Raw genomic sequence first — 122,841 nt, 5'->3', positions numbered from 1 at the left:
ATGAATCTGTTGAGCTCATGAACATGTAGAACAACACAACGCCTGTGAGCCTAAATTGGAAAACACCAATCATGGCCCCGCAGTGTATCGCTGTGGCCATGCAGCAGCACTGTCACTCCTTTGTTGGTTTGCCTGCTGAACACACTCCAGCTGAAAATGGAAATGTAGAAATTGAACCTCCAAATAATAAAAACTGTACAACAGTGAGTGTTATTAATATTTACAAAAATACACAAAGCTCAAAGAAGCCGACAGGGAGAAAACAATCGGCGGCTTTCATTCATCTCTCTCCTTTGTGTTGCTGTAGTACCATAAACACACAAACACACGCACACACCAAACACACAGGCTTTTGTTGTGGCCCCATAAATAGCGAAGACAAATGAACAAAAATCACCGCTGATTGGCGACAGGTAAGACTGAAGAGGATGGGACTGTGTGTCAGTGGGCCATCTGGGAATAAAGTGACAGGCTGTTTGTGTGTGTGTGTGTGTGTGTGTGTGTATGCATGTGTGTGCATAAGACAGAGAGAAAAGAAGGTTGTAACAATGAATCTATGCTCTTTAGAAATGGAGATCAATTTCCACATGGCTGCCTTTAAAGGCTTTGGCAGGAGTATAATATATAAGTGTGTGTGGGTTTTTGTTTTTGTTTTGCATGTGCCTATGCTTGGGCTTCTGAATGTGTACATGTGTGCAAATGATTTCATTGTGCACATTAATGTCTTTGTGTGTGGGCTTTTATGTGCTTATTTTTGTGCACAGAGATTGAACAGGTGGATGTGTGCCTGTGTGTTTCTGCATGTGTGTGTGCGTGTTTGTGTGGGTGTCTTTGAAGGAGGTCCAGACTCCATCTCTCAGCAAATCAGCAGGCCTGAAAATCCAATCTGCCTGGAGAGACAGCAAGCTGTACATCATCTGTCATGGATGGACACTATCAGCGCTTTATCAGTGACCGCCCCCCTCCAAACGGACACACACACACACACACACACACACACACACAAACTTACACACAGCATATCTTTCAATGACCACATGCATGAACGAACACACACAGCCCACTGTGACAAAGACTGATAGGCATTATTACCATGGTGGTTGTGTGGAGGGAGACAGAGGAAGGGAATGAAACTCCGGTTTCAGCCTGAGGACCTTGAGATGCCTTACGCAAATGCAGACCCTGACACCTGTGAGAATCCTCCTTTGTTGGTGAGACCCTCCTTTTGCAGTATGTCCGCCTGTTGCTATGAACCTTACCTGCCCCCTGCATGCTAGTAAATGGTTAAAATCATAAATAATGACATCACATTAATCTTCATCACTGACTGCACACAGATGGTGGAAGAAATTGAAGTTATCAGTTGATATCTGTGTGGTAATATTAGGCTAACACTGCTCCTTAGGGTAACATTTTGAGATCATATCTGCACCCTTTACGTTACTCAACTTCCCAGCTCCCCTTTGACATAACAACCCCTCTTTTTTTATATAAACTGTTTTTAAAATTAAGGCATACCCACTAAGATAAGCTAGAAACATCTTAATGCCAATATCTGTGTTTATTTTCAGTGCTCTCAGAGCTACTAGATACACTGAACTAGAGTTAAATTCAGTAACTAGTACTTATCCCATGACTATACCTTTCTGAGATTACTAGAGTTGTTTGTTATTTTTGACTGGACAGCACACATCAGCCTGCACAGCTTGACTCAGACTGGAAAAATATATTTATCTTTTCTCTTTTTGTCCGTGGCTCAATGTTTAGATCTTCCATGTGTAATGTTACAGTAGGTAAACATGATTTTTTTTAAAAGATATAGTTTTTATAGTTTTTAAAACTTTTAATACTTCTTACTCTTGCAACTCAAAGCGCAACATTCATCCATTTTCTACTGCTTATCCATGGTAAAATCCTGGAGAGCCAGCAGTACCAGAACCAGACTGCCTAAACAGATGCCCAAGCTACCTTTTCTGGCTCCTTTCGATGGGGAGGGACAGTGAGGGACTCTACTCTAAGCCCTACCTGGATGACTAAGTTTCTCACCCCATCTCCAAGGGACTGTCCGCCACCCTGGGGAGGAAACTCAATTCATCCACTTGTATTTGTCATCTTGTCCTTTTGGTCATTAGCCACAGCTTGTAACCACAGGTGAGGGTAGGTAAGTAGTTTGACCAGTAAACTGTAAGCTTCGTCTTTCAGTTAAGCTCCTTCTTCAACACAACTGACCCATGCAGAGTCCACATCACTGCAGACACTGAACCGATCCACGAGTCGATCTTCCGGTTCATTTGTCCCTCACTAACAAGACCCTGTGATTGTTGAACTCCTCCACTTGGGGCAGGACTTCATTCCCGACCTGGAGAGAACACTCCACCCTTTTCGGAGTGAGAACCATGGTCTTGAATTTGGAGGTACTGATACTCATTCCAACTGCTTCACACTTTGCTGCAAATATACAAGTGCATTAAAAAAAAATAAAAATAATAAAGACATAAATAAAGATTAAAATAAATGCAATTAATGAAATAAAAGCAGAAGGAATACGCTAAAATAAAATAGATAAAATGCAAGCAATAAAGTTAAAGACAATATTAAAACATGATTCCAGCTTAAAAGAACCTGATGTAGATTTTGACTTCTAAATAAAAACCTCAGAGCTGGACTGATGTGGTCCGTTTTTTTGTTCTTAGTGAGGACTCGAGCAGCTGAGTTCTGAATCAGCTGCAGATGTCTAATAGATTTTTTAGGTAGACCTGTAAAAATACTGTTACAATAATCAAGATGAATGCATGGACTAGTTTTTCCTGGTTTTGTTTAACTGAAGAAAGTTCAGACACATCCAGTCATTAATCTCCTCAATGCATTTAACAAGGGCCTGTACGGGGCCTCGGTCTCCTGGTGACATTGTAATATATATCTGTGTGTCATCTGCGTAGCTATGGTAACTGATTTTGTTTTTCCTCATGACCTGTGCCAGTGGGAGCGTGTAGATGTTAGAGGCCAGAAGAGGCCCCAGGATGGAACCTTGGGGAACTCCACATGTAATTTTTGTCTGCTCAGATGTAAAATTACCTATTGACACAAAGTACTTTCTGTTCTCTAAATAAGATTTAAACCAGTGTAGAGCAGTGACAGAGAGGCCCACCCAGTTCCCCAGTCATTTAAGCAATATATTGTGGTCGACTGTATCAAATGCAGCACTGAGGTCCAGTAAGACTAAGACTGACATTTTTCCATCGTCTGTATTCAAACATATGTCATTAATGACTTTGGTCAGAGCATCTCAGTACTGGGGTGCTGTCTAAAACCTGACTGGAAGACATCGTAGCAGTTGTTTTGTGTTAAAAAGTAGTTTAGCTGATGAAAAACGGCTTTTTCAATTATCTTACTCAGAAAAGGAAGATTTGAGATCGGCCTCTAGTTGCTCATTTGTGTCTTGTCTAGGTTGTCCCTTTTTAGCAGGGGTTTGATTACAACTGTTTTTAAAAGTTCTGGGAAGATGCCCGAAATTAAGGACAAGTTCACAATCTGTAACAGATCTGGCTCCAGAGTCTTTGAGACCTTTTTGAAGAAACCTGTGGGCAGGATGTCCAAGCAGCAAGAGGAGGAGTTCAGCTGACATAAGATGTCGCCCAGATCTTTGCTGTTAATGGGATTAAACTGTGTCATGGTGCTTAAACTGGGTTTCAATGGACACAGTATGTCTAGTGAACCTGCTGTTGATAAACCAACTACTTGTCTGATATTTTGGATTTTTTCCATCAAAAATTTGGCAAACTTGGTGGAATAAAGTTCAGGTGCTATTGACACAGGAGGGTTTGTTAACCTGTCAACAATAGCGAATAAGACCCGAGCATTATGATTTTTGCTAATAATGTCAGAGAAATAGGACTTTCTTGCATTCTTCAGTTGTAGATAATAAGAGTGAAGTTTCTCTTTATACATGTCATAATGAACCTGTAGATTTGTTTTTCCTCAAGCACATGTAGACTGGTTGGGCAAAATCCCATGCCCCATCCCAGACCCTGAAGTGGGTGTAGAGAAGGTCTATTGTTCCACAACCGGGACAAAAACCACACTGCTCCTCCTCAATCCAGGATTTGACTATCTATAGACCTTCCTCTACAGGACTCTTAAATAGAGTCTGAGGAGTATGATCACCTGTAGTTTGAGCACACCCTACAGTCCCTATTCTTAAAGAGGGGGACCACCATCCCAGTCTCCCAATGCAAAGGAATAGTGCCCAATATCCACATAATGTTGCAGAGGTGTTTTAACCAAAACAATCCCACATCATCCAGGGCCTTAAGGAACTCTGGGCAGATCTTGTCCACCCCTGGGTTCCCCAGCTGTGCTTCGTCTTCAAAAGATGTGTTGGTGGGATTGAGAAGGTCTTTGAAGTCTTCCTTTCCAATGACCTACAACATCCTGAGTCAAGGTTAGCAGCCCTATATCCTTACTTTACACAGTTTTGATGGTGCACTGCTTCCCCCTCCTGAGCTGCTAGATGGTGGACCAGAATCTATGCGAAGCCATCCGGAAGTAATTCTTCATGGCCCCTACGAACTCCTCCCATCCCCTAGTTTTTGCCTCAGCTACCACTGAAGCCACATTTCATTTTGCCTGCTGATACCCATCAACATATTTACTCACGTGAAGTTGAATGACTTTCCACACACACACACACACCCACACACACACACATGTAATCCCTTTACACACTCTTTAGAAACAAACATACTATAAAAAGGAGTAAACTGCCTGCAGTGTAGTAGCACTGTTTCCAATTTCTTCACTTTATACAAATCAGTTGTTGAAAGGTTGCTGCTTGTAGAATTATCAGGATGTCTCCACGGGAAGCTTCATCATGGACCACCTTTAGAGGAATCTACTGTTTGCTACACAGCAGGTGTAATTTGAGATGCATCGCATGGTGGTAACTCAGCTCACATTGACAGTTGATTTAAAAAATAAAAAAAAAAACTTCAGTCTTGTCCAGAGAACCATCTTGCTGCATTTTAAAGATAAACTGTCCATGTAAAAGACCTATACTGTGTCCATTTCTGTTTCAGAACCACAACCTTTTTTCTGCATTACTTCCCAACAGGTCCCCTTTTCATTAGTTTACATTTCTGTGAATCATACTGATACTATTGTAAGCTTTATGATACTCCAAAAATATTAGTACATGAAAAACTAAGTTATGGTAATTCAGCAACAGTGGTGAAAATAAAATTTGACACTATTGTGCTCTAGTTTGTTGAACATTATAAACCCTTTTTTGAGAAAATTTCTCAAACATGCCGAGCATAGCTGCAGTAGCCATTAGGCAGAAGTGATATAACTGGTGAACAATTTACAGGAAATATGTCACCACTGGTGTGTGCATATAGTGGTTCTTAGGAAAGTACTGGTGAACTAAGCATTAGTTATCACATCCTTCTTTATGTGTTCCCCATTCAGTCTTTAGAAAACTAAGCAAATGATTCTTTTTTGTAAGATGCCACCCATGTATCTCATTATGCATTAACAGTAATGTAAAAAAAAAAAGACAAACAAAAAAAACATGCAAAACACAAATAAATAAATAAATCATTTGTAAAGATCTGTAAAGTCTAAAACTGTAGAAAACACGAAGCTCTTATTCATCTTGTAAAATGACACTCTGGACACAATGCTCGTCAGAATGTCGTGTTTAGGACAGGAAGCACACTTGGTTCAGTCACCCAAAAGGATGAATGCATAGGGAGTGATGTGCAGGAAAAAAGACAAAGAGTGGCTGGTGAAAAACCCTCAAGTCTCTTACTGAACAATGTGTTTTGCAGGTGTGTGTTTCTTTAGTGTTTTTTGTTGGGTTTGAGTGGGTGGGAGGGAGAGGGAGACAGATTGGGGGAGAGAAAGATTGACCATAGAGCAATCACTCCTCCATCTATCTGTCTGGATAATTAATATAAATCTGCTCATTTATCATTAGCCAATCAATCTAGATTTACACTCACATACACACAGTCACAAGCACACTTAGCACTTCTTGATCGCCTGATTGTCTGGTTATATGGCTCTGCAGAAATCCTTAATGAATGAGAATGAAGCAGTGAAGGAGGAATAGAGGAAAAATATTCTGATTAGAGATAAATGAGTGAAAGATTGATGGAGCTATATCAGCCTCCACGTGCCTCATTTATCACTAATTCAGATTGGTGTGTTGGATGGAATTGCAAAGACTGGACCACACCAGAGAAGCAGCTACCAACTGCGGCAAAAAGCAGGCCTGCTATATCGATCTCTAACAGATGCCCTGTGATTTAAAATAACCAAAGTGCATTTTAAATTTAATCTCCATCTCAGATGTATTCTGTCACCAAGGCTGTGCTCAAGTTAGAGCATTTTATTTCCGTCCATTTCCTTGGTGAAATGAGTGACATGTAATATTTTATTGGTATGTGTATAGTATTTTTGCAGCCATCCATTGCTGAAATGGTCATTTTGCTACTGCTTCTACTGTGTTCCAAATTATTCTGAATGTAGGATTTTAGCTAATGAAACATTAGGGATTTAGTTTTTCTCTGAAGGATTTAGCTTGTGTTGTTTCTCCCGACTGACAACAATCTGAGACAGGTTTGGAACATATTTAAAAGAACATTCTATTGGGTGGCAGTATACCTAACAAACAACAACTTTGGGATCAGGTAGTAATTGTCCATGGACATCCATAATATCATTTTTGACACTTGCATTGACCAAAGGAAAAAGAGAAAAAAACAGCATATGTGTATCGATTTGGAGCACAGTTTAGGTTGATGATTTGAAATCTTTTTACTGTACTCCACACTAACATTTTTGGTGCCTTGTTGATAACAGCCACACATCCATCCATCCATCCATCCATCCAAATCCAGTTCAGGGTGGCAGTGAAGCTGGAGCCTATCTCAGCAATTAGCAGGCAAGAGGCAGGGTACATCCTGGACAGGTCGCCATGTAATTAATACATATCACTTGAAAAGATCAATGACATAATATGTTTAACAAAAAAATTAAACATGCTTTTTCTCCATGAAGTTTGAAGGTAGCTTGGAGATCTGTCTTTAATTTTAATTTAATCCTATAATGACTAAGAACATAATTATTTCTTATGGCTAAAGCTTGCTATCTAGAGAAAGTAACAACCCTAAAACCCAGTTAAAACTATTTCATATTCCTTTATAATGCATCAAAATAGAAAACACATTAAATCTAAACAGCTAAAGTACTGTAGTTGCTGTAAACCCTTAAAGGAGCAGTTTAAACAATTTAGTGACATTAAAGCCCCATTTTCCGCTGATGGGTGCAGGGCGGGTCGGGATGCATTTTGTGTGTGTGTGTTTCCACATACAAAAACTGGGAAGGGTACACTAATTTCCGATGCAACCCGACCCGTCCTACTTTGTTGGGGTACCAATCTAACCAACCCGACCCAAAAGAGTGGAGTTTGATATACCGCAATCCGTTGATTGGTTGAGAAAAAAAGTCACTTCCTTTGCGATCTGGCATAAAAACAAAACAGGAATGGCTCCTTGTTTAGAGCAAAATATTTTCTTTTTGTTGATTAAATCTCAATTTAAAATGCCGTTACAAAGCACCACCAAGAAGAAAGAACACAAACGGTTGGATGACCGCCGTCCTCCTTTGTTTCTGAATCTGGTTTGGTTCTAGTTTAAGGAAGGCAAGGCGCTGCTATTACTGTGGCATCTATAGCTATCTGATACTCCGCCTCTGAAGTAAGGTTATGGTTGGCTGCGGAAACACAACAAAATTACAGTTTACAAACAACATCGGCACCCTAACCGTCCGGTCCAGCCCGCACCCGTTGGTGGAAACGAGGACAAAGTTGCAGATTGCAAATAACTGAATAGTTCTTGCCTCATTCTTTGTTAGAAATCCAAGAGGCCCTCTCTAGCAGTGCTTGGCTTGGGAGGAAGAGGACCTTCACCTTCTATATACACATAGTGGAGGCACGCTCTATCTGTACTTAAGCTTACAGACTTAATACCTTTTACCTTGAATAAATATGAATTTAAAAGAAGACATCCAGTGTAATGTGTTTCACACTTTATTCATAGAAAAGCACTGAGATTCCAACACAAATCAATATAAAATGGTAGTAGCGTTACATAAATAGTAATAAATTCTTGCTTTATAGACAGTAGCTCAAGAAGTTGCACAAAAAATTACAAAAAAGTGTTGATGATAAGCTATGATACTTCTGTGGCAACAAATACTGGAAATACCTTTTCATAATCAGTAGCACAAAGAGGCAACAAACACTTTCAAATTTCCCTTAAGTTAAGAAAGAAATCCAAAACAAAAACAAACAGGGAAACAGTAGGTAAACTACGTCTATTAGCAAATAGTACTCTCCTACAAACAAAAGAAAGACAGGGAAAACTAAGAAAACCTCAGGAATTGGTTGATTCGGTTAACAAAGAGAAGAGATTTTTTGTTGTGACGCTTAAAACAGTCGACTGTAGTTTCTGAGTTAAGCAAGTCGTAAAAGGATGTTTCTATTTCATAATCTTTTTACCTCTTTATTATTCTTATGATGTAGAAACCTTGCATCTTTTTTGCACAACTTCACTGTGTGGATACAAGGCAGCTGCAGTGCACTTAGTCACTGTGCTTTAAGACTACGGAAGAAGCGGCTGCACCAACACGAACAATGATGCATTGCTTCTAATCCAGAAATGCCCCAGTGTAAAGAAACCGAGGCAATACGCGACATCAGATGGGGAAAGAAATCTATTAAATGACAAAAAATTTAACTCTGAGGTGAGAAAGCAATTTAAAAAGTTAGAAGGAATGAACAGGTCATCTCTTTTGTTCACACACTTGCTTTTTCTAACACATTTGTATATTTCATCTTAATGTGGTGTGACTGCATATCACAACACCTTTGAGAAGACACTAAAGGCTTGAGTCTTGATTTAAAAAAAAACAAAAAACAAAAACAAAACGATGACATAGAATAAAGCAAAAATAAACTTTGTACATTGATCGGTCAGAAAGGCATTTTCCACCATTGTTTCATTTATCGTCTCCTTAGAAGTTGCAGCAGATGCAGCCTGGTGACTGCGCGTTGTCCAAATGCAAGCATGTTGGATTTTGTCCATGTCTGCCCCTCCTTCCTCATTTCAAAAGTGGTTCCGCCCACTGCGTCCTGTCCTCCACGCCTTTTATGTTTTTCAGACGTGACAACACCATCAAAGTGGTTCTGCATAGTCAGGTTTTAGTACAAATCGGTTTATAAATGACTGGCTCCCTCATTTTCCTCAACTCTGAATAATACATGCTTTCTTTAGGAAAACAGTTTTTTTTTTTCTTTGCAAATTAAAAAAAAAGAGACAAAAAAAAAAGGAAAATTTAGCAAAAAACTTAATAAAAGAAATGTACACAGGAGCACCTGAGAAATGCCTTGAAGTCTTTGCTCTTACAAGAAAAAAAAAAATGCTGTCAAATTTCCCCATCCAAAACAATTCAAGTACACCCTGCCAGAACACAAAGAAAAACAAACACATAACATACTTATCATAAATAATTATAATTTTACAATTTTCTGAATTGACACTTTAATATTTACAATATTTTAAATGCTTAATGCTACTACTTTTTGTTTTGTTTCTTTAAGTGATGTCCCTGAGAACTGAGTTTAGCCTCTTTTCTCTCTTTTGCTCAGTTTTCCTTTCCCATTTGTTTATCTGCATTTCTTCAGATAAAAAAAGGCCCAGAGTCATGACTGACTACCCAGGTAATGAGTAAAGGTAGCTCTCATGGAATGTAAAAGCAGATAAGACAACGTTCCTCTGCTCAAAAAAAAACAACAAAAAAAACAAAACAAAAAAACTTCTGATTTTTACCTCTTCCTTTAAAATATAGTCTGGTTCTACTTATATCTGCCATTCCTACTCAGTCATACTAAGTTAAGAAAAAAAAAAAAATATAAATAAATGCTGAAGCAGGCAGAAACGTACTGAAGAGGTATTTGTGTGAAGTGCTTGTACAATGACATTTAGTCTGATCAGTAAAGATTCAAGCTCTTGTACTTAATATACTGCCATTAACGTTGACACTTTGCCACTGGGTAAGATGAGGGACCGTAGATGTCCCCAGAAAAGAGAAAATGACCAAGGCATGTGGTCTCAAATACTAAGAATGAAGTCATCAAGTCATAAAATATACAGTTTCTGTTGTATGTGCACTGTGTATATGCAAACCTTTGAGAAAGACAAAGCCACTCATCTTCACAGTCCATAATGATAACCAGAATCATCCACATGCAACTCCACACCCTTTTTCACCAGAAGACCAACAAACTAAAATTCTCACTCATTTAGCTTTAGCTATCATGAGGATAAGGGTAAATAACATAGCATTTTCTATATGCATACAGTGAAGTTTCGAACCTTTTAAATGTTTAAATCTTTTGTTAAATTATTCAGAACATTACTAAAGCTAAGACCAAATTATATATTTTGCTGGTCAAGCAGAAAAGACAGCATTAAAAAGCCTTAGCTAATGTAATAGCAAACTTATGCTAATTTGCTTATATAAAAGATACTTATACTAATTTAGCACAGCATTGCTAATAGTGATTTTTTTTTTTACCCATTTTCCCTTGGAGTCATCTAGCAAATGGATGTAAATTTTTATATTTGCATTATTCTTATTTTAATTATTAATGACTCCTCTAAAACAACAAAATTATTTACTAAATAATGTTTTCTCTTTTGGTGTCAGACACACAGTTGATTTACTTTGTTTTCTTGCAGTAAATTGCCTCATGTTGTGGCTGCGAACAAGCAGATTTAATCAAAAGGTTTCAACAAACAAGATGGTGCTAAGTTTTTTCTAGCTAACGTATGTTAGTTTTAGCAAAAAAAGGTGCTAGTTTACTCATCAAGTATAACCTTTCATTTAGAGATTTTTGCTGTTGCTCTGTTTCTTTTTTACATGCTGACCGGTTTTATTATTTTGTCTTTAACTCCACAGTAAAATATAAAAGAGGTTAAACTCTCTGTTGTTGGCTCTGTTGTGTTAGCTAACATGCGCTAAAGGGTTACATTTAGCAATACTTGAAATTTACATTATTTCTTGAGATTATTAATGTAAAAATACAGACTCTCTATGCTGCAAGGGTTATGCATGCCTAGTTTTACTATAAAAGCATGTAATGATTTTTTTAATAGGCTATTTGAAGCTGGATAAATCCCTCTGCATTCTCTGTGCCAACATAACAGATTTAGTATCTTTGTCACTTATGCTGGCTAGGTTTTATAAAAATTAGACATGTTTGACTTCAAAAACTTTAAATACCATAAAGTGATGTTTTCATTGAGGAAAGAAAATCTGGTAAATGTTCTTCTGATGTAAAAGGGACAGAAGTGACAAGCAGAATGGACAACCAGCAGTTACAACAAGGTCTAAACTGCTACAAAGCTCCCGAGCAGGAAGCGATACAAGTCAAGCATAGTTTTGTATTTTAATGCCTGTTGCCTAAATATTGTTCTAGTAAATGAAGCAGAATTTTTAAACATTGTAAAGGTTTGGCCACAAATATATTAGCAGCTGTACACTGGTATTTTGAGACACAAGAACGAGATTACCCTACTATCCGATACGCTTTGATTTTCTTTCTGTTAATATTAAGCTTGCAGAAGGATGTAAGAGATGTTCTGTTTACACAAATATACTGATGTGCACATGGAGCCTCAACTCTTAGCCAAAGTAGCTTGAATAATGTCACTCTCAGGCTTTTGGATGTAACATGAACACTGTGAAGATTTATGGGTCGCCCTTTTAAGATATTTCTCCAAAACCAGAAGGCAAAGGTTTTTAAAATATGTAGCTACTGACTTGTTCTACAGAGAGACCACATGCAACTTCTGTTTTATGTCCTCTCTCCTCTACAAAGCCCTGAAAGAAACAAGAGGCCATTTCTAAAAGAGAAGTTAAAGCTGACAAGTAACATAGTCGAGGTATGACAGTAACACTGCATGTGCTTTCGACCATCATGTTTTTCTTTTGTTGACATTTCATCCACTTCTTCTTCTTTACCACAGCTGAAAGCATCTTCTGGCTTGAAGTACACACCCCATCCACCAAGATCATTTGGTTTTCATATCAACATAAACCGCCATAAAACAAACATTTCTTTTGCTTTCGTCATCACATTCTTTTGATTTATCTTACTTAATTTACCATTAGTGGGAGGGGTAGATGCTGTTTTTCTTGTTGCTTTCTTTGAGATTTCAAGTCATGTCCCCTGTTTGCAGTGACAGTGAAGAAGAGCAATGTACTGCGAACACTTCTTGGTTCACATTCAAGAAACAAAACAGAACAAAACGTTAAGACTTAGTCAACAAATGGCTCAACATAAGAAGTAAAAATACAAAGAATTCAAAAAGCCTTAAATAGAAACAAATAAGTTTAACTGCTTCCCAAGAAGAGGGTCTCTGCGAGAGAAGGGGAAGGTCAGCCGAAGCGCTCCCTGACCAACATCATCAGTTTCTTCTTGCCCTTGTAGATCTGTTTCAGGTTGTCTATGAACTGGGCGAACTGGATGTGGCCGTCCTGCGCCAACAGGAAAGTTTCCCGTGCTTTGCTCAGGAACTCTATGAACTCTCCATAGTGCCGCGGACTTATGTGTGTGAGTCGAGAGTGTGTGGTGTTAATATACGCCGATATTGTGGCGTCCAGGAGCTGGCGCAGAGGCGCCTTGTCCGTTGACATCAGCTTCCCAGAGTTCCTTCTCCCAGGAATGCCAGCGAGACCGGGTGCTGTCATGGTGCACCGCCGCAAAATGTCGGAAAGCACCGTGGCACAGTGGACGCTTTTTACCACCAAAGGAATAATGGCCGCAAGCTCATTTTTGCCAAGGGAGTGGCTGAGTGCGCAGGCCCAGAGGACGTCATTAATAGCAGGGTGTGTGTCCTGGTTGTAGGCCAGGTTAAGGTGTGTCATGGCAAGAGATGCCAACTTGAACGACCGCAGAGGATATCCCCTATGCTCCATATACCTCGCGATAGTGAACAGCTGCGAGTAGGTCATACCCGTTGACGCTGCGTCAATCACAATCTGATAGGCCGTCTCAAAGGCAATGTGGTCCTTCTCGCAGAGTGTCAGAGCTGACAGGGCGCAGTTCTGTGGGTCCTTCATGGCGCACTGAAGAGCCAGGGTTCTTGCACAGCTGGCCAGCTCCTCTCGCTGGGGGTAGTCGAGGCTGAGCCGCAGGATGGTGTTGTGGGACATGACCGTAGCTGCCACAATGCTGGTGGCCTCAGTCGGTGTGAAGAGAGTGTACCAGCTCTGCAGGATGCTGACTAATGCCCGCAGACCTGTGGGGAGAAATAAATGGGATTTAATTCCTTAATGTGGTCAGACTGTAAAACAATGCCTAGTTAATCTTACAGATAACTGAAATCTTACAGAAATCTGACAGACAAGAGCAGAAATTAGATATGATGATTTTATCATCATGAGCTTTTAGCTTAATCACAATCACAATCATGTGAATGTTCAACATCTTTCTGTGCATTACTGCAGAGAAACTCAAGTTGTTTGGTTCCTTTCTCAGAGATGCCTCAGGCAAAGCTATGAGCTTCGATTGCTCTAACAAGATATGGACTTTATCCTGTTTTACCAAGCTATGAAGGTTGGAAACAGATTCCTTATTTGTTTCAACCTTAGATAATTCTGCATTTATTTCAGCAATTTAAGACAAAATAAACTCTGTAGTTGAAACCGGCAACGGGCGGGAATTCCCGCGTGTCCCGCAAGACCCGCCACAAACCTTGCGGAGTCGGCTGGGATTCACACAGCCTCGGGCAGGGGTGGGCGGCCAGACCAAAACACATCAGGTGCAGCCTCCCACACATGTCCCGACAGACTTACAGACAACAGCATGTGAGACAGAGGAAGCAGATGATGAGAGGTAAGGAGGAGTTTGAGGGCAAGGTTTATTCAGTTTAAAGTAAAATAAGAGATGGTGCATACAAGGTGCAAGCTAACAAAAGTGGGAAGTCAGACATTTGGAGTCGCTTTCAAATTGTTGTGGACGAAGATGGCAGAAATCCTTCTTTTTAAACCTCTATACTGAGTGTGCAGCGGCCTGCTGTTACTAGTAGCAGAGGTCACATGGCCCAGGGTGGCCTGTGTGTGGGTTGTCAATCAAAGCCTTGGTCAGTGCGTTGCACTCTGGAAGAATCTGCCATAAATTGTAATGAGAAGATGGTCTTCAGAATTAGCATTAAAAAAACTCGGAATCCATCGGGTCCTGTGGGAATCCCTCGAGAAGTCAGGTGAAGGAAGTCCCAGGGAGGCGCTCAGGGAGGAGCGGGCGGGACTGAAAATCACGTCCTGTGCCGGTCTCTACTCTGCAGCATTCAAAACGTTTCCAACTAATGCTGATAAGTTGCTGTAAATGAAACTGTCCTGCAATACCATTAATTTCAGCTTCAGCCAGCTTTAAAGCTAAACTAAAATGCATCAAAGCAGAAGAAACAAAGTCCAAACTCACTACAGAGGCTTTAATTAGAGAATGACAGAACCTCACTGAGGGTTGTAAAAAGGCAGCACATACCGACTTCAGTGGCGCAGGTTACCAGCCAGCGAACCATTTCTCTCCTCCTCCAGTTTAGAGTGGACAGTGTCATCCTCATTACCTGCGAAACACACAGGGAAACATTAGATTTCCTGATCCTGCTTCCTTTCTACAATAGAAATATAAAATTTACTTTTTGTTTAAGAAATTTTATTAGCTAAATGTGGTAATAGATGGAACTGTCTGCCTGATTTGTTCAGAAAAGTGCTATATATATATAAATAGCTTTGTGATAACTGTCTTAGAATCTGAAGACTGATTACTCCATATAACTTTGCCTGCACGCGCACACACACACACACACACACACACACACACACATTACCTGCAGTCCCAACTCTAGTGCCACATTAAGCAGGGTTATATCAGGTGGGCTATCTGCAGGTGTAGCTATCTTAAAGGCATCCTGGGCCAGTTTAAAGATTAAGGAAGAGGAGTGAATGTTTTTCTGGATGGCCTCCAGCACCGTCCGCAATCTCAACATGTCCCCTGTAGGAAACAAAAAGAGAGCAAACTCAAGTTTTGATTTATAACGCCTTAATTAACAGCCTTTTTCTCTACAAGGATATACAACCCCTAGCAAAAAATGATGGAAGCACCACTCTTGGGGGTTGCTCATCAACGGTGTTATACTTTAAAAACTAATTTAAAATGAACATTAAGGCTTTGTAAATCATGACTAAAAATATGATTTTTTTATTTGATTTGTTTTAGATTGAGTAATGTAAAAAAGGGATGGGAATGGAAATTAAATTACAGTGTAAATTGCACTTCTAAAACAAAAGAAATACCTGCACAAGTATAAAAAATGCAAAGAGTCTGCAGTACTTGCAGAGCTTGATGAGCTGTTGCACCTGGCTGCAGTAAACATGAGCCCAACAAGCAACTGTCAGTTAAAATTATGGAAAGGAGTATAAAACTCCTTCATTAAGGTAATTCAGCTCAGTCGAAGTTGTTGACTTTTCCCAATCAGCCATGTCTCAAGTTTGGAGCAAGTACAAACAAAATGGGAACATTGCAAAAGGGAAACATACGGGTAGCCAAAGAAGACGTCAAAGCTTCAAGACAGAAATTTGCTTTAAAAGTAAAAACAGTGATTTACACAGGTCAATGTTTGGGACCAAATTCTAAGAAATCACAAATCAGCAGAAGGAAATAGGATTTTCTGGATGTGATTCACAAATGAACTAATCATTAACACTTTAACTGCCGGCTCTACTTGGTACAGCAAATGTTTCCATGATAATAATGATTATTATAAAAAAAAGTGGGAAAAATCTGCCTGAATGATCTCTACATCTTGGTTTTGATACGTAATGACAAAACTAAGTGTTTGTTATCCCATTACAGTTTCACATTTTGACCATTTCACTATTATTACTATATTATTAACTGTTATGTCAACCTTTTGCAGAAATAACAAATAAATTAAATTGATCATTATTACTTTTCATTTTCCAAAGGAAAGAAAAAAATACAAATAAACATTTTTTTCTCTTGCTTTTTTTCTTCATGCAAACTCTAAAAGGGTTAAAGCCTAAAACGGAAGAATAAAGTTTACACTGAGCTGAAGAGAATCAGTCACGGACTGTGGATGATATTATAATCTGCATTTGGCAAATTCATTTTTTTCTTGCAGAATCTACTGAAACATATAAAGACTTTTTGAAGAAAGCAAACTTTCAAAAGTCATAGATGATATGGGGTTGATGTAATGTTAAATACCAGAGGAGATGACAGCTATTATCTCTACTGTCGATACTCAAATGTGCATAAATATTCTGGACGTTTTTTCATTCCACCGCTGGAAAGTTGGTGTGCTGAAGATGATGTAACAAGTGTGCAACAAGAAGAAAAAACTTTTTCTTCAAGGAAGACGTGCCAACTAAATGTCACATACAGCAAACAGTCCAGATCTTAATCGGATTGAATTTTTTCCCATGGTGGTAACATGGGTGTGTATGTGCTGGTGGTACCTTTAGCAGCAGTGAGCATGGTTGAGGCCAGCTCACACTGCTGTGACTCCAGGTGTCCCAGAGTGAACCAGCGCGGGTATCTGCTGGGAACTATAGAGATGCCGTGATGAGGATGGCCGACATCTCCGGAGCCCGCTGACGACTCCAGCACCGGCAGCCTTGTGGACACACATGGAGTAAAACCTATTATAGACTTTTAGTGTTCAAATCCAAGATCAAAACAAAACAACCATCACACCTAAACAGATGGGCTGCTAGTAGAAAACACCTTGCCAAATAAAGAGCTGTTCTCCTATACGTCATATTGCCATAAAGGTTATTGTGTTTAATTTTTGTTTAAACCAGGCTACAAGTGTTAGGTTATTTTTTTCAACAGCGGGCTCTTTGTGTAAAGCAAGCGATGTTCTCATGTTGTTGTGAACAGAAACTGACCTCATGGCACGGAGAGCCACCTTATAAGCCAGATCTGCATCATGTGGCAGCAGAGCTGAAAAGAGGTACTTGGCAAAGGTGTGCATGGGCACACTTTCCCTGTGAATGACCTCTCCCAGACCGCTGAATGGACCAGCTGGAGCCATGGAAAGAAAAAAGAAATGATTAATTAATCTTTCATCTCAAATATATCTCATTGGAAGTACATAAAAGGGCTTTGTTGTACCTTCTAATAACTGCATGGCCTGTTTCCGAAGCGTTTGAACCAAGAGTTCATCCAGCTCAAGTTCTTGCAGCTTTGCAACAATCTGCTCTTCGTTACGACACACCTGGACCACGTTGAAAACACAAACAGTACTCACTGTTACTTGGCAGTCAATGTTAAGATTGAATGAACTTGATGGAAAAGCAGAAAACTGCCCTGAAGCATCAAAAAAAACTACGATCATGAGTTGAACTAATATGACAAGTATCTGTCAGGACTGCCTGAACAATAGGAAACGTACATGCAATAAGTTAGACACAAGATAAATTGGAAAAGATTGTAATTCTTTGAAGTTTTAATACGTTTTTAAGTAAGGATTTTGAGTAAGAGGTATTAAGGACCAGCGGGGAACTTTTAATACTTCTTACTCATGCATCTGTGCATAACTTTTGTTACGTGACAGAAATTGATTTCATTCAAGCCAAGGATATTGTACAAGGTCCTTTCACACATGTGATTGGTTTTAAATACAATTCCTGCTTACAGCATGAATATTGCTGCTAATTCCAGAGACATTAAGAAAGGTCTGAGGCAGCCGTGTTAAGCCCTCTAAAGTAGATTACCATTTACACAAAGAAATGTTCCTTGGATTTATGCTAATTTAAAGTGAACTTAAGTGCTGTCTACTTGTTTTTCAAGACACAAAAATGCTGTGACCTTTTCTGTCTTTTAACATGGCATTTACTTCCAACAGATATTAAATTATAGTGATTTTCTATCATGGCAATGCTGTTGTTAATGCGCAAATTCATCCACCCTTTTAAAAATATACAGTGAGCCACTAACATATTTCAGTAAAGCAATGCTTCCATTGGTTAGCAAGCTCAATATCTTAACTGTACCATGTACTCTTATAGAGAAATAAAAATAAATAAGCCATCTAAGAAGTGTTACCTTATCCTGAGCATACAGTCCTTCTGGCATTATTCTCTGCTGGCCCATACCCATCAGAGCCACCTCTAAGGCCAGAGTCAGGTAGGACTCTCCCCCATCGGAGCTGCCCCACACCGGCACATGGTGGTACACTGGAGGTCTTGGGTCGCCCTCTAAAGACACAGGAAATAAAAATGCAAACAAAATATAATTAATCTGAACACAAAACACACCTGCTACTGCTAATTCTTCTGTTTTTCCACAATTTCAATAAAGAATCATAATCTGAATAATCAGAAATTCCAGTTTAAGAAACTGAGAGAAATTTGGTTTTGTTATTGTTTATTAATGCAGTCATTCTCAATATTAAGGCTACATGACTGTAGCAACATACCCATAGCCATTATTTCCCAGTAAAATAATGGAAAAAGGTGCCTGGAATGAGTATATTTTTTATAGAGAGATCCAAGGGATTAGTAATGGTGCTCACATGTGTAGAAAAAGAAATCTAACAAAACAATTTAATGAAAATTAAATAAAATTTTAGCAGGTTGTCAGTTTAATGACTAAATAAAAGCTGCATCCGATATCAATGTGCCATTTACTTGCTTGTTAAAAAAAAAATAAGATGGCTGCTAATGCTTGAAGAGTATAAGTGACAACAGATGCAATGAGAGTCTCAGCTGCTGATTGGTGTCCATTTGTTCAGTCTTGCTCCCCGCCCTGTCATTTGGTTTAAATCCCCTCTGAGCAACAGACCCCCCCCCCCCCCCCCCCCCCCCCTTAAATCCTGTTTATTCCAAGGATATGTGTGCTGTGAGTGTGTGTGTTTGCATGTGCTGAGGTCAAGGGAAAAGTGGAAACTGGTCCTACAGACTTAACCCCACTGTTAACTTCATCTAATTCCCCCTCACAGGCGCTAAACTGGTTGGTTGATTTGAAAACACCAAACAGAAAAGTGCATTCTGATTGGGTGATGCAAAGCTTACATGAGCTCACTTTATAACAGATGTTCCCAGCTGTTCTCCACAGGGAATGAAAGCATGGCAACCAGGCTACACACAAAGTTCTCATACCACTTTCCTCATGCTCCAAAAACAGCACCATCATTCATTCACTGACTCCAACACACACACACAACTGTGCCAGTTGTCAGCATTGTTTGAAATGACAATAGTTCCCAGTAGCCTGGTGACAATGAAAAAACCCAACCCCTATTCTGATCTGTCGCAATGGCCACTGGTGCAAGGAAGAAAGTACTCCCTGGGCAGGGTTAGAAATGCAAATGGGGATGGATTCTATACATACCACCCACATGCGAGCGCACACACACAGACTGAGTGTGGTGTAAATGAGCCGGGTGTTCCAGTCTGATCCATTATGCTCTGCTAGTTTATGGCTGTTTGCAGCACAACAGCGACTCGTCCTTGTGTAAGAACATGGAGTCTGTGGTGTGATGAGTCACTGCTGATCACCTTTGCTCTGCGTTTAAACTACATCAGATGGCAAAAAGATCCAGAAATGACTCCTTGTCTCTAGAAAATAACTCCTTTGACTAATGTATAGGAGGCTGGGGCAGGGCTCGGTGATTAATCGATAAAATCGATAAATCAAATTTTCCAATTCTGGAGATTTATTTTTATGAAAATCGGGATTTTTTTTTCCATAGTTAGTTAGCAGCAGACTTAGCCCTCCCTCCACACCAGAACGGTGTTTGTCTGATAGATTTTCAGTGAAGTGACCCTTCACTCAGGCCTGGGATTTAGCTGTGCATATAACTGCAGTGAGAAACGCTGCTCTCTATGCGATGCAGAAGACAACTTAACCCACAAATCCTAGTTAAGAGACAACCTTCATCAGGGGAATTTTTTCTGCAGTGAATCCTGTATGATAAGGATCCAGATGGAAAGAGATCACAGATGGAGTGTGTCGCATATTTCTGTGTAAGATATGAAGTCGTTTATGTGGTGGAAAAGCTATGACATTATATGCTTTATTTTTGCTGCCATTCATCTATATAAACTAATACATGTTTTTAATAAGTTTATTTATTTTTTGTAAAAGAAAAGAAAAAAAAAATCGATTAAAATTGGAAATCGGATTTGGTTATAAAAAATCTGAGATTTTTTATTTTTAGGCCATATTGCCCAGCCCTAGGCTGGGGAGCAGGTTTATGACTGGTTAAGTACTTTTTCTGAGGTGCATCTTAAATTTTGGCTTCACAATTGAGCAGGCAGACTGAAAGACTGGCGGTGCTGCCGTCCAAAATACAGATATGTAGTTGATGGATCATTTTGATCTTAATTTATTTATCACTATGTTTGTAAATAAGGATAATTTTCATAAATCCTACCATCGATCCACATAAAGGCAAGAAGCAGAGAAACACAGAATACAAAAGCTGGAGCCAGCAAAATGTTTTAGTCTCTTCGGAGAGTTGTGTTAAAGAGTTTATCCTTGTTTAATATGTTGGACAATGTCATGGCAAATTTTCTGGAATCGAGAAAGAAAGTATGATAATCTTTTTTAAGTATTTTAAAACCGTTTAATAAGAAATCATTACTTGGGAGATTTTAGTTAAGAATTGTAATTAATCTGTTGGTACGTGAGCATGCAGGAACAATGACGGAAGAGTGAATAACATGTTCATCACATGTTAAAACAATGATGAAGCCATTAATGTTACACATCTCATGTTTGAGAAGGGCTTCATATTACTACCACAAAAAAGGAATGAAAGCTATGTTTTGTTTTCCCTCATACCTCCAGTGTCCATGGTGTTGTCGTCATCCACACGGCACGTTTCTGTGAGCGTGATGAACAGGCAGCCAATCGGGTCTAAAGGATGACCGACCCAGCCTTCCAGGTTGGTGGTGGAGGTAATGCCTCTCTGGAGAAGCTCTGAGAACACAGCGGAAGACAAAAAAGAGAGCTGATGTTAAAATGACCGCACTCTCTTTACATACTGGACAGTGTGACACACACCATGTGTCTGTTTGCAAGCACCTTTCTTTTGGTGTTTGTAGACGTCCATCTGTCTCTGCTGCTGAAGGCGGAGAGTGTTAATGATGGCAACGGCCAATCGCAACGCTTCCCTGGAGTAACCGTGGGAACGCAGAGCATCGACGCGAGCACACGCAGTTGGGACATGGTCTGTGTGGTGGATAGGGAAACATGTTTTATGATTTTTGTACAACCACACAACACAAATGTAAGGACATATGATGTAGCTAGCAGTGGCACATACACTAACAAACACACAGGCACCCACAGTGCAGTCTCAGCAGAAAGTGTGTGTGTGTGTGTGTGTGTGATAGCTGGCTTAAGTTGCAGAATCTGACAGATCTTAGCTGGAAGCTGCTTACTGCAGATACTGGCTTCAATATCAGCAGAATTGCTGTGTGTGTGTTGGGTTAGCTTTCAGTAGACAGAGATTCTGTGTGGAAATGTCACACAAACCTTGTCATTTTTCTAAGAAATCAAGTTTTTCTGCACTTTAGGGGAGCAGAAAGTGTGCGTGATTATTATTTCACATTTTTATTGCCAATCAATGTATAATGTGACTAAATACATTTTACATTGCAAAAAGTAAAATATGCAATAGACCAACTCAGTTTGTTTTCCAGGAAATCAGCGGTAACTTTGTACCTAGCCAAAGCGGCAGCCCCTGTGGGTTAAACAGAAGGCTCTCCCCCTCTCTCTGGTAGGACGGAGACATGTAGTAGTCGCTGCTGATGATCCTCTGCAGGTGGCTGTCCTGCCAGTGAAGGTCGCAGGCCTCAATGGCCCGACTGAACACCGTCCTCCTTGGCCTAGACAGGGAGTCTGATGCCAGGTACACAGCAAAGTTATTGTTTTTGTTCAGACTAAAGCTAATTCAAACCAAATCAAGCAGGTGTGTTTTTGTGCAGACCTTGCGCAAGGTTACTCTGAGGCAGAGCATTGGTGATGTTTGGAAGCTCGCTGCCATAGTTTCCGTCCTCCAGCGGGCAGACATCCATGTCTCCCCACTTCTTCAGCTGCTTCAGCCAGCTGCTCTTTTCCTCACTCTTACAGTGGGGATTTAGCACCACACACACCCACAATGCACCTGGGGGGACAGGGAGACATTCAAATGTCATAAAATCAAATTAAATGAGTGTCATTTTGTTCTTTTCCTCAGTATTTTGCTTTGAACAATCCATATGCCATATGTCATCCAGAAAATACTGACAGCCTACCCTTGTGGAATAAAAACATGCTTTGGAAACTTCATTATGTTTTTCATGTCATTCATGAAAAGAAATGGTAAAAAAGAGAGGCATAGCTTTGGATCGGGAATAATAATGTGCATTTTTTTAACCATTTACAGATTTCTCACAGAATTAATTTTATTGCTGGAAATTTGGAGAATCAACTGAACGATTGAAGAAGTTTTCACAAGTGATTTCATTTAAACCTTTTTTAATCACATATGTGATTCCAACAGGCAGCTCAGTGGCTTTTCTTTTACTACTCAGCAATAAATAACTTGTTCTACAAACATAAACCTGCGACTACGTCCGACGTCTGCATCACTAAGAAAAATGATCTAATGGTCCGGCTGTTATTTCCGTCTGTGTCATGATCTCACTCACTTACTCACCCAGGAAGTGTTCTTATTGACCTCCTAAATGCCGAGATTGATTGCAGAGAAGTTGAGCGGCTGTATTGATCAGCAACCTTTATCATTCACTGCGTGCAGGAAGTGAGAGGAGAAGCCTGGGGCAGGAAGGGCGGCAGCTGACTGGATAACCTCAATGCTTACCCGACCAGGTGACTAGATATTTGTCTTAGAAACTGACACCCTGGACGTTTCTGCAGACCTTGCTGTCTGACCTGCACTTATTGATGGACCAACTATAAAGCTGATGGGACGATTTGGAGAGCTTGTAAACAAATAAGTCTTCCTGGTGGCGTGTTTGTGTGAGACATTTTTCTTGCAGCTCTTACCCAACTCGTCCCAGAGCTGCCGACACTTGTCCGTCATGCCTGTGCCTTGCTGTCTCCATAGCGACAGTCGGGGGTCTGCCATAAATTGTTCCGTTATGAGCGTTAGCATACGGGCGCCGTTGGAGTCTCGCATTCGTAGCATCTCCCGTACCTGGACAAATTAGCAGGCTTAGTTTCTGTGAGGAATCAATGAAAGGCTGACCTGCTTCCATGAGGGCATATTGATATGTGCTCATCAGAACAAACCACAGAAGAGAAAAAACAACTATGAATGTGTGCAAATGACTACATCTATAAAATAACCATGGCAATTGGCTAACATACTGTAGACATAAACAGAGAATATGCCAACATTTTGTGCTGATTTACCCTGAAAAACTCTCATTTTCTTGTCTCTTGTATGTGGTGACTTAGCTTTGTTTAGCTTAAAAACTGGATGTAAGAAATGTTAGGATCCCATGTTTGCCAGATTTTTACACTAATAAAGTGCACTTCCTGTCCACTATGGCTTTACTACTCTGTGTGTCAGAGGTTTAGTCTCACACCAGCCATTTATTTACAAAGGAAACAACTACAATCTTTCAGTCAAATACCAGCTTGAACAGTTAAAAGAAAAGACGATAGTAAATATGTCCTTAATTAATTGTTGGCAAAATAGTAAAATACGGCATGCAGAGGACTCCACCTTTACATGAGACTATAAAACTTTCTGAATGCCACTTAAAGCTAAATAAAAGAAATGGTTCAGCCCTGACATGGAGAGCTGCAATCTCATTACAGTGTCAAGTGACCTTGTCTCACTCAAAGAGAAATGCTACAATCCAGCCTGATTCCAGATCGGTTGATGTTTGAAAAATTTGAGGTCAAGATTTGTGTGATATTCTATGACACATCTTAGAAAAACCATCTCCGGTATATATTAAATGGCTTTTTTTTTTTTTACTTCTTCTTCTTCTTTTTTGTGGTTATTTTAATGACTAATTCCTGGTTTGAATGGACATTTTGAAGGTAAGGACCAGTGATGTGAACCTTAGCGAACATGGAGTTGAGCTGCTTCCCAGAGCCGTAGTATCCTCCCTGGGACAAAAACTGTTTGACCTGCTCCCTGACTTGATCCTCATCTAGATGCCAGCAGTTGTCGTCGTCAATGCTGGCGCCTGCGGTTGGGTCTGGCGCACCTGAGGATACGAGCACATAGAGATGTTAAAGGAGAGCCAAAGAAGCAGAAATGTGTGAAGACAGCAACAGGAGAGCACATGCTTTCTAACAATAACACCCCCCTATGTGCATCAAAGTGTGTTTATCCCCTTGGACATTTCCTGTTCTCAATTCACACCCCTACAAAAAAAAAAACAAAACATAAATCCTTTGTGGCTGATGGATATTTTGAATGACGTTCATTTAAACCTGCTGCTACACGCTGCTCTCATACATCTTTGTTTTGCATTCAACTTAGACTGCAGCTACACGACACTTCAGAAAGGCAGCTTGAATTACACTGAGGGAACATCAAGCCAACTTTATTTTTTCTGCTTTGTGATTCCCTGTGTGTCAGACTAATACTGCGGAGAAATGCAGATACGCTCTGGAGGGGGAAGGTGCTTTTGATCTTGCAGGAAGCGAGCTGAGGAAAGCCCAGAGATGTGTTTCCAACTGGCCAAGAGAGCACCACAGCAAACAGCAACATTCCTCTATCAAAGGAAGGCTCGCTCCTGGACCGACTGAACTTCAACCCCCATGATCCCCCTTGTCAAACAGACAGGAAGCACAGTGCGGGGCTTCCTGCATTTGCACACTGGAGAATGTCAACATTTAGCGAGGAGGATGAAATAGAAAAACAGAAGAAGACTTTTTGTTTGGTAAAGGATGTGTCTAGTTTGTTGTTTCCCCTATGCAGAACTCTTGTGGTTCTCCTCGTCTTAGTACTTTCTCCGGCACTTTCATCCTCCATCTCCTTTCTCCTGTTTACCTAAGCGAATTTCTCCTGTCTCTTCCTTTCAGTGTCCACCCTTCTTCTTCACACACCTCTCCCCATGTCTTCTCCTGCATCCATTTCATCAATCAACCCTTCTTTTTCTGCTTTATTCAACCTACTCCTGTCAGTGGGAGGAGGTAGAGCGGAAACTAAGAAATCAAACGAGCCATTTGAAGCCCGGCTTGCCGCTTTGCTGGAGTAATCAGGAACTCTGATGTGCAGCAGCCAGTGGGCTAGCATGCAGCATGTTTTAAGTCTGATGGCTTTTAAGTCTGGCCTGTTGCTGTGAAGATATCACTGCAGAGGGATGGATAGCACCTCCACAGTGCTGGAACTTTTCAAGAATTTAGAAAAGAGCTGCACCTCTCTGTAGGATCAACAAAACTCTAAAGTTGCTCTAAAAAGAAAAGAGAAAAAAGTTGTGGTCTCACCATGAACCTGGTTGATCTCAGAGTTGGAGGACAGGATCTCATCTGCAAGTTTCTGAGCGGTGGGAAGCACCTCAGTGTGGTGGGCTGTGATCAGATACTGGACCAGCTTCTGCAGCTGATCTCTATTCATCTGAAACAACGTCTCTGATATAGGCAGCCGCAGTTTCACCTGCATCAGACAGAGAAGTTAGAGTATTGTAAATGGTCGGCTAGCTAGCTTAGTGTTAACTTGTGAAAATGTTTTCAACTAGAAGAAGTTGAAAGACATCACTGTGTTGAAAAGCTTTAAGTTTATACCTGTTCGGGCTTGCGAATTCGATAAAGAGAGAGCGCCACCACGTGCGCACAGTAGAAAATGTCTCGGTTCCCGCAGCCACAGGTGACAGAGGTGATCTTGCAGCGGTCAAAGCTGATGGCCACCTTGTGGGTTACCTCTGGCTCTGAAGATGTGGCTGGCTCTGTTACTGTGCCACTGAGGTGAAATCCTGCAAACACACAAGAAAGAACAAAGGGAAGAAACATAAGTTATAATGTTTTGTAGACGTTGAAGGTTAGTCTAATCAATCCAGATTTTAAATTTTAGCTTCAGATGTTAGCTTTTTTTCATGTGAACTGTTGAAGATAAGAAACACAAGAGAAGAAGAAAAGAAGGAGGGATGGGGGTATCGGTGGTAATCCGAGCTTCTACAAACATAAAGGGTAAACCTTAAGAACAAAACACGCACATCTTAATGAGACTTCATCAACAGGGCACTGTGCCATCTGATACTCGGCTCCTACTTCTTTTTGTCTAAATGCATGTGTGTGTATGTGCAGTAGAAAAGGGGGTTGCTAGGTTGGGATCATTTCCTGCCCACACATGAACTCACACACACACACACACACACACATTCTGCCCCCAGGATAGTAAGGACAGTTGGCTAAATAAATAAACTAACTCTGCTTTGCACCGTTTATCTTTAGAGCCACCACACACTGTGCTGACCATTAACTGTTGACCTGTGCTGGGTTGTGGTTGAACATCTGTGGGCAACTATTTCCTGTACTTTTAATGGCAAATCAGGCATAGCTGATTCTACTTGGCCAATTTCACACACAAGTACATTGGTTTGACAGATTCTGAACACCAATGTTCCTCCAAACATTAAGCATGCTAGGCATTGCTTTAAACCAAAAGCAGATAATAATCTGTAAATTTTCTTTTATGGAACAAATTAAGAAAGATGATTAAATTTAAGCTGCCTACTAATACAACTGTCCTCAACTCGGTGACTCTTTCAGGAAACTTCTCAGAAAATTTGACGAGAAAACGAGCAAAATCTTCAAGGGGGTGGTTGCGGCTCGTTTTAAAGATCATTAACACTTGTGCTCAACATTAGTTAACATTAAGGATTATATTGTTATAGGGCTCTGGATACATTTTTCTTCTATTTTATATTTGAATGCTTTTACTTCTGGTCAGATCTTGGAAAAGGATTAAATTCACTGGTAAATTTAAATATCTGGTTGCTCCTGTAACCTTTGAGCCTAAAACAGCCATGGCTCTAAAAGTTAAAAAAGAAAAAAAAAGTTCAGTGAGGAAACTGAGGATAAAGGGGACAAGACAGGAAGAAAAACGTTAGAGGAGAAAAGAAAATTGAGGAGGGAAGAGTGTATCTTGTATGCCATGTCCTCTCACTGTGACAGGTCAATTATTTATGAGGTGAGGTGTGTGTATGTACACAGAGGATTACTGTATCTCTCCAAACCATAGCAACCCCTCTACAGCTTTCACAGCTAAAAAGACACGGGAGAGGCGCACGCATAAAGGGAGGCTGGGCTAGCTAACTGGAAAGCAAAGATATGGATATCTTAGGCCTGAAAAGTGCACATCTACACCTCTGACAAACCAACAAACACACACACACCCCAACACGCGCTCAAGCAAACACGAATACATCAATTCTGGGGTGTAGGCCTGCATGGTAGAGCAGCCTAATAAGCGTGTTTTAAGCCATCTCCCAGGCAAAATCCAACAATAGGCTTTTCCAGACCAAATACTGTGAGCACCCACACACAAGAAAGCTCACACACACACACACACACACACACACACACACACACACACACACACACACACACACACACACACACACACACACACACACACACACACACAACGAGATCCAATCAACTGCAAACTGCTTTCACTAAGACAAAGAAAGATAAAGAGCTACAGGAGTGGCACTGGAAACGACATGCGGTTCAACGAGCAGACTGTGACGCTCATTTACCAAAGCATGTTCTGAATTGTGACTTTCCACTAAAATAAATAAATAAATAAATAAACACACTAAAAATTGGGGCTCTCACTGCCTTCAAAAGACAGAAACAACTAAGACTTTAGGTTTCTATAATCATATAGACAACACAACAAAATGCAGTACAACCGCATGCTATCACACATATTTTTAATCAAAACCACCTGAACTACCCAACATATACCACCTGACACGCTGACCGAGCCATCAACCTCACCTACACCTTTCCGAACAACATCCCTACTACGTATGCCATACAAATAACCACCATTATTAGTATTTTTAACTAACCAACATACCACTGATTAACAAGTACACTAAACAGAAACATTTTGTCCACTGAGCCAACAGGACATCTGACCATGACAGAAAGGATGAGTGAGACACTGTGAGAGAACAGACTGTAGAGAGAGAGAGAGAGAGAGAGAGAGAAGCTGATGCATCTGCCAGTGATAGTTGAAATCGATCCCCCCCCACTGAGTCCTCCTGCTCAACTACTTTGTGCGTCTCACAGTGCATTCATTTTTTAAATGTCAGAAATGGCTCTCCATCCCTCTCCTCTTTCACCTGTAAAGCTAATTAGCACCAACCACAGATGAGCATAAGAGAGTCAAGTTATTCCAACAGAGAACCAAAGATCAGGCAAGAAATCAAGGGAGTGAATTTCTTAAAAGCACCCAGAGAACATTTGAGAGCCATCTTCCCCTCCTGGCTGCCTCAATCATGTCGTGTCAGTCATCAGTCATAGCTGCACTTGTGTCTGCAATTCCAGTGTTTCAAAATAAGGGGAGAAGTTTTGATGGCAGATGATGATCAGCGTCGAGTCTTTCCCACAGCTGGGATCGCTGCTCTCTCTGTTGCAGACCCTTTTCTTTCCGCCTGTGTCTGTTAGGTTAAAGCCTATTGTTGCTCCGGCTGATGGGATGAATGTGATGGTGACACCGCTGCTCTTTTCACTTTCAATCAAGTCTAAAATGGCTCGCACACAGTTCACAGTCCGTCTGTCTGGCACCCCTCCCCTCGATCTTTGCCAGATTTTCACAAAAAAAAAAAAAAAAATCTCATCACTGCAGGGTTTGATTATCTGGGTAAGTTAGCAGTTTTTTGGCATTCACACCTAAGTAAAGTTGATGTGGTTGTTTTCTGACAGATTACACAACACTTAATTGAGCCTAACCATCTGGCCTTTATGATTGGCCTGTGTTAAAAGGAAGAGCGTGAAATGTTACTTTCTGACTTGGAAGATAAGAAGCAACTCCTGCAGTTGGCCAGTAGCAAAATGAAGCAAATCTAAGGTGGAAACGGAGGGTGGATGGGAACAGGAAGTCACTGCCTCTAGCAACAAAAGAGCTAAACAAACAAGATATAATGTGTTAATCAGTGAGCTTCAGTTGGGTTGCTAGGCAGATTTAGTTAACTTTGGACTGAGGGTAGCATTTTTCTAGTCTGTGGCTGTGTAGCCACCTGCTTCACATTCCATTATGGCACACATATAAAAGAGTTGATTATCTTCTCATCTGATATTAGGAAAGAAAAATGAGCACCTTTGTACTCAGAACATGAAAAAGTAAGATCCAATAAACTACTTATTCAGACACCTGCCATATTTATGCTTATGGCTCAAACCAATCTTCGATATTAGTAGATGGGGTTCTACAACCTAATGTGGTGCTACTCCTTTCACCAGCAGCGCTTGGTGTCAAGGCTGAGGTAGATGGTATGTCTTCAGCAGATGGGGATGCAGTGACACTGCATCAGACAGTCTACAAAAAAACACAAACACACTCACACACACAATCACAGTGAACAAAACAACCTTTTCAGAGCCTGTCTGCTTTTGTTCTTAATGCCACAGTGAGCATAAAGAAGAAACGGAGCAAACTAGCCAGTGATATTCACAGCAGATATCACTAATCTCTCTCTCTCTCACAAACACACACAAACTATGGGTTGATGAAAAGAAAAAAAAAACGATGAATTTCTAACAAAGATGAATCAGGAGTGTGATGTGTGTAAACTGGGAGTGTTGCCAAGTACAGCGATCTGGTCCAATCCTTGGGGGTAAAAAATCACATGGCCCTGTGTTCTGTGTGGGTCTCTGTGTGTGTGTTTTGTCTGTTGTGATGCAGGTAGAAAGCACAGCCCTATAAACCCTTACACACACTGTCTGCAACTGACATCCTTTATGCCGATGACAACAATGAGTGTGTGTGGTATTTGTGGTTATCAACAGTTTTCATATAAGAGCAGTCTGCATTAAAACCCCTGATAATAATCCGCATTCTGCTGTGTTTAGTGAAAGAGGAAACATAATGAACCGCAGTGGTTTCACCACCTCACTTTTCAGATCAGAGAACTGAGATCTTTGCACGTGGATTGGCTTCAAATCTGAAATAATTTCAATTCAATCAATCAACTTGTGCCTTAATGGTTGTGGAACCTGGTGATAACCCTAAAAGGAAAGCCTTGAAAATCATGGCAACCCCAAAGAGACAACCATTGTACATCTTTCTATTGAAATTGAAGATCCCCCCCCTTCTCTTTTCTGGCTGCCATGTACATGGATATACACACTTCACCCTGCCTCCCTCCTTGTTGTACGCCATCTGTCACTCGACGACAGCCCCGCCCACACATAAACGCGTCAACCAATCGGGAGCTTGAGAGGACCCCACGCTTATAGACCATTAACCCCTAATCAGCTGGGGAGAAGGAGCTGGGCGGAGAGCCAGGGCGTGCATGCACGTTCACACACAGATAAACACAGTCTTATTCAAGCAAATGCAGGCATACTGGCAAACCCCGCCTACCCCTCCCACTGGACTTTAAAGTTGTGGAGGAGACTGGCTTTGATTCCATTCATTGACTCTCCACAGCACTGTGCCCACACTCCACACACTTTGCCAAAAGCCACTCCTTCACTGTGACGCCCACTCAGGTTCGCTGCATCGCCTGTTTAGAAAAATCAACATAGATAGGTGTTAGCATATCTACAAAGCATCCTCAGTGAAGCTTTGTGGCTTGTACGCTATCACCTACATTTATTATGACTCTCTACATGTCTTACTATTGAGTTCCAGCTATAAACACACCAGTACGGACACAACCTTGAATCATCTATGACAGGGTTTACATCATATCAGTCATAGCAGCTTTGTTTGGAAGCAATACTTCCAGAGTTTATTAAACTATCGAGAATCCCTGATTATTATAACTGCTTCTGAATTATCTTGAGAACTCCATGAACACATGCCATCCCTGGTACAACACAATACAAATCCTCCTCTGCCACCCACAAACTTCTTGTCATCTCACGCCAATTGTCCTCTTGGCTTGAACATCTCTCTTTCCTTTTCCGCATCCGGTCTGCAATGGTACATTGTCACTTGTGCTTTTATCAAGAAACTGCATCACAGCAGAAATATGCCCAAAAGGATGGGAGAAAAAAGAAGAAGAAAAACCACCTTTCTTCTTCCCCCTTATCTAATCTTTCTTTCTCCTTTCCAAAAGTAGTCGAGGATTCATCCTCCTCCAGCAACCAGCACATCCCTTGCAGCCTGTGGCCCTTCCCATTTTCCATCTGTTCTGACAGCTCCAAGGTTAACACAGCAGCCCCCCCACCTTTGCACACACACACACACACTTATACAGACACCCACTTGGCCCTGCAGTCAATCAGCCATCTATCTCTGCACAACAGACATGCATATGCACATACACACACAGAGTGAGTACACTGACTCCTTTCCTCTATTCTGCCCATCCATCATTCATCCATCCATCCTTCCTTCAATGTTTGCTGATGCGATAACAGCTGATTGATTCATTTGTGATTTCCCAGCAGTCCAAACACACACACACACACACACTGAAAATAGGGGGAAAAGGAGGGGAAAAAAAAGAAATCCTTGCTAACCACAGGGACTCATTTGTCATGATTACATCGAATTGATTCCCTGATTTGCTCCATTCTTTGCAAAGGGGAAGGAGAGAAGGAGGAGACTAGAAAGAGAGGGGGAGAAAGAGAAGACACAAGGAGGAGGTGGGAGAGAAAGGTTTAATCAAGTCCCTTTCAGCTGATGTGCCACTGAAAACAACAAGAAGCTGGAGGAAAAAACTGCCGATCCAACAGGGCTGACGCAGGTAAAAAAAAAGAAAAAAAAAGAAGAAGAAATCAGCTGACGTGTCTGCCCTGAGTCCCCAGACTGATTGAGCAAAGGGCAACAAAACAAAATAGAGAAAAATTGAGCAGATGTTTTTCAAGAAATTTGAAACGATGGAAAAAAGAAGGGCGTTAAGAGTTGAGAGAAATGTCAAAAACATAAAGACAGATGAGGGCAATCAAATTTATCAGAATGAGGAAGCGCGCACATGGCAGTGCTTGCTAACCCTGTGTTCTGCACAGTCAAAGCTGTTTTTGCTTAGATAAAAGCTGTATGCAAGGACCGAATAGATCACATCCTTTGCTTTATATGTCTAAAATTAAATCAAGGACCTCATCCATCAAATTTAAAAGCATGCTGAAGTGGTCCAATTCAAGAATAGCAGCCATTCTGCTGTTCTTGGCCAGTCTCTTGGTTGATTAATACCTTTGTGAATGTGTGCAACACTAAAAAAAAGACTATTTGGAGCCATAAATTCTGCATTCAGTTTTGCAGACGAATACAGGACCAGATGCCTGAGAATGCCAAAAGCAGAAATATTCACATAAAAACACAAAAAATACATTGTGTGGAAAAAACAAAGCTGAAGCTGTGTTGAGATGAAGCAGATTTAAAGCACCTTGGTACTTGTGTGATGTACAAAGGAGCTGTCCTTCTCCAGAGTGTGTGAACCCTGTTCACTCAGAGCGAAATTATAGGAAGGCCATGTTTTTTTTTTTTTTTTTTTACCCCTAGCCTATCCTTTGCTGTATTTTCAGTTTAGAGGCATTATTGTGCTGCAGCCTTGTCTGACCACATTTACAAAGAGATGAGCAAAAGCAATTTACCATGCTGCAAACACTCAGAGAAATACTCATGTCACTCCCTTACATGTGATAAAGGCTGTATTCACTGAAAACTTGGACTTCCAGTTTTGACTTTGTTTTTCTGTGCAAGCAAAAAAAAGAAAAAAAAAGTGGTATAAAGCTGCATACAGACCGCGTAGGGATGTAGTAAATGGAAACTGCTCTGCTACAAATGGCACAAGATGTTAAAAGAGGCACAGCAGTGTTAAGAAAAAAGACTTACTTCTACACTTACTTTCTGACACAGCACAAAGGATGGTGTTTCATAAGAAACACTAGCACTTTTTTTTATCTCTAAAAAATAATGACACCAAAACATCCCATTATTCAGAGCTTAGGGCAAATTAAATTATGTCTAAAGGGTATGAAATCATTACAATAGCTGGCTTTTTTATGTTATATCACATGTATCAATATAAAAAAGTGAAATATAAAGTTTCATAAGTATTAAATATTGCCAGGTCATAAATGATGTTAGCTGTTGAAAGCCTCATTGAAGGGCATTATATAAACATTAATGTTGCCATGATGACATTTGTATGGTCTGTACTTGTTAGCATGTGACACCTAGTTAAAAAAAAGACTGAGGAGCAGCCATGAAGCTAATACTGTTAACAGGCTAAAACAAACCTTGTGTCTAAATCGCTCACACCTTCTCACAGAGCTAGCTTTTATAAACTATAAGCTAAGAACTACCTTAATTAAGATAACAGAAGCAAGCATGTATATTTCTTACTTATCACCTTAAGAACACAAAACTGCATCCAGGTAATTAATATTTCTAACTGGCTTCCACAAACACTGCCTAAAAACTGATTAGCAAACTGAAAAAAAATGTGATATATTTATACGTTACACGGTGCCTTATTCAGATTTCAAATCTACAGCATCCACGGTTTTACAAATCTACTTGCTTCAGACGTATTCCTGTCATCTTTCTTGTGTGACAATAGTGTCCTCTTTTTCAGAGTAAAAAAAAAAAAAGTGTCCGGCCTTGTTCTGCCCTATCTGAGCCTCAAATATGTTTACAACAGATTTGCATTGCGTTCCTTTCCCCACACTCGCGTATCATTATCCACTCTCTGACAGCCAGTGAGAGGTAGGGTGAGAGGAGGCAGCCACAGTACAAAAAGGACCGAGTAACAGGGTGTTTGTACAACATTGTGGAGAAAATGTGAGTTACATCCCTCCTCATATTCCTAGATGGGCGTCACACCTGTGGGGGATGCAAAGCCTATCAAATGCTTCCCGGTGAGAGGGTTCAACACCCTAATAAGAAAAGGTGAAGACAAGGTAGGTTACATGTTTAAATTAAACATCATGTGACAGCTACGTCTTCAAACCTCATCACGGACTGATTTTACATAAATGACTAAAATGCTGGAACAAAAAACATGGAGGACTGAAAACAACTGAAACTGAAATGTCCTGATGAAGTGAATAAAGATGGTTTTACTGAGTGTAGCTGCACTAAATATTCTTAAAGTTCAGATTTTTATATTGTCCAATATTCATTCTCTGCTGGTTGGAGTATGCGCACCTGAACGTGTGTGCATGCATGTCTGTGTGTGTGGCATCGGAGTGAAACTCTGCTGTGTGCAGCACAGAAGTCATGCAGAGAAATGAGGTGCTGTGGAGTAAATAAATAACATCCGACTGTCTAGTTTTTCCATACAAGGACAGAGTATAAACCTGTTCTAGGGGAAATGTAACCTTCAGGCTTCAGTGTTTTGGCCGCGGGTTGCCTCTTGCAGTTGGTAAGTGAAGGTGTTCAAATTTACATGTCATGTGATAATTCTCCATCTCATATAGAAAATATCTTTCTGCATGAACACTGAAGCAAAGCTGAAATTAAAAAATTAAATTGCAAACCAAATCGCAACATTATTCAGAAAAATTCCAACTAGGATTTTTTCCCCCATCCTTCAGGTCTACTGGCAACCCAGTGTGTCTTTCAGTCTCTTCTATATAACTAAAAAAAAAGTCAATAAAACAGAGTTGTAAAATGTCTCATTTGATAAACTGGGGCAAAATAGAAAAAAAAAATCCTCCGTGTGCATAGAATTTCATTATGCAAACGCATGTGAGATGTGTTTGAAATGCTGACAATAAAGGATTCTGCTTCATAAGATGAATGTGCAACTTAAACTGTTTGTCATGAGTTAACGCAGACTTGATGTTAGCAAGGCTAACCTTAAGCCCCGTTTCCACCGACGGGTGTGTGTTGGGAGGCTTTTTTTTTTTTAGTGTCCACTGTCCAACCCAACCTGTCCTACTTTGTTGGGACTCTTCTGTTGGGGTACTGATCCAGCCGACCCGACCCGAAAGGGTGGAGTTTGACACACTGGCCGTCGTTCTCCTCCTTTGTTTCTAAATTGTGTTTTAGTTCTACTTTAAGGAAGGTGCGATGGCGTCATACTGTTACGTAGCTGAGGCACCTATCACAATTGGGCTAATACTCCGCCTGTCCTATTTTTCCAAATCTATTTAGCAAATTTCACAACCTTGGATAAAAGAGGCTAAGAACTTAAATAGTCTGGTATTTTTTTTCTAAGGAACAAGGGGATTATATCAGCATATAACTATGTTGTATCACAATATTTTTATTATTGTCTTAGAAAGCAACCTTTTAAAAACAAAGGACTTTTTTTTTTATTATTAATTTTACTTTTTTGTTGTGATCAGTGCTCTCCATCTTTATGCTAACGCTCACCTGACCACTACAACTTATGGTTTAAGCTGTCCTCTCAGCTAGATGAAGCAGCCATTAATGTCTAAGTTTGATTGTTGTTTACACATGATAACTTTTCCTGTGGTATGATTTTAAATGAATGGATTTTACAAGCTATGGTGGAGATTTTAATTTAAGATGACCCAAAGTGTTTGGAAATCAGAAATGTTTAGTACTGCGAACTCCACCCTGAAAGTTCCAGATCAACTCTAAAGTACTTCCCTGCTAAGGCCATTTTTAAGGTTAAAAACATAAAAACGTGGAACTGGAACTAAAAGTGCTGACAACAAAATGAAAATATGTGCCAAATGTCACTGTATCAATACTTTTCTTATTTTTGGAATATAGAAAGCATAATATATTTCCTACACCAGACATTTTCAGACATTGTTTTTACTATCATGCTTAAAAAAGCATCTGCTGCTGCGAGTATAGGACAAACTTCAGACAGAAAGACATCTACAGACAGACTGTTGGGAGCGTGGCCAAGTGGATTCTGTGAGGAATTTGATCTTGAGCGAATCCAGCTGCCTGAAAAAGTATCAAGAAAGACAACTATCATGATTTAACTACCGGACACCACTGGATTTACCAACTGATTATCATGCACACATTTAGAGTCACTTGCACATGCAACACCATCTTTTCAGTCATAAGCATGACAAAACTACAAAAGCCTTGTTTCCACCAATGAGTGCAGGACGGGACGGTTAAGGTGCCGATATGGTTTGTAAACTGTGATCTCGATGGTTCCCATAGCCAACCATAGCCTTGCCTGAGAGGTGGAGTATCAGCTGGATAGCGATAGTTGCCTCAGCTGCGTAACAGCATTGCAGCGCAAAGCCTTTCTTAAAGTATAACCAAAACAGACTCAGAAACAAAGGAGGAGAAAGACGATCATCCAACAGTTTGTGTTCTTTCTTCTTGGGGGTGCTTCGTAACAGCATTTTAAATGGAGATTTAATCAACAAAAAGAAAATCTGTTTCTCTAAATAAGGAGCCATTACTGCTTTGTTTTTATGCCAAGTAGTACAGGAAGTAAGTTTTTTTTAACTAATCAATGGATTGCACTGTGTCAAGCTCCACCCTTTTTGGTCCAATCAGTTAGATTTGTACCCCAACAAAAGGGTTCCAACACAGTAGGACAGGTTGGATATTAGAGTATCCTTCCCGGTTTTCATGTGTGGAAACGTCCCAAAATGCGTCACAACCCGCCCCATCGCGCTCCAAACCCGTTGGTGGAAACAGGGCTAAATATCTGCTACATACATAGATTTTTCCTGCGTGTATCCATATGCAACTTTGTAAGCTCAGCAATGCACACAACCTCAATGTGGTTATGCACACACTTTGATTTTTTGCTTGCATTAAAAGTATGCCAAGCCTGTTGTCCCCATCTCTCCCTCTGTTGCTCTTTTGTCTCTTCTTTCTCTGTCTCACTCGCACTTTGCCCTTTTCCTAAACCAGCCGTGGCCTTAGCCATGGTTTTTGTTTAATATGGCGGCATGCAAAGCAAAGGCACAACCATCTGCCATATGCATACAGCCGCTGTCTAAGGAACAACAAGGGGCTGGCATCACAATGCCTCTTTAGTTGGTGTGTGCTTGTGTGCATGGATGCATGTGTGTGTTTGTTCTTCAAGCGCAGTCTGCAGGGCAAGATAAGTATGCATTTAAGAGGCTTATATTTCATTTCAGGATGTGAAGGAGACAAAATGGCTCCATTCTGAGTTGGCAAGCACAACACAAGGAATGGCGAGGTAGCAACAAAAACAGAAATGGAAAGAAAAAGCTTGCTGCGATGTCGTTTGTGTACACAAACAGAAGCAGGAGGCACAAAGCCGAGCATTTGTAGCTTGTGCACAAACACATCTGCGCATAAAGCTGAACATTTGAAACACAAATCCAGTTTTATTAATCAGTGCTTTTTGTTTACAGTACATCTAAAAGACAGCATGTGATGAAAGCAGCCAGATCAATGAAGACAGAGCAGAAGCAACTTTTACAGTGAATAATGACCCAAACTTGTCAATATGACACAATCTCATAGAGCTTCTGATGCAAAGCAGGCACACACACACAGAGACACACCAAATTAGCAAAAATACACAAAGTATGAATAATTAAACGGCATTGATTTCTTTTGCTGTGATTACATGTGACTTAAGTAAAGTGTTGCCTTTATTTTGTGGCTTTATTTTTGAAAAACAAAATGTAGAAGTGTTCTGACTTGTCACTTATTTGCAGGTGACTCGGTTAATTTTAGATGTTAAGATTTACTGACTGTGAATCACTTAAGATCTCGGCAAGCTCAGGGAAATGAAAGTAAGCGCCATTGGTTTACTGGTTAATGTGGTTGCCCTTTTACCATAGAGACAGCTTGTCCTGCTGAGGTTCATATCGATTTAAAAAGGCAATTCAAACCTGCACCTCTGCAAATCTAAAAGTAAACTGTAGTTTTTATGCGCTGTTTTAGTTTTGCTTCCTCAAAGTTAGCTTCTTTTGGGAAAAGTTTTTGTCTAATGCAAAAGGTCAGAACATTTGTAATTTACCCAGACTGCCTGTATGTCTGAATTTAGAAACCTTTCCACCCCCTGATTAGCCTCCACCCCAATGGAGCTGATTACTGCTCCTCTTGCACGACCATGCATGAAACATGAATAATGAAATATAATGAAAACAGCTTGAAAGCCAATGTACAAGCTGACGATTCACACATGCCCCTTCTCTCTGAGTCAGAGACACAAACACAATGGATGGGCAAGGGTGAAACTCTCATTTATCCATTAGCTGAATAGCAATCACAGATTTGCAGTAACACACACACACTAACAGAGGGGTGGGGGGACTTCTGGTTGACTTCATAAAGCTCTCATCAAGCCAAGCCACCATATGGGGATGAGGCCCAAAACAGAGGGGAATTGGATTGTGTATGTGCATGTGTGTATGTATCAGAGAGCACCCCCCCATCCCCAAATGCAAAACTAACACAAAGGAAGCATGCATCACCAAATCAGCTTTGTCTTGCATGCATTATGGTGGCACTGTTGCCCATTAGGAAGACCCCCTCGACACAAACACACATTTATAAACCCCGAAGGTGTGTCGAACTAAAACAGCTGAAATGAGGCACAGAAGCATAAAAGAAGGGTGAAAATCCCCCCCGCCCCCAAGATATCAACATTTCTCTTCACTTCACATTTGTGCTTTTATTCCTGTCCAACTTATTCCAACTTATTTTTAGTCTCATCTTCGTGTTAACTGGTGAGCCAGCATGGCACCCAAAAAAATCTTAAGAATCCAAATTCCCTGCACACCCTTCTTGTCTCCTTATACACTCTCTGAGTACCAGGCCAGCTAGCTGACGTAGGCAGACAGTCACATACACTGAATCCTAATCTGGGTGTGACCTGCTTTTTTTGGGGCTTCCCTCCCCCTCTGGCTGCACACACCCCTTCAACCCAAGCACCGCCTACCCCTGCCACCCCCTCTAAGGCCCCGGCTGCAGGCCTTGAGGCTGGGGCCTCGCCTGCCATTGTTAGCCCACAATGGGTGAGAGGCGGCTGGCAGGCAGGCAGCAGCCAGGAGGCCTTGAGGAGGAGGCCAGGAGAGAGAGAGGAAAACAGCTACAGAAGGGGGAGGATGGAAGGAAGGTGCAATTGTGTATGATAAACCTAATTACTGAACTGAACAGGAGATAAAAAGAAACAAGAAAATAATTGAAACTGAAACACCAAATCAGAGAAACAATATAAGGATAGATTAACAAACTCAAAAAGGCCATGTGAATGATGCAAGCTCTGTTCACAAAGCCAGTACAGCATTATATGGGGCCACAGGCTGTCTATGCTATTGAATCTGCCATCTAAAGCTGGGATCAAGCTTAACAAAGCAAGCTTTATTCTCTAGTAGAGGTTCATTTCATACATTTCGAATAGAAGCATCTGTCACTGCAACCAGGCTGCATCACAGAGGTTTACAGTAAGGCTGTGCTTAGACCCACACGAGCACTGTGTCGCAAAGATGGCTTCTCATTCATTTCAATGAGACCACAACTCATGTTGAAACAGCGGGGGCTTCCAAAATCTGGGCTGTCAGACAGAAAGTTCAAATTTAGCTGCAGTGTATTGTGGAAAGAAAACATTAATCAAGTAAATACATTTATGGTTGTAGTTTGCATTTCCTGCAGCTTGTTTAAAGATTGTCACCATGGATAAAGTGGCATGTACAAACTTTTAAGGACTGTAAAATATTGCATCATAGACTTATACTAATTGCTATTCCAGCCCAGTCTCACCAGAAAGAGTGTAAAGCTAAAACAGCTGTTTTGTACAGAACAATGTGGTGTATCAAATCAAATTATGTGAACCATAACAATAAGCATCAAGCTATCTATGTATAGTTTTCTAACACTAAAAATGGATTGTGTAACATAAAAACCTACACAGCAAGGAAAGTCTGTCTCTCCTGTATTTGCAGTGTATAAATCACAGATGCTATCGTTGGGCACCGTCAACATTTTTTTGTATATTGTATGTACTCCTTCCCCTTTGTGCACTGCTGAGTTATGTCTTCTTGCGCATATGTTGACTGTAAATCTAGGTTGACAGCTGAAAGTCATCTTTGCAGTGTGCTAAAGTGTTGTTTTTTTTTTCTTTTTAGATGCAGGCAAAGAAGAGAGATACATGAAAGAGCCTCTAGTTGCTGCAGGTTTGTAATGTTGGCTCTTTCATAGCTTTTGTAAGAGCTACATATCAATGTGGCTGCTTGTTGATTTACTGGTCCGTCTTCTTTCCAATCTATGGTTGCGACATTTGGGTAGTAACCAAAACAAAGAAATCGCAGATACAAGTGGTTAAAAATGAGTTTTCCTCTGAGAGAGGCAGGGCTGAGCTTAAAGTAGAGGAGTAAAAGCCCATTTATGCTCCCTTATGTACATAAATATCAATGTCCATTTCAAATGTTGTCATACAGCATCGTCTTCATAATTCCAGATGTGTTTAGCGGGCAGTGCTCAGTCCAGAGTTCACTCCCACGAGCCGGCGTCAGTTTCAGGCACTGTTTGGCAGCGGTAATGTTTCACTATAAAGTTGTTTCCAATCACCCAACACACCCTTAACACTCAAATATAGCCTTTCTTCAAAAGCTCACACAATTTCTACATTTATTTTACAAGTTTTCATTCTTCTTCTTCTCTTTTGTTCCCTTCCTGTTTCTTTTCTTCTTCTCTGGTTTGTTTCTTTCCCTGGCCGTACATCAGCCGGTGGTATTGTCTTCTGCATCAAACAACGAATAGCTAATGTCCCTAACAATGGACCAAATTCCGCACGTAACCGACACAGAACACGGATGAAACTGTCCGTCTTCCGCATCAAGCATAAATGGGCCTTAAGAAGCTTGAGCATCTGAAGGAGCTGGGAATAGAGCTGCTCCTCTGCAATGAAAGGAATATTTTGAGTTGGTTCAGGCAAATGATCAGGATGCATCCTGATTCCCTCCTTTTGGAAGTTTTACGAGGATGTCCAACTGGGAATTGAAGCCTGGATCCATCCCTGCACCCCAAGACAAGAGTGTCATCAGGAAGAGGGATGTCCCTCCTAAACCTCTGTCAACCTATTTCTGAAACTAAAGCTTATGCATTGAGTGAATACCAAACTCAAGCATCCCCATGCTAGTTAAGCTTGACAGACCAGGCCTATTTGGAAACCTTTTCAGATTTTCACCTAAATTTAAAGTTCAGCTCTGTGAACTAGAACAAGGCTTGACTGTGTTGTATGAGTATGTAATGAATCCAGCGTGAGTTGACAAAAGCACATATTAGAGAAGCCATGACAGTTGAGCACTAAGAAACCATAATCAACAAAAGCTGCCATTCAGGTTTTAACAGCAAAGTATAAAACTAAACTTCTCTGACCTGCAGTATGAGAACCTGCTAACAAGAGTCTGTTTAACTCTGTGGAAAACGTGCTGAATGAAGACGTGACGTACAAAGTACCTCTTACTGGCTTTACATCATCGTGTTGTCAAACCACACGACTGAATGGAAAATAAGCACACATACACACAAAAACACATCTAATAATGTCAGCTATCACACACACAAGCCTGCAGCTTTACATGAACACCCCCACCCTCGCGCACACACACAGACACTTGCATACAATGGTGGCAATCCAATAATGTCAGCTGTCATGTACATAACCTCACACAGCCATGCGTGTGCGTGAACGCACACAAAGACGAGTCTTGGGAGCAATCAACTGATAATGTCAACTGTCACACACAATGCATGCACATGCATACACACACAAACAGAGGCAGAACAAAGGAGGAGAGGCTGGTAAACAATGCTCCACAATGCTCTCTGGCAGAGACTTGAGTTTACAAAAGGAAAAGGTTTCCAATCACTAGACATTCATTCACTCTCTCGCTCTCGCTCACACAGACACGGCAGGGGTGAGAGCGAGGGAGAGAGACCTTTACAACGTGCACTGTGGTGGGGGGACACACAATGCCGTGCAGACCATTCTCTCTCTAACTCTATTCAGTCGTTCAATTGCTCTTTTTCTTCTTCCCCTTCTTTTTTTATGCACTTTAAAATAAACTGCTTTCCTAGGTGTGTTTTTCTGTCCTTTGCTTGCTTCTTTTTAAAGATATCAATTTCATCAAGTTGATGAGATATGGTTGGATAGGGCTGCACCCGTTGTGGCACCACACACACACACACAAATTATTCACAAATCAGCGGTCATCACAATAGCGAGGATTCACACTGCAGTGACGGTTTAAGATTGAACCAACAGTGATGCAAGCTTTCCATTGGCCTCTGTAAAGGCAATGACGGGCTAGTAACAACAACCCCAGGCAACTTGTGTGTGTTTGCACTGTATGTTCACAATACATGTGTGCTTGTATGAAAGGTTTTTCATGCAAATACAAAGCTTAAACAAATGACTTGTGTTTCATTGAGCAATATTTTTATACAAAAAAAAAAAAAAGGCACAACTAAAATAAAAACTCTGCAGGTCCTTTTAGTTCTGTCAGGCATAGTAGCTAAAGACATTGTCTCAAGCCTAATCCTCAACCCTATAATCTGACCTCAAACCAGCATTCAGTTGTCAAGAGAATGAGGCACCAGTATTTGTCAGTCATTCTCTACTTGCTGGTATGTTCCCTCTGGCACTGAAAACTGCTATTGTGAAACCCCTTAAAGACAAGCAACCTGGACCTACATTCTTTTTCCGCCTCAGCGATTTCTTTCAGAAAAATCGCTGAAAGACAACCGAGGCCTGACTTGATTCTACCTGTGCTTTGCTAACAGTGAATGTACAAATGGCTTTATGTTTCCTGAACCACCTGGTTCAAGACTTTTATGACCATAGAGAATGATAAGAAACTTCAAGCTTTGACATTTTAATGCTGTTTTTTTTTTTAACTGGCACTGAATGGTGTGACCCTCAAAGGCTAGAAACTGGGTTTAGTGTAGATCAAAATGTATATTTCATAAAAATGAATGCTTAAAAAGAAAAAAAAAAGAAATAAAAGAAAAAAGTTTGCTTCATGCTACCTGTGGGATTTTAATACACATGTATATTGTACAGCTGTAGGTCTTGATAATTTAAGCCAAGGCCAGTAAGTGTCTGAAGTAGTGATGGATATAAAAAAAAAGGGTCTTCAGTTTGGCATAGGAAAGGAAAGTAAGCAGCAGACTTGTTTAAAGCAGTGGTGGTTAACAGCAAATATTAAAGGCAGAACTAATGGATGCCAACTTTCAATCAAGCTGAAGCACCAAAACATGATCTCTAAAATGGTTAGACATGATCTGGTGTGTTTTCAATGGTTAGCATATGCATACAATTTTTGAAAATCTTCTCCCCTAAACCATGTTTTCTGTTGTGGCTGACCAACACTTACCATGCCAGCTGGTTTTACTTTAATAAGCCACAATCTGAATCACGCTCCTTCTCCTCTCATTTTCTCTATTTCACTCACACTTTCATTCTTTTCCTCCTCTGATTCTCTTATTCAGTTGCCTGTCTCTTTTCTACAGTAGGTTTCCCTCTTTAGCAGTCTAGCCCTGTTTGCCTGTCCCTGTCACACACACATACACACCCACACACTAACCCACACACAATGAGAGGCTGATTAATAAGTGTGTCTCTCCCTTGTTTCCTGAAAGTGTTACAACAGGGAAGGCCATCTGAAAGGCACTTCAAACCCAAATTATGTAGATTTTAAAACAGCTTTGGACACATGAGGCAGCAGGAGGTGGGAGGGTGGGAGAGGGGGTTGCAGGGTTACACTCCACTCATGAATATTGATGAACAGACACTTCAAACATATCCTCTTCATGGGTCGCCACATGGGGAGAACCGGCCAATCAACTTCTTTTGAGACTTTTTACTTTATGCCACTGCAGTTTGAGACTGTCAAAGTCTGTCTGTTTCCTTGGCATCCGCATTGAAACAGAGCTGGCAACGTGCTAAAATATAGCCAGATGAAAGTATTTGAAAATATGCCCCCTGTATTTAAAGATGAGCCTTTCAAAAAAAAAAAAAAAAAAAAGAAAAAAAAAAAGAAAAAGATGTATACATCTGCATATATACCAAAGATCCACAGAATATCCTGCATGTAAAAATGGTTTATGAAAGGCTGAAAGCAATCAGGAAGAATTTGATGCACATTTTCTATCAGCACCACTTCAAAAGTTTGCTTCAAACTGGTTTCAAAGCTGAATAACCATCCAGTTACAGATATCAGCTGCACATTATCAGCATGCAAAAAGACATTCTCATTAACTCATTCCTGTTACCTAAAGTAACTTACACATGCAAAAATGAGAGATGAGAATATGAAAACTAAAGAAAAGAAAGAAACATCTGATATATTCACTCAAGCTCAAATTTAATGTGATATTGGCACATTTAATATATTTGCTCTTTTATTTATAGTGGGCAGGAGCGGGATTGAAAAAATAATCCTGCACAGGGGCTTTACCTGCATGTTTGCAGTTTGCTCTTAGCAGCCAGCTACAGTAATTACTAAACAAAACTAGCTTTGGTTTGTACTGGATTACTTTACACTACCTCTAAAAGTGTTATCACAATAGCAGCTGTTGTAGAAGTTTCCACTCCCACACTTTGCCAAAAAACCTGCAGCTACCTTGATTCTGAGACTGAAATAGGGTCTTAAGACTCAAAATCCAAAAGGCACTTCACTGATGAATACATTTATAGTTACGAGCTTCTCTAGAAGATTTTCACAGTGAAGTCTGGCAAAAAAACAAAAAAACAAATGTAATCTGACTCCAGCAGAAGCCATCCTCTTTGGTGTAACGAAGGATGGAAAAATCACAGTTCAGTCCAAAGTCAAACACTAGTGACAATGGGGGAGGTAATTACATGTAGCAGCATTTACTTTCTAATTCTCTCTATTGGCCCACTCATGTTTCTAGTTTTCTTGTGACATCAAGGTCACTACCATAAAAGACAGGCACAAGCACACACACACACAAACACACACACATAAAGAAATCGAGGGAGGGAGAGCGAGTGAAAGACTCTTCACAACAGTGTGTGCTGTGGGTTGAATGCAGAGCATAGCCCAAAACAAAAGCCTGAGCGACAGCCAGCTGGCTTGGCACCACTTGGCACGGGACAAACCCGCTTGTCCTTGGCATGACAATGAAACATACAGAGATACACACAAAACATACTTTCCCTTCTCTCTTCTCAGGTATAAAGAAAAGTGAAGTTGATTAGAAACTCAACACCTAAGATGAATTGTGATCATCAGATCCAGGTAAAAAAAAGAGCCAGTGCTGGGTTACAAAACAGAAACACAACAAGATCGACTTTCATTTTGGAAACGAGTAGGATAAGAAACAGATGAAAAGAAGAAGTTGAACTAGACGGGCTGGCGGCTAAAGGTGAAAGGCAAGTATTTGGGAAAAGCTCTCTAACTCAAGTGCAAGAAAGCTGGTTTGGACATGTTAAGTGAAGGCTGTTTCTACAATTAAAACACTTTCTATTAACGCAGCAGCTCCAGCTATGTTGTTCAAAGTCCAAAAGTCAATTTCAAACAAATATGAAATGATACCAAATTCTTTAGATTAATTCAAAAGGTCCCCTTATAAACAGCCTCATAAACAGGGCATGCATTAGGTCGAGCTGATGCAGTATGCCATTGTTTCAGTATGCGTCAAGGAGTCAGCTAAGAGATACTGCAATGACCATTAGCCTTTGTGTACGGGATGTGGCACTCTTACGTGAGTGTTATCAAGGAAAAAGTCCAAAGACAGTTCTTTTTTTTCCTTATATTTAACTATAGGACTAATAATTATAGCAACATAAAGATTCCTCTTAATGTTAGAACATTAACTTTTAGCAGTTTAGGTCATCTCTATGAAGCAGATGAAAACATCTGAGTCTGATCTCAACAGAAAAACATCCCATGAAGCATGATATATATAACACCCAGAGGGTTTATTCCAAATCTTTACAAGAATGGGCCTCAGGGAGGTTTGACAATACTTGCCATACCAAAACTATGCTCTCAGATATAGTGAGTGCCAGCAGAATGGGTGGGATGCTGCCATAGTATAAAAAGATAAAGCCCCACTTTTTACTTGCACTAAATACTATTATTATCTACAGTATATGACTTCCACAATAGTAGTTATGTTACAGAAAAAAACAGCATATCCAGGTGACTCAGATGTTTTTAGTGTACATATCCCCTTCATCAACTGTCAGCATGCTTGCTGTGTGTGCTTGTGCGAGTTGGAACGATAATAAAAACTGGTCAACATAAAAACTGCAGCTCATCTCTCTAAAGTTTTACTTTTGTCTTTGCAGCAGCTTAAGTCGGTAATTAACAAGTGAGTCACATTGCGGGGATTGGGCAACTGCCCATACACTACTTGCCTTTGTGAAAGATCATCTTCAGCTTAAGGCTAAATGCAGCTGCATAAATCCTCGACGCCCCACCTCTAATTCTTATTTGTTGAGACATTACTACCAGCAGAAGAATAAAGACATGACTAATGGCTGGAGTTACATCTGCACATCCAGTTACGACGTGTCAATTCAAAAACATGTGGTGGGACTTAGCGGTGCTCCGATACAGTCTTTTGAAGGATTTAATAGGCAGGACGCTGGTACAGGAAAGTCAAGGGAAGGAAAGAAAAAAAAAATGGGAGTGGCTTAAGTTTACTCATTTTCTGTGGGTGGAGGACTTGTTAAACATGTAGAAAGAGACTAAACTGAGCCCACTGCGAGGACAAAATGGGAAAGACTGAAGGCTGGTGTGAAAAGGAGCAAGAGGTACAAAAAGACGCGAAGTGAGAGAAAGAGAGCGAGGGCTTCCTTACTCAGCAGGAGATGTCTGCCAAGGCAGGAGTCAGGCAGGGGGCGAGTGTAAGTGTGTATGTGTGTGTGTGTGTGTGTGTGTGTGTGTGTGTGTGTGTGTGTGTGTGTGTGTGTGTGTGCAATGCTAGGGAGATAGTGGCCACGTGCCAAATACAATGACCCGCAAAGCTGGCAGGGCACTGGGTGGTTGTGAGAATGTGTGTGTCTGTGTGTGTGTGTCCACAGGAATGTGGTGTATGCTTGCATTCCTGGGACGCATGCTGCCAGTTTCTCCACTTTAACAGTGAGAAGAGGCAATAGAGTCTGTCTCAACAGAGACGGGATAGAGGTGGGAGGGGACAAAAGACAAGGAGAGGGAAAGAGCTGCTATGGATAAAAAAAAAGTCAAAGAGCAATCCTGAGCAGCCCTTCTTATTCACTACCTGTAAAATACTTCAGTAAACAAAAGTTTGTGGTCGACTCAATGACTACTAGTTGTTCAGGTCATGTGGCTGCAAAACAAGCCCATATCATCACCCCTCTTAAACCGTGCTTGAAAGTTGGTATGAAGTGTTTCTGCTTAAATACTGTTTGCTTTTTACTAACACACAACAGTAGATCTCTCATTAATGTGGTAAATCTTTAGCTTAATAAAACTATGTATATAATACCTTTAAATCAGTTCATATTGTAAGAAATGTTCCAGTTGAAAAATGCAACAATTAAATATTAAATAATATAAATCCAAAATGTCAACTGTAAAATTGCAGCATAAATTAAAGTCCTTGTCTTTAAAAGCTATTCTATAATTAAATAACTTTTCTAAGCTAATGGACAAAGGGGGTTAGTAATTTTCTGCAACCAAAATAAATTGCTAATCACGATTATACACAACAGCGTATCATTTAGTCAAAATCACTGTTATATTTGGCTTTGTGGACAGCTCTGCTGGAAGCCAGCAGACAAAAGAGAAGTGGATGATTGGACACAAACCAGAAGAAGAAAGATGAGTGCTAGAATGTTGAGTGTGTGTGTGTGTGTGTATATGCGTGTTGCTGATTTTCTTAGTTGGAAGAGGCACAAGTCCCATCTGGCAAGGACACACACACACCGACACAATCACAAAGTCACACAATCGTACACAATCACGTGTGCACACACAGCCATTGTCTGCAGGAGGGAAGAGGGTTAAAGGGTCCCCATCCCTCCCCGCTGACTCCTGGATGCTTGTAGCACTAATCCTGTTATCTCTGTCCCAATAAGAAATGAATTAATGAATAGAACTTGGAGAGACAGTGCAGAGTGCTCGGCGACAGCCCTGCATGGAGGCCAGCGAGCTCTTACGTCTCCTTCCACACTTACTTCAATTAGTAGAAAATGCTGGTTTAGATTCTCCCAAATAAATTTCTCTTCCTAATTTCAAATCCATTGAAGAAAGTGTGCTTTCTGATAAAAAAAAAAGAAAAAAAGTAATAGCTTATTTTGTTGTGATATACTACAGACTCTTAAAAAGTTTATTTAAAAGCAGAGGTGAGACTGACTGAGAGTGAACTAACTTAATCCACCTAAACTGTTAACTTAATCATTTGTTTAGTAAATTCTTACTGTCCAAAACAGCAATATAATCTTTTACTGCTTGCAGCCCAGCCTATCAGCCAATGTCTTTGGCGAATGGCCCCTGCAATATAATCCCTTTCCTTTATATGCAGATATACTATAACAATATCCAAAAAGCAATGCTTGTTCAGCCCTGAGTACCTTTTTATATTTCATCTTTTCACCTGTACAGCAAGGCAGCACCTTGTGGTATTTTCCTGCACGATTGGAAGCATTCCTTTCTTCCTGGTTTTGCTGCCACCTCAACGCCTCATTTGATGTATTAAATTGGCAGATGGAGGGTCAAGTTTTACTCCCACAACACAGATTCATTTAGTTTTACTGTAGACCATCCCAAACAAATATACAGATAGCAAAAAGCCTACAAATGAATAGCCTGATAGAACATACAGACTGATTAATATGGAGTAATGTAAGGATAAAATTTAGTAAAAATCTGCCTTTGACTACTATTACACATGCCAAAAGGATGCACACAAGCAAACACATGGTGGTGACTATGTTAGGAGGCGTTTGTGCATTGCTGCTGTGCTGTTGACACTCTAAACCTGTCCCTGTGAGAATGAAAATATATTTTCTTTGACACAAAGGCATGCTGGTTTGACCTGATAAATGCCCTGAGTGCATTTCTCTGTAAGAGTAAACCTTTATCCTGCTGGCAGCTCAAATATCTTCTGTTGTATTTTTTTTAGAAAAGGAAGAAGAATCTACTGTCTGCATCCCCATAGTAAGAAGTCAGTGTGGTATTCATTAGGTTGGAATGAAATACCATACAATGCAATGGCATAAGATGGACCACAAAGACAAGCTCTAAGTTTTCAAGCTTCAGGGTTGGGCAGGTTTCATCAGGTGTGTAAAAAAAAGAAAAACAGTGACCGACTCAGACACTGAAATCTTACAGTTGCTTTCTTGTGTCATAAACACTGCTTCCCTTTGCTTTGAACTCAATAGAAAGAAAAGTCATAGCAGCCTGTCCTTGCATGCACGCACACATGCACACACAACTGTTTATGACAAAAGAAGAGGTCCTATCAGTGTGAGGACCTAAGGGAGAATAGACAGAGGAACAAGAGAACTCCCCCTTAAGTTAGGGGACAGCCATAACACAATACTACAGGGAACAGAAAGGGGCCAAAATGAGGTAAGAATATATCAATGTGTACAACACTATGTTTACCATTCTGCATGTCACATGAAGACAACATGAAGAGGTGGGGCTTAAATCATACTGTGCTTCTAAGATAATCTGGCTAGTTTACTCCTTTTAAATGGACCATGGACATCAGCAGGACAGAGAATAAGCTGTAGGACATTACAGTCTGTAGTCATGATTTCTTCTAAAGAAAATGTGACCTGTACTCAGTTTTGTTGCCTGACTTATAGACAATATCTGAGCTGGAACTCATTAAAACGTGTCTATTGCAGAGTCATTTGATGCAGGTCTGAATGCCAAATAAAAACTTGGTCATTGTGCTGAAGAATCAGATGTTGGTTGGACTTTCGACCACTGTAAGAAGATCCTACACCCGTATGGAATGATGTGTAGAGTTCTCATTTGTGACACAGTTTTCCTTTACAAAAGTGAACATTAAAAATACAGCTATTTATGATAAAAATTAAACAGTTCAGTATTTTAGGTTTAGTATTTTCCAGCTTCAGGTCTATGCAACATATGAAATTAACCTGTGGTCAAAGAAGAGTTGTATTTCTGGATTTAAAAGAAACTGAATTTCATTCAAGCAATTTGTCTCTGTATCTTGTTGCCATGGGAAATGCAGCATCATTTAGTAATAAAATATCAGCTTTTTACCAAGTGCCAGCAGCATTAAGCTGGTCCTGGCAGGCCCTGTGTGGCCTTTCTTGGCTTTTGGGAAAATTACTCTTGCCTGACTTGCCAGTTTTTTTATTTATTTATTTTTTATGTCAAAAGCATTATTCAGCCTTTATCTCACCACTGCCCTGCTGTCTATTGAGCCAGCTGAATTGGTCATCTGGCAACACAGTAAAAACTAGTGCGTGGTTTCACCTCTGAGATTCAATTTGAGTCAGGCTACCATAGATTCCCCAAACTAGCATGCATAGAAACCCTGTTAACAGCCAGTAAAGTTGATTGCTTTCACTTTAGTGTGTTGATTCACAACTCTTTGGGCAATAGTAAAACATAACCTTTTAGGAGGACACATTTGGCAGTGGAACAACCAAAAATGAAGGGCATTCTGATCTGTTTCATTGTGTTTGAGGTAGAAAAAATGAAGTTGAAAAGAAGAAAAGTGCAGGAACTAAATGACTGAGGTTATGATCATAGTATTTTTCTCCTTTTAGGGCACAGAAACACTCACACAGGCCCCAGGTTTTGGTAACCACTGGGTTCCAATGAAACAGTCTTTGTAAGTTAAAATGTATGCCAGGCTAGGCTGTAGACACTTTAAAAAAACACAAACAACCAAATAAAAAAACAAAAACAAAAAAAAAAAACAGTGGTTATAAAGCATGGGGACACTCGCATCCTTCTTTAAGGCCCATTTACGCTCAACGCAGAAGACGGATACACAGACGGATGGACAGTTTCTTCAGTCTCCTGTGTCGGTTAAACGCGTAATTTGGTCTGTTTTCACGGAGCTAGCTTTTCGTCGCTTGACGCAGAAGACGAAATAATACTACTGGAAATCGCAGGGGCAGTGCTGAGCACAATAAGCTGACATGCAACCATGGAAAGAAACAAACCAGAGAAGAAGAAGCAAATCAGGAAGGGCACAAAAAAGCAGAAGAAGGATGAAGGTGAGGACAACAACTCTAGAAATTGCATGAGCTTTTGAAGAAAGGCTATACAAGTATTTAGGGTGTGCTGGGCAGTTGGAAACAACTTTATAGTGGCTCAGTACCGCAACCAACTGGTGTCTGAACCTGAACTCTGAACTCAGCACTGCTAACTAGTGACGTATGACGACATTTGAAATGGATGTCCCGTTTTATGTACAAAAGGGAGCATAAATAACCTTAAGGGTGTAGGCCTGTGTCATTCAGTGTAAACACAATGCGTGAATCTGTAGTTTACTAGTCAGTTTACTGGGTATGGGCACAAATGTTAGACTGTATCAAATCCACAATGTCATGGGAGTTTGGGAATGTGTGCACATGTGGTGTACTGGGGACAAAAATGTATGCCAGCCACAGGGGAAGCAGCTAATAGTCATGAATGTGAACAGGCATCTGTTACTGTGAGGAGCCTCTGCTGTTATCTCTCTCATGACTCCAAAAACACAGGGAATGCCTTCTCACTGCCCCCTTAACAGTTCATTCCCATGGTATGTTTCTGAAAGATGGCTGAAAATATATATAAATCACATATGTCCTGTTTTTGTAACGTAAATATTTTCTTTTAAATTCCAACGTCACATTAAAGCTGCATTAAATGTTTAAAGAAATCACAAAGGATCAAATGACTAAATGTAATATGAAACCGCACAGTGATAGTAATGGAAACTTAACTCTGTGGTTTGTAACTTTGCAGAGTGCTACTTAGGAATCAGAAAGCTTGCACACACAACTGAGCTCAGCTATGGTTAAGAGTTTTGTTTGAACCTCTTAACTGGACCACAGCTCTTGTCCCAGTATACACGCCTGGGAGAGGCATAGAGTAATTGACTGAAGGGTATGTCATTGCAATGCTATGGACTTTGTGTGAGAACATTTAAGACATTATGCTGCTTTTAACCTTCTTCATTGGAGATCATCATTCATGTGAGTGAAGCTGAATTAGCTGTGGAGATGTGTTTAAGTGACTTGAATCAGGATTATAATAATGCTGCATTTGTGGGGCAGCAGTGGCTCAAGTGGTAGAGACTGTTGTCTAATGATTGGAAGGCTGGCAGTTTGAATCCTGCTCCCCCAGTCATTGTTGTTGTGTCCTTGCTACAGTGTTAGCATTGCTGGTGTATGAATGTTTGGTGATGGTCAGAGAGGCCGTAGGCACATATTAGCTGCCACATTTTATTATTTTACTGAATAAAAAGCAAAAAAAAATGGACAATGGACAAAATAGACAGTCCCAAACAATTCTTCAGTTTTGGAAAAGCTCCATTCTTGTTGCCTCTTTTCTGGCAAGCCTAGATGGGCAGGGGAGGCAAAAGGCGTGAACAAGGGATGGATAACACAAAGAGGTCAAGTCAAGGCTGAGTAGCAGCTCTGACGCTCACCATGACCACTAGACAAGTCTGAGACTCCAATCAGTGAGAATTATCCTGAAAAACCCTCTTCAATCACACAGCCATTCCACCACCCACCGCTACATCTCTTTGCTTTTCTGTCATCCATCATTTTCAACCTCCTACCGCTCAGAACAGAGAGATGAAAGATGATTAAAGGTAATAGCCATGAATATAGCCTATTAGCTACTCTTTTTTTTACCTCAGAGGGAAAGAGAACAGGTGAGAGCGAACACAGTGAAAAGTCGTCTCTACTAATGTCAGTGATAACAGATGCATGATGCAGCTTTACAACAGTTAGTCTGTTACCACACCACATGTAAAGCAATATTGCATCATTGAGAAAAAAATTTAAGTTATCAAGGTTTTTATTGCATTTATCTCTTTTGCACTTTGTTTCTGTCGATGTAGTGTTATTCCTTTCATGTGACTGCCAAGTGAGTTATTGAGTATGTTGTTTGTTGGATATCATGACACTGGGTACTGTGTCAGAAAATGATCAAGGCAATTCAGCCATATTTACTAATGCTTTACTACTTTTGAAAAAAAAGATGCCACTTTAGAGCCTGTGCCAAGTGCATAGGTGCATTTAAGTTTAGCTGAGTATTTACATGCAGAAATGAATTTCATCTCCGGTTATGATAGTTCTAATATTCTGCCCCACAAACATATTCATGTATGTGAACAGTCCAATTTTGTTCAGGCTAATATATATATATATATATATATATATATATATATATATATATATATATATATATATATATATGTAACCAACGCAGAAGACAGATGAAACTGTATGTCTGTCTGCATATCAGACTTCTGACGTGAGCATAAATGGGCCATAAGAAGCACCAATCTTAGTATGGAGCACACCAAAATGACTAAAAGAAACTCAGCTATAAGACTCTGCTAAGCATTGTCACCCAAACAAAGCACATTTAAAACCACAAAAACTTTTTTTTAAAAATCATAAAGTCTATCTTACATTTTCTGTTTTGTGGTTTAAACTTTTAATCCAGGTTAAAAAAAATGCTGCTAAGGTCTACTGCCTTGACTTTGTGTTAGCTCGAAGTGACTCACTACGGTACAGGTTCATTAAAAGGAAGAAAAGTTTTTTATTAAGGCTCGAGTGTGCCATCTTATCAAATTAAGCTAATCATGTGAAGCAAATCTTAAACTTAGTTGCAAAAAATTGGTAAGCGTCTGAAATAACAGCATAAAGTCAAGCACCAAAGCCAACAGCCAATCAGAGGGAGGTCAGTTCTGCTGTCCACCAATCAGCAGTGTATGACAGAAACTTGCAGAAACCTCTGAAGAAGAAGAGGATGAGGAAGAACAAGAAGAGGAAACTTGAAAATATGAAAGCGCTTTTTGGTTTTAGAAGCAGATGAGATAAGATACCATTTAATTGCCTCTTTCATGAGCACAGCTTTAATCCTATTGTTGCAGCGGTGGGGTTTCATCCCACTGATAACGCACAACACTTTGAACACTGACTCTCTCTTTCTCTCTCACTCCCTCTATCTCTCTCTTTCTCCTACACACACACTGACACACAATATATACTGTACAGTATATATACAGAGACAAAGATTCTCTTTCTGCTGCCATGGCAGAAAAAGTGCTTAGCGTGCCACATGCTCCGTTTTTGAGGCAAAATTTAGTTTTGTGAAAATTAGAATCTGAATATAAAAAAGGAGGCCAAATGACAATCATACTTGGTTTTTGTTTTGAGAGGAACCAAGAGTTAATAAAAGAGTAGTTAACTAGGAGAATTTAGGACTTTTCTTAACAAGGACAAAAAACAAAGTAAAACCTAAACAAACAAATAAAAGGAAGTAAAAAGCAAAAACAGAACTATGGCATCACTTCTGGTAAATGTGATTAAAAGAAGTGACATCCAACAGCAATGATTCCTACAATTAAAGCTGTCACTTAAAAAAAAACTTTCAAAAATCTGGCCAGACATTTTGCACACAGACCCACTGCCCTCCCCCTGGGTATATAGGACAGCTGGACCCCCAGAGACAAACCTCCACCGATGGACCCTCGCACTACAATAGTGATGTGATGTAAGGCATTGCTGAAGGCCCCTAATCCTGTTACACCACAACAACTACTACAACCTGCATTCACTGATAAAAACTCACATTTGTACACACACACACACACACACCCACAGAGGCATGCAGCCAAACAAAAAAATATAAAATATACTGTAGTTTGTCGTTTAAGTGTTCTACGATAAAATATCTCCACAAATTGTAAAAAAAATTATTTAAAAAAATGTTTTAAAAAGTTTTCTTTACAATGTGGGCATTTGCTCAACTATAAAAGCATGTCTGAGTTAATATTTCCTAGGCAAATAGAAAAAAAGTGTTCGCCAGTTTTGCCTCCTCCATCTTTGTTTGGGTGCGAGGAGGCTGAAGATGGCTGGTTGGGATGAGGAGGGTGTGTGTGAGTGGAGGAGCCAGAAGAGGGCTTTTGTGCATGTATGCATGTATGTGTGTGTGCGTGCATGCGTGTAAGAGGGTGAGAGGTCTCGACCAGACTGATCCTTACGGCTGTTGACCACATTAATCATGTTGCATGGGGAGAGAGGCTGTGTGTGTCTGAGTGTGTGGTGGGAGCTGGTCCTTTATGTCCCCTGTGTCTGTGCATGTGTGTGTGTGTGTTGCTGCACTTGACTGCTCCTATCAATTCAATTTCATTTCTCCCTCTGCTCCCCTCTTTTCTGCGGGCATCCCCATCCCCCCACCGCAGAGCTCTGTAGGCTCTCTCCCTGTGTGTGATGGACTGCTGAGAGCCTAATGAGGTCCCTCCCTCCCCTTTGGCTTTTTGTGACTGTGAAGTGTGTGTGTGCGTGTGTGTATGTGTGTGTAGGGGGAAGGGAGAACCAGAGGTGACAGGTTGGTTATGTACTTCTTACATTTGCCTTTCAGCTCACCTCTTCCTGCCTCCTGTCGCGTCTTCCTTACTTCACACCTCCTCTCACCCCACCCTTTCCCTCCATTCCTCCTTCTCTCACACCTTCTTCTGCTTCGCTCTCCTCTGCCTCCATCTCTTCCCTCGCCCATCCCATCTCTACCCCAGACCCTTTTTTTCATCCTTGCCTTCTTTTCTCCTCCTCTCTCTGCAGTCATCTTACCATTCATTTGTTGGTGAGACAGCGGCCTAATGGGCCATAGCAAGCCCTCCACTAAAGAAACCACACAGAGTGATGTTATTAGCAGGCAGAGACAAAAAAAAGAGGAGGAAGTCAAGGGGGAAAGCAGAGAAAGAAAAGGGGAAATTGCAGAAAATGCAATGTAGAAAAAGAAAATAAAGATAATTCTGGAGTGAATTATTTCAAATTCCACTCTTTATTCTGGTATGATGGTGTTCATTTCTGCTCTACCAGTTAGCAATGCTGACTGGATTATAGAGTAGCATGACCTAACAGGCTCTTGCAAAGTGGATAGGTGAGTCAGACCAGAAGGCTGAAGAGGTACGAAAAATACATGAGAAAAATATCCCAAGAGTTAGGAATAATGTAGGATATTTCTCACACAGGATACAATTGAATTTAGCTCACCCGCTGCAGCAGTATGCAACTAAAAACTCATATTTCCAGTTGTTCTTTATTAACAGGAAATTATTGTCCCAATATGTACAAAACATTAGTTAAAACAATAACATGTCACCCAAATGAAGCCTTGAGTGTGATAGAATGAATATTACATGACATATTTAGCTAAGGTGGAGATTGCAAACAATGTGAATACATTATGTACTTGTAATATTTGTGACAGTTTTGCCTTTAGCAACACTTCAGGGCATAATGGAAGAAAAGTATATATTTAGCATGTACTCATAGCTGTAGCCGTGGTGCCGACTACTTTTATGAAGGAAAATGGGAGTGGCTGAGACTTCTAAGGATGCATGGGGGTTAAAAGTTTGCAAGCTGGTCACACTACATATTCACACTTAAAATTTTTCAACCACACAAAAGGACTAGGTCCATTTGCTAATGCACACTGACAGTCAGAATTACCATAATAGACAACCTTGGGTTAAAATGATACGACGATTTTAAGTTTTAGCACTAAGTGCTTCCTTTTAAACCTTATTCACGCATTTGGGGATGGTGGAGATGAACAAAGCAATGATATGCACAGCATGACCAGAGACAGAAAACCCTTTTAACCATCATTTGAAGAGGTCAGTGCAGATAATTTACATTTCAACTGTTGAATTTAACAAGCTGGAAATATTTTTGACTAAAAAGAAAGTGACTGAGCGGTAGGCCATTGCAGTGAGAAGCATGCATTGAAAAAGAAAAGAGATATTCAGCATGGTCATTGACTCCTATTTCCTGAGATGAAAGTCAGCCAAATGTATGGAAATAGTTTCTAATCCAACCGTAATCAATGTTTCTCTCACACACAACAGGCTCCAATGGGCCCTCATCAGCCTTGCTCTCAGTAATAGCACTGTTGTTGTGAAGGGCTTTAAGTGCTCCTGAGATTGGAAAAGCACATAGGATACAGGCAGTCGCTGCAATACACAACCATCTGTGTATTCAAAAGAAGAGTGGAAAAAAGGGTGATGACTATCTATGCCTGAAATCTATGATCTACGACTGCCCGTTCCAACAGGAGATGGGCAACACAATAAAGGACCAAATTCACTGCATTCAAAGAGAAGATGGAAAGCATTACCATAAAGATCAAGAAACAGTCAGAACTGGCTTAACACAAAATGAGGCATGATGGGAAGAGAAAGAAAAGGAATTTTCTTTATTGAAAGCAGTGTGCTGCATTCAAAATGCTCCACATGAGGAGCTCAAAAAGATGTTTACAGTGCTTAAAAAGAAGTTCCTTTTCAGGTGCTGCTGTATTCATATTTACTTGTTCTGACATGGATCAAAACAAGGAGAGGCCATGGCTGAAGATGCCATGGCTGAAGAGCAAAAGGTCATTTTGGTTCTAAAGAAGCCCAGATCAATGTTAAAGTTCAGCCAGTACCCTCTGTTTATACTACACAGAGACAGAACAAAAAGGACACATATTTGTGTGCATTCCCTTCAAAATGTGGATGTTTCAGAAAATCTGTTTCTTGCTAAGAATTAGAAAAATGCAGTGAGTGTTCATGACTGCAGATCAATATGAAGCTAAAACCAGCTGTCAGTTAGCTTAGCAAGAAGATGAGAAAATATGGTCAGCCAGGCTGTTTCCAAGGATTTTTTTTCAAGTTATAATGAATATATTTTAGTTTACTAGAAAAATAAAGAGTGAATAGAATCCAAACATAACTATACTTTCATATTTTTATGCTAGGCTAGGCTACGTTAGCTAGCTGGCTGTTGCTTCATATGAGAGTGGCATCAGTCTTCTCAGATTGATCTTAGCACAAAGAACAAATGTACTTAAAAGAAATGTCAACCCTTTTCAAATACTGTTTTCATAATACTTCTTCAGCATGTCAACAAACTTAACTTTTCCACAAACTATGATGTATGTTTGCAATAAATACTACACAAAAACAGACAAATGATGTTAAATGTTGGTGGTTCACTGAGGAAAAAAGGTTTCAATAAGACCAGAATCTTTGAACAATCTTAATTATTTACTTACATGAGTTGAAATGTTACAACCGCATCATATTAATTCAAGCAAAACCCTTTTTCCCCAAAAACAGTTTAAGCTTTCAGGCCTGATCCAAAAAAAAAAAGAAAAAAGAAATCCTGCAACTAATAAAAGAAAAAAAAAAGATAGAAATGCTTGGAATAAGAGATTTGCTTGAGTGAGTTCTATCCAACCATCAAGTAATTATTAGCAGAGCAGAGGAAACCAGAATTATTCTCCCTTTTTTCTCCTAAAAATCTTTAAAAAGAAGGAAAGTAAGTTTAAAGTCAAGCCAATGAAGATGTTTAAATAAAAAGGTAAAAATTACTTTATTCTTTACTTCTCTCAGGTGACTACTGGAGGGGTTTATGTGTCTACAAATACACAGAAAGGAAAAAAGAATCCACAAAAGAAATCACATTCTGCACACATACAAGTAAACCCAAGAGATCTTTTTTCCCCCTATTAATAAAGCAAAGCTAGTAGTCACTGTTATCCTCTTGCACTTAAGTTATCCTGGATTTCCCCTCCTGCCACAGGCATGGTTTTTATTTTTGTGGAAATACACCACAGAATCTCATGTGGGAAACCTTATGAGATTATATTACATGAGGAAGTGGTACCATAATATAGCATTTCTGGTACACAAGCAGTCTGATCATATGATGGGGTTTGATTTGGGTCTGCTTTGCATTTCAAATGGCCCCTTTCCCTGTGTGTTTGTCCATTTCTCTCCTTTCTACCAACATTTGTTAGGCAATTACAACCAAACTAGGACATAATAATGCAGTTAGCAACCCCCAGTCTTCCCCTTCCAGTCCAGCCTGTCGCTGAGACATGGACATGGGCCAAATGTGTACAACGACCACAGTAAACACACATTTGTACACATTCAGAAAGCTAATAAAAGACAGGTGTGGAACAGTGCAATAACTGAACACAGCAGGCTGTCAGCTTCAAGAGCCAAAAGAACAAGGCCACCATTGATCTCCGGCTGATTATTGCACACCCACCATCCAAGGTAATGGCACCAAAGGTAGGTGGGAGGAAGAATACACATACTAGCACACATGAGAGGGAGGTATGAAAACACAACAGGGGTAGTAAAAAATGTGTTTGCACTGTCTTTTATTCCATACACATGTGTTGTGCTAATACACAACCATAGGAAAGGAGCTGTTGGTGAAGGACATAGCTGAGCAAACAGTACCAACAGCACAGAAAGACATTTTTACTTGCTAATGCAAACAAAGCTGCAGTCACAGCTGAAAAAATGAGGCCGAAACACCAGTGGCCAGGTTCCAAGAAAAAAAAGGAACAACACAGGAGGAAATGAACCACACAAACAAAAAATAAGGCAAGGTTTAATTGTCAGATGATCCACTGACCTTTTTTTAAAGGAATATAATAATACAATGGTTGTGATTAATTTAGCACACTGGCTTCTACTGCCTGCATTTCTATTGTGCTGCTGTATGAAGTCGGTGTGTTCACCGTTTCCTAAAGTTGCACAATTTGACCATCATTGGAAAAGTAAAACATGCAAACTAAACATCCTAGACGAGGAAAAAAAAGGGGGCAAGTTGAACTAAACTACAACAGAAAATCCCTAATCATGTAAAAAGTTTAGCAGAAAGCAGACACATAGCTGAGGAGATCCTGACACAGCTTGCATCAGGTGAAAGAAAACTCAAAATTGCAGCAGTCAAATGTGCAAGCTCCAAAAAACCGCATGAATATAACTTTTCAGAATGTGTTTTAAACTTTCAACAATTTATTGGTTTTTCCTATTTCTTACAAATGCCTTGACAAGATTATGATGAGAAGTTTTATTTTAAAAATATGTCAGATTTGGGTGTTTAGCTCCAAAACTGGACCCACTGTCTAGCAACAAGGACAGAGAACTTAGCAACAACAGAAAGACCATAGAAAGCACAGGTTAGCCCTTTTTATACCCCTTCCATCATGCTTTTTGTGTCTCAAATTAAAGGAGAAAACCCTCAAACAAAACCCTTTAATTAAGGATTTTACATAATCAGGGCGCATTCAGTGTGAAACATGCGTGCACACAGGTGCAGCTCTTTTTGATGAGTGCAACAAAACAGCTTCTTTCTAATGACCCCTTCTTATAGCAGACTAACCTGAAAGCTAATAAAGAGTCCAGGGACAAGCTTTTTGACTGACATGTCATTTTGGGCTTGGCAGGCGTGGAATTAATTACTCTGATTAAAAACTGCTTTGCAAACCGGAAAAGGACTGAATACAGAGACGGAGTGCATGAGCTCAATTAGCTGAAGTTTGGGCTGTTAGTATGCACGCATGTATGTTACTATGCATGTAAAATACTATGAACACAAAGGAATAAACAGATATACAAGAAGAAAATACATTTAAAGAGTTTATAACCCCTTTGCAGTGAAGGTTAAATCACCTTTTTCTCAAATTGTACTGTTTCTTGACATGAAAGAAACAAGCATTCAAATACCTAAAACATTTTCATAAATCACTTTTCCAAACCAAGTGACAAAGAGCTAAAGAATGCAATTGTACTGACATACATATACAGGATGAGAAATATTACAAATGCAGCTGTAAACTGTGGCAACTCAATAGAATGTGTTTTATTATAATAAATGAATATCTAATGTGTAAAGAATAGTGTGGGTGACTTGTGTAAGTTGAGGCATAGGCGTCTTCTTATGATAAATAAGTAAATAAATAAATAAAAGATCACAAGGGTTGAAGTGAACCATGCATTTGGTTCTAAAACACGGAGCAGATGTAGCCTCTTGTTATAATTCTGTTGATTATTTTGAAGTTATATGCTTCATGTTAAGTATCAGTATTCTGTCTATGGTGGTATAAATAGTGTTAATACAGAAATAGTGTGCAAAACAGCTGTAACATGACATTTGATTGAGAACAAGTCATTTACAAGTCTTAGAAATTGCCTGCACCAAATCTAAGTAACATCATGTCTAAACAGTATGAAATGGAAAGTATGGATAAGTCCTGTGTATGTAACATAATGACTGTGCAAGTACTTTTAGCCTGAGGGACTGGAGATCAAAAGGCATAAAACCTGCTAAAAGACACACACCTTATACATACACACCCTCAGCTAACTTACACTGGGGTCTGACTCTGTGAAGTTACTCATAGTTACCTAAAGGAACATGAGCCAACATCCCGACAGTGAGGAAACACTGATGAGCCGCATGCTCAGAGTCATCTGCAACATTGATGACTGACTCTTTCCAGACCCCCCCCCCCCCCCCGACAAATACTCCTGTCGAAACCACTAACACTTCCTCCAGCAGCAACAGTCTACTCACATAAACTGCAGAGGACACAGGCAGGGGGAGGAAAAGATATGAAAAAAATTGAGATTTGGGTTTGACCCGACCAACAGGCCCTTTACTAAGGAGGAGCTCCGCAGACAGAAACTGATGCAAGTGCAAGTCATCTTTTACTAAAGGAGAGATGTTAAAAAGTGTGACGGATAGAAAACTCATGAATCTACAGACTTTGTAGCTTGATGATTGAGTGCAAAAGGAGTGCAGAGCCAAAGGAGAAGAAAGGTACGGACAAAGAAAAAAAAAATGGAGGAGAAGATGAAAAGTGAGCAGTGTCAGTGGATTCAGTCCTGAGACTCCAGTCAGGAAGAAAGATGGGAGATGAGGCAAGCGAGGATGAGCTCATCGCCTTCTTCTGTCTTTTATCGCAAGACACACTTGAGAAACCAAAAAAAAACCCAGCAGATTTACACCAAAGGCTCGCAAGCTTTACCACAACAAGGAACCCCACGGCCATCCTGCCAGGAAATTATATCTGAGGAAACACTAGCAAGACCAGCCAACATCCTCACACACAATCTGCAATCTGCAAACCACTAACACTGAGTACATAATAAATAAAAAAGTACCTCAACAGGAATACTTAAAACATTTGTAAGAGAAAGGGGAAACTGATCCCAGTTGCTGCTATTTTCTTGATTTTATTGTGTGGTTTATCCCAATAGTGTCTTTTGCACAGGCTACTTGAAAACCATCAGTAACTGACTAACACAGCACTGAGCAACAGTCTGAAGCCATCCCTCATTTCTTCAATATTTGGCTTTCAAGGAGCCAGGCTTTCTTGTATTCACCTTAAGTGGTCTTGAACAATTGTTCTCCAGGCTTTCTAAAGGTCTTTCAAAGATTTTCTTAACATTGACGTGAATAAATCAAGCATAACAGAGCACCCAAGTCGAGGGATAAAGCAGTCTTATTGCTACACATAACAGAAAGTTTAGCAAAGAACCCATTTATTTGTATTTTTTTAGGTATTTGTTGCTACAAACTTGTTGCAAAGATGTTTTTTTTTTTCATAGTTGAACAGATAGCAACAACATAATTCCCACAGAGCTGTTAGATGAAAACTTGGCATTTATTAACATAGTGCATCCTATACTAAGGAAGGGTAAGAGAAAGAAAAAAGCCGAGGTATGCCAAATGACTTAAGAACCAGAGTGAAAATCAGTGGTAACAGGTCTTATGGAGTGATGAATCGTCTCCAAATCCTGGAACTCAACATAATTGAAGCAATGTAGGTTCAACTTGACAGAGAACAAAACAAGAGGCAGCCAACATCCAAAGACAAACTTGAACAAGTGTGGAAAACTATTCTATACTACTTCCAGAAACTGCATAGAGGGTACAGGCTGTGGTGAAGAATAAAAGGTGCTCAGACCAAATTATGACTTTAAACCTCTTTAGAAATGTACAAGATCTATTTTGCCTTTCAAACTAAATCAACATTCATGTTTGCAAGTTATTCATTATTGCACCTATTTCCTGTTTTCATGGCATACAGAACAAGATGATGGGTGACCCAAGACTTGTACAATACTGTAGTCATTACAGGAAACAAACAAGCAGAAAAACAAATCCTGAAAATATCAGATTACAGACAACTAACTGTGTCGTCTCAAAACTGACAAACAAGACTCAAGACTTTTTCTAAGTTTCAGGATCTGAAACTGACTCTTAACTTCGTTTCGTCACTTTGTCAGAGTCACCGGTGCTTCAAAAGGCGTCTGGAAACCATAACAGCTTTATGTAACGTCTCAGAGACGGCGACATGCACATACACCCTGCGTCCCCCCCTCCGCACTCTTTCTGTGAACAAGGGGTTTTTCTACAGCTGGGTAACAAAGCATGACCCAATAATCCCAACGCTTGACTCAAAGCTAAAGAAGCCCCTCCACCCCATCCTCCCTCCAGTTATATCCCTTCCTCCTGCTCTCTGAGGACTTTATAAAGGCTCTAGAAAGGGGGCTTCTGGGGGAGCTTATGTGTGTGCATGTATTGGAGGGAGTGGGGGAGCGTGTGACAAAAACAATCACGCTTTGCTTTGATTATTTTAATTATGACTTGGGGCAAGGAATAGATTATTATGAACACACGGCCTGATGAGTTGTTGATGAGCTCACGTCCCTTCAATCCGTCAGTATTACTATTAAAAGAGGCTGACATACAAAGGCCTTTAACCGTAAAGCATAAAAGTGGAGGGCATCAACAAGGGACTTGCTAGTCAACTCATTTCATAATGGCTGACACATACAAAGACGTCTTTGATGATAAAGACTATCAAATCAGAACCTGCATGCTTTCGATCCTGTTATTACTCATGTTGACTAAGGTGCAAACTTTGGAGGCTAACAGCAAGAGGCGGGCAAAGAGGTCACCGACTAGACCAGGGTATATTCACGTTCCCACATTTCCATTTAGTAAAACTTTGTAATTTAAAAGCAACTCCAAATTTCGCTGTAGGCACACCAGTTCTGAGAAACCAAGACAAAACCAAGTCAAAAGATGAGCATGAGGTTACAGGAACTGAAGCTCCTGCTCTGCTTGTGATAGCTGTGAGGAATAAAAGAAAATTATTAGAACTCATGACAGCCTCTCTTATGGGTGCATCATTTCTGAGTCTTCTCGTTTGAGTCAGTTCTTGCAATTTTTCATTGATAAACCACAGACTAACAGCTGACTCCGCTTCGCCCACAATATCATGACAACACAGCATCACCCACCTGAGACTGATGCAGACAAATGTCGGTACTGTTTTAACTGTAAGAACTACATAAAGTTTTCTTGTTTTTTTTTAGTGAACAAAAAATCTAGGTTGGAGCATGTCTGCACCATTCATATGGAAACCATGAGGTTTGACATTTGGTTTACAGTTCTATTCTTACTCCATTTCATTTTGTCATGAGATGCCATTATCAGACTGTGTATCATTGCTGCACATGTGCAAACATGCAACTCAGTCTCATTCCTAATCATCACCCAGAAACATCCAATTACAAAGCACATGAGACATGAACCTTTCAGTTTCAAGAAAATAAGTATTGCCTCAACTTTACGTGTTTGCATTACAACATGCTTTGAGACTGTAATTTAAAGCTGTGTAACATCACGTGCAGCATGTATTAGCATTCTTGGTTACCCAACCTATTTAAATTTAACAATGAAATAACCACAACACATTTTCTCTCAAATTAATCAGTAGACCTTCCACGCTGACTGGTTTGCATGTTCTACAAAGCAAAGAGCTCCTCAGGTAAAGTGGGTAACATCCACAGGTAAAGACTGTTATGGCTGTTTAAAGTCTGCTTTTTCATACCTTTTACTTACAGCTTGTGCAAGATTTTCAGCTTATGAAAGATTTTATCATATGGTATAGAGCTGCTTCAATCAGAAAAATGGGCTTTATGACCTTGCGAATGTTTTTAAAAGTAGCTTTGTGGCTGCTGACACCATCACACAAAGTTCCATCCTGTGTGAGACTAGGTTGATGTTTGTAATGACAGGAAGTGGTGATGTAGGTGATTACTTAGAACTTGCTCAGGCACATTCTGGTTTACAACATAACCTTGTACAGAATAAAGCCTTGGAGCACTCAGCCAAAAGTTGTACTGATTCACAAGCTCTCTCTCTCTAAAATACTTGCTAAACTCAACCAAGCCAGACTGTAACAAATCTCCATCAGAGCAAATCTCAAATTCATATTCATAAGTCTCAGATTTCCTTTAGTTATGGGGTGGGATCAATGAGCATTTATAAGATGCAATTAGATACAGCAGTCACGGAGAAAAGCAGCGGCCACAGTTTAAGGCTTTCCCCCTGATACCTTGGAGCAACATGAAACCCCAGACAAGCTCCAGTGGCTCTCGCACCATATGGCCCCATGAAAAATCCTCCTGGTAGCCATAAAGGACTGTTTTTGACTATCCGTCGGTTTCATCCCACCAATTTCCCTGATGTCTGGGCTCATTTTCGTGGTCGTTGTTGAGCTAAGGGGGGAAAGAATCAGAGAATGTGAGTGGAGATGGAGCTTTGCGGAATGGCCCTTTGTTTGAAAGCAGCCTCCTCTTTCTGCAGCGCTGGAAATGCGAGACGCTTATCGATCATTTCAACTGGAAACCTTTTGTGTTGCAAGCGACTCATTGGGCTGCGGGTAAACGCACCAACGAAGTAATTATTGTAGCAACTCATATGTTAACTTTAATTTAAACACACATATATATAGATATATAAAACAATAAGTCCCAACGTGTCTTTTTCACACTGGTGACGACTGCGCTCTTTGTCCAGTCGGACCAGCAGCGGCAAATAAACAAAAACTGCGGGGGATTTTTTTCCGGATTAACGTTGGATTAATCATAATAAGAGACAAAATAACCGCCTTTGTTTCTTGCCCAAGCCACTCGCAACCGAAGTTAAGTTCAGGGGGAAAAAACAGACTTGTGCAAATGGGAATTCTCACAAAACAAAAATAAAGCCCCGACGCTGATACGTTGGGTCCTTTTGTATCCGCGTCTGTCAGCCCTCCTCCTCCGCGCCTCCCCCTACCTCCGTGCCGGGGTTACAGCTCCAGCCAGCTCCGGCCGAAGAGCCCCGGAGAGGAAGAGAAGTGAGGGTAGTTGGCCGAAATACAACTTCCACTTGTGGAAAACCAAAGTGGCTTTAAAGCAAATAGAAAAAATAAACGGAGTAAAGAAGAAACAGTCAATGACAGACCTACAGAGTAATGAAAAGCCACAATAGGAAGCCCTTTAATTTTTAAACAGCAGCTGGTCGGCTAAGCTAGCGAACAACCTTGACATCGCTTCCTTTTCCCCCCACAGAGGCACAAATTAACTTTAAATTTAATAACAGATGTCTTCTTATAAGTCTGTTTAACTAAAAACAAAGATAGAACCACAAGAAGCTTTAAATGCGATGAAAGTGGATGCTTTGCATACTTTCCGCGATAGCCAGAAAAACTTCCATCAATCATCCACAGTATGGATCCAGAAGCAGGAACTCGGAAACAGTCCACAGTATTTGTGTGTGTGGGGGGAAGCTTCGTTTCGATTAAACTGAAATACTCCACTTACCGACTTGTAAAACGTTTTCCACACAGCCAGTTTCTAGCAGCCTAATCCCCCGGCGGAAAGGCAGTCCGTCGCCAGTTCCCACTGCTCCGGTTGCCCCAACGGTAGCCGTTGAACCAGCAGTAGATCCTCCGCCACCCCCAGTGGCTGTAGCTCCGGACCCCGTACCCCCTGCCCCACCGGCAGCAGCGGACGGACCTTCCTCGCCAGCGACTCGGCACTGAAACGACGAGTACATGCATATCTCCTTTTCATTGCGGGGAAAAGACCAGTAGACGATACGGCGCTGGACGGGCTCCGGGATCCGCTCGAAGCGCTCCTCCACTCTTTCGAAGGCCCACTTTTCCGCTACTGCCTTCGCGGCGCAGTCCAAAAGGGACTCCGGGGAACGATACCGGGAGCTGGGCAACCCGCTGCCATGGCCGGGCCCCGGACCGGGACCCCGGGGTGCAGGGCGAAGGCAGGGTCGCTTGCTGGCCGGTGGTAATGAGAGGTGAGGATGAAGCGGTTGTTCTCTGCGTCCTTCCGCCATGGCGAGCCGATCAACACTGACGAGACGGACGGTGTGTGAGGACACGGAGCAACAGCAGGAAGCCGACACCACACTCACAAACACACACATTCACACTCGCCGAGCATCCAGCGTCAAACCAAAGAAGAGCACGAGCAGGATTTCCGATCCCAACTTTCAAAATAACACAATATTTACAAAAGGATGATTTTAATACATCTTTAGTGTATCTAGTTGTATCAAAACATCTTTGAAATATACTTGAATTTTATTAAACACAATGTAAAGAAAGTATCATGAGCCAAACAAGTGTCGGCGATGACCAAATGTTAGTGTATATTCATAATTAGGTGTCATATTTTAACTCAACACCATTAATTGAAATATATTCGAGTTATTAAAGGGATATAAATTAATCTGATAGAAGTGACCCATATGAGTAATAGCAGGTATATCTAAGTTAATAATATTACGGTCTTTGTGTGCACTAAACTCCTGTAAGACTGTTGAGCCTGTATATTTAGAACTGGAAACTTCACATCCATAGTTAGCTATAATTACAGTTGATAAAAGACCATCAAGTTCCTCATCTGTGGCCTGAGCTTCAGAGGAACACAGATGCCAAAATATAAAACCTGATCATTTTTCTATGTGGAATGACATCTGTTGGTGTTTACCAGCCATCAACCTGGGATTTGAACAGCAGTTAATCATTTTGACCCATTTCAAATTATTATTTGTCTTAAATATCCATTTTTCCATTGTTTTTGATTGATCAGTTTCATAATAGGTCAATAGTAACTGGGTTTTATATGCTTATAAACCAAATAATGATATTGCATACATAAAGTAACCAAACTAGACCAGAAGTGCATCAGTTTTACACAGCTGCAGCATTTAAATCATATTCAACTGAGATCACTTGTTTTAATTTGTTCCCTTTTTTTCTTTTTGTCAGTCCATTCCAAAACATGGGTAAGTACTGTTTTGCAGCTCTTCAGCGCTACACTAATCATTATATTAAGTGTAAGAGTAGGACTGCTGTTAATTTTGTCCCTGTGTACTCAAGAATTCTGGTTTTACAGTTATAGAAATTAAAACTCCTTTCAGTTCAGTTTGGGACATTAGGGACAATGTGTCTCCATCCATTTTAGCCTAATGTAACACTAAGATTCAGACAAAGCTCCAGTGTTCCCAAAGACAAATAAAGAAATTAAGAGGCAATGCCTCGTTCAATTCCTAGAAGCTGACACTTTTGTTGACAATGAAAATGTGTCATATATATATAGACAGTATGTTTATAACGTGTCATAAGCTTTTTGTATTTTATTTTAAGGACCCAACATCTTGATTTCCTGTCACTATGCCTGCATGTGTGTGACTTGATGTAGGTCAGGAGGCTGAGAGAGCAACAGTGCAGAGTGGAGAGAGAGAGGGAGAGAAGGGTCAGCAGGGGAGGTTGAGAATGTTGCTTGACACCAACCAACACAATAACAAACCTCTTCAGACTCCAGTCACCATGTTGTGTCAGTTGCAGCTCCAAGATCTGCTCTCATGTGCTCAAGTATTCTCTGTAATTTATGAAAGTGGTTGTTGGCCTTTGAGAACACGACATATTAAACACACTGAAAACAGAGCAAAAAATGGCAACAGGTCCCATGGATTACATGCATGTGTTACTTGTCTTGTGTTCTTTGCTGTGATCTATCTCTAAAAGCATCACAGGAGCATTTACCCTGTTTAAAAACCAAAATAAACACTTTCTCTCTTCACTCCAAGCCTTGAAAAGACATGAAGGCCTCAACATGTGTGCAAATTACAGTAGAGTAGTAAACAATCCCAGCTTCTTCTCATGAATAACAAAGTTTTTGTTTTGCTAATTAAATTCACACCATTATGTGTCCTATAAATATCAATTACCTCAGATCAGCAAATACACATTGACTTGAATGGCTAGCAGGCAGTTCTGAGTCTGTTTCCCACAGCAGGACACAGAGGGTTTAACTTAATACTCAGGCTGCAGCTTAATTCCAATCAGAATGGAACCTGCTGCTGACTTACCTGAGGCTATACCTGAATGTTAAAGTCTTTAAAGGTAATTAAGCAATTCTGTGGACAAAAGTTTAATAAAAAATTGGATTATAGAAAACTATACTGTGAGGCTTTTGTCTTTATCCTAATATCATTATCTTAACATCTTTGCCCTGTAGAAGTTCAATGAAGTATATCCAGTTCACTTTTTTGTGGCTTAAGCAGAATTTATCAACCTGATTGTGTGTGTGGCAGGACACAAAAAGTTTTTATGGATGTGAAACAAATAATAATGTCAGACACATTTCCAACCATAAAAACTAAAATGTTACAAAATGTTTTTGCTAGGTAGTTTTTGTGTTTCTTACTTACAGTTATACTGAATTACACTAAGTCATTTAGGAAAGATTAAATGCAAACAGCGTCTCATGTCACCATATTGACCTCATATTAAACTCAGACAAAAAGACATACTCAAAGGTAAAGTTGTTAGAAGAGTAAACTTCAACTCTAAGGACAGATCCAGCACTCTTGATGAGCTTGTTGACTCTGTTAGTGTCAGCTGTCTTCAGCCTGCTGCCCTAGCACCTTACAGCGTAGAAGATGCTGGATACCACAGAGTGATAAAACATCTGCAGCAGGGTCCTGCAGATGTTGAAAGATCTTATCCTCCTGAGGAAGAACAAGCAACTTTGACCCTTCTCGTAGCTGGCATCAGTGTTTATTGTCCAGTCTGGTTTATTGTCCAAGTGGACAATACTTGTCCAGGTACTTGTAGCTGTCCACAATGTCCACGTTTGTACCCCTGATGGTGACAGAGTTCAGACGGGTCCTCTGTTTTCTGAACTCCACAACCACTCCTTTGTCTTTGTGACATTGAACCTGTCCCAGGTGTAATATCAGCTGGGATAGGTTCCAACTTACCTATAACGTTAAACTGTAAAAAGCAGGTAAAGCAAATGAATAAACTAAATGAAATAACAGATTTTTGATGTGTGAATTTTTGTGTACCAAAGCAAAAGAAGCACACATTAGTTACTACAGGTGCAGAATTGTTCTTTTAAAGACACAAACCAGTTTTCAAGGTACAATAGCTGTGCCTAATGAGGCTAAGGCCAGAGCAACCAAGCATGTGTACCTTTACGTGACCATTTCTGGACCTTAATTTCAGAATGTGCATCTTAAAGAAACACAAATAATGGTTGAAGGCAAAGCTTAGTGAGAAAAACGTCAACCAATGTGTGAGACGCTAAGGATTCAACTGTTTTTCCGTTCTTCTTCTGAATATTTCTTAACGGAAACACCGATCAATGGGGAAAAAAGGGAGTAAAATAATAATCATGAGTAATAAAATGGCAACTGGCATACATTTATGACATGTTAAATAACAGATAAACAAAAGAAACTTTAAAAAGATTTTGACAGCCTTGGCCGCCATTCATTTCTAACAAATGCACATCACTTTTGTTCTTCACTGACCTTGCATTGACAGTTATACGCTCTCATTTATGCAATAATTGACAATGGCAAGGGTTGTGAAGATGTGTCATCAGCTTGGGATAAAGCCAAATCACATATAATGGCTAATAAAATGTTTGATGAATGGATACCAGGGTTGAAATTCAACTAGGAATCTGCTATGAAGTTGACTCTTTGGAGCCGTGGCAGACATTAGTCTGTGAGACTATAACCAGGTCTGTGTCTCTGAGCATCCCTTTCTCTCTTCTAAAGACTGCTTTTTGGAGTGCAATTTTATTGAACAATAGGCCAAAGCCAACGGAGGATGCAACCCGTTACCATGGAAATGATTATGATGGATTTGTGGATAGACAGAGCAGGTAATTGGAAAAAGATTGATGGGTGACAGGGTGAAAGAGAGAGGGAGAAAGAAATGGATAGAGAGAGGGATAAATGACCAGTGCTGCAGTGGGAGGAGAGAAAGTCCTATTACACACTATCTTTGTGGGATTTACAATTATGTAATGATGCATCCTCTCTCATCAAGTCAATAGGCAATCACTCTTTCTTGCCTCCATTCCCTCTCCTCTCTTTCTTTCCCCTGTAGTAGCCCTTCTTTTCACCCAATATCCTGTTTTCATCCTGCCTCCCCTTCTCACTATTTCTCCCTCCTGACTCCAAAGAGAAAAGTGTACCCATTATGTAAAATTCCTCTCATTATCACTCAGTGCAGAAAGGTGCTATAAAGGGTTAGCTATATCCCTGTGCAAAGCTCCCAAACAGATGGATTCACAAAACCAGTGTACAGGGAACCTAAAGATGTGGTGTGTGGAATGATATGTTTTCAGTTATTGTGGAGGAGCCTTGAGGTTGGAGAGGCTGGTTTATGAGTGGAAAGTCACCAGTAGATATACAGAGTCTGGATTAGAAATTATAGGTGAGAGGGAGAAAACAGGCTGTCAACCCCTACCCATGGTCAAAAAGTGAACACTGTGTGCTGAGTAGCTAAAAAAAGACATGGTGTAGATATGGCTAAATTTGCATTTGCTAAAATGTAAAAAATGCTGAGTCCCATACCCATAGTATATCCCCTGATTTCTTAAATAGAACAGATTTAATTACACACACACACACACACACACACACACACACACACACACACACACACAAATATTGTGTGTGTGTGTGTTAATCTTACATTGTAAGCTGGATTACAAATAAATATGCTGTTGTCACTCATTTAATTGTATTGATGTCAGTCAGTTTAAAATTATGATTTCAAAGCAGAGGCGTTTTAGGCCAGAACTATACTTGATTTTAATGATGTGTTTTCATGTTTATAGTGGCTGCCTTACTTATTTTGTGTTTGTCTTGCACATCCTTAGAAATAATCCCTATGCATGTATAAGATGCAGTATGGAGTTAACCAGTGGAGGTAGAATAGGGACAAATGTGAACAGATATCTATAATTGTATTTTGGTGGACCTCAAATAATATTGATAATGCCACAGCTGTAAATTTTTATGCTTTTTTTGTTAACCAAAAACTAACCTCCTTTACTGTCTCTATAGTCATTGTTGACATCCTGCAAATCGCAAAGTTATACAGGGTCTGAGTTTTGCTACTGTGCCCCTTAGTGGAATCCTCTAATGAACAATACACCGATAACCTACGTTATTTTCTTATCTCCACATATATGTGTTTGGTCGAGAATTCTACCTGATAATATACAGACTATGATTCCTACAAAGGGAGAAAACAAGTGAAAATGAAAGAAACACAACAAAAACGGGGAAAGATGAAAAGCTACACAGAAAAAATACAGTATTTGCATGGATATCCTACCATATATAAAGGGCATCTTAGAGCACTCAAAGAACAACGAAAAATATCACATAAACACCCCAGTAAAACCATACACCACTTTGAGTCAGTTACTGGTACATCCAAAAGAGAAAAAAACCTACATAGGCAGGAGTAATATTTATTATAAATAAATACCCTGTATATCATACAATAAAACATATGTTGGTCAAAGAGAAAGAACTTTTGATATACAGGAAGGTACACAGTGGAAATAACGTGAAACGGAAACAATAGCAAGACACACATAGGCAGTAAAACATAAAGCAAAACAAAAACATTTTAAATCAGCCATATTCAACCACTGTTAAAAAAAAATACACATCATGGATTGGGAAGAAGCCAGAATCAACCACTCAGAAAGTAACAAATACCACTGATGGATCAGGCAGGCCACAGAGATCTGGAAATGAGCCCTAAGGTTCATCAACAGGGATGAGGGATCCTATACCTTGTTACACACCTGGAAGTCCATCCTCTGCAAGAGGCCAGATGCCCCCTGTTGTCTGGAAATCTAAGAAAGAACAGCCTATAAGATACTTCACAGCGACATCATGTGACCTTTCTGAGGAAGGCTACAGGAAGTAGCTGAAACATGTCAAGGTAAAAATGGACCGTCTTTCTTAACCGTCTTATCAAAAGCAAGCTTAGTGTAATATTTTAACCAGAAAACAGCATGGATATTTTTGGACCGTGCCACAGAGTACTACATTTTGTTTTTATTTTATTTATTTTTTTTTTTGGCAAGATGTATGACCTTCACTTTACTTCTACTGGCAGATGACTCTGTTAGCAGTTTTACTGTCCAGGTTTATTGACCAGGCACATGGAAGTACCATGACAAAATGACACTTACAATACAAGGTGAAAGGTATGTTAAAGTCTGTTTGGTAGTCTTGTTTTTTGTAAAGGCCCTTGTTAAAAGATCTGGGAATCATCCATTCATGAAAATAGTTTTGTGAAATTTGAACTTAAATGTGCTTAAAACATGGTGATCATTTTGACTTTAAGCTTGTAGTTTGCTAGCTTGATTGCTATTTAATTTCTTTCCATCTTGTTGGCATACTCATTCATTCATTCTCTGTACCACTTAGTCCTTGATGGGTCGTGGGTAAGCTGGAGCCTATCCCAGCATTTTAACAGGTGAGAGGCAGGGAACACCCTGGACAACTCACCAGTCCATCACAGGGCCAACACAGATAGGAACAAACAACCATTCACACACACACACACACACACAGAATCAGAATCAGAAATCAGAATCAGAAAGGTTTTTTATTGCCATATGAGTGAACAGGTTCACATCATTAGGAAAATGCTGTGGTACTTGGTGCAGACATAAAAACAATATAAGTTTAAGCATGCAATAAATAAAAAAAAAAAAAAAAAAATTAAAAACAAAATAAAGTCTCTACACTTTAACACAAAATTACAAAATATACAGGATGGGTATGGAGTTAGAGCATAATCCAGAAGGGAGTATGCTAAAGTGACAGTAAGTAACTTTAGTATGTTTGTCTCTTTTTGCATGAAGCACAGGTCCTGTGACTGAGACAGAGCGTTTATGGCATGAGTCCAACAGCAGAGGGGTAGAAACTCTTCTTGTGGCGAGAGGTTCTGGTCCGGATGGACCGTAGCCTCCTGCCTGAGGGGAGTGGCTCAAAAAGTCCATGACCAGGATGAGAAGGGTCGGCTGCGATCCGGCCCGCACGGCCCAGTGTCCTGGAGGCGTACAGGTTCTGGAGAGATGGGAGAGTACAGCCGATCACCTTCTCAGCAGAGCGCACGATACGCTGTAGCCTCTGTTCGTCCCTGGTGGTGGCTCCAGCGTACCACACGGTGATGGAAGAAGTGAGGATGGACTCGATGATGGCTGTGTAGAACTGCACCATTGTCTTTGTTGGCAGGTTGAATTTCTTCAACTGCCTCAGGAAGTACATCCTCTGCTGGGCCTTCTTGATGACAGAGGTGATGGTGGGCTCCCACTTGAGGTCCTGGGTGATGGTGGTACCCAGGAAGCGGAATGAGTCCACAGTGGTGATGGGGATGTCAGTCAGGATGATGGAGGGGAGTGGGGCTGTGTGCTTCCTAAAGTCCACAATAATCTCCACTGTCTTCTGGGCGTTCAGCTCCAGGTTGTTGTGGCTGCACCAGGACACCAGACATTCAACCTCCATCCTGTAGGCAGACTCATCCCCGTCAGAGATGAGTCCAATAACGGTGGTGTCGTCCGCAAACTTAATAAGTTTGACAGACTGGTGGCTCGAGGTGCAGCAGTTGGTGTACAGGGAGAAGAGCATAGGAGAAAGTACACAGCCTTGGGGGGTGCCAGTGCTGATGGTCCGGGAGGCCGAGATGTTCTTCCCCAGCCTCACGTGCTGCCTCCTGTCTGTCAGGAAGTCAGTGATCCACCTGCAGATGGGATCAGGCACGTTCATCCGGGACAGCTTGTCACACACACACACACACACACACTTCTAGGGACAATTTAGAGCAGGGGTGCCCAAGTCCGGTCCTCGAGATCTACTATCCTGGTACTTTTTAGATCTCCAATACACCTGAATCAAATGGCTCAATTCCGTCATCATTCCCACATGTCATTCAGCTCTGCAGACGCCTGGTAACGAGCCATTCATTTGATTCAGGTGTGTTGGGAAAGGGTTGCATCTAAAAGTTGCAGGGTAGTAGATCTTGAGGACTGGACTTGGGCACCCCTGATTTAGAGTGACCAATTCACCTAACATACATGTCTTTGGACAGTGGGAGGAAGCTGAAGAACCTGGAGAGAACCCACGCATACACGGGGAGAACATGCAAACTCCACACAGAAAGGCCACCGCTCCCCAGATTCAAACCACCACACCACCATGCAGCCTCTTCTTGACATTCTGTGCAGTTTATCTCCAAAATCCATAGTAAAATTAAAAATATTTTAAATTTACTCAAGTAAGGATGGGAGTTGAGAACTGGTTCTCATTTTTTCCAAAGCACCATAACCATAAATCTCTGAGCTTATTGAGTTCTCCATCAATGTGAGCAACTGGTTTCCAGTAGGACCACTCTGTTTGCTCCATCAGAGTGCACATCCGCAAAGGCCCTGAAAATGGGCCAAGTTATGCATGTAAAAGACAGGCGAAAAGCATTTGACACTGTGTACATGCAGCGTGATTGCAAATGCTTTTGCTAACCAACCGAGCAGCATTTTCGTAACTGATAGTAATTATCTGTAACTGAATAAATACCATCAGTAGTGTTGTTAGTTTCTTTTTTGTAGTCCAAATAGTAAAACTGTTATGTTGATTATGAAAAGCTATGTAAGTGTACTTATTCCCCCATAAAAATCAAGGCTGAGAATTGATAAGGGAATAACTTAGGAATCATATCAATAAGCAGAATCAATAATGGAATTGATATTAATAAATTTTTATCAATTCCCATCTCTATACTCAACAAATTCTGGGCTTGGAGAAAGGTGGAGTTTTACACACATACAAAAGGAGGAGACACACAAAGATCCCTAAGATACTGCCTCGGAAAAACAGACTGGAAAACAGATGAACAGAAGGAAAAGTCTGGGCTATAAATATACAGAGAGAAGGGCAACGAGACTCAGGTGACAACAATCAGGTTAGTACAAAGTCAGGAAGCAAAAACAACAAAGATACACAAAGAACGAAGCTTTCACAAACACAGAGGGATCCAACACAAAGACAAACACCAAAACTACCTATAACAAGGAATTTTTAGAAATAACCTTTTCAGTACAACTTTCACAACATGAAATCACAAAGAATTTGTGAACTCATCATCTGCAGATCATATCAGGAAATACATTCACATCAGTGTTACACTATAGCTTTTAACAACCTTGTGTAATGTCTGAATGTTGAAGTTACATGTATTTCTTGTCCTTCAGAAATCCAATTACACTTTCATAGACATTTTCTCATATAAGTGATTATATTTTTAGGTTTTTATACATAAGCCCTGCAGGCATTTGTTGCTCTAAAGGTAACACTGTAGCACATGGACTCGGGAAAATACCAATAGATCTTCTAGTGAGAAAAACATAGCTTCACCTCTATGAAGACATTCAACACACAGAATACTTACAGAAGGCTACAACAAATACCAAAACATGTGTGTGCCTCTGGCCTTGACACTGACACGTGTGCCTTTTGTCTCCCACTGTCTTGCTTACCAAGGGGCTGACAGCTCGGGAGCATGCTTTCCTTACAACAAACACTCCTCTTCAGTGGTTCATCACTGGGGGACAATAGAGCACAAATATCTACCTTTAAACTGTCCTTCCATCTCTCTTTTCTTTCTCTCTGCACTGACAACTATAATCATTTCAATTTATTTTCTACAGCAGCGTTTTCCCTCTGAGCTTCACCGTTTTATTGCACACTGATATAAAGGCTGTGAATGAAAGAAGCAGAAGGCCAGAAGGCAGAAAAGACCTGCCCACATGCTACTGTGTTTGGTCACAGGCGTGGTCTCATTAGCATCCTCACCTGATCTTTATATAAAGGTTTAGAAATGATGTGAGTAAATAAAGTGTGATGTGCTCATTATGCTGCACTGAAACATGAAGGGTCAAAGCAGATTCACTTGAAAACAGCACCAATAGTTTAGATTTAACTGATGCTTAAACAATGTAATTATGGTGCATTCGTTTGCAACATTTGAATCAGTTCTTTTGATTACTTTGAAATTACTTCTTTTGACACCTATGGCATGTTGACTTCAACAAAGAAAATGAAGCCAACATACCAGCAAAGTTGTCTTTTTTTAAAAAAGCATTTTGAGAACTAGTGGTCTTTAAATCATCTTGTGGAGAGAGATAGAAAAGTGTGCAGAGAAAAGAGAAGCAAAAGGCTGTGGGTAAGGTACTCAAACCCTAGCTAGCTGAGTATGGACCTTCAGCCTCTACATGGGTCACAACCAGGTGAGCTAACCTGTAAAACTAAAGCACTGAAGGAGCCAGGCATTACCTTCAAGAGTTGCTGGAGACCAAAACAGATTTGATATTTATATTTGTATTGTATTTAACCAAATACATGACCTAAAATTACTTTTTGGGTAGCTCCGTGTTTGTTTTTGTAAGATGTTAATGTTCAGCCCATTGTAATATGTCCCCTGTGGGATTCAAACTGAGATCTCCTTCTTGGGAGATGGATGTCCTGTCAACTGAGCTATGTAGCCACTTCTCAATGAACAGTGCCAGGGGTTTGTGTCATCTTGTCACATAATAATGCAGGAAACAATCATGTAGGTTTTCAACCAGATGGAAAGCAATTTTGGAAGTAAACCTTTGAAATTATGTTTCATAAATGGGGCTAAAACAAATAGCAAACCATGGAATAAGATGAAGGAATAGACAAGACTGTAATCCATGTATGAGGGTAAATTACTTGTTAATTAGTTCTTGATTCTGTAGTCTCAAAGCTCTGATTAGCTGAGAGCAGACCTGTTAGAGTAGAAAATGGCCTCTTGTGTACTTTTTTTTTATTGCATAAGGCCTTCTGATGCAACATTTTTCTCGGTTTCCCTCCTTAAGAATAGTTTTCTGACATCCACCCATCCAATGTGACCATTTCTGATAAGGCTTCAGTGATCAGTAGATGGACCATCTGAAATTCAAAGGTGTTTCTCAGGTCCTGTGTTGGTCTTTGCTGGATGTTTTTCCTACCTTTTAAGAAAATGCCTCTTAGATACAATTGCTCTGCTATAGCTTTTTAGACCTGACACTTCTTCTGTCCTCTTCTTGGTCAGATTTCTAATTTCTTTTTTCTTTCTTTTTTGGCTAATAGCTCTTTGGGAGAAACATTGGTACAAGAAAAAAAATATTACTCTAAGACTGTGCTATCTATGACATTTTTCATTGAACTAAGAAAATAAGAGTTATGTGTCAACATGCTGCTTTAAAAAAGTCCAACTTAAAATGTGTTTTCCTTTACTTTGTGCCGTTTTTATGCTAAAGTGATTCATAGGACAGTGTTAAGTGACTCAGCAAGTAGAAAAACACATTCCTTTCAATAATTGTCAGGTATAAATAATGGACTGAGATTCATGAAAAAGAAGCTAATGTCCAAAGAAAAGCTGTCTCCAAGTAAGTAAAATACAATATAAACAAATAAGGATCCCTAAAACTTTTTGCATAGTGCCTCACTTTGTTTGCTGTCCAGCCTGATGCAAATAGTTCATATTGATTATTTAAAAAAAAAAAAAAGTAATAAAAAATTGTTCTGTGCATTATTATTCAGGGTTGGAAAAATGCTTCTGGTAGAAGTATTTCTTCATTCCTTTACTTTTAAAGGCTTTCTCATTCAGGCCACCTATGAAGTTACTACTGAAAGTAGAGAATAATTTGATTTCATTAGAACATGCAAATGAGCGTATATCTGAACTAAATCAGGGAAGTTGATGTCAGCCTGACACAGAGGTGATGATTAAGGCTGAGGTGTTAAGAGGTTGCGGACCGGCCATACATTGTGTGTTTACATGTCTGTGTCACGGGGGAGGAAAGTAACCAGCCTAACCTTTGGTAAAATCACGAGTTCACCGTTTGGGCCTGAAAACACTTCCTCTCCAAACTGCACACACACACAAACACATGCTGCTGATGAGATGTTTTCTGAAGGGCTCCTCCTCCAGCAGAGGTGACACAAGCCTTTTAGCAGCTACTTATGACCCTCCATCCCCTACAATACACACTCACACTCAGGCTCCAGGCAACTGAGCCGCTCCCTCCCTCCTTATTCAAAGCTTGATTTCTTTTCATCAAGTCTGTCTCTTCCCCTTTTCTCATCTCCACCTTTCTACTCAGCTGGATACTCTATTGTGACAAATCCCTATCCCTCCCAGCCTCTACCTCTCTCTGCTCTTCTTCACATCTTTGTCTTCTTTCCATTATCCCCTCTCCTGCCTCTTTTCTCCTCTTGTTCTCTCGCTTTCACCACCGACTATCTCCCTCTCTCCCCCTTTTATTTGCCTCCTTTTCTCAATATCCTCCATCTTCTTAAGGCCTCCCCTCGCTCTTTCTCTGTCCACTATTCTCTGCTCTTTTTACAGCTCTCCTCTCTGCTCGCTCACGTCTCCTTTCTCTCTTCTCCTGTGTGACCTCTCACCCTCTGTTTTCTCCTCGCTGTTCTTTCTCCCCCGTCTCTCTTTTTGCAGCCCTTTTCTCCTTCACTCTGGGTGTCAGGTCTTTGTGAAGCGCTCGGCCCCCGGTGGGACATCCACCAGGAGAAAGGGCTAGAAAACAAACTGTGGGATAGAGTAGGGAGGGGAGCAGTAGAAGAGAATTGGAAGAAAGCTAAAGAGATGTGTAAGGACAAAATGCAAACACACAACAAAAATTGGGAATTGTTTTTACTGACTTCAAAGTACAGTATTTGCTCACAGAGAATTTTACTCACATAATTAGCTCCAGTCATGAGTCATTTTTCTTTGCAGTGCGCTACTGCCCATTAGCTCGTTTTACACTAAAAGCTACTAAAGGATTTTGCTTGAATTTCTTGACAAGGGCCCCACATCCACATGCAAAATGAAACCCATATTCTTGGATTTATATGGACAGCAGACTGGGAACTCCAGCTAATATTGAGGTCTCATTTACCCCCTACAGCTTCCAACATGTTAACTAGGAAAGTTCCGGTTGTGGACACAATGTGTTTTTAGTGTCTGTCACATGTAAGATGAAAGTCTGTTTGCATGCAAGAGAGCTGGTATCACTTATATAGTCATTTATAGTCTTACTGAAAATAGCTGGATGGATACTCTTACTGGCCACTTTATTAGGTCCACCTGTTCAACAGAAAATGTGCAGGAGCTTCAGGATCAGGTCACACTGAGGAATTTAACAATAGTTCTTCATCCTACGTTCCCATCTTGGAGGCAGTGCAGAGCTAAAGACATCACAGAGAACAGTGGACTTTTGGCTGACCGTGGTGTTGATAGAAAGAACATTTTGGGCTTCATTTGCGTACTTAAGATCTGTGTCAGCTAAATGGACTGGATGATGAGCTGAATCAATGAAGAAAGGTTTATTGGCTCCAGTATTGTTTTTTCCAGATATTTCGATAAAACATCAAGCTCTTTTTACAGTTTTCAGAAGTTTCACAGTAGATCTGCCATCAGATCCAGTAAAGTTTGTTGGGATATTTTATTGTTCTTGCAATAAATAAATATACATCCACATATTTTTGTTTGCTCTCATATATTTACTGCACCTTTTTTCTTAAACAAGATGTATTCAGTTAATAAGTTCATCCTGTATACTTAGACATCTGTCTTTTCCTTTAATAATGCCCAGAGTATATTTATTTATCAGAAATGAATCCACACAGATGAACAGATGTAAACATTTAATTACCATATAAATTTTAAGTACGATGTTGTAGTTGCAGCCGACGGCTGGTTGACTCACAGGTCTTCATTCATCTGTTTGTAAAATGGCTGCATGAACATACAATAATCGGTAGTTTTTAAATTCACGACAGGTGCAGGAACTTACGTCAAACACAAAGGCAGCACCGATGTCTGAGACTGAAACAGGTGGCTTTTTATAAAGAAGTTATGAATGAATAAATGAATGAATGAATGAATGAATGAATGAATTTATTGTCATTTCACAACAATTACATCAGCAATCATTGGCAGTGAAATTTTTAAATCCCAGGCTCTCCTAACAATGCTAAAAAGAATATAAACCACAATAAAATAGTTCTTCCATGGCCTCAGCATGTGGTGGAACATACACTATCGTCATGACAACCGATGTGAACTCACACCGGAAGATAATAAGGCCGGCATCTGATCATGAGGTGCTCCAGGTCTGGAGTACAGCCCGTAGAAATAAATCCCACATCTGAGCTCCATTTGTTGTTTACCATGAAACAGACACCACCTCCCTTGCTTTTTCCTGAATGTACAGTCCGGTCCAGCCGATAAACGGAGAGTCCTCAGGAACAGTGGCCTAGTCCGGGTCAAGGGGTTAAGCCAAGTTTCCGTTAAAACGATGTTAATGTCCCGTTGAAATCCAGTCCTGAAGTTCGTTCAGCTTGTTGTCCAATGACTGAACATTTGCCAGAAGAATATTCGGTAGAGGAGGCCGATTCCCCCATTTCCTCACCTGGACCAGGACTCCAGCTTGTGACTCTGTTTTCCTCCGCCACCTCCACTGCTCAGGTACAACAACAGGTAGGCGCCACCATGGAGATTCCCCGCTGTAAGCTGGTGGCGGTGGTGGTGGCGATGAAAAGTTTTTTCCACCACCAACCTGATGCATAGTAATTTATCTCTATCCTGTTGTATGAAAGAGCTCACTATAGCAGGTTGCATAACCAAGAAAAAAATGAATAATGACACTTAACAGAGACTAAATAAAGAAGAAAAAATAACGTTAGAGGAGAGAGCTTGAGATGCAGCAGCAATCCTCGGCGCCATCTTCAGCCATACATACATACATACATACATACATATATATATATATATATATATATATATATATATATATATAGTATAATGTATGTGTATACTGCCATCAATGTGATCATCTCTATGATACCCATAGCTGTAACTTTATTAGATACTAGTTATCTAATAAAGTTAGTTATCTTTAAATTCTAGTTCCTGCATTATTCCCCATAATTAGTAGTGTAAAGAGGTTTCTTCAGATACCAAAAGAATTGCCACTGTCTCCAGTCAAAGTGGCAGGACAGCAGCTTCTCTCTGAACTCTGGCCTCATCACCATGTCCACACACCCTGCAAAAGAAGCTCATTTTCTGACTGAAATGTCATTCTTTCCGATATCCCTCAGAAGAATGATCTCATGGACAAAAATGGCTAAGATTGGGTGGCTGGAATGACAGAAAAGGGCTGGAAACATGACTGAATTTGTCATGGCAAGTTGATTTTGACACAACAAATATTCTGACACGACAAAGGAAAAAGGGAGCACAACATTAAAACATTTATTTTAGGTGGTTTCAGGGATACACTCAAGTCCTTTCATGCCAGCAAAATGAACTTATTTCTTCAATTATGGATATTATTAAAGGGCCCTTACCGCTCCCTTCTTTTGCCTTCTCCTTCTCTGTATCGGCTCATTGGGCTCTGATTGGAGCATGTGGCTTTGTGTGTAGTACTAAGGGGATGAATTGAAGTTTGTATGTGTGTGCGTGTTAGGACATTATTTTACACCCGGTAGTCGCATGGTCTCATCAGCCACCATCTCATCCAAATGGTTTGTGTGAGCTGAAAACATTGCTTGCCTGGTGTGCATGTGCACAGTTGGGAGTTGACATTAGTGGTCACTGTGCTTGCTTGACTGCATCTTTCCATGTGCATTTATGATCTTTTGCATGCTTGTGTGTGTGCATGCGTTGTTCCTTACTCCTTCATTTGCATGATCAATCAAGATGGAGTGAATCATAAATAAACAGATCAGTGACAGAAGACAAATAAGGCAAGTTGTTATTGGTTAGAAATTGTATTTTATTAGGGTATTTATTTATTTTTTGTTGGTCAGATTTTGTTGAAGAACATTAATCTGAAATGGAGCTGATGTAAATCAGGTTGAAGCTACAGCAACCTGTAAAATGTACCCTATAACGATATCTTTTTTTTTTTTTTTTTTTTTTTAGTAATTCTGGGCCTCTACCTTTGAAACCAGAGTGAAAAACTTCCTTATAAACAGCCTGTTCTTTCAGGACTGTAGCATCATCACACCTTGTTTTATTTGTAAGGTACAATGGCAGAGAGAGAGAGATGTCACACATGTGAACAAGATGGCCAGAATCACTGTGGGTCTGCGGGGGGAGCCAGAACAGCAGAACATGCCACAACAGCAACTCAGTCACCTGGAGATTAAAGCTGTGATTTTGTTTTTAGCAAACCAGAAATACGGGCACTTCCTTTGCCTTATTTATTTATCTATGCATGCATTTTCTTTTTTTAGGCAAGATTTTGACAGATTTTTGCATTTTTTTCTCTTTTTGTTTTAGATCAAACATCAGCTTTATGCTGAAATTATATTAGCTTTTAATCAAACAAATTAGCTTATCATGGCTGCCTCATACATTTTCAGTTCACTTGAAGCGTCATTTTCGCATGACCTCAGAAACAAACACTATGCAAGCTGCATTAAGTGAGTAAGCAGTGGGGGCAGTGTAGGGACCAATTTGGCGAGATGTAAGGTCTAAGGATCAGTGGAAAAAATGATGGAAAGTTTTTTGAGAGAAAACATGGCGTCCTTGTTGTACAGATCTTACATACCATATGTACAATACTGCTGCTCTGTTTTTTTTCTGCCATGATCTCAAAATTATTTATTCATTCATTCATTCATTCATTATCTTGACCGCTTATTCCATTATGGGTCGCAGATGAGCTGGAGCCTATCCCAGCATTTTAACAGGTGAGAGGCAGGGTACACCATGGACAGGTCACCAGTCTGTCGCAGGGCCAACACAGATAGACAAACAACCATTCACACACACACTCTCTCCTAGAGAGAATTTAGAATAACCAATTAACCTATCATGCATGTCTTTGGAATGCATACCAAGTTTATTATCTTGTTTGCGCCCAACAAATTTGGCAATTTTATCCTGTCTGAGTTCTCTAATGTGCTTCTCAGTGGAATCCTCCAGTCACAAGCATAACAGAGAGTATGTAAACAATTACACTCACAACGGAGCTGGTTGCCATTGTGAATACAAGGTTAAAAAGTAAGTATATTCTCAGCCTTACGCAGCAAGTAAGCACTAAATAGGAAGATGTAGGGGTAATGGAGGATCTGAAATGTCCCATTTTCCCCTATTTGGTAAGATCATGCATTCTGGGTTCTCTGATCAGAGGTACACTGCACTAAATACGGATGTAATACACTTAGACTAAAGACATACTCAAAGGTGGTCCAGAATATTTCTACCTGCTTCTGTTCACACTTATACATGAGCCTGACATGACTCCTTGCAGGCATGAGAGTAACCAAAATGTTCTCTCCAGGGTTGGAATTATACAGGTGCTTTTGGGGAGCCTTATTTTTGGACATGCACTGCAACTTACCAAGTCATGTGTATGTATATATATATATCAGTACATGGCAGCGCAGTTAAAAGCAAGGTTAGGGTTAACTGATCCAGTTAGAAACATCTCACCCTGGGATCAAATGTTTTTTTTTTATTTTTTATTTTTTTTTTTACCACGGAAAGTAGCAAATAAAGTGGTCACTGTTTAGTCTGCTCACTGCAGACTACAAACAAACAATGCTGCCGTCCACAGCGCTGAAAGAAACGGAACAGATTACCTACACTGTTGCAAAGGAGATGTTGGAGATGTGTTAGCATTGCAGAGGCTAATGATTAGTATCTCCTAACTGGATTAGACACTGCCTTGGCTGGTATTAAGTACATCATTAGGTGCTGGGAAAACATTTAGTATAAAGAGCTTCTTGCTGCCGAATAGTTGCAAATTTATTATTGTTTATCAGGAGAGCTGCTTCGCCACATTGGAAACTTAAATGAGATTTTCTGCCAGAGTTTTAAAAAAAATTCAGAAGCACACAGCTTTACAAAATATAAGTTTTAGTGGAAAACTTAAGACAAGTGTGTGTCACTTAGAACCTCTGTATTGTTATGTAATTTTTAATGGGTCCAAATGGCAGCAAAGGAGGGAGCAGCATGCAGGTTATTCTGTCAGGTACTGAAGAAATCTGTCGTAGTCTCCCAGTCTTTCATTAACACAAGCACATTCATGCTATCGCGTGCAGTCTGTTGAATGCTCTCATGGCATTTAAATTAATTGTTAACCTTAATTATGAAATTGGCTAAAGACTCCAAGCAGCTCTGGCGCCTCTACTTGCAGGTCATTTTAGAAACAACTCTGCCACAATATGGGGGTTTAAAGATGGGCCAATAAACATATAAACAAAGTCCAATTTACCAATCAGAGCTGTGAAATTTATTTTCTCTGTTAGCCCATCTGAGAAATGAAACTTGACAGGCAGTGAAATTGTGTTAGTTGCGTGTGTGCATGGGCTTTGGAGTGTGTTTTATACACTGATAAATGGGCAGTTTCCTTTGTTTGCATGAAAGGGTGTGCACATGTGTGCTAATGCCTGTGTTTTTTGGGGAGGTTCTTCACTTCACCTCAGGTGGGTTTTCATCATATTGGGGCTCTAATGGAGGTTAATAATCCTACTTATCTGACAGCATTACAACAAGATTAACGCTTAGAGTAGCTTTTATCACATTTCTTCCATCCCTTTTCTTTTATTCTTCATTTTTTGAGATCACAAAACTTACAATGCATAAAGAGAGAGTAAAATGGGGAATCAAAAAGGGTTTAGACCAATGTTTAACAGCCCTTTTCTCTTAACTGGTCAAACCTAAATACAATTCCTTAACTTCCACAGCATTAATATTTATCCATAATCATTAATGCATGACATTTTAAAGCAATTTGAGGCTGAACCCAATGTATTAAAAAACATGTAATCCAAATGAGGTTGTGGGTTCATGAGATCCAGCAAACAAAATGGGGAGTTCCGGCTTGTGAAAGACCTTCATTTCCACAGTGACCAGTTCCAGCTTAGTGTGGAGCTATTTGACAGTCAAGACAGAATTTTCTTCCTGAGATCTTAATATAACTACAAACTTGTGTACAAAAGTTCAAGGAGATCAGAGAAACACATAATATAGCTTTGCCTACATTTTGCCTCCTCTTACTAAAAAGATGCAAGTCTCTGTTGAGTGCATATCTTTCTTTAACCACATGACATATTCCAGTGAGGTCAACAGATAGAGGTTAGGAAAAGATAGTAGGGAGTAATTATTTTACCAATCGTACCCTGAAAGATATTAAAAGGCTCTGGATGTCTGGAAAGTCTGATACACAATCTGTGTCTATTTGTGCATACTGATACCACTCACATCTGTTATATATGAAAATGCTGAGTAGTGCTACAAATATTTCGGCTCTGCCAGAATGCTGCCAAATGATTTTCATTTTGTCTTCATAAGGTTATGTAATTTTTGGTATTATCCATATAATATCCAATGTACATTTGATGGGATGACAAGGGAATGATACAAACATAGTACATGTGACTGATCCAAAACAACATTGATGGAGGTGGGTGACAGGCACCAGATCTTCTTTCAGATTTTCATCAGTAGAAAAATCCAGCTTTAAACCCATCGAGGTCTCACATTTTTTTGTCACCTCAGCCACTTAAGCCCTAATCACACTTATTTTACCCACTGTTACTTCATCCTCTTGTTAACCATAACACACTCTAAAGGGATCCTCAAGTTGTCACACCAGGAGTGTGTGAACGGATGTGTGCATGTGCACCACAGTGTGCGGCTGGAGAAGGAGGGAGGGGCCACTGTGATCCATAAGTTCTAGACCGCTGCACACAATTAAGGTACTGACTGTTTTGCCACATGCTCCCTGCCTGCCACAGCTTACACACAAACACATGCAATAAACAAACACACACACATGAATGAATACACACACTCCATATGAGCTCACTGGGTGGGAAATGTTAACACCAGATGGTAAGTACTCCATCATATATCCCTGTGACACTTTCCAAACCAAAGTGGGAGGTTGTGCATTGGACCTACAGCAGTGTCATGATATAAAAAGGAATTTGTGTGGTAAGACATTCATTCAGATCTGTGGAATTAATGCATGTTTTTTGGGTTGAAGATTTGAACAAACAGCTTAAGAGACATTTTTAAATAAGAAAACCACAGACAAATGTTGAAGGATTGACCCTACTATTTGGATTACAGTCTGTTTAAATAAACACTACATAACTTTCAGACTTTAAAGGGGCAATGAGCTAAATCATTTCACCGCTAGGTTTATTCTTGTGTGCTGCCTGTAGACCAAAGCAATGAGCCATACTTCCTTCTACCTTCCCCTGACTCACCTTGTTCACAAACAAAAGTGCAAACACACTGAGCAAAACAATATCATGTTGTGAAACATGTCAAAGTAACTTATAGCATTTATGTTGTTACTATTACTGTTCAGGAGAAGAGCTAGCTTCGAGTCAAATTGTAGCCTCTTTAGCTCTCGCAGTGAGAGCAGTTTCCACTGAAAATACAAAGCCAACATTAACCTGGGTTATGCCCCTTTCTCTATCCGACAGCTTCTTTGCCAACGACCGTTGTTTTTTTGTCAGCTCCTAGTCGTCTTCTGGTCAATGTTTCATTCCGCTCTCCGACATTTTACTTCTAAAAAAGACTTTTATAGAGAGGGAGAACCAAGGACTCAGAGAGAAAGGAGGAGGCGGTGATTCACATGAACGTACATGAACGCGCAGCCGGACCAGCTGGTAAAAACATGGCTGGAGGTCATGCTATACTTCAGATGAAATTACACCTCTAGTTCTTCACATAGACATTTTTGAATTCCTTCAGTGTAGAAATGATGAATTTCTGCTTATTGCACCTTTAAACTCTGTGCTTCTGACTTGTGCTTCCACACAGACACTGTTCTGGTTCTGGCACTGGCTCTGTTCTCAAATCGCAGAACCTTGGGGCTTTCTGGCAAACAGACCCGTGTTTACACCAGTTTAACCAGAACCCAAGTAGGGGAACTTAATTCTGGGTAAATGAACATAAACAGCTTGGAGAGTTGGTCCTGAAAGTTGATGATTTAGTCTTGAGGCTCCATTATAACCTATACAGGCAGGCTGGAATGGTGGCAAAGTCTTTTAGTCCACTTAAAAAAAGGAAGAAAGAAAAGAGAATAAAAACCTTTCCAGTCATTGGGCTGCATTCTTTTAAGCCTTTAGTTATCATGTTGGCCACAGGATGAATTCCACTAACAAGAAACAGAATTAGCCAACTAGTGTTTCCCTCACTTTTCATGTTTTTCTCACATGAGGTTGTCATTTTAGGGGTATTGCTAAATATATTGAATATATGACTTCTGGAATGTTTCCTCTAAATTTGACTAACAGTGTGTCTGACCTCCATGTTTTCTTGAACTGAAGAAGAATGAAGGACCATTCAAACCAAACGTGACAATCAGCTTTATCAAAAGAGCAAGTTTTGAAAATGGATCTTAAAGATAAAAATGATACTTGCCTCCTGAACCCGAACTGGAAGTTGGGTCCACAAGAGAGATGCCTGATAAGTGAAAATGATGTCTCCCATCCTATCTTAGGAAACTTTTGGAACTCCAAGTGAGTCCACACTGCAAAAGAAAAACGCTCAATTTGGAAAATAGGAAGCTATTATTAATAAAACTGTTATTTAATTGTATGTACAGTTAGTAAATCAGCTTAAACTAAAACCTAAACATTATCTATCTCTCCAAAACTACCTCTGTGCAGTGAAAGGCTTCCCAGAGATTTCCCAGCTAAGTTTTCATATGCAGTCCAGTTAGCGTTCTTAGCGTCAAACCCCAGAAAATTCTTTAATATTTGAATTAAATTACACAACCTAAAAATAACTCCAAGGTATCTCACAGTTGCAACGTGACCTTTATGTCTTTTGGTCCATTAAACATCATATGGACTTGATGAACCAACATAACATGAGTCTCCTTTGCTGGGTCTCTGTGCATCATCAGAATCTGACCAAACAAAATAGCACATAAACACACTTCAATCATGAACATAATAAGCATAGATGAATGATACACAACCCCAAAACACACGAGAGACAGATGTTCTCTGACGCGCCAGATGTGTCTTAGACATCTAGCAAAACCCAGCAGAACTCTACTCTGTTGTGTGAGGAAGATTCATCATTTATAAGAAGAAACTGGATTCTGTTAAAATAAATCAGATCTGAACAGCCTAACACAGTTCCTTTAATCCTGGTAACATGTTCAAGCCTCTGTTACAGAGCCTCATGATAGATCAGAACAAACACAGTAAGAAATAAAAGACACCTCTCCACAGGTATCATTTAGAGACCCAAGTCAGAACTCAGGTGATGGTTTCTGGTCCATCCCAACTCTAATGCTTTTAATCATTCAAACTAGCTTGTTTAAAAGATGATTGTTAATTTTATAAACATAAACACACTCTCTAAAACAAGGTATTCCTTTCCCATTTCTGGTAGAAGTGTGTTTTAATGTCCAAACCAACTGAGTTGGAAGTTAGTTACTAAAATGTACGTGAAGTTTTTATATAGATATGACTAAAATTTAGACAAAACAAACACTGTTGATCCTGTTGTCACACAGAAGTCTGGAGTTAATTATGAGGATAAGAATTGGAAACAAACAGGTTGAAATCAGCAGTCACAATATAAAGCAGCCATGCAATTTATCAGGTAAATATTTTGCAAAGAAAAGAACGCTGTGTATTTCTTTTGCTGCTATGGGTTAAGGTTAGTGCCATGATTATGGTCTCCCAAAACTTTCATCACGCAACACTGGCAAAGCACTGATAAGAAGATAAGCAAAGCTGATACTGAAGGATGAGAAAGTGACATCACTATGAATGTTTTGCCACCATCCTCACAATCACTTAAACTGCTTAAAACCCAAAGTCAGAGGGATCATGAGGTTTTGCTTTTACTGTCTGTTTTCACACTGAAAATCAAGATCAAACAAACGTTTCCCGCTCTGCTCCCCGGGAGGTTTCTGTTCTCCCTGCAGTCTCTTTAGGACGCTTGCATTACTTTTTGACACATTTACCAACCTAGTCAAACACCTCACCTGCCACAATCTCTGGAGTGGTTCATGTGGTGGGTACTTGCACCAGAAGTGAGACCCTGGTCAGGGCTTCCCTTCCCGCCCCACTGAGTAAGCAAAAAAAAACGATAAATTGGACAGCATGACACAGACTCCACTGACAGCAGGTCTGTTTCCAGCATTTTAAAGGTTGGAATTAACTAATAAAGCTGCAGAAGAGGCTAAAGTGACAATATATTCAGAACCAGGTGGTTGTAAAGTACACTGCCATCAATCTTCACAAAGTGAGTAGCTCACTGGAAGTGATGTGTCAATCACATCGTTTCTGTCAACATACAACTCAACACATTGATATTCATTCCATCTTGATATCAAGACTGATATTTTTTTTTTTGGTAACGAACAGACATTTTAGCCTATAAGAAAACTGAAATTGGGAATTTTCTTCAGTATCTGTATGAAGTTTTAAATTGTGCTGCTTCTTAAGCCAAGTGTCTTTTCCCCCATTGCTGTGGAAGCTACATGCTGCTGCATTTTATCAAAACAATTGATTATCAAACATATCTTTATTCCTCAAACTTAATTAGTTGTATTTTATCTGTCTTATTCTGTTTTAGCTTTTCTGTTTTTATTAAATTTCTTTTACTCATTTTAAGTTTTTTATGTACTTTTTAAGATTCCTCTGCTCCCTGCTGTTATGCTTATGTGTCATGTAAAACACTTTGAATTGTCTTGGTTGGAAGTGTTGCACGGTCAACCAAACATTTAAAAAAAAAGAAAGAAAAGAAAAGAAATTGGATCATATAACATTATAATAATAATAATAATGGATTAGATTTATATAGCGCTTTTCAAGGCACCCAAAGCGCTTTACATTGTGTGAATCCATTATTCATCCACTCCTCACTCATACCTGGTGATGGTAAGCTACGTGTGTAGCCACAGCTGCCCTGGGGCAAGCTGACGGAAACGTGGCTGCCAGTCTGCGCCTACGGCCTCTCCGACCATCACCGAACATTCATCCACCAGCGATGCCAACACTGGAGGCAAGGAGGGTTAAGTGTCTTGCCCAAGGACACAACGACAGATGACTGCGGGAGCGGGAATCGAACCGCCGACCTTCCGATCATTGGACAACCTGCTCTACCGCCTGAGCCACTGCCGCCCTCATACGTCATAACATCATACGTTTTATTGTAAAAACATGAAACATAATCTGTATTAATGTTTTCGTCTTTGAGTGAGGAAACTGCAGACAGTGTTCAGGGAAATGTCTGAATGTGATTAAGCTGTATTTCACACTTGGCTGAGACATGAAATGATTCTGCTTTTACACCTTGGATGTTGCACCCTTATACCAGACAGAACTACAACTCCCTGTCGGCAACTTTGTTCTTCCTATGGTGCCTAGAAATTTTATTTTAGTTTTCAGAAGACAGTTAGGACATAGGCGTAACCACTGGTTTCACATTTTTACAATAAAACGTTATAATATGGTCCCAATTGTTCTTTTATTTGGGTTACAGCGCTACATTTCCGTAGTCTTGTAAATGAAATGCATTGTACAAATAAACATTCCTTGCCTTGCTTCACTTTACAATATTTAGAAGAGGTCCAGAAACTACAGGGGACTTTGGACTGAAGTGTTCTAATACAATAACTACCCCCTAATGACAACTATAATTTTTGTCCCAATTCAAGGGCTTACATCCTTCAAATTTGGCATTTGAAGGCTAGCTGTGTCACAGTGGCAAGACAAAGAAAAATAATGGATTGGACCTCGCTTTTCATCTCTTGTATGACACTCAAGTACTCCAAATTAAAACTGTTCCTTGAGATATTCCATACTTTTGCTTCACACTTTTCCAGCATCTGACTTGAGCTTGCAGATACTTTGCAAGGTCAGACTGGACTTTTCTCCTCATTGTCTAAAATAAACCAGTCCACTAAGGACACTGCAGATTACCGTCTGACTGACAGACCTGCAGTCTTTAACATCAAGGCCACCTTCAGGGAGAGATTGTAGTCCTTCAAGTTGTAAGTCTAAAAAAAAATAATAAAAATGTCAGTAAGCTGTTTTGTTAAGGGTCTGGGTCTCAGAAAACAATGTTGTAATGTTAAACTAACCTTCTTAATCCCTTTGAAAAACTGCTATTTTTCAAGCAGCAGCATGAAAGAATCATCATCATCACACCGGCCTGCTGTGAATACAGAAATGATTTTCTTTACTTGGACATGACCTTACTTGGACATGACCTGAACCAGTTGGGACCTCTGTCCCAACTGGTTCAGACATTTACTTTACCAATGTTTCAGCCTCTGAAGATAAAGGAAAGGAAATCTTTCTAGGAGACTGTATTATTAGGACTTAGTGGTAAAGAGCCTGCCCAACATTAGCCATTATATATAGAGCCGAAGCCTTCCTCCAAGATTGGAGAGTTGAAGATACTTCTTCTCAAGCTCTACTAAAAACACAGGCTCAAACATTTATTTTGTGTATAATTACTTTTGTTAGACTATCCCTAAGTTTCAGGCAACAGCCTGCCTTATCTCTTCCTCTGGTGAAACAACATTAAACATCTTTCTGCTGTCATCCCACACAAGTCAGAGCTGCAGTTAGATGTGTTGCATTCACTGCAGCTGTCATCAATAAACCACATTTTCTGTGACACCTTACTGTGGTCTGTGGAGCTGGGGTGGTCACATGTGCTTTTCATTTATTTATTTATTTTTTTGCTAGGTGGCCTTGATAAAGTCTTTGTCTTTATTGCAGCTACTTCTTTTGACTTTTCGAGTGCTGCTTGACATATAAGTATTTTTACAAACATTTAAGCAATATGCAAGTCATTTTCATCTTCAGACATGCAGCTTTTATTTTGCTGGCAAGTACCAAAGTCAATGACAATCCACATGTGACTTGCATGAATGTTGCCAAATCAATGAAAAAGTCAGATACTGGGAGCAAGTTAAAAAGTAATATAAGTGATACTAAAAATATACAAGAGATAAAGCAATCCTCTTCTAAGAGAAAAGCGCGTTTCAAGTTTGAAAAGTTATACCTGAACATACAACATTTCTAGTATAGATTTCTAGTAGTGTTCTTCAGACAAATGACACCAAACTCCTCCTATCATCTGTTAGATGATCCCTTTGGTCTTGTTTTGCATTCACATGACCTATTCAAATGAACCATTAAGTTGACTTTAAGTTAATTCTTTCATATATCAAAGTATACTAGAGCCAAATGTGAGGTATTATAGGTAAATATTAGCAGAAATTGGATCATGCAATGAACTTAAGCAAAGTCCAAAAAGTCCAGACCTGAACCTTATTGAACAGGGATGGAAATAAACAAATGTCTGCAAACTTTAATGAATTGAAGTGAAGTTGTTAAAAATCACTTTCCAAAATTTCTTCATGATGAGAACATGCAGAAAAGCGGCTTGTTACTGCAGGACAAGATGCTTAAACAGGTTTTTGAACCATTAATGTCCCATTTCTGTTTGCAAAACTGGTAGAATGAGTGAAATCTGGCAGGCTGGTATTAATGGTTTGTGTCTCTGTGTGTCAGGATTACAATATTCACTACTCTAGTCTAGTGTCTCATTAATGGTTGATTACATCTAAAGTAAAAATGATCCGCTTTAATTGATCAGCAAAGTCATAGAGTTGACTAACTGAACAAAAGATTAGATGTTTACATACATATAGCACCTACTGACCTACAGTGTGTTTACTTCATTACATTATGCTCATGTGAAAACTGGGTTTTCAGACACTGCTAGTGATACATTCCTAACCTTGAAAGGTCTATAAGAAACCATGAACACTATAGTTGATCAATGATCATATGTATTTTAACATGCACTGCAAAATGGTAGATTATTTAACAGCTAGACAGGAAACACCATCCTGCTTAGCCAGTCTGAATCGAGCTGTTCCAAAGGCTAATCAGCCAATATGTCACCACAATATCTAGAGCTTTAAGCAGTTTTGAGCAAGACTTGTCTAACCAAGTGCTTAGTAACTACTTTCAAACCTCCAGCTTTAGAGATTTTTACCAGAGAGGTGGAATCTGAAGTGGCCTCTGGTGACCTTGGTGTGGAAAAAAGTTCCTCAGAGCTTTCTTTCCACCTCACACCATTGCCTTCATTTGAGGTCAGGGTAACTCCTCCCTTGAAGACCACAGTCTGACCGTAAACAAATGTCATGCAAGTTCACCCCAGATAGCTTTAACAGTAAGAGGCAACCTCAAACTCTGAACATACCTGTACCTATTCAAGTCCTAGAACTAAAAGGACCAAGAATAGCAACATTGATTTCTATAAAATACTTAAATCTAGTTCACATTTATTCATTTTGAGTCAGGGTTCCATTCACTAGCAAAGCAATTCTAATGTAATATTTAGAAAAGCGGCTAAACAGGAATGCTGATGAGATACCTTTCTGATTCAAAGCTACTAAGTTAAGCTGCACTGTGTTGCCAGAGAGGAAGTATAGGCTACATGAGTAGTGGCTTTAGTTCAGTAGAAGTACTTATCATAACCTGAAATAAATCTGGGGAGGAAAACCACAAAAGCTGGGGTGGACATCCACAAGAGGGAACTGGAGAGACCTTTTCTTTTTATATTATATGAGACAGTTGAATTTAATGTTTCCATTAATCATTTTTATGCTAGTTTTAAACCATTTTAAAAGCAGTTTTCAGTAAAGTTATATAAAGTTTTTTACAGATTAAAATTAAGTTAAGTTGAATAGCCCTGCTCTTTGTGATTTGGCTTAAGTAGTATCAATAGCAATCTATAATAGATGATAAAGATAAGTCAGTCTTTCACTCCAGTCAAAGTCAGATATAGACTCTCTTTCAATATCATTATAACTTTCTCATATTTTAAAGTAGCACTATATTACTTTCCAATCTTAATACTCTGTGCTTCTGACTTTTTTTTTATGTATAGTGAGATTTATCATGAAAACCAAAACTTCTTCTTCTTCTTCTTCTTCTTCTTCTTATTATTATTATTATTATATTTTTTAGCTTATTCTTTTAGCCTGGAGCCTCACTTGAAGGCTATGTTTTCATGGCACAATGCTGCATGCCAACAACAACTGGATATGAACACACTGGACACCAAAACAAGAGCTCATTATTGGAGAAAGTAAGGAAAAGAAAGAGAAAAAGGGACATAGCAAGAGATGACACAAGATTCAACATTGGACTGACTATTGCTGCCTGGAGAGAGCTCAGAAAAGAAGCTGGATGCAAGACAGATGCTGAATTAGTCTTTATTATTGGGCACCAAAGCATGAAAATATGACAAAGTTTAGTAATAGAGCTTTAAGAGAAGTGATTAATTGGAAGGTGATGCTTTTATGTAATCGCTTATTTCAGAGGTTTCTACCGTGGTTGCTATGGTGATACATCCTGGGGAAATGCAAACCAACTTTGTGGTACTAAAAGCCTGGAGCTAAACCAAAATATACCTCAATAACAACTAAACACACTTAATAGTACAAACCCCAGATCACTGTTTAGGTATTGTAAATAGTGTTTGTTCTGTGCGTTCATGAACAATCTGTGAAAAATTTAATTGTAAATTTTAAAATCTGGACAAATATTAACAATTACAAAAACAGAGTACATGGTTAAAACACTTAAACACATGTACTATCTTACATTCACTGATAGAAGTATGTCATGTTCATACTATTTAGTGTCATTTAACTTAGCTTTTGGCATGGATATAACAGTCTCCCTCTGAAGACATTTCAGGGAAAATGTTTTCAATAATTTAAAAATGAGAGCATGCTGTAATATTTTTAGAAATTGTGGGCATTTAGACCTAATAATGCAATCTCCATCCTCTAGGCTGTAATGTGAGCTGGTGATTGCATTTTGAATCCCCACTGTTATCCCTGAGGGTTGATGGGACAGACCCAATAGTGGATCCCCATTAGCCAAAACCTCCAGAGGAACTTTGTGGCCTCACCTTGCCTCAAGGCTCTGCTCCACTTTTCATTTATTGGCAAAGGCCAAATGAAGACACTTGAACCAATCAGACACTGAATGCACAACCATTTAGAACACATGGACACTCACACATCTCCTATCAGAAGTGGGTTTAAGATAGTGGGGAGTAAAAAAAAATAAGTGTATACATATATATATATATATATATATATATATATATATATATATATATATAGAGAGAGAGAGAGAGAGAGAGAGAGAGAATCCTGTCATTTTAATCTTTTTTTTTCTGATAATAATGATATCCATGATGATGAAAGGGTAAATGGTACCTGCCAACAAGCCCACGCATGGCTTGATTTTCTCAGGCAAGAACCAGACTTTCCCAGTAGGAATTTGGATGGATGCTTATGATCTCAGTGTGCAGATGAAGTGACAGTGCAAATGATTAATTTCCCCTCTGGCGCACAATATCTTAAGTCAATCTGCTCCTGATAAATTTATCAACATCAGACTGCAAATTTAAATCCTGGTGACTCACACTTTTCTCTTATTTCTTTGTTCGCTCTTCACTGTTGGATACCCCCTCCTCATCTTCCCTCCTGCTTCTCCTCTCCAGCTGTTAAACCAATTAAATGCTCACAAAGGGTAGACTGCCCACTCTCCCGTTGAGAAAAATACATGCAATAAAAGCCTGCTCTGTGCAGAGCCATTGTGTGACAGTAAGGCCGCCATCTTTAATTACGGCCTACGCCTCCACCCTTCTCATTGCTGAATAGGAGTGGGTTGCAGGTACAGACAGCTTCTGGCAGCGATTCAGGATTTTTTTGTGTTTTAAGTTGGGCAAGTGGCCCAAAGAAGGTGAGCCGGTGGATGTTGCTGATACTGGATCAGTTTAGGGGTCAGATTGCATCATAGAAGGTATAAATGGTTGATGTCATGGTTGATATAACGGTTGATAAGTTCAAAACTTAAATTTGAGAAGAAGAATTGGGGTTGACAGAAGCTAAGACAGAAGTCTGATTATAATTTTGGCATATATGTATTCTGCTCAGACTAGCCTAAACAACAAACACTGCAGAGAATGCATTTTGGAAAAGACAGATGAGTGTGTGTAGGAGTTTCCTACAAAGACTAGATGCAAGATATTGAGTTAGAAGAATCAACTTTATGACCAGCCGTCAGTGAAAGCATGGGACTGAGAGAGAAGCCTTCAGGGAAAAGAAAGTGATAGATGTGATGGTGAGGTTTAAAAGAGTGATCATATCAGAAAGAGAAAGGGAAATGGGGGCGTACAGAGACCCCTGCCCCTCCCAGTGGCCTGTGCCTGGAGGGGCGACCCAGGGCAGGTCTGGGGAATGCAAGGCATGATGGGAGAAACAAAGCCGACTACTGTCCCCCAGAGAGAGGCGTTGTTCTGGACTGGAGGGGGTACAAGAAGTCAGTCGCTTGGTGTATGAATGGATGAATGGATGGCTGACCGGCTGTATGGATGGAAGCTGGGTCCCTGGCTGGAAGGCTGGCTGGGCTGCTTGCCCACAGAGCAAGCATGTAAGGGAACCAGGGCAGGTCTGGGGAATGTGAGGCATGATATGGAAACAAAGCCAGCTACTGTCCCCTGGTGAGAGGCCCTGTCCTGGGCTTCAGGGCACAAGAAGTCAGACTTTATGGATGGAGAGATAGATGAATAGATGACTGCCTGGTTTACAGAATGACGTTAATACCATGTATGTAATGGAGTCTCATTAAGTGGCTACATATACTTTACAAAATATCAGTGATTCCTTTTAAAACATAGAAAAGTCCCATTCTTAAAAGACCCCACCAAAAAAATCTGAGTTTTTTTTTATCTAAAGTAAACATAAGCTCTAACATAAGTGTAAAATGCAAAATCAACATGACAGGATGAGACGAGACAAAACAAGAGACAGGACAGACAATATAAACTAACAAGAGAATCTGAAAAAGAAAACAAAAGAAAAAAATAAAGAAAATCATTTAAAAAAGCGTGAATGTGTATGAGTGCATGTGTGTGTGATGATACTGATTGCTAGGACTCTGCAGCTCAGGATGGAGGAGAGTGCTTCAGTAATTTTGATCCATAGAGACTGAATGGGTTGACCGAGGCAAATGCCATAAAAGTAGCTGTCTGTGTGTCCTAAAGTGCATTGTGAACAGATATCTGTGTTAGCCAGTCACATAACTTTGTGTAATGTGAGTTCAGAGAATAACTATATATTGTAAAAGCTGTAGGTTAGTGTCAGATGTCACAGAGAAGGTGTTTTTATTGATTTATTGCCAGAGATCTGATTTGGAAGAGCCTGCTATGTCATTTTTTCACTTGGATGTTTGTAGTGTTATTGTAGCATTGAAGCTGGAATTTAGTATGTATAACTTAGAAATTAGATCTTTGTGATTATTTATTGTGATGAGTTCTTTGATTAATGGGGATGTTATAATGTTTTATTTTTCTTTAATTGTTAATCTGAATTGTTAATATTGTATGTTCTCCACCCCATATGTCTGTATCAGTGTGTAAAATTATATAAATTGAATATCTGTGAACAGGTGGTGGAGGTGTGTGACTCCGTTTTTGCCAAGTGAAAAGAAAATTTATTTATTTTGAAAGTCTCTTGAAGTGATGCATATGGATCCTCTAAATAAAATAATACGTCATCTGCATATGAATAGATTTTGTGGTGAGTGTCTGCAATCTAAATTCCTTTGAGTTTACATTTTTTATATAACTGCTGCAAGGCGAAAACAGCAAAAAGTAAAAGCGAGAGTCAGCATCCCTGTCTGGTTCCTTGGTGCAATCTGATGCTCAGTGAAGTGATTCTGGTACCACCGGTGGCCATGGGGGATTTGTACAGTGCTCGTTTAATCCAGCGAATGAACGGCTCCGCAAAACCAAATTTAAGGAGTGTAGTAATTTAAAAATAGCCTTTTTAAATGTTATTAAAAGCTTTTTCTGCATATGTGCCCCTAATATGTAAGTAATATGATAATGGTTTTATTATTGGTTTGTTATGATATGTCGATGACATTGAAAAACCTATACAGAAGTTATCTGTGGCATGTCTGTTTGGTCACAAGGCCTGTCTGATCTGGGTGAATGAGATTCAAAGTGGCCATTTCTGTGCTTGTTGCCAATGTTTTGGTGATAATTTTTACATCTGTATTGATTAGAGAAAGAGGTTGGTAGCTGGAAGGTTGAATAGGATTGTTTGGTTTCAAAAGTAAAGTCATGAAAGCTGTATTCAAGTGTTTAAGTATGGTAGATGAGGTTTGGATTTCAGTAATTACTTTGATTATTAATGGTGATAATATGTCCCTAAAATGTTTATAGAATTCTGCTGGTAGTCCATCTTTGTAATTTGGTATTTTGTGGAGTGCTGTGGTTATTTCACCGAGGGTTATGGGTGAATCAATAAAATTAGCTTGCTCGTGGTTGGTTTTGGTAGTTCTAGATTATTGAAGAAGCTGTCCATTTCTTGAGATGTAAGGGGGTGAGAGGAGGAACACAGATTACTATATAGAAGTTGCTTTAGAAGTTTTTAAACACGTTGTTTATGTCTTGTAGGTTTTCAGTAATGGTTCCTGTAAGGATTGATGTTTTGTGTGTTGGAGTAGATTTGCTACATATTTGTTGTTTGCTTTATAGCTACATTAAAAAAAAATGTATTTAAGTTGATGAATTAGAAACTGTTATTTTTTATATATGATATCTTCAAATTGTAGTTTGAGTTATTTTAATTCATCCTGTTTCTTGTTACTGGGATTGCTAGATTTTTCATTTGTGAGAAGCTTGATTTTTGTGTTATATAGTATAATTGTTCTTGCTCTTTTTTGTTATATGAAAAGTATATGATATTTCTTCTAATTACTGCCCTCCAAGTTTCTCATAACAGCGATGGTGAGGTGTTTAGAGAGTCATTCATTTCCTGAAAGAATGCCCACTCTTGCCTTATTAATGTTACAAACTCCGGGTCTTCCACTAATGAGGTATTGAATCACCATCTTGCCGGGATTTTAGTACGTGTTGAGTATTCATAGACAGATACAGGAGCGTGATCACTGATTACAATTGGGTGGATTTTATAATCTGCAGTCTTTGGTATGAGTGAGTTAGTGAAATAAATCAGTTCATGATGAACAAAGGTGAACTGTGGGAAAAAAATAATATTCTCTTAAAGTGGGATTTCTTTTTATTCTACAACTGTCACTAGGCCACAGCCCTCCATATATTGTTTTATAATGTCGGTGGAATGCCAGTTTACCAAAGATGCTTGAATGGTGGATTACTGAATTGATGATTGTGTTAAAATTTCCAGTTATAATGAGGTTATTTGATTTAGATAGTAATTAGAAAAAGTTATGAATGAAAGATGGATCATCATTGTTGGGACCTTACACGTTTGCCAGTGTAAATATTGCATGATTAATAGTTGCATTAGTGATAATGATAATAAATCTTCCATCCAGGTCAAAGATTGATTGTTAAGTATGAACTGAATGTTTTTGTTTTGCTTACTGTTAAATATGGATGAGAATATTTGGGCAAATTGTTTAAATTTAAGATGTTGTAATTCTGTATCAGTTCAATGTGTTTCTTGTAAACACACATGTCAGCATTTAATTTAAATAATAATTTATTATTTAGATTTTTTTGGTTGAGGTCAGAAGCCACGTATATTCCATGTTATTAAGTTCAGATGGGTCTTCGTTGTTAGTTGGCTGTATGCTTATATTAGTATCCTGTGTCATGTATGGTATACAGCATATGTTCTATGTACGTTTTTGGATGAGAGAAAGACAAACATAACCTCAGACTTGATACACAGACGATAAAAGAAAAGGATATGACATACCCAAAGGAAAGTGATGCACACAAATATAGAAAATATTTCCCCAAGTGTGTGGCTGACACATACAACATTCATTCTATATAAAACTTCATGTTTGCTGACAGTCCCCTCCTACACAGATCTACATGCAGATATTGTGATTGACATAGTCCTTCCCAAAGGAAGTGCCATATTATACACCACTAAACATATTTAGACTCATAATCCACCTGTGGACTACAGGAAATTAGCCTGTTGTCATAAGTTCCCTTCTATTTCTATGAAATTCACATGGCATGCACAGATGATCAAAAGCATTGTGATGTTTTATCACTGACCAGATGTTGCCATATAATTAACTAATAAAGCAATCTGTATGTCCTTTGAGCAACATCCTAATTGAGCCCAGATGTAAACGCTTCAATGCAACAGTGATTGATGTCATATGTCATGACACAGGCTGCAGTGCTGAGGTGTAAGGACCATGCATAAATATTATTTTATCAATAATAACAAAATATAAAAGGAGAAAGTTGCTTCAAAGAATACACCGTTGTATTGTTGTTACCATTAGTTGTGGATTTGTAATCTAAATATAATGACTTGTGTTAACAGTCATATTTAACAGTGTAAAGGTGAACTTTAGTTAGTGCATCAACTCTGACAGCACTACTCTCTACATTAAGACACTTCAAATGGAGTCCAGAAATTTCGACCTCTGCTAATCTTTTCTTTTGGAATCAATATTCTCTCTCCATCTGATGTTGTGTTTCATTTTTTCAGCCTCACATACCTCCTTTAATTTTCCCTTGCTGCATAATATCTTATTCAGAATTCATCCAGACAAATCTTATGCTTTCTTAGACTTTAAGCTGAGCACTGCTATAAAGAACAATGGATTGGCAGTGAGGGTGGGGCTGTTTCCTGAATAAGGCAGATACTGTCAAGTTGACTGTATGTTGCATATCACAAGAGTGCAATTCAGCGCTGCATGTACTTTTACACTATTCAGCTACACTGAGTTACAGACATTCAGTCAGGCATTGAGCTCTCTGTTCACTCCTACATACAGCAAATCTTTGCATACGTCTTAAGGCTTTCAGTCCTGCAATCGGCCTGTCACACAGCTTTAACAGAGCTAGACTGAACACTAAGGAGACAAAGAATATGGTGGTAAATGGACTGTACTTATATAGCACTTTTCTATTCTCTTGACGACTCAAAGCGCTTTTACATGAATAGCCACATTCACCCATTCACACACACATCATGCATCACTTCTCAAGAGTTACGGAGTGCTACCTATCATTGACAAACACTGATGAGCTCATGGGAGGGTGTTCGTGGGGTTTGGTGTCTTGCACAAGGACACTTCGACATGTAGTATGAGGAAGCTGTGATTGAACCACCAATCTTCCATCTGACAGACGATCACTCTTTTTCCCTAGCTGCAGCTGCCCCAAATAAAAAGACACACTTATTTGTGAGTGACACAAATGGTAAAGAATTGCTAAAGAATGGTGTTCTATGAGCTTTAAGGGGGAAAAAAAAAACAGCTAGCCACATTTCAGGTCAAAGCAAACTGTCCAGTTGACAAAGTTCTGGAGGACTGCTGGGAGGCTGTGCAGACAGGAGTCTGGGATCTGGAGGACAGCAGGGAGGCCGCACAAACATGAAACTGGGCTCTGGAGAATGGCTGGGAGGCTGCCCAGACAGTAGTCTGGGTTCTGGAGGATGGCCGGGAGGCTGCGCAGACAGGAGTCTGGGTGCTGGAGGACGACCGGGAGGCTGCGCAGACATGAGACTGGCCTCTGGAGAACGGCCGGTAGGTCACTCAGACAGGAGTCTGGGATCTGGAGGATGGCTGGGAGGCTGCACAGACATGAGACTAGGCTCTGGAGAATGGCCGAGAGGCCAGGCAGACAGGAGTCTGGGCACTGAAGGCATGAGTCATGGAGCTGGAGGCGAAGGCGTAAGGGATAGTTTGTAGGAGTTTTGTCTCCTTCTGGCCATGGCAGCTGTCCATGCAGACCCATAAGACATGAGTCTGTCAGGAGGTATCCAGACCACCAGTCCGGACTCCCAGAACATTGTCCTTGTGGTCTATCTCAGGGTCATGCTCCTGTAGCCAGCTCACTCTGCCAAGGTGATGAAAGAATAGCCAGCTGGGTGTGTGGCCAGTCCATTATTTCAGGATTGTGGCACGGATGAGAGGTGTGGACCCAAATGCAGGCTTACGACGCAAGAGGCAGACGGATGCAGGATATGATTTTAATAAACAAATGGTAAATGGTAAATGGTCTGTATTTATAAAGAGCTTTACTGTATCTGGAATGATACCCAAAGCGCTTTACATTATACATCACATTCACCCATTCACACACACATTGACACACTGATGGCGGAAGCTGCCATGCAAGCAGCCACGACCCATCAGGAGCAATTTGGGATTCGGTGTCTTGCTCAGGGACACCTCGACATGAACTCGACAGACCGAAGATCGAACCGGCAACCCTCAGGCTACAAGATGACCACTCTGTCCACTAAGCCACGCAGCAACAAAACTAAATTTATAAAAACAGAAGACTATAAAGGCAAGATTATGGGACTACATGACATGGCAAAAAGACTACGACACATCAAACTAACAATGGACTAGCAAGCAATAAATGAAACCAAGGGGTATATATAGGTGACGTGAATGAGCCAAATCAAACCAGGTACACTAATGATGGGAAGCAGAAAGCAAAAACAGAATACACAAAGGAGAGAACTACAAACTAAGACAAAGTAGAAAATAATATGGCAAAACTACCAACCCAAAACCCACAGATCATAACAAATGATCTAATTTTTTTACATGATCTCTCTGTCCAATCTCTGATCACAGACTGTGGATGACTGTGCTGCAGATTTTATATGTTTACCAATACACGAGTCAAATGATTAATGGATCATTAAGAGGCTTGTGCAGAACTTGGATCATTTGGATCAGGGGCCTGTTCCAGAAAGGAGATTCAACTAACTCTGGGTCTAAAAGGAAAGTCTGGGTTAGGAGGAGGAAGAGAATAGTGAGGAGACACTGTCTGCTGAGCTCCAAACATCTGGTTCTACATGTACCTCAGGAGAACCATATGTTTGAGTTCTGAAATATCTCCCTACGTAGCTTCTAAAATCTCTGGAATTGCATTGTGGACAATCCGTGTCCAATAGCTGCTTCAGGTAGGAGGAGACAGGTAGAAAGTGTTTATTTATGGCAAAACTGCCAGCAAGGAGGTTTACTTCATGGAGTCAGTTATCATGGTAACAGATTTGGGATAAGACTTACCTTACTTCTTGGAAAGTAAAACCCAGAATTTCCCTCAACTCCGGGTTAACATACCCAAGAGTGTTAACATAACCTGCTTTCTGGAACAGGCCTTAGGTGTGTTGCTGCAGGGAAACCACTAAAATCTGCAGGACAGATGGTGATCCTAAACTGAAGTGTAGCATATTGGTCTTCCTCTTTACATTCAGGAGAAAATGCTTCCTATTCCTGTTCCTATTTTAAAATTCTCTGTCGGTCCGGATGGTGTTTGGTTCACATTAAAAACTTGTGAACAAGTCATGCTAAGAACACATTTACTAATCTAAATACATTGCCATGTTCATCTACATGTTTTCCAAATTCAGTAAAGCAAAGAAATAGTCCAGAGGAGAGGGATAAAGCATTTCTTGGTTTAAACTACAGATCAATGCTGATAGATGAAGGGTGAGTACGGATTTTAAATTCCTTAGATATTATAATGCAGTCTTCTATGCAGACCAGACGCAAGCATTGCATGGCAGATTATTTATTACAACTAAAAGTGACTTGTGACTTGATTTGGACTTGCAAAAAAGAACTTGTGAACATCTCTGTTGTACAATGCTTCAGTGTGACTCAAAGTTTGCCAACTTTCTTGCAATGGTATGGAGCCAGAAACATGTTGTTAAACTTTAAAGCCAGTAAAATGAATAAGCTTTATTATGCCAAATAACAATATAGAAAGTTTCCACTAACTCTGTTTAATAGCATCATTTGTGCCAGTTACCTACTTGCTGCTAAACACAATTGCTCACTTCAGACCAGCAGTTGCAGTAATGCGAAAGATCCTACGAACAATGAAGTCATGAATGGACAGAGAACACACTGTATCATCAGCAAGAGTTACAAAATGACATTTTTCAGCTTTGCAAATGGGATCATTGAGCCAAGAAGAAACTAAGCACACCCAACATGGCGTTACAGAGGTTGAGTTGACTTTGTGGCATAAATTCCTCAATCAAAACTGTTCCATGCTGCAAGCCCTCATTTTCAAATATCCCTCACTTTCTGAAAGTGCTACGCCTTTCATCCATCAATTGCTGCAGTTGTAAATATGCAGGTTTTGAAGTGTTTCAGAGTATTTCACAGAAAACCTTACTGCATGTACAACACATTGTGTATAATTGCTGAGTCCATCATTGCCATCTGTATACATATGGTAAGAAGCTTTTAATATGGATGTTAATACTAAGTGGATCTGCTTTCAGAACTCATCGTTTACCGGTGCAATGCTTTTCAACAAGATCTCCCATCTTTATTTAAGCAATTTGCCAGTGTTACCATGGTTATTTCAGGTAATTTCAGGTCATTAATGCCAAAGGTGCCAATCACACAGTAGTATGTCACCCCACCATTATCCTACAGAGCTTTTTATTTCTTCTGATTGTTGCATTGTTTTTTTTTTTTTTTTGTCTTACTCAGTCTTGCAACCAAGCAGGCCAGAAATGCAAAAGGCAGGTGAAAACAAAGAAATAGTAAACAAGTTTCAGACCCAAAGAGCCTTCTCCTTGTGTTTGTTTCAAAGGTTGTTGGTTTGTGAAGTGCAATTTTCTGAGTTTCTCTTTGCTGTGTTACTGGTTTCATTGTTGTATTTAGTCCTTTTTGTCTTTTATTTTTTCATGAAAACAAAACAAAACAAAAAAAAAAACAAACAAAAAAAAAAAACCTAGAATTTCAGATACAATGGTAAACACTGGGTTTTCTACCTCATAAAGAAAACAGAAAAGCCATTCAATGTTGAGCAATTAACTCATTTCAAGTTGATGTGCCTTGTTATAATAAAGAAAGAAAAACAAAGTCCCTAAATTGTACAATGACCTCATTCCTTTTGTCTATATGGAGACTCAGCTTACAGTATTTGATGACATTCAGCTGCCATGTTTCATAGCATGATGTGGTTGACCTGTAACTTCATGCAAAGGATCTCAAGCAATAGACTCATCCCCACTGTTACACAGGACTCCAGGGAGACAAGAGCATGTTAACGATGCTTTATTTACAGAATAGTACTCAGAAGAATAAACATACTGGTAGCGATACTGGAAGAGGTAACAGGGTTGAGGAATCCTGGAACGGAGAGTGCGTGAGTCCAATAGGAGTGTAGTTTAAGGTCCAACAGGGAGTGACTATGGTGCTGGAGTATATGAGGACTGGTGAAACAATGGAAGACAGGTGTGACGGGTTGGCTTGATTATGATCAGGACCAGGTGTAGAGGATCAGGGAAGTGCAGATGGAATGGAGTGACTGGCTGAAAGTGGAAGGACAGGCTGTAACACCCACAGTCTTTTTACTTTTCTCCCACATGAACAAGGTTGGGTGCTTAAAGCATATGGTTATTATTAGGTTTGAAATAAATGGTTGTGCCTGCATGTTTCTATATGCATGGCTTAGAATACAACAACACATTTTGTTATAGCCATAGTTATTATGTGACATTGATGCTGGTCTATGAAGAAACTGCCTTGTTTCACAAGTTTAAATGGTGGATCTTAGCCACTTCTACATGTTTTGAACATGTGGACGAACATTCAAGAACATTATACTGGGTTTTTTCTTTTTTTTATCTTATTTGAGCCTTGATCTTGAAAGCTAATCTAACATAAAAACACATCATTCTCTTTAAGCTTTAACACACTTAAATCTGCCTAACAGCATGTTGTATTAATCCTCATATCCAACAACTAAGACATAAAAATCTTACATACATGTCAACATTTTGATATTACATTACATCATAAAATCTAAGAGAAGTAAACAATGTGGGCCATTTACTTGTAAAGTGCTCACTCAAAACGCTATATTGTTAATTGAATATGAATTTGTTGGTATTTTCCATGCTTTTGTAACCCTGTAGTCTAAGTTTAATGCATTAACAGTCAAAATAAATCATTGCTATTTTACAATAAATTAAAAAGTTGGTGAAACAGACGATGAACATAATGCTGGCAGTTGGGAATTAGTGAAATCAGCTTGACAATATGGCTCAGGTCCAAGTGTGCTTGATGTTTCCCATCACCAAAATGGCAAGAAGAACACAATATGAAGACGCTAACAAGCCATTTTCTTCTCACTTTGTGTTGCAGAGATAGAGTCCAATCAGAAAGAGGCAGAATGGCCAATCAGAAACCATAGCCTTGGAAATGGTCAATTAGGCCTGTTTGTCTGTGAAGACAAAGGAAGTGATATTGCAGAGTGATTGCACCAGCGCCGAACTAGATAAACATGCTCAAATAACACCTTGCCTGTTGCCTTCCAACCCTAATTTTGCAGGAGTGTGAGAACTTGATTGCATCTGTGCCGGCAAGAGAGAGCGGCTTATTATTACACCAAAACAATCGCCACCTCAGAGGCAAAAAACAGAGATTTTGTTTTCATTAGGGAGCAATTGAGTCACCAGCTCTGGAGTCAAGGCCAGCACTCATTTACACACACACTCACACACACACCCAAGCTTCGGTCTGGCAATTTTATTCAAGATTTCTACCTTGCTCCAGTCCACTTAATGAAGCTGTAAATTTAGAGACATGAGGGCGTTCACAGTGCTCCTCTGAGAGCTGCTACAATGATCTTGGGACGAGCTGGTTAATTAACTGATTGTTTGGTTGGCTAGGAGCCACAAAGAAATAGAGTAGATGTGGAGAGAAAAAAGAGGGAGAAGAAAAGAGAGGGCATGAGGGGAGAGGACAGAAGAGACGGATAGTACAGGGAAAAGGAGGAGAAAGCACAGCTGGGGCAGGGAAACATGGAAAAGGTGCTGAATTTAGATAGCTGCTAGCTGGATTTCTTTCAGTAGGAAGGTGTAGTTGAAGCAAAATTATGAATGTTTCTTTAGAGATCAAACACGCCAGGCTTCTATTAACAGGCCTGGAGTAGATAAATTAAGCTGTGTATTATCTTCTCCAGGTGGCGATATAGGAAGCGTTGGAAGATGATATTAAGGTAAAAAGTAGACAGGTCATCAGAATTTTTTTCTTGTGTAAAGGTGTACAAAAAAAAAAAAAAAAAAAAAGTATTTCTTTTATGCCTGCTAGTAGTAGCCATGTTTATTTTCCAAAACCAGAAGCAGCTCATCGTTCATATTTATAACCTGTTGGCTTTGTTAGAATTAATTTACAACAGTCACCTTCTATTTGGCCAAAGTTAGTAACACCTTGTGAGAAGGCCAAAACCACCTCAAGTAAAAATTAAGATTTTTTTTCATACATATTTTTGACTTTACTGTTTCGCAGGGAAAATATTCCCGTTTTTGTCATTTGAATATAATTTTTTTTTTCAAGCAGTATCAATCGTTTCCTGTTATTTCATCTGGTAGGTCACCAAGATAAAGTGTCATGCATGTCCGTGGGATCTACCGCCCAAGTGTATGTTGCATAATTCTCCAGGTGTTTTCTCAGAATAAATGTAATGTTTTTGGCACCTCCAGCAGATGTGGTAATGGTTTTCTTTATCATGCCCACAATTTCTCCAGCATGAGTGGTCCACTGAATTTTTCTACATTTTCATATTGGGAGTAATGAAAACACAAAATGATGTTCTTGCAGCAGAATTCATACCAATACACTGAGCAACTCTAAAGTTCTATTGTAGTTCCCGCCAATTACTGAGTAGGGCCATCTCAACCAAACCTTTTTTGCAGTAACCTAGACTGAGGAGAAGCAAATCTCTTGTTATTGGATGTATTCATTTTACTATTTATTACTGTATTAAAGTTTTCTGAACAGATTAACATACCAGTCAGTTTAAGGACCTTTTTCATAATATGTTGATCACCTGGAAGCAGATACACACAAGAGTGGACATATTACTTTCTATTTTGCCTTGTACTAAGATATATCTGTCTTCACTGACCTTGATCTCCCGGATTAATACAAAGTTAACAGAACTGTGTATTAATATTTCAACTCTTTCTTGTTTAATTTAACCAAATTTCCAAGGATGTGGGCCAAATGTGGGTAAATGTATTAAGAAAGTCACATGAAAAAAAAAAAAAAAAAAAAAAACACAATAAACTACATCAATTGAAATTGATGTTGGAAACTGAATGGAAAGTTGTGCGTACAGCGAAGCCACACAACTCGAGGATATGACGTCAATGCGATGAACACGCGCCGATTCCCAATCCACCCTTCCATGAATTTTTTACACTTTGTAGTCAAGCATTTTTTGAAGAAGAAGCTCAACTTCTTAATTAGTCCAAAGAAATGTTTCTCTTTTGCTTTGCAGTGAATCCTCATAGCTATGTTCTCTTCTCTGTGTCTGACATGAACTTCCCGCAACACACATTGAGCCTTTATCTGCGCATGCGTTGTTTTGCTCTTGTTTTGGAATGTTATTCCTTAGCACCCCCCACAGCCTTGTAGTATGTACTACAGTGATGTCGTGGGGATGTTGAAGCCTTTCTCTAGTTTTCGCCACTGTTTTCACACCTGAACCGGCTTCGGTGCATTGTGGACATAGCCTTATACTTGTGCAGTGTCTGCATGCGGTCGGTTACGGCGTAGCTGAAGCTGGTGAGTCTGTTCTTGCGCTCAAGCGTAGGGGGTTTGCATCATTTTGTCATGTTGCAGTTTCTCCTCCTAATCTAAAGGAGGCAGCAGAGGTGGTATCGGCCGGTAAACTCACCAGGTCAGAGTTCTTTTGATGGTTCACTTCAGTTCCAGTAGGTATTTTCTGTTTTAAAACAACAGTGATGTCCAGTCTGATTCAGTGTCTTTATTAGCTTGTGGAAATAAACAAAGAAATAATTTGATCGGCCTCTCATCGACTTGATCCAGTGTGTGTTGCTTTTAGAAATGGCACTTACTACACAAATTTAAGATCCAGGAATCTGGAAACTCATAATGATGCATTTTCTCGTAATAACAAATTGACCAATCATAGGAGAGTACTTCCTTGTAAATGTCTGCGTAGCAGGGGTGTACGTCAAGTCTGGAAGAGGTGCATGTCTGGCCTCCGGCGAGCTACCAGCAGCGCTACGGTGGGGACGCAGACATGCAAGTATAAATCTGCCTTTTATGATGAGATTTTAGGGTTCTGCATTTGGCCTGAATTTGCTGGGGCTGCCTGATGTCTCTGCATTTGTCTGAATCTGCACTGTCACTGGTCTAATTTAGATATCTTTGAAAAATACTTTTCTGACTTTGTAACACACTTAAACAAGAGAAACTTCAGATCCTGGGCATCAGGACAAGAACTGATCATCTCTATTTCTGCAATATATCTTTAATCCACAACAAATAAGCTCCAGCTGTGCAGCCCTCCAGGAGGCAAGTCTTTGATTTTTTTTTGTTTGAGTTTAGTAATGAGTTTTGCTATAGATCTCCTATTTAGTTTTTTACAGCTTCTTGAAAATATAATTATACATCAGACTTATTTCTTAATTCTAATTCATAGTTATATTTTCAACACTAATCACATGGGGAGCTTTTGTCCATATACAGTAGATACAGATATATAACGTTGTAAAAGTACAGCGCAAAGAATATCCCCATCATGATCTCTGGTATAGTATTTGTCATTTGGCATCATCTACAGTTGTAAAGCGAAGTTAATTTAAATCCCAAATGCTGTGGAAACACCCCGGCTGTGACTTAATGGTGCATTATCTAAACATACACACTGGAAATGATGGTCAAACTCATGGGTTCATGTTGGCACGAGTCTTAGTTTATTAAAGGTGGGGGTCTGTGGTCTCCTTTGTAACTATATAAGATGTCAAAAGTCATTCAGTAGTTAGATCTTCCTGCTGGTTCTCTTCAGCACCACAGAACCTGCTTTGGACGTCTGCAACACAGACAAGAGAGAGTAAATTGTTAAAGCAGGAAATATGTTCTTCCATTTCTTCATGCTGAATAAACACCTACCAAAAGAGATAACCTTAAGGTGTATAGTGTAATAAATATTTGTCTGAATAAAACAAATAAAACTGTTAAGCTAACAGTAATTTAAATGTATTCGTTGTTAATTCATTTCATAATTTTTCTTTTTAAGAAATTTAAAAGTTAACTCCTGAGAGCTTTTGGAGAATCAGAAAATCTCACAGAAACAAAAGGAAGAGAAGAGTAAGGAGATAACTGCTTCACGTTAACTCGAGGGTAAAGGTTAACAGCGTCTCTGAATTGCTTGGTAAGATGCTCAGTGTTCTCGTTAGCCATTGCTGTTCTCCAGCTGCAGACGTATAACGCTGATGACTGCCATTGTATGACTCTTCTAGTGTTTAATGCCGAGTGAGTGTGTTTACCTCAATGAGCTTGCCCCCGCAGACCTCATTGACTTGCTCGTAGTTGGGGAAGTGCACCGTCAGCTTGCCTCCTTCCATGTTTACTGTGCCCTGTAAAACACATGGATGGTGTTAGCAGTCAGAGAAGCAACATTGTAGCACGACTTTATTCATCTGCTCTTTCTTTTTTGTTTTTTTTACCTTGAATTTCTTTCCTCCAATGGTCTGCATCTCACACTCTTTGCCAATGGTGAACTTGTTAGTGACTGTAGCATTGGTGGGGTAGATCTGGGTCCAGGTAAAGTCATTCCCTTCCTGGGTGACCTCTGTGATCAGCTTGTAGTCACGACCCTTCTCAATGATGTCGTCAGGGATACCTAAGATGAAACAGAAGGAGAAATGTGATGTTACAGCAGCTATGACCTAATAAAAATAAGTTAAATTCATGTAAGATTTGCCAAAAAGAGGTGTCTGTTCTCACCAATCAGCTTGCAGAACTCGGCGTATCCCTCCTGGCTTTCAGTTTCCCATTTTCCAGCGAAGGCCATTTTGATGATGTTGGTTGGCTTGAAGAGCGAGAGGTGTGATGATGAGGCAGGCTGAGGGAAAAGCAAGGTGCCGGGACCAAGACTGCTCCTTGTTTATATCCTGTGCACTTCTCACCACCTCCCTCATTTGCATGTGATGACATAAGAGAGCAATTACAACTGAAGATGATGAGTACTATAGGCTAGGACTGGTGAGGGCAATAAACTGCATAAACGGACGTTTATGGAGTTCACGGGGAGTGAGTAAATGCTGATGGCTCATCAGGGTGAACTTCTAGTTCACCTCAAGGCCAGTGAACTCTCCTGCGATGGCTTTATGGTCATAACCTCAATTTTTACTGCTGCTGATTCAAAAATCAAATGAAGAGCTTTGTTTAAATTTCAGTACATCAATTTAAAGGATTTTCTTATCGCTCAAACCATGCAGCCTACTTATTCAAGGTCTGCGTTGATAGCTTGACATTAAAATTTAACATAAAAAAAAATTGTGGGCATTTGTACTGGGGGTCTCTGATTATGCTGTTTTTTTTATAAAAGCAACAAGCAGTAATAACAGCTTGATGAATTGGATTATTTATTTTCCTTTTCTGTTTAATAGTGTTTCATCACCTCACAGCAAGAAATTACCTGGTTCACACCTCACCCGGAGCCATTTTGTGTTTGTTAGGGTTAGCAGGGCTCAAGTGCATGCACATGTTTTCTCCAGGTACCCTGGTTTCCTCCCACAGTCCAAAAACATGCTTGTTAGGTTAAACAGTGTCTCTAAATTCTCCCTAGGACTGACTGTGAGAGGCTGTTTGTCTCTCAGTGTTGGCCCAATGATGGACTGGCGACCTGTCCAGCATGAATCTTGTATCTTGCCACCTCGTTGCCCAGATTTTTGGATCAGAGTTCATGTAGCAAAATTCTTCTTTATCTATTTTATTTAATCTCTTTTCCAAGAAGTCAACAAGGCAGCACAACCACGTATTTATAAAATATCACAAAACAACAGACAAAATGTGAAACACAAGTAAAACACAAACAGCAGCCAACATTAAGTACATGGAATAAAACATGGGGTGAATTAGGGATCAATTGTCATTATTGTAAGAAAGAACATCCCATTTACTGTAAAATTTGTCCAGTTAGATTTGAACAATAGATCCCAGTCAAGTCAATAACATCAAAAGAGATGAGAAGATGTTGATTTGGTGGAGATGTAGCGACCATATTAGCATGTTTCTCTGCAAGTGTCTTGCATAGAAATAGTACAAAGGTTCTGGTTATTTTAACTGAAATATCTAGTAATTGTGGCTCAATAAAAAAAAAATCTCTCCAGGGAGTCAAAGTTGGGTATTTCTATGCTTGTAAATTTACCTATTGCATTTTTCTCATTACGTATCTATCAGAAATACAAAGCTATATAAATGTTTACCTCAAAAAATATAATCCATTTACTAATAGGAACAGAGTAAGTGCTCTGTTGTGATTAACACAGATATGTTTATTTATTCAGTGATTATATTCAGATAAGTGAAAGACTTCTGACAGCAGGACAGAAATCTGAATAAATACAAGAAATAGTGACGAACACAAGCACTTTTTAAAAGAAAGGTACATGGCCACATGGTTTCTACGGCTGCAATAAAAAAAGATGTCTGCACACATAGTGGCTGAAAATTGTCCATTAATAGGGTGACTGTATGACTGAAGTGCCTCAGGCTTTCACTTTGACAAACTGTAAATAGGTAAAAGGTTTTGATGCTGCACTTAACTTTGATATCGCACAATACAGCCATTTTCAGAGTGCTGATAGCGTTACCAAACCATGAAGAGTCAACATGGCCTTGGAGATCTTTATAGATACATAAAACATCAGATTGGCCAACATCCTATAAAAGACAGCCTCTATCTCTTTCTTTGGTTTTACTGTGTCTTTGTTTTTCCTCACTCCTCTGCACATTCAATCAATGATGAGTGTGTACAAGTGCACTGATACGGTTTAGAAAAGAAAAAAATTAAATAAACCAAGAAATAATTTATTCAGTTTTTAAAAAGTATCTCCTGCAGATTCTTTATAATTTTAACTCCAGCTTAGTAAAATGTGCTGCTCAACATCACATGACATTGTTCTCAGTCTGGCCTTACAGCTGACCCTCCAGAATATTCTTGATGATACAGCTTTTCCTGCAAGATTCTTACACTCCAGCTTGACTTTGTTGCCACCATCCACTTTGTCTTCATTTGCGTTTTTCTTGCGGTCTAAAGATACAGTTGAACTTATATTCCCATAAACTATAAAAAATCATTTCTACACGTCGATTAATGTCTCTAATGTTAATGAACTGTTTCGTATCTAACAACAGTATTTTGAACTTTTAAGTCTTTAAGGTACTTGTATAATACTAGATCATATTTATATATCTGTTGTTGTCTTTTTCACTTGGTCATTTATCATTTAATAACTTCACAAACATCATGTTTAAATCTGTGAGGGTTTGATAAATAATTATATAATTGTAGATGATGCCACCAGTTAACATTCACACTATAATTCCGAAGTAACTGAACTGCTGCATTAGTTTTAGGCTCCGTTCACACTGCAGCTCAATTCCAATATTTTTGCCTGTATGTGCCTCATATTGGATCATTGTAAGGCTGTCTTAATGGTACAAATCTGATTTTTTTTTTTATTCTGACCCAGGCCACTTTCATATGTAGTCCTAGATCGCATACATATCCGATCTGTGTCGAAGGGACCTCAGTCTAAATGGTCATGTCACATTTTATCGGGCTTTGACTTCCCAGAGGTGAGATGAACGGTACAATTTTGCACCAGTGGAAGGGGATAGCGGCAGCTACGAATCATTGCAATACCGAATCATTTCATTCATAAATTGAGCAGAATTTTGTTGGTTGCAAGTACTTCCAAATTTATACACAAACATGAAGCATCCATTTTTACTTCCTTCAAAACTATGTACTGCGGGATGTTGTGCTTCACTCTGCGCATGCGTGAAACTTCACAGCCACATATTGTTCACATTTAAGTCTGATAAAGGTCGCATTGATATGATAATGTGAACAACCACACAAAAAATAATGATAAAAAAAAAAAATCTGAATTTGGAAAGAAAATTAGATTTAAGTATTAAGACCTGCTGTGTTAATGTGGCCTCATGCATTTGGGACAATAGGCAGCTTTGGACTGGAGAAATGGCTATGTGGTAGAAACAGAAGCTGTCCTGTATTAACCAAGAGTTGAATAAGTTTTCATCTTTGTTGTGTGTCTCGCCTTCTCCTTCAGTAATCCTTGATGCAGAGCTGCTTCTGGCGATAAGTTGAACACATTGTTTAAAAGGTCCGATTTGTTTGAGTAGTGCAGTGTGAATGCAAACTCAGTCCGGTAGAATGTCGCAACCCTCAACTGAACCGAGTCCCCAATTATTCTGAGTCAAGTTCAAATCTAATTTGTGACATATATAAGGCTTAAGACACAAATGACAAACTCAAAAGATGTCAAATTTTGTGTTTGACTTGGTAAGTTTTGCCAAAAAAAATGTCTTTTTTTTTTTTACCCTGTCCTGTCCAGCATCCTAACAAACAGAACGACGGTCTGTGTGCCATATTTTGCTAGACAGATTCGCTCTACCGAGGCAGACATGTTGGCTGCCCTTGATGTTTGGAATATTTTTATTATTTTTTTTATAATCTTATTTTCTTTAGTCTTGATATGTCGTGCCGAACCTGACAGGGAGATAGAGGAAGAGAGAAAAAGAGAGAAGGACAGAAGTGAAATGTGGAAAAAAAAGTTGTCTAAGCTGCCTAAATCACATCAGTATTCACAAAAACAATATAACTACCACAGTATTGCATGATACATGAAGAAAACAGCATAATGATGAAATCAAACAGTCATCAAAAGTACCTGTAGAGAAACGTACCAACACACAAACATCAGCAACATCGGGTTAGAAGCTGATGGAGAGACAAGCACATTTGTGAGCATGCACGTTTGACTGTGAACATGCATGTGTGACTATACAATAAGGATGACACGTGTGTTTGCAAGAGGGACGTGACCACGCCGCACCCTGAAGCATCCGGTGGAGACAGGGGGGAGCCCGAGGCCCCAAAGGCCAGCAGGTCTGCAGAGCTCAGAGCCAAGGACAGCCAAAGTAGAGAGAGCAGTGGCCCCACTCAACCCAGAGCAGAGGGCCCCCAGACTGGAGCCCCTCTGTGCCACGGGGCAGGGGCACCGATCAGCCCAGGGCGATGGTGAGCAGGTCCAGTGGGCACCAGGCATTAGTTTCATTTATGATGTAAACTGTGGGAGTTAAACCTAATGCAAAAAAGATAAAAAGGGACTTTTCATCATCTATTGCTGCAAAGTCAGGGATACTTTAGTCAATAAATCAATTCCCCTAATTAAATGGCTTAATCGAGCACCAACAAAAGACAGATTAACTGTGTATGAACATGGACTTGAGCTCTGGAAAGACAGAGCTGAACTGGTTGACAAAGGAATACAATCCTGAGATGGTAACATTGTAAAAACTATGGTGACGTAAACATTAAATGTGCCCTGTTTTTTGTCTTTACAAACAGATCATGTGACTTCCATGACAGATAAAACTTCATGACATACAGTATTTTAATGTATATCACAAGGCTTTGCATTAACTTTAGATCATGTTCATGTATGGTGTGTTAAATCATCTAATCTTAGACCTGAAGAATTTATGGGAAGTGGGTTATATTTCTAATCCCTTGTCATTTGAAGTTCATCTTCAAATCAAAATCCTTCATTCAGTTTAACTGTCTTAAGGTTAAACTTAATCTCAGTTCTCAGTTAATAGTGTGCAAAGTGCAGTTTTTCCCTTGGGTTTATTGTCAGTGTGTAACCTTGTAGTTACACTTTAATTGTTGGGTGTAATTTAAACCTTTCCTGAAACAATTTTCCTGATCTTTCTTGTGCAAATCCATCTGGACAATAAGTAACCAGGATCACTGCCCACTACTGTTCATCCAATCTCATGTCGATGAGGTCATGCTTTACTTTTGCCTCTTCTCTAGTTTTATGATTAATTTACACAAGAAGTGCAGAAACAGAGAGGACTATGAGCTGATGAAGGATACAGAATATATGAAAAGAAAAAATACAAGAATCTGAACAAATGAACAAGTAGTTAATGAAGAACAAGAGGGGGAAAGGTGGGGGAAAAGATTCTAAAGAAAGATACATATAGATAGATTCCTTTTATCTACAGCTATAAAGAGGGGATTTGAGATAGAGGAATTAAAAGAAGGGAGGCCTTGATATGCAAATGAAGCTGCTGCTAATCAAAGCAATAAGATTAGCCTTCCAAATTGAGATGAAGAAAGGCTCCATTATCTGGGCCGAGTGTCATGTTTAATAACGCGGAACGGCATGGTAATTCACTAGTGATGCAACTGCAGCTCATGTGAAAGAGTGAGAGAGGTTTTGTGTGTGTTTGTGTGTGTGTTCTATGTGAGAAAAATGGGTATCTGCAATGTAATGTCTGAAAAGAAAAGAAAAAGACAAAAAGTTATACAGAGTATTAAATACGTGAAAGACAAACAGTGACCTTGTCTCTGTGTCACCCAGCATGAGTGTATGTGTTGGAGTTAAGGAAGGATAGAGGAAGGGAGGGCACTAAAGGCTGCTTCCCATGAGAAAAAAAGTTTGTGTGAGTATGTGTGTGTGCATGCAAATGTGCTCTTCATGCTAAAGTTTTGTACTATCCTGCTAAGTGAGATGAGCTATAGTCAAACTGTATTCACATGCATTATGAGACGATGCTCCCTCTCCTGGTTTGATCAGATGCATAATTACTGGACTAACACACACTTACCCTTTAATATATTCAAATGTGCAACTTACTTTGTCCTGGTTTAGTTAAAAACTGTATAACAGCCTTCTTTTTCAACTTGCAAAGGAAGCTATGCTGCATTTGTAAATTAATGTTTAATAATTAATGTCCTTTTTACATTAATCATAGCCAAATGACTAATAGAAAAGGAGGTCACTCATCATTGATGAGCCCAAAGAGAATTGTCACTCAGCACTGTATTTCCCTTCAGCATTTTAATATCATTCAGAACATTAAGCTAAAACTTCAGTGTATCTTACCAATATTTTCAAGCAGATCACTGGATGAATCATCTATCACAATTTATCATAAGTGGATTTTAGATAATCCAATGTGTGAAGTGCGTCAAGCTTAAGCAGTCAGTTTATTTAAACAGGGTGACTGGCTAAGGAAGTAGACTGGTCATCTTTCGGTCATTTTGGTTCGATTACAAGTAAATATACTGACCGATATGTATTGGTTCCTCATATGCAAGTCGGTTTGGATAAAAATGTCTGCTAAAGTAATGCAGTGTGAACCCATCCATATTCAAGCATAGAGTGGGATGTTTGGATGAAAGCAAACAGCTTCTTGGAGTATTGCAAGATGAATTCTCTCATAATTGCGATCTTGCAAATATTCCCTTAATCTAACAGCCTCAAAAGAAATTTGGGTTACTAGATGCAACTAACAAGAGGGTTGTTTGCAGAATTATAACATAATATCAGCCACAATACTGAAACCACTTAGGTACAGTAACGCCACTAATCTTCACTGCTGAGCAAACTTACATCCTGACATTAACATGGACTGTCCCATAACAATTCACCTCAGTCTTTATCAATGTCCTTTTATACAGTCAATTTTGTTGCATCACACACTTGAACACAATGGAACTTTCTGTTCATGTGTGCAACAAGAATGTGAAAATATTACTATGCTTCATCTCTGGAAGCACAAAAACAGATACACACTTGACTGTACACTGCAGGCTGTAGTGTTGGGTTGCATGTCTTTAATCATTAAATTTGCCCATAAAAATGCAACTTAATTAATTCTCAAATGCATTCATGCAGACAATATTCTGTACACTCTGAAAACTTATATTTTAGTTACACCAATGACTCTTATTAGCAAGTAACCTGAAGAAGCACTTGATAAATTGCATTTTAACTTGAAAATTCTCACATAAAAGTCTTATTTGCATTGACATGGGAAATCAAAAACACTTACTGAATACCTGTCACTACCTTTTTCCTTTGTTTCATTGCAGAAGCACATCAAGACAACTTGACACGGCAGTCTTGTGATGTCTGCTGAAATACACTTTCAAGTATCTTACAATTAAGGACCCTTGAGCTGTCCATTGTGCCTGTGAGAGTTTTCCTCATCCTACCCTAAACTGTTCTACTAGAACATCACAGGTATTAATGTAAAATGGCATACTGGGTATCAGATTACCAGTGAACAAATAATCATCATCTAAAAAATAAAAACAATCTTGGGAGGGTGGGGCATTGAATGTTTATTGTCCAGAACCCATTATTTATTTTTATTGGTCCTACATTCCTGTGGGTACCCCAGAGTCACATCACAAAAGCCACCCATATAAACATGCAAAATGGCTGAGATGAGAAAGGAAATGTTATGCTTATAACTTCGGTGAGGTTGAAAAGTATCAATGTTTTCAGATGATTAATACCAAACCGAGAGATAGATAAAGTTTATTCAATATTGGCTTGGTGAAAGAATGACATCAGTGTTTTTTTTTTAATTAAATTATGCTGCTAAGATAATATTGGTGATCAAGTCCTTTTTTGGGCAATACTTGTATGTTGTCATCAGAGTGCTGAAAACCTGAAGCTGTAAAGAATGGATGGATGGGCAAATTTTTTTTCATCCTCAAGAAACCCCTAAAAGAAATAATATCAACAGAACAACAGACCAGTTATTCAAAGAGGTTTGTGGCAAGTGTGCGACACAGAATGAGCAGTAGGCTAATGCTGATGCACAAGAGAGACTATCAATTGTTTATGGTAATTATACCAGTCTATCACAACTAATTTAAGCGTGACCATTGATGGTTGAAAATGCTGCACATAGCACCTTAAACTCTTCAGAGAGAGCTGCCTCAGTAACTTGGGCAATGAGCCAATATAGCCATTAAACACCAAGACAGAAATAGGCCACAGAAGCCGCCAACAGTAAGCATTCTGTTGTTGTTATCTTCACTGTTTCTCAATCCTTCCTGACAGCCTTACCATCCTTTGGGGAAGGAAACAGCAGTCACTGGTGATTAGGAAGAGCCCACCACCCCCTCCGCCTCTCGTCCAGGGAGCCAAATTATGCCTGCATTAATATTTCATATTACACAGGAGAAACCACATGTGTACTCAGCCCTTTGTCTTCATGTCAAATGAAATGTGCTCAGCAATCATCAGAGGGTAAGCCATGGTGGTGAGAGGAGGGTCGAGGGGAGGAGGAGAGAGGCAGGGCTAGAGAGAGATGAGAGGACAGGTTCCTTCCTTGGAAAGGAGACATGGAGGAAAGACGATGACAAGGAGTGAAGCCTGGTTGGAGAGAAGAGCTGTGGGGAAATGTGAGGCGAGACCAAGGTGACATGAAAGTCTTATAGATAAGAGATCAGGAAAATTAATGACAAGCAAGTAGAAAAGGAAAAGAAAAGGGAAGGAGAGGGAAGAAGAAGATGGTGAAGGGGGGTATTACCTAGTTGCTTTAAATAATGTAAGGAGTCAAAAATCTATGCTGGGCGGAGCAAAGGACAAAGAGCTCTGTTAACTGACTGAGTTGTTCTCATCTACTTATTTAGGATAACATAACATTTCTTGCTTTAATCTAGTTTTGTTATAACCAAAATGAAAAGGAACATATTCAGAATTTGCTTGAGATAACTTTATTCAATCCACCAGTTTAACTGCTTGTAAACAAAAATAGCTGGTCATCCAATCACACTACAGCAACTCAAGGGATTTGGTCGTGGAGAGATGGTCAAGACAGGCTGCAGCTCTGTGGCTGCAGTCGCTGCTAATCCTGGGCATGGTGACACCTCATTCAGCCCTGTTGACCGGAGGTCCTCGGGAGTGAAGGAACTGCTGCCAGTTGGGTGGCTCGCCCTCTGGGTGGAGTTTCCTTCCTTTCTTCCAGTCCTAACACTGATGCAGCGGAGACACTTCAAAATGGGGTCATACATTTGTAACACTTACCTCACACTGGCCTCAAGTTCTTCACAAAATATCAATATTGTTGTAAAAGTGTAATTGGTCAAGCTAGTGGGGACCTAGGAGGCTGGTTTGTGATGAAAATGTAGCAACAAGAACTTTTTAAAGCCCTTTTCATAATGCACAATAAAGAAAACCGGTTTTGAAAGTGAAGTTCTTTCATTTAGTGACATGCTTATTGGCAACCTGTAAACCCCATTTTGTGAACATGTAAATGAAGCATCTTGATCCTAAAGGTTTATCTTGTCCTCTATGCACTTCATCATGCAATTTTCATCAGCAGATTTCGGCTGAGTGAATCATCTCTTGAGTTTCCTGAAAAGGACTTAGAGACAAGATGTAAACCACTTAGCATTTTCTCACTATGAAGAATGGTGAAACAGAGTTGTTTCTAAGAGTTAATGCTGCTTTCATGTTTGAAATTATGGGTGACACCCACCACCTGCTGTTTGAAATAACTACTCAAAATGTATAGATCTAAATGGAAGAAAATTATGTATTTTTATTTCATGTTGTGATTGTCATTAGATGTTATTTCAGTTTGAAGTTAACACAGTTTAAGGCACAGTAACTGGTTAGATGAGTTAGATTAGGTTAGTAATGTTAGGTACTGCCATGATGGAGCAATTAGTAGTGGTTTCACCTTGTGCGTCTGTATGTGTGTGAGTGTGTGTCATCACAGTAAAATTGTGGTCCTGGCGCAACCTACTGTTCCTGCCAGAAAGGTGTTTTTCAACATATATCTGATGTCATATCTTTCCAGCAGACAGATTTAGTTAATATCATAGCATCATGACCAGGAAAGATTAATAGGGGACTTTGCATGCGTGTAATTAATGACAAATTGAAGTGGAGTTTCATATTATGGGACCATGAGTACAGCATGTTGGTGGAATGATAGGTTCATGTGGAAATATTCTGAGTGAACTTGATGTTAGTGTCACTTAATAATACACAATGCATTGGAAATACACTACCGTTCAAAAGTTTAGGGTCACTTCCCTTTTAAATCCCATGGCAAACTGACCCCAAACTTTTGAATGGTAGTGTAATTACTGATAGCATCTAGAATTAGTGATTCTAACAGCATTAATGTGTTTTTAAAAATAGATTTTATAAAACTAATAAATTCACAGGAGCATTTATTCATACTTTTATGCATAACTCCCAAAACCTCCTGATTTGTTGAGAAATTAAATGAATAAAAGGCAAAAGCAGCCTATTTTTTTATTACTTTATGAAAAGCAATAACATGCATATATATATATGTATATATACTCTATAAAAACTGTGGTTGTACACTGTAATCCAAAGTACGCCAGTGCTGTAGTTTTCATATATTTCAGTATAGTATTCATAAATTATCCAGTATTTTATATGTACTATTAAAGATATTCAGTGTTTCATTATGAAAACTCACTTTTATTTGGTGGCCATATTAGAAGTGTGTGAGTAGGAAATACCTTAAAATAAA

The 122,841-nt window shown here is 39.7% G+C and overlaps 2 protein-coding genes across 2 annotated transcripts; both read right to left on the bottom strand.

Annotated features, from left to right (window-relative positions):
- Positions 1-8,076: 8,076 nt before the first annotated feature.
- zswim5 (zinc finger, SWIM-type containing 5) lies at positions 8,077-67,387 on the bottom strand. The gene is made up of 16 exons (XM_041992746.1): positions 66,798-67,387; positions 25,856-26,043; positions 25,559-25,727; positions 24,182-24,330; positions 23,153-23,303; positions 22,095-22,271; positions 21,830-22,006; positions 21,188-21,334; positions 20,945-21,082; positions 18,203-18,354; positions 17,270-17,372; positions 17,044-17,179; positions 16,612-16,769; positions 14,961-15,124; positions 14,615-14,696; positions 8,077-13,370 (listed from the first exon to the last, which is right to left on the bottom strand). The coding sequence occupies exons 1-16, from the start codon at positions 67,324-67,326 to the stop codon at positions 12,508-12,510; spliced, it is 3,483 nt and encodes a 1,160-aa protein (XP_041848680.1). The 5' UTR covers positions 67,327-67,387; the 3' UTR covers positions 8,077-12,507.
- Positions 67,388-111,161: 43,774 nt separating this feature from the next.
- On the bottom strand, positions 111,162-112,319 carry fabp6 (fatty acid binding protein 6, ileal (gastrotropin)). The gene is made up of 4 exons (XM_041992943.1): positions 112,207-112,319; positions 111,927-112,102; positions 111,747-111,836; positions 111,162-111,289 (listed from the first exon to the last, which is right to left on the bottom strand). The coding sequence occupies exons 1-4, from the start codon at positions 112,271-112,273 to the stop codon at positions 111,239-111,241; spliced, it is 384 nt and encodes a 127-aa protein (XP_041848877.1). The 5' UTR covers positions 112,274-112,319; the 3' UTR covers positions 111,162-111,238.
- Between the last annotated feature and the right edge of the window lie 10,522 nt (positions 112,320-122,841).

The sequence above is a fragment of the Melanotaenia boesemani genome, chromosome 8 (assembly GCF_017639745.1).
Source record: "Melanotaenia boesemani isolate fMelBoe1 chromosome 8, fMelBoe1.pri, whole genome shotgun sequence".
NCBI lineage: Eukaryota > Metazoa > Chordata > Actinopteri > Atheriniformes > Melanotaeniidae > Melanotaenia > Melanotaenia boesemani.
This window is presented reverse-complemented; position numbering and strand designations above follow the sequence as displayed.

Bases quoted from the DNA above. Each gene is read 5' to 3' on its own strand.
- zswim5 (XM_041992746.1), bottom strand. From the start codon at position 67,326: ATGGCGGAAGGACGCAGAGAACAACCGCTTCATCCTCACCTCTCATTA. The intron at 23,304-24,181 runs GTTCACATCACT...TAATTTGTCCAG, and splicing joins TCAACTCCATGTTCGCTAAG to GTACGGGAGATGCTACGAAT. The intron at 17,373-18,202 runs GTAACACTTCTT...AACGTGGTCCAG, and splicing joins GACTGTATGCTCAGGATAAG to GTGTGTCGTAACGAAGAGCA.
- fabp6 (XM_041992943.1), bottom strand. From the start codon at position 112,273: ATGGCCTTCGCTGGAAAATGGGAAACTGAAAGCCAGGAGGGATACGCC. The intron at 112,103-112,206 runs GTGAGAACAGAC...GTTTCATCTTAG, and splicing joins CGAGTTCTGCAAGCTGATTG to GTATCCCTGACGACATCATT. The intron at 111,837-111,926 runs GTAAAAAAAACA...TGTGTTTTACAG, and splicing joins TTGGAGGAAAGAAATTCAAG to GGCACAGTAAACATGGAAGG.